Here is a 115,085-nt window from a genome sequence, read left to right on the forward strand (position 1 = left end):
TTGTATTATCTATTTCAGTGTAAAAGGGGGCAGGCTTCCAGCATTTACAATAATTGGTTGGAAAAAGGATTTTCAGTCCATATGAAAACTGGATACCAACCAATAGACATGTTAATATTTTAATAGTCATGTGCTTTTTTTTTTTTTAACATTGATACATGCCAGCTGTATTAAGACATATATCCTCTTGTGTCTGGTCATCCTACCTAAAAGACCATAAAGAAGAGGTTTTCAGTTACATTGACTGCCAGGAGGCACCATGTGACTGGTTTCATTCTCTTGGGATTCATCAGATGTAAGTAGCCAGATGTTATTCTACAGGGTTCAAACCGTCTTCTGGGAATTGAACTCATGGACCTTCATGCCTTAGATGACAATAGAATTGTGTATCTCTGTAGCATTAATATAGTACTGCAATCCTTGTTGTTACCTGGAAGGAAATCTCACTGAAGGCAGTAAGACTTAACAATAAAGCTTGACTAAATTAAATGTCTTCAGGATGTATCACACATAGTTCTTGTTATTTTTTATCATCTGGATCAGGGACATCAGATATGAGGAGGAACAGAAAAGCTTTCCATGTAGCCTCCTTGTTAATCAAAATCTTTCTCTCTGGAGACAGCTGAAGGAGTGTGTGCATGGGTGTGAGTGTGTTTTAACCTTCAGTTTGCAACAGTGAGGGTGGGTTCCTGTTCCACATGGTATGCATGTGGATTCAGGATGACTGAATCACATCCAGTAATTCTGACTGAGCCACCATGCACTTCCTCTACCAGAAATGGGGAAAACTATAGACACTCATCAATGTGTATTGAACTGCTCTTCCAGATTAGCCCTTATGCATAAGGTTACAAAATACCTTTATCAATATTGGAAAGAAGCCCCACTGAATTTGACTGACAGTGGTTGCTGTCCTTTAACAGAATCCTGAAATCTGTCATCCAAGGAAGTTGATTTACTCTGCTTCATGGCTGGACCAACAGGATTTGCTTCTTTTTTTATTTTTGCCATGTCCACATATCAAACAGTTTTTTGAACATGTATCTTTATAAATACTGTAATCTTCACTTCCAGGAGAATGTTGCTCTCAACTTTACTCAATGAGAGATTTCAGTTCAGCTGATGCAGATACTACTAAATTAGCTAATATATGCAAATAATATTCACACAAGCAATCTTTTTACTTGAATAGCATAATATAGAAATTAAGGAATTCTCCACAGTGGCCTTGGTTATTAGAAAATCTACAAAATTATTTTTTCTTTTTTCAAATTATAGAACCAGTTGCTGAAATCTTTAAAAAATTCCCTTGTCAAACACTGATCAATATATTGAAGTGGGGATAAATATGGGTGATGATATTTAAAATACAATATTTGTACTAATTTTCAGCTTGTAAACAGAGTTTTGTGTAAGCTACTTTAAAATGGGATTAAGAAACATTATAAATTCATAGCTTGTGATTTTATATAGCTAATATTGAAAATATGTTGTTTTGAAAGATATTTTAATACCATTAAAGAAATTCAAACTTGCCTTGCTATATTTACAAATCCCTTATAATGAACATTGAAAATATAATTATGTATTACAGATCATCAATTTTCACTAACCTAACCTTTAAGCAGACTTTTAAAAACTAAAAATACCTTACCATTTTTAAAAACTTACATGCTAAACTTTTAAACCTTTATATAAACATACAGTACAATTCTATGCATCTCTACTCAGGAGTAAACCCCATTTTTAGGTTAGTATGTATACTGTATTACAGCTTCAGGTTCTATTCCAAGCGTATGAGTATTTAAAAAATTCCTTTGAAATCAATTAAACAGTTTTTCCTCCCTCTACCCTTCTAGGATCTGCAAAAATGCAAAATAGTTATAATTAGTTAATGATCAGTTTTCCTGATTTTTATTTTATTATGTTTTGACTTGCATATTTTCAGTGATAACTTAAAATCTCAGTGTTAGATCTTAAATATTTATTAGCCATGCCATTTATTTAAGTTAACAATATTAGAAAAAGTGTGTCCCACATTGCCAAAATTCACAGTCCATGTTCATAACAAGTGGATTCTAAATTTACAGCCAGTATGGTCACTCAACTTTCTTCAACAATTACAATTAGTCCATAAGCAAAATCAAAAAGAGAGAGAGGGAGAGAGAACTTACCCCAGTGATCACTGCACATTTGTACAAGGTTAGTAAAAGAAAGAAGCATAAGATTTGCATAAATATTTTCATGGTGCTTGAGGGGGGAAAAAGCTTATTTTTCCTTCTTCTTACACCCTGTTACATGTCACAGCTTCTCTACAAGGTTGCAAGTTGTTCTCTTCCTTCCTGCCTCTGTGAGAACTGATCACATTCACGTCTCTTGGTTCTCTATTTAACATCTTCTCAGCCCCTTTCAATTTGTTTGCTGATGTGATAGTATGATGATCCAAGACCACAAAGATGAGATGTGAGCCTTTAACACTGTTATAACACTACAATCTTTTTCAGTCTTTCAAAGACTTAGATTTAGGCAGGCATAATGATTAGTGTTTTCATTTTTAATTTACAACTGGGAAACTTACAAATCATATCCGAGTTGGAGTCATACATTATTATCTTTTTAATTCAGAATTAACAATGTATAATTGGTACACTAAGTTTGGGAGGAGTTGGGGAATTTTTTTTTAAATATTTACTAAATATTCTAATTCCCTTCCAATCCTACAGTGATCACATTTCTGTTACAGATTGATAGTAGTTGAGTTAGCATAACCAGTGGGTTTCACTGTCATATTTAGAGGGGCAAACCATTTATCTGGCATTGACTGAGACATTTAGTTCTAACTCAGGCATTGTTATATTTCATTTTTATTTCTAGTGGTGGACAGTGCAGGATTGGGAAAAGCACATGCTGGGGTGATGGAATTACAGTCCAATGCACTTGGTGAGCATCAGGTTGGGCAAGATGAGGGTTTTTAGTTGGACAGATCTTACCTCTTCTGTAAGGATCAAAGAATGAAAAGCTGTTGGCAAAGGAAGAACTGAGCAGAGAAGGGCAACCACTTTACCCATTTAAAATAAAAGCTAAACCAGGTTTAATTGCCTTTGTATTCAAGATGCACTTAAAAAATGCAATAGTTGCTCCCTAGGGTAGGGGCTGATAATTAACAGGATTGCAGCTGTTGGGAAGGAATATTTTTTCCTTCCCTTGCTATGGCTTCAGGAACATCCCTCCTCTGATGCTGGTTTATACATTGGTACAATGTGATATTACCTCCTGTTGCATTATTGGCTTCTTTCTCCCTTTCAGAGGAGGAAAGTGTTAAAGAAGGCAATCTCTCCCTATCTGCTATCATCCCAGAAGTTAACCCTTCTCCCCACTCTCATTGAATGCCATTGGCATTTTTAACCATGCATTTTATCTTCAAAACTATTCAATTGCTCTAGACATGAGGGGCAATTAATATCTTTGGAGAGCATGAGATTATAAAGGGAGAACCTGGAAAAGTCTGAACTGCTGTGCTCATCACCTTGAGAGAGAGAGAGCGCCTTTTCTGGGTCTTGATCTTGTGAAGACTAATCAAGCATTGCTGGAAGCTCCCTACCATCTAACACTGTGGAGCCTTAAGCAGAAACTAAACTGTGCTTATAGCACCATGAACCTTCCCGATGTGCATTGATGGGTGGCATGCCAAAATGACACCTTCTTTTCATAGCGAACATGGGCCAAGAGCAGGTGTTCCTTCTATTATTATTCAACTGCCTGTCACAAGAGGCTCATCTCATGCAAGAAGCCTGCAATATTCTTCTGGGGTCAGATAGCATAATTATGCCATGCACAGTATGTGCAAGAGCATCCAAAATTCATTTATCTGTGCAAAGAAATGCTTTCCTTTCAGCAGTATAAATCATTTGCAAGTAACCACCTATTTGCTTTAGTCAGAATATACAATAAATAAATAATCAAGAATTACAACTTGACACTAGATCCACTCTATTTATCTTCTTAGCATTTGCCTTACCAGGGTGTTTATTCTTGATGGATGGCACAGTTGCTTTTTCCAAGCAGCAAAATCTTTAAGGCTGATCCTGGATTTATAGATATTGAAATAGCTGTTTGATTACTATCCTCCCCAGACCCACCTTGGCACCTTCATTGGACTGTAATCCTATTCCTTTAAATTACCCTTTCCCCCATGGCACTCTCCACACTGTCACGCTGCCTCAGGACTTTGGGAGTTGTAATTCCAGTAAACTTGGAGGACACCAGGTTAGGAAAGACTGTTTCAAGTTGATATTAAACAGAGGCTTCTCCAAGTTACAGCCTGTAACTTTCCAAATGTTATTTGATTATAGTTTTGTAATGGGCTGTGAGAATAAGCTTGAGAAAGAAGAGGAAGAGCAGCAGCCAAAGCGATGGTCAGATAAGAAAAATCCCAACCCTAAGCAAAAGTGTAATTTGAAGAAGCATCTCAGCCTGGACCCTCCCTCATTCTCTTTAGGATAAAGGGGGGGGGGAGGCACATTCAGAGTTGCAAGATTCTGTTACAGTAACCCTATAATAAAAGTACTTTTAGTATTCATGACTTTGGTGTTCAAGTCTGGTCTACCTCGTAGGTCTCACAAGTTTCTACCTCCTCTTTCCTTCTTAGCATTCTAATTTGCCATGTATGATGTTCAAGCAGTAGTACTTGTTCAGTGTAACTGGTCTGAAGTTTTATCTCTTAGCTATAATTAAGGAAATGAAAACTAATCTTGATTGTTTGAAAGAAGTAGGCTGAAGACACTGCCAGTGTACATGTTTTGTTCACAAAGAAATTATTCAGTTTTTTGCATTCTTCCAGAATGTGTGCCTTTCACATCTGAACAGTAATAAAGTCTATGATTTCCAAAATAAACATTTGAGCTTCTTCTCCAATTCTTGAGATTCATGATAATTGACAAAATCATTACTTCTATAATAACTGCTTCCATTTTTTGCATTAATATAGTGATTTTGCTCCCTGCCAAAAGCTCAATAACATTTGTGTTTAGTAAACACAACTGTACCCAGATGTTTGGGGAGCGGTATTGTTTTGGCACTGCATTGCTTGTTTTGAGTTTATTGAGTTTCTTTATTTTAATTTTTTCATCTACTCAATAGCCAGGGTATATTCAATCTGCCCAATGACTTTCTACAACAGAGTTGTAAGGGAAATTGTAGGATTTATGTCTGAGTTTCAACTGAATTCCATTTTTTAATTTTTTATTGTGTTGCTCTTAGCTGTCTTACTTGTCCTGCTTTGATGGAAAAGTGAAATTGAAAAAAAAGTTTGTTTCTCTTGTGACTGTTCTTCTGCAGCAGAAGAGCAGAATCAAGCTCTGAAATTCCAAGTACCTGCTTCGGCCCCAATAATATTGAACAACTGCAGCTCATACAGATAAACCAGCAACATTTGGGAAAAATCAGCCCCTATCCTGTTTAACTACTCTCATTCTACCATATTTTAACTTCTAGAAGAGATACGTTTTAATATTAATGAATTTTATTAAAGGGTTAAGAAAGCAAGCTGCAATTTTATTGCTGAAATCTGTGTGAGTCAGAATGGTTCTGTTTACTGGGTACTTCTTTACAAGCAAATATCCATGTAATTTTGTGTAGGATTGCAGCCAATTTTATGTAGAATTTGCAACCTTAACATGCAAACATGGAACATCAGGAACATGTTTGCATATTAATACTCACTAAGGGCTCATCCACATATACCCCTAATTGTAGAAAAAGCATGTCCCACCTAATAACCATTTTTACATGACCTAGTCTCATAATAGTACCTTGGTTTTATCCCCAGCAGCTTTAATGGAAGCAGTTTCAGCCATTCCAGTTTTAAAGTAGCATTTTCCATCTTCTCCTAGCACAATTTTTGCTGTTGGGTTTTTAGTGTTCACTGAGCTTGGTTGTTTTCCTGTAGACATTCCATTACCAGGCTAAGTAGGATCACCAGATCATGGGAGAGTGGAGTTTGCTGGTCGCTTATCCTGCCAGTCTTGGTTGGGGTGTGGATTTTTCCTTGATAGTTTCTTGGTTAGAGTGTTGTTCTTTTTTTTACTCTTCAAAACACATCCTTCCTAGCAGCCAGCAGCCAATAATCAGAGAACAGCAACAGATAAAAGTCAAGAAAGAAACAATACCCTAATCAAGGAAATGTCCATACCCCAACCAAGACAAGCAGGGCAAATAGCCAGCAAACTCCATTCTCCCATGCACTGATGATGTTACCTAGTCTGGTAATGAAATGTCTGCAAGAAAACAACTAAGCTCCGCAAACACCAAAAACCCAACAGTTTAACCCCAAGCTATATATATTCTCTACTATTACAATAATGTTTTGCTGTGGGCACAATCTAGAAGGCTTCTTTGATTATGTGATTGATGATGTGGTCAGGATCTGGGATCTACCCAGATCTAGGATTTTACTAGCCACTTCAGGTTGCTGTGGATAGGCCCACTGCCTTCTAGCCTAGCACTGCTTTCCATGGCCCTTTTGGCTGAGCTAAAGACAACACTGGACACCTGGTTTCCACAGATGCATCTGCATGTAATGCCTGACCAGTGCCTTCCAAAGTGCTTATGAGGTCTTACTCGGGCTCCTTGTAAACACAGGTTTAGGGCTTTTTTTGAAACAGCTCTTGAGAGAGTGCTAATCCTGTGCAACACAGTAAGTCAGTTTAATCCAGGACAGTATTGAAAATGGGACTTCAGTGGCCCTAACACTTCAGCAACACACAGCCTCACAGCCTACTGACCATATGGGTTATAGATTGAGATTTAAGGATTTTCTCTGCATTTCCTCTTTGTCTATGACTCTATCTGCTCTTCGTTGTGATATTGGTAATCTCAAGTCACTTCCTTCTGCCTTTGTTGCCAGACCCTTGCCCTCTGACTGTCTTCCTGGCATACTGTAGTTAGCTAGGTGATAGGCCTTACCTACCTTTATTATGTCTTTCCTTAAATAAATCTTCTTTCTATTGTAGTTATAAAACCTGCTTCACTAATCATTGTTCAGGCTACTCTTAGAAAGACTCATATGCATGCACAAATTATTTCCCTCCATCTGAAAGAGAGCTGGGTTCTGGCAGCTGTGAGTTACTGGTTCTGTCACCAATGAGTGCATTACATCATTTTCCCTGATTCTAATAACAAGGGGTTTCACATGCCCTATCATCCATCCATCCATCCATCCATGCACCTATCATACTTATATAACCACCTATCTCACTTATACTGATTCTGGGCGGCATACATAATAAAATACATAAAAAACAAAATACATAAAAAAACCCATAAGACACAACTTAAATTAAAATAATAAGCAAGATAAAAAGAAGGAAAAGATAAAAATGGTGGGACACATACAGGGACTGCATCAGTTAACCATCATACAACCAACTAACAAGTTCCACTCTATCGTGGGATCCCCAATTTGGAGGGCCTTCCGGAAGGCCAGCAGGTCGGGGCCAGCCTCACCTCAGGGGGGAATGATGTTCCACAGGGCAAGGGCTATGGCAGAACAGCCTTATCTCTTAGGTCCTGCCCAAAGAAACTCCCTAGCTGACAGGACCCATAGCGTGCCTCTCCTGCTGGACCTGATGGAATGAGTAGATGTCACAGGGAAGAGGCAGTCCCTCAAATAACCTGGTCCCATGCCATGTAGGGCTTTAAAGGTCATAAGCAGCACCTTCAATTGGACCCAGAAGCAAATTGCATGGTAACCAATGCAATTCATGAAGCAGAGGTGTAATGTGTGCAGTTCTTGGAGCACACAGAACTGCCTGCGCCACTGCATTTTGCTTCAGCTGAAGCTTTTGGATACTCTTCAAGGGCAGCCCCTCTTTATACTAGTTCTACTAGTATGTAGGGAGAGGAGTGCCATCTTGTTTACCCTGTGAACTTTTCCAGCTTTTTCCCAAGGCACCAGAGAAACTCCTTCCAAGTTCACCTTGTACCTCTCTTCCACCCCTTATCCTGTGAACTGAATTATTTTTGGACACAAGTTTAGTCCTCTTCTAAAAGACCACCATTCTTCTGTTCAGAAATAGCCCAACTCACAGTTCACAGGCAAGTTTCTCCACCCCTGTGACTGGTCACTCAGGCAACTTGAAAAGTGTCTAAGCCCTCCATCCCAGACACCCCCTAAAACTTGCCTAACCTCAGATCATCACACATTATGGAGAACAATTGGCGATTGTTTTTCCCACTGACAGGTGACAGTGGGAGGAGAAACAAAGCCAGGGAAATCTACCAATCACTTTCCTTAACTTGTCCCACATTAAAACTGTAAGGACACCACCACTCACCAATCTCATTACTGAGGCAGAATGAGGCTTAGCAGTCCAGGCAGTACAATTTGTGCCTGTTGAAGGACTGGTGAATAGCACACATACATGGACAGCTGGCTGTTCCCTAAGAAAATGTTAGTGGATGCAAGACTGCAGAAAACTTTATAAGACATATAGCAAGTTACTCAGTTTATGACTGATGACTTGTTACTTTCAAATAATTAGCAAAATCAAATAGATCAAAGAAATCCTGGTTGAATGCTGTCCCCAGAGCAGATATATAGCTTTACACCCAAGGAGTAGATGCTCTCTGATGGACTCAGCATAATTCTTTCAAGATAAGTCAGATGAAATGGATTTGTTGTAATGCTTATATGTAATGTTTATTGAATTTCTAAAACATATAAGCTCTAAGAAAATATATCTTGCTGAAACAGATTACAATCTAATATAGTAATAAAAAAAACAAAATTAAAAAGTATTCAGCTAGAGTTTTCATCATCTAGTAGCTTAACTGAGGAGGAGGGAAGAGACTCATGGTGCTCCTTTGATTAGTTTGTTCTATTTCTTAGCTAGTGTCTGTAAGGGGGCATGATCTACAATCCTTGATCTCAGTAATGAACTGATGGAAGCCATAGAGACAGTGCAACAGGAACTATGGTTTGGGGGTCAGGGTTTAAACAGAGGTGAGCAGATATTGGCAGGTGCTCCTTTCTGGCCAGGAGTCTGGAGAACAGCCACAGGTCTCCTGAAGCCCCAAGAAGAGATAAAGGCTGCCTTTCAGTCCCCATCACAGGACAACATGTATCAGGTTACAGGTTTAACAATACATCCCTTCTCAATCCTTACCTGGAGTGATTATCAGGGTTCCTTGTGGGTAAGTCTCACAGCAGACAAACGCTATGTATCAGAAGCTTAATAATGGGATCCAATGGACTTTGTTTCTACTTGCTTCAGTGTATGGAATAGTTAATTCCATACTTAGAAATAGTAATGAGACAAAGTTCATTTCAGGGCAGAAAAAATCCTATTTTTTTCTTTAGTGAAATCCTGACAATAAGGATCACAAGCACTCCAAGAAAGTAAAATAAATAATACATAGTATAGCAATGAGCAAACTTTGGTATCACATACCAATTTTAAGTTCTAAGCCTTACATTTCAATCTAATTGCACACCAACATATGCATAGGCTTACCCACTTCAGAGCACAACCGGGAAGAGAAGCTGAGGAAAAAATTACATTCTCTATATTGTGTTGTATGTACATGTGTGTGCATGTTCTATCTGTATTTTTCTGGGATTTGATTTCAGAAGTCCTTGTGAGGTCAGCGTAGACAGCAATGGAAAGCACCTACTTCAGAGGACTTTGCCCGAGAGGCTTCAGATGTATCAGTCCACAGAGCTTCTGGCTTGGGATGTTAACAGAAGGATTTCCTACGTAGCTATGTGTCTAATTAGGAATCTGCCTTTAGCTGTTTATTATCAGCAGTTCCACAAATGCTGCTAGCAATACACAAGTGAACCTTCTTCTCACGTTCATTATTCCTTCCAACCCATATGCTGGTAAAAGCAACTCACTTTCAGTCTCACTTTCTCCACCCCAACATAAACCACTTTCAGTCTCCATGCCACCTTGAGAAAAAAAAATCTGAAAAAGACAGGCTATAGCTTTTAATAGAATATGAAAATAAAAGCAAGATAAAGTAGCCAATAAACCAAACATACAGTCTCTGTGTGAGAAGAAGGGAAAACTGAAAATAAGTCCTTGCATCCAGCCTTTCCATATTTATTGCAAGGTAACAAGAAATAGCCCCTTCATGGATCACTGCCTTGTCATGGAGAAGGGGCTGGCATAACTCAGTGAAGCCATGAGCTATACCGTGCAGGGCCACCCAAGACGGACAGGTCATGACAGAGAGTTCTGACAAAATGTGGTCCACTGGAGAAGGAAATGGCAACCCACTCCAGTATCGTTGCCAAGAAAACCCCATGGACAATGTTAAAAGGCTAAAAGATATGACGCCGGAAGATGAGCCCCTCAGGTCGGAAGGTGTCCAATATGCTACTGGGGAAGAGCGGAGGGCAATTCCAAGTAGCTCCAGAAAGAGTGAAGCGGCTGGGCCAAAGCCGAAAGGACGTTCAGCTGTGGATGTATCTGGAAGCAAAAAGAAGGTCCGATGCTGTAAAGAACAATATTGTATAGGTACCTGGAATGTAAGATCTATGAACCAAGGCAAGCTGGATGTGGTCAAACATGAGATGACAAGATTGAACATCGACATCTTGGGAATCAGCGAACTGAAATGGACGGGAATGGGTGAATTTAATTCGGGTGACCATTATATCTACTACTGTGGCCAAGAAACCCTTAGAAGAAATGGAGTTGCACTCATAGTCAATAAGAGAGTGGGAAAGGCAGTAATGGGGTACAACCTCAAAAACGACAGAATGATCTCAGTGCGTATCCAAGGCAAACCATTCAATATCACAGTAATCCAAGTCTATGCCCCAACCACTGATGCCGAAGAAGCTGAAGTTGACCACTTCTATGAAGACCTACAACACCTTCTAGAACTAGCACCAAAAAAATATGTCCTTTTCATCATAGGGGATTGGAATGCTAAAGTAGGAAGTCAAGGAGTACTCGGAATAACAGGCAAGTTTGGCCTTGGAGTACAAAATGAAGCAGGGCAAAGGCTAATAGAGTTCTGTCAAGAGAACAAGCTAGTCATAGCAAACACTCTTTTCCAACAACACAAGAGACGACTCTACACATGGACATCACCAGATGGTCAATACCGAAACCAGATTGATTACATACTTTGCAGCCAAAGATGGAGAAGCTCTATACAGAAAGCAAAAACAAGACCAGGAGCTGACTGTGGCTCAGATCATGAGCTCCTTACTGCAAAATTTTAGCTTAAATTGAAGAACGTAGGGAAACCACTAGACCACTCAGGTATGACTTAGATCATATTCCTTGTGAGTACACAGTGAAGATGATGAATAGATTTAGAGGATTAGATTTGGTAGACAGAGTGCCTGAAGAACTATGGACGGAGGTCCGCAACATTGTACAGGAGGCAGCAACTAAAACCATCCCAAAGAAAAAGAAATGCAAGAAAGCAAAATGGCTGTCTGATGAGGCTTTACAAATAGCTGTGGAAAGAAGGAATGCAAAAAGCAAGGGTGAAAGGGAAAGATATAAGCAACTGAATGCAGATTTCCAGAGAACAGCAAGGAGAGATAAGAAGGCCTTCTTAAATGAACAATTCAAAGAAATTGAGGAAAACAATAGAATGGGGAAGACTAGAGATCTCTTCAAGAAAATTGGAGATATCAAAGGAACGTTTAGTGCAAAGATGGGCATGATAAAGGACAAAAAAGGTAGGGACAACAGAAGTAGAAGAGATTAAGAAGAGGTGGCAAGAATACACAGAAGAACTCTACAAGAAAGATCTTAATGTCCCTGATGCCCATGCTAGTGTGGTCACTGACCTTGAGCCAGACATCCTAGAAAGTGAAGTCAAGTGGGCCTTAGGAAGCATTACTAACAACAAAGCTAGCGGAGATGACAGTATTCCAGCTGAGTTATTTAAAATACTAAAAGATGATGCCGTTAAAGTGCTGCACTCAATATGCCAGCAAGTCTGGAAAACGCAACAGTGGCCACGGGATTGGAAAAGGTCAGTTTACGTCCCAATTCCAAAGAAGGGCAATGCCAAAGAATGCTCAAACTATTGCACAATTGCACTCATTTCACATGCTAGCAAGGTTATGCTCAAAATCCTACAAGCTAGGGTTCAGCAGTATGTGAACCGAGAACTACCAGATGCACAAGCTGGATTTCAGAGAGGCAGAGGAACTAGAGATCAAATTGCCAACATTCGCTGGATCATGGAGAAAGCACGAGAATTCCAGAAAAACATCTACTTCTGCTTCATTGACTATGCAAAAGCCTTTGACTGTGTGGATCACAACAAACTGTGGCAAATCCTTAAAGAGATGGGGGTACCAGACCATCTTACTTGTCTCCTGAGAAATCTGTATGCGGGCCAAGAAGGAACATGGAACAACCGATTGGTTCAAAATAGGGAAAGGAGTACGACAAGGCTGTATACTGTCACCCTGCTTATTTAACCTATATGCAGAGTACATCATGAGAAATGCCAGGCTGGAAGAATCACAAGCCGGAATTAAGATTGCAGGGAGAAACATCAACAACCTCAGATATGCAGATGATACCACCCTAATGGCAGAAAGTGAAGAAGAACTAAAGAGCCTCTTGATGAGGGTGAAAGAGGAGAGTGCAAAAGCTGGCTTGAAACTCAGCATTAAAAAAACTAAGATCATGGCATCTGGACACATCAATTCCTGGCAAATAGAAGGGGTAGAAATGGAATCAGTAACAAACTTTATTTATTTGGGCTCCAAGTTCACCACAGATGGAGACTGCAGCCATGAAATTAAAAGACGCTTGCTCCTTGGGAGGAAAGCTATGGCAAACCTAGATAGCATATTAAAAAGCAGAGACGTCACCTTGCCGACAAAGATCCGCATAGTCAAAGCTATGGTTTTTCCAGTAGTAATGTATGGCTGTGAGAGCTGGACCATAAAGAAGGCTGAACGCCGAAGAATTGATGCCTTTGAACTGTGGTGCTTTAAGTCAATCTTAAAGGAAATCAATCCTGATTGCTCATTGGAAGGATTGATAATGAAGCTCAAGCTCAGATACTTTGGTCACCTAATGCAAAGAGAGGACTCTTTGGAAAAGACCCTGATGCTGGGAAAGATTGAAGGCAAAAGGAGAAGGGGACAGCAGAGGATGAGATGGTTAGATAGCATCACTGAAGCAATGAGCATGAAACTGAGCAAACTCAGGGAGGCAGTGAAGTACAGGAAGGCCTGGCGCGATATGGTTCATGGGGTCACAAAGAGTCGGACATGACTTAACGACTGAACAACAACAACAAAAATCAAGAAATAGAAATAGACCCAATGATTCTTGTGCTAGATAGATGGATTGTACAGCTGAGAGCAGAATTCCTTTCCTTAGTTATATGCAATATGCCAATATTAAATTATTCAGTCCCCAAAAACAAAAAACAAAACAAAAAAACCCTACCCTCACCAGCAGTGTTCTCTGTTGAGAATTAGTAATTAATTAGAAAAATAGCTGTTTAGTGTTTCATCACAATCTTAGCAACCATTATTAGGAATTAATTACTACATTTGTGCGTGCATTGAAAATAATTCAATAGAAGTGCTTTGGACCTCATGTATATGCAGTGTTTCTCAAACTTGGCAATTTTAAGATATGTGGACTTCAACTCCCAGAATTCAGGGAGTCCACTCATCTTAAAGTTGCCAAGTTTGGGAAACATGAATATAGAGCATCTCTCTGCTGTTCCTTAAAGCAATCTTTGTTTAAGCTTCCTCACAAGAGTGGAAAAAAGATGCCACTGCTTTAAGGAAGCCACTAATTAGAGTTACCTCTTAAAGCAACAGCATCTTTTTGCAAAAGCTTGAAAAATGAAGGGCTGCTTCAAGGAAAAGCAGAGAGATGCTGCACTTGTTCAAGGTCTGAAACACTTCTTCAGAAACCTCGAATCAGCAAAAACCCCAGTATGTACAAACGTATTCCCACATGTCACTAGACAGCAGACATGACAGTAAAATCAATTTTTTTTTTGAGGCAGATCTGTTGCATATGTTTTTTTCTAGGACTAAGGGATTTTTCTCACTCCTCACCACTCTTCCTGTATTGAATTTCAGAAAAGTGAATGATTGGTAAAGACATGTAATCTCTTATTTTGATGCTATGTTCGCATCATTCACAAATGCTATAATCAGCTTAAACAATATTCACATACATACATATGTACATATGTACATACAACATTTCTGCAGTCCATCAGGGTAACGAAAACTATCTATAGTCTATAATTGAGGCCACATAACTGTTTCTACTGTTTACAGCTTGGCCACACAACTTCTTTGGAGCCAATAGCCATATGAGATTCTTGCAAAAATATATTGGGACTGTACGTGTGTAGACCAAGGGGGAAACTGGCTGTGATCAAAGCAGGAAATGGTCCTATACATAGTACAGACAATATTTTTCTTAAACCTCATACCCATTTATTTCAGAACTGTTTCTCCCTTCTCACTCACTCTTTTCCATCCTCTCCAGTCTTAAATTTAATTTAGTTTTAACTTAGAGTGCCGCCACGTGAAGGCTTTGCAGCTTTTCAGGAAATATACTGGACTTCTCCAGGTTCACAGTGTTTGGCTCTTTGTACAGATTATTTCTAGCTCTAGCTCTAGCTCTGGCCTCGTTTATCTTCCTCCACTACCACTTATGCTATTTTGCAAAGCTTGTAGGTAGGCCATGTTACTATTGGCATCAACCCTTACCTCAACCCTGCTCAATCAAATCAAATCAAAGCTTCAGAGTCCTGCTCTGGTGCTTGTCTGTAGACACTGTTTAACATGCATCCAAAAATGCAAGGGAATTCCTGGAAGCTTGGTATTCAGACAAGGCAGCCATCAACAGGCACATAGAGATAAACAGCATCTACACACTATTCAAAAGAGACAATAGAAAGGAAAACAAAAGACCAGAACATCTCCTCACCAGCAATCATCACCCAGATAAGCAGAGATTAACACCAAGATTACCACCAGACATACAAGCAGTAAACAATACCTTAATCAAGGAACTACCAGAGGGAAAAAAATAGAACAAAACCCCCACCCCCACCCCCACCAACACTGGCAGGGCATGCCACAATATATAAACAGAGAGCAAACCCCATTCCATTCTAGCACTGAAGATGTTACCTAGCCAGGTAATGAAATGTTTGCAAGAAAACAACCAAGCTCAGAGAACCCCAAGGACTCCACAGTTAAGGTTACAATTATTGGGAAAAATACACAGTTGTAAAAAAGCTGACATGCTATCATTTCATAATTATAAAGTGGTTTGCTTAAGACAATTCCTTTGGTATCCATGCTAATGGCAGTTGGGTGCCAAATAAGGACTATTATGTTCTATAATGCCTGGCTTCATGTAGGGATCTGAAGAGGGACAAACATATCTTGGACTGTTAATACCGTGAATACTCAACTTATATTTAGCCTGTATATCTGTTTCTATATACAAAATGTGTGTGTGTGTAAATAAAATGTGTATCACAAAAGCACCTCCAGAATTCTGAAGTTAACTGCCTCATCTCTAGAACTCATCATTGTATTGAATTTCTAGACAAGGTATATCAAAATGGTTGTAAAATAAAAGGGACTGTATAGAAGGGAATAAGGATTATAGGATTATATTTGATACAGCTAGTGCTTTCAGTTTGTTCTTTATCTACTCAAAAGGATCTGGTGGCATTCCTGGGTAGAATTTCGTATATCTGATTGCTAATTTGTTTTTAAAAATAAAGGTGGATGAAGAATCTTAGTTGTCAGTGTGGAAGGTCCTATTACTGAATTGAGCATTGTTTTTTATAACTGCAAGAGAGATTTGTATGTGTGTGTATTTTGTTATTAAGTTACATTTTCAATATGTTCAGAGTGGTGTGTCCTATTGTTGTATTGCATAACTGAATAAATAGCAATGACATTTGGCTGAGAAGTAAAGATTTGTTCGCCCAGGATGCCATCTACCACATCACATCAGCAATCATTCCCTGGCAAGTTCATCTATGGCAATGTTCCTCTCGTGGTGATTGGCACAACAGTGAAGAAAAGTCTTATTTTAGTGCAGCATCAACGTATTTGAAGTACTGGGCCTCAATTTAACACAGTGAATTACCGGAAATGATCTTACTCAGTCTGTCTCTAGCTACAGCTGTGAGTCTTCTGCACAGGGATAAGTCAATGAAGATGTATTTCCCATCACCAAGGGAAGACAGGATGAAAAGGCCAATTTGCACAAGTCATGCAAGCAAATGTGTTTTGTAAAATGGATGGATTCCATCTATTTAAATGCAGGCCTATCCTGATCATGTAGGTGCTACATTTTAAGAAAAGCTACAGGATCAATAAGAGTTGCTGAATCAAATCAACCAATTAGTGTTTAATTCCTCATTATCTTCTGACCCAACCTTCCCAACAATCCCAACATCATTATAAGATGTTGCCATGAAAGACTGTTTTGACCTAGAGCTGTGGTAGCCCCAAATAAAGGCATGTTTATTATTTTATTTTATTCATTTATTTATTTTGCAACAGGGTTATCTCTCTGACTGCAAAACAAAAGCTGCAATTATTCAGCTAATTTTATGATTTTGTGTGTGTGTGATTCTCATTCTTTCTGAGCAGGCATTGCTCATCTGCAATTAATTACAGTAATTTAAAAAGGCCAATATAAAACTAACCGTATCTCCAAAGATATTGAAACATTAATTCTTAAAATTCTTAAAATTGTTAAGTTTAAGTCCTTCATTGTCATTGAAGCACCAGGAACACAGTTACAAAATAATCCCACCAGGATTTAGATGCCTAGTTTCATGTTTAATCCCTCTAGGGAAATTAGGCCGTTGTTGCAACTATGTTCATAAAACAAGGATGGCCTACTTGGCACTTGTTATTCATCATACAAACCTATTATTTCTGTTTCTGTCATAGAACATAGGCTGTAAATTGCTACTCTTTTCTAGGAAGGAGTCATTAGAGAGATCTCCCACCTGACTGCTGTGATCAATTTGAACAGCACTTTGCCAACAAAATTCCTCAGATCTGCTGAAGTCTTGACTCGAAAGCAGAATCTTTAATAGCGAGTAGGGCATATTGTTGTCATATTGTCTGGAATTCCTTTTGGCTGGTGAACTCTGAGGAAGTTGATAGGATGCTGTGTAGTTTGTTCTCTGTCACAGGTAGTTTGGACCTCTGCCCATCATGGTGACTATGAGGAGTGTGGGGAGAAGTGACTACACCTGGATCTGTGAGACTTAATACCTCACTGCATCCCCTTCTGAAGAGGCCATCCTGGACTATTGGCCAGTCTCCAGCCTACCCTTTTTGGGGAAAGATGTTGAGACACTGGTGGCAGATCACTATGAAGCACCCTAGAAGAAATAGATTATCTAGAACTTTTTCCATCGGGATTCAAGCCCAGGTATGGGACTGAGTCAGCCTTGGTGTCTCTCCTGGATGACCTTTGTTGGGACTGGATGGTGGTAGTGCGCCTCTCCTGGTCCTTTTAAATCTCTCTGTAGCTTTCAATACCATCAGTCACAGTAAGTTGTCGGAGGCTGGGAATAGGAGGCACCGTGGTTCCAGTCCTTCTTCAGTAGATGGTTCCTGTCCAATACAGTATGATAGCAGATAAGAGGTTGGCAGGCATTAGTCCTCTCACCCTTGCTCTTTAACATTTATATTAACTCTTGGAGGGAGGTCATTCAAGAGCTTGGGTGCGTTATCATCAATATGCTGATGATTCACAATTCATACATCACCACTCCAGCAGTAGGGAAGATGCTGCCAATGTTCGATCATGGTGCCTGGAGATTGTAAGGGCCTGAAAGGGGGAGAACAGTTAACATTTAACCCAAGGAAGACTGATTTGCTATTTGTACATTGGGGCTCTCCTCTGACACCAATGTTATCTCTGGATATGCAAGCACTACCTGTGAAGGAACAGGTTTGCAATTTGGGGGTCCTTCTGGACTCATGATCCCTGCTTGAACAGTAGATGGTAGCTATGGCTTGAAGGACCTTTACCCAGCTTTAGCTGGTGCACAAACTGCAGCCTTACCTAAGGTAAGAGGACCTAGCTACACTAACTTGCACCCTCATTACTATCTGGATAGACTATGCTATAATGGGGCTGCCTTGAAAGACTACTCTCAAATTGCAACAACATACAGCTTGTGTGCTAACTGACACTTGCTACTGAGAGCATGTAGCTGTGATACTGTAGCCCCTGCACTGATTTCTGATTCACTTCTGGATACAATTTATAGTGCTGGTTTGAAGCTATAAATCCTTTGTGGCTTGGTGCCTGGATACCTGCAGGACCACCTTCTCTATCCTGCATTGGCCTGACCTATTAAAACATTGAGGGAGAAGCTCCTCATGGCCCCACACTTCTGGGAAAAGAAGGGAACTGAAGCTATGAAGTGCTATTTCTCAATGACAGCACTGGAGCTGTGGAATAGTCTCCCCATAAAGATCAGGGTAGCCCACTTCTTGATGGCTTTCATAAGGTTGTCAAAATTGACTTTTCTGGAGAACATTTCACTGATATTACCCACTGCACCATCTTTTTTTTCTTTCTATTTTTGTTTTTGTACTCCTATGTTTTATGTTAGTTGTCAGTTTTATGATCTAGTTTATTTTTTTATTTTATTTTAATCACACCATGGATATTTTTAATTTTTTGCATATATTGTAAACTTCTGACAGTCTAGCGATTGCAGTGGGTTATTAATTAATTAAGGATTTTGTAGCCAAAGTGCTGTCTGCAAGCTTCCTGATTAAATGTAAACACATTTTTAATCATTTCTTTCTTATAATGAAAAATTCTGATCACTCTGGCCACCTATATTTTAGTAGGGCAGTGAACTTTCCTGGGATCCTTCAAACAGGCAACTAAACTAATTCTATGAAGCCTATCCAAAACCTGCAATACTTCATCCTATTCAAGTAAAGATCATATGAAGGTCAAAACCAACTGAACATTTTATCTGTTTTTCTTCCTAACAATACAAATTAACTTTTGAAAAATGTAAAGCAGTGGTATACATAAGGGGGGAGGTGGGAAGGAGGGGAGAATGAAAAGAAAGTAATCTGTGAGTTCGAAAGTCCCATGAAATGTAAGATCTAAAGGAGATCTGTGCCACATCTATGAAAACCCTGGATGTATGTAAGATAAAAACAGAAGCACATAAGATAAGGTCTGCTTTTATTTTGTAAAGATTCAGGCTTTGCATAGAAATGTCATAGAATGACCATACTTTTAATATTTCATGGCCTTTGATTGCATTGCCTGCATGTTGGCCTCTGTACCTGTGATGGGTCTTAGCAGTAGGGTTGGCTAACCTTAGGGTGGTCCTCATAACCAGGCTGTTCCAGTGTGAGTATGGGCCACCATTTCTCAATGGCAGGAACATATGATGTCATCATCTAATATTAAAAGGAGACATTAAGCATTGCTGTCCAGCATGCCAGCTATGCTTCATTTCCATTCCAGTTGGCCAATTGGCCAAAGTGCAGGAAAGGCCCCTCCCCTGTGGTTCCTGGTCATGGATATTTTATCCTGAGCTGGACTGGTAAAGTGCTGGACCTCTTTTTTTTAAACAGGTTCACCACTGGAATGAGGAAAGACAAACTTTTTTTTCTTACAGGTTCACCTATGGAACAATGAAATGGTGGACATTTTTTTTAACCAGATGAAATTGACAAGAGTTCTGTCAGTTTCCCTTCTAGCCTAAGTGTGGCATAATGGTAAAACTGCAGGTTGTCTTTATTTCTTTTTACTGGTCCACCAACAGATACATCAGATGGGAAGGGGTCAAGTGTGAGGGGTAGTCAATGGAGGCTGTAGAGAGTCACAGAGATGACCATGGAGAAAGAATGTGGCAGTTAGCAAAAGATGAATTAAGCCCAGGAAAGGAAGGGAAATCACTGTCAGGCTTTAAGATTCTATACTATAATTCTGTTATTTAATCAAATAGAGTTAATAGCATAGAGTTCCAATATTTCTTGTGGAGTCCTGACCGGGCCTACCTCAAAGGGTTGACATCAATTTTGAAAGGCTGACAACATTTCCCTCCCTTCCTTTTATATCAAAAGAGTTAAGATGGAGTCAGTGTAAGTTTCTTTCTCATGTTCTCTCCCTTTCCTAGTTTTAATTCATGTTTTGCTAACTGCCTAACATTCCTTCTCCAAGGTCATCTCTGTGTTCTCTACAGAGACTCACACAGAAGGTTTTTCAATGGAAACCACATATCCTCAAAGACCACCCTCCCTGGAAAGGAAAGCAATTGGTACTTGCATTCCTGCCGTCAGTGGGATAAAGAAACAGAGGAATCTACCAATTAGAAGCCATCATATATGTGGTCCCAGCAGAACACCAGGCCATCAAAATGTGAACGGCTTTAAAATCCAGAAAAGGGTTTCTGAAGGCTTCCAGGGGTGGTTTGGTGAAGACAGTTCTGCGAAAGCAGAGCCGATGCCTATAGCAAAGGCCAAGGAACCAAGGAGTGGACTGGTTCCTTGGAATCTCTCTGTATGAGGAATGGACAGGAGATCACCCACATGTGCTCCAGATGGCTGCTTCTCACAAGGAGACTGCAGGACAGCAATTTTCTACAGGTTTGAATACCAGGAGCAAGATGGGATTGGCCATCTTTCTCACAACCATGGTGGAGTCTTTTAAAGGACGCTAAGTTCAACTTCACTTTCTAATCACTTTTGGAAATTGCCTATTAACTATCTAAAAGCTAGTAGAGACCTTCGGAATGACAGGTTTGAAAGTCTTCAATGGGTGAATTTATCTTCAACTCTGAACAAAAGAAAAAATTATTAGAAGCTTAAGAACTTAAAGAATTTGAAATAAGCAGCAAAAAGTTAAATACGATTTTGATCTAAGAAAGTTATAAGGCTCCAGATAAGATTTTAAGCATAAGAAAAAAATATATAAGCCTGATGTCAATTAATATTGCTACTTACAGAATGATGCAAAACATTATAACATTGGAAATATTAAAGGAGATCTTTGAAGAATGGAGCCAGAAGTTAGTAACTACAATATCAACACTGTCAATAGCAATGTCTACTTCTATGGATAGACTATGTCTAAAAGATGTTAATGAAGGAATGACAGATGTGGAACAAGATAGAGAAGTACAGCATGTGGAACTACAAATGACAGGCCAAGAGAATGATTTGGAAAAGGACGCTTTACTGGATATACAAAAGAAACTGGCTGAAGTTTTAAAAATTAAAAGGGAAATACAAATGATAAGCCAAGAAAATGACCTGGAAAATGCTTCTTATTGGATCTACAAAACAGGCTTGTTAAAGCCTTGAAGAAATGTGTGTGTGGGGATGAAGAAGAATTGAAATCAAATCCTATGACAATATTTGATTGAATTAAAGATTAAGACTGTTAGAAGTAAAAGGAAGGAATATAATGGACTTATGATAAGTCCATAAAGGGTTGTCAGAACATTGCAAAAAAAAAAAAAGTCTTATTTTAACCTTGATTAAATAAATCAACTTTAATCAAGGTTAAAATAAGACTTTTTTTTTTTTTTGCAATGTTCTGACAACCCTTTATGGACTTATCATAAGAAGTGAAGAGTTGTTGAATTTGTTTATATTTGTGATGAAGATTGGAAGTCACTTCTTTATATATTTCTTTTCTTTTTCTTTATTTTTTCTTTTTTCCTGCACTTTTTATTCTTTCTTTCCATTCTCTTCTCTTTCTTTAGTTTAGTTTGTATTAGTTTTTACTATTGTAATTACAATTCTTAATAAAAATATATTCTTTTAAAAAATCCAGAAAGGGATTTCTTAATCTGCCTTCATTTCCAGACATTTTATGCCTGGGAGTCAAGGAGTTTAAGGCTGTAGTGCAGAAATATCCCTTGTCTGAACTTCGAATTTAACCATGCCTCGTTAGTACTTGAGAGGCCACCAGGGAATACCACGGCTGTAGGGTAGAATGGACAATGAAATCAACATCCTGGAAGAAGGTAATGGCAAAATACCTTCAGATGTTGCCAAAAAATAGATAGATGTATCCATGAAGTCATCAGATGTTACCTGAAGAAGACTGATTTTACAATACCTGTTATGGAAGAACAATTGATTCAACTTTCTTTGTGATGTAGAACAGACCAACAACTGCCTACCGCCACTTTCTATACCATACCTCAACATGTGGTGATACATTGTAAAAGGGACAGATCTTACCTGCCACCTACTTTCTACTACCCAAGGTGCAGCTAAGCACATGTATGAAGCCCAGCGTGTGAAATACCAAAGTTAGTGACTATATTCACATGACTCATTTACCCATGGTTAACTAAGCCATGGTTCACATGAAAAATTCTGTCTTAAATGAACCAAAGGAGTTTACACAATAGATTAGGCTAAAATACATTGGCTAGTTCGTGGATGGGTGTGTTGTGTGAACACAGCTATTCACTCAGCTCCAGGTTTCCAAATTCCAGAAGTTGTTCAATTATCTTAAGAAGAGTGAATAGGATAACATAGAAGAAAATTAAGCAGATATTTTCTAGCTACACTTACAAGAATTCCTAAGTTAATTCTTTGCATTTTACATAAAATATACCATCTGGGGTACAGACAGATAAATGAGGCCCATTCAGAGATAGAAAATGAAGCTAAAAGATGTGCTAGGCAATGTCCTAGGCAAATTTAGGTTGTGTTCCAGAAGAAGCACTGAGTCAGGAGGAAGTGGGAAAGCATCTAGTCAAAATATATTAATATATTTGTGAGTTGTTTTATGTAGGCTGAGCACCTCAGGAGATGAATTAGGATTGCATAAGAAAGAGAGGAGCTGTGGAAAACTGTGAATCTAGGTGCAATTTCCTTCTGCTAAATGCTTCCTCACTATCATTCATTCATTCATTCATTCATTCATTCATTCTCCTTTCTCTCTCTCTCTCTCTCTCTCTCTCTCTCTCTCTCTCTCCCTCTTTCTCTCCCCACAGAAGTATGCACTATGATAAATCTGTTTTGTTTGCTGGTGAAGTCTCTGTGGTACTGTTGACTGTAGTAACTATTCCTGGACTGGAAATAGTGAGCTCACAAAAATATGAATTTATTATTTGGGAGGAAAGGCCAGGTAAGGCCAGGTGGAAATGCAGACGGAGTAGGAGTTCACGGAGTTGGCTTCCTTCCACATGACTAGGGATGCCATAGAGCCAAAGAGTGCTGGTAGGTCTATCTGATGTTGACACTAGATTGTTTGGAAATGTGATGTCTTGAAATATACAGAATTATTACTTTTATATCAATGCAGTAAAAGTTAGATAACACTATAAATCACTAGGAGGATGGGAATAATGTTCTAAGCAGACAATTCTAGGGAACCAGTATTAAGGATTTCTAAGAAAAAGAAAAGCTGAATAATGGTTGAGTTCTCTTCCCTTCTGTCCTACATGGATGTATTCACAAAAGTCATTAAAGCGCAGAAAGCCACCTCTTACTGAATCAAACCATTGACTCATTTAGCTCAGTGTTGCCCATGCTAAGTTTCTAGAAATTATGCCTTCCTCTTGACTTTCCCTGTTCTAACAGTAATCCTTTCATTACATCCACAATTGACTGGTTGAACTGCAGGCAAACAACAGGGACATAATGGAAAAGTTGCCACTGCAATGCAGAAGGGCTAGGAGGAGTCATGAGCCAGCATTTCTGAAGGCAGTGGCAGAAAAGAAAATGGGGGTAGAGTGAAAAGCTGAGCTGAGTGGCTAATGTATGGCCTCCTCAGCCCCCATTCTAACACTGACACTGCAGGGTAAAAGGCTGTCAAGAAGGCAAAGAAGAAAGGGGCCAAGGTGAGTTCTGCCAACAGGGCAGGAGAGTGAGTCAAAAGATGTAATGGTATGTGGGAATGACCTTGGGAGACAGGAGGAAGAGCTGCAGACTGGATAACTGGCCAAAAAAAGATTTCTCAGTCCACAGAGGGAGAGGAGGCATGGGAAGTGTTTCAGAAGGGACCCTCCCTAGCTTTCCAGAGAGTAAAAGGAATCAAGTATCCTACCTCCATAGAAGAGACTGGCACTCGCCATCCCAGCAGGGGAATCCACCACTCAAGACCTGCATCAACTGCTATCCAGACAAAACACCTGGCTGACATTATTGCCATAGCCAAGGAACAGATTGAAATCCAGACTGTGGCTGGCTTCATTTCCAGCTAGGTACAACACTGGCGACATAAGTGCAGAAGTGCTCTGAGAGTGTTCCTCTGAACTTCAGGGAGGGGTATTATAATCCTATCTGGAGATACTGAAGATTGAATCTGAGAAGATTGAATCTGAACTATGACCTTCCTTTTCATATCAATAATAAGAGAAATCCATCCCTAATCACTGAACCTTTGGGGTTCAGAGGCCCTTTTCCAAAAATATTAAGTGTGCCTCCAAAAATTAGAAAATGATAGCAAAAGCAACACAATGGCTTAATTTTCCCAGGATGTAGTTTCTCTGCTCATTTAAAGGCAGCCTAGCCAAAATCTGAAGCCCAAGGTTTTTCTTCTCCATCTTTTGTATTCTCCATTTTTCTTTTACAGCTCAGTTCTTTAAATATTTACCTGGAAGTAAATCCAACTAAGGTCACAGTAATTGATGTCAAGATTTGCAGCTGAAAAGCCCACTGACATTTTCACTGTCACAGTGATGGTGGTAAAGGAAGGATTAAAATAGCATTAAGGGAATAATGAATATTTCATGACTATGTAATTTGTTGATATCTTGGACAGGATCCAGATTCGCTGTTTGTCTGTAGAAACAAGCTTGTTTAGTTAACTGGAAATAAAAATAGTTTGTTTGCATATGCAAGTTTATATATATTAGAGCTCTATCACTTTTATCTTTGTTCCAGATTGAACATTGCCTGTTCTGAAAACTTAAATGCAAATGAACTGCACAGTGTCACTGCAGTTGCCAGGCAACTAGAATTGGCCTTTACAATGGAAGAGCCAACTATCAATAAATGTTGGCATAATGTTCCAGATGTAGTAATAAATTACATGATTTTTCACATAAAGGAAACATTATTCCTGTATTATTGCTTTGTCTTTGAACCTTTTCACGTATAATTTCATGAATGCATTGATATTTTTGAGCAAGAGAATGCTATCTTTATGAAGTTCTTCTGAGTTTTCCAGTGGCACCTAACTGGCTATTTTTGAAGTTTAAAATATAGCACTGGACTGAGTCTATTGAGTACAGAGTAAAAATGTTACATTTCGGTGATTCCAGCATAACTTAAAAAAATCTGTTAGGAATTTTTCCTTGTGAATTGATTCACTATTCTGAATTATTCCTAACTCTACCAACCGAAATTTAAAAAATATATTCCATCATTATTCTGCACACTGTGTAAAATAGCTATCATGCAAATGCTAAATATTGCAATTGTCCATAATGTAATTTGCAAATAACTGGAGATAATATTAAAATCCATTTTCAGATGCACTGAAGAGATACACATTCGGAATCACTTGTGAGTCATTTATGACAAAGAATTGTTCTTGGGACAATTTAATGTTGGCTCTATATATTTCATACTGAAGCACTTGTCATGCTGATATCAGGAATGAGAGTCCTCCATCCCTGACAAAAATGGATGCTTCTTCAGTGCTCAAAAAGGTGACATTTTTACTCTGTTATGCAGAAATATTTCCCTTCAAAAGAGAGTATCAGTGAAATTATTATGAGTGGAATGTGGTCTTTCTTTCTTTCTTTCTTTCTTTCTTTCTTTCTTTCTTTCTTTCTTTCTTTCTTTCTTTCTTTCTTTCTTTCTTTCACTTGCATGACAGCCAAAGGTTATGTGTGAATGTCCCATTATTCTGCAATTATCTTTCCAGTGCTCTGTCTTCCTCTGCTTTTAATTCCCAAGAAATACATCATTTAATCTCCTAGTGGACTTTTTCAGATGGATAAGTTTGGGCATTCAAAGGAAGCTTTAGAGTGATGGGACTATGGCACAAAGCATCTCCACCATTTTGAAAGAAATTCTAAAGCACTTTCTCATGTCCAGCAAAGAATAAGGTAAAAAATGGAAACTTCTTTTGCAGGGGAAGAAAATGTTTGAGAAATTCCAAAGTAAATTTCAGTCCAGCATTAGTTTTATCATCCCATGCCCTGGAATTCAAAGGAAAAATGTCCTGTCTACCAGAAAAACTGAACAATTCTGTTTTCCACATTACAGACCTTCAGATACTTGAAGATTGCTATCATACTAATAATATAATATATTTTAATTACACAATATGATAAATAAATAAATAAATAAATAAAATACTTCCATTTCTCTTCTCCAGGCTAAATATACACAATACCTCTAATGATCCTTCATTTTTTTTTTCCCCTCCCAGGCTCTTATCAAGTTGGCTGCTGTCTTCTGGACATGCTCCATTTTGTCTATGTTCTTCTTAAAATGTGGTGACAGAACTGGATGCAATATTCTAGGGTTGGTATGACCAACACAGAATAGAAAATAATTATTATTTCTCTTGATTTTGACATAGTGTGACACATGTGGGAACAGTTAAATAAAAGAGGCAGAGAAAATTCTGAGACAACTTAAAAAATGTTAAAAGAAGTTAAAAGAAGCAACAATGAACAAAACTGAGTTTTACGCCATGCATGAGATATACAGATCAGATTTTTGCTCTTTAGCAGCTTGCTGAGAAATATGTGAATGTAAGAAAGGAAGTTTAACAAGTGTTTGTTGATTTAGAGAAAGTATGATTTAGAGAAAGTAAAAGAAGACATCCAATGCTGGTGGAAAAGTTGTGGGATAGTATGTAGAATGTTGTGAGGAATGAATGTTTATCAAACCATAAGAACATAAGTAGTGGCTTGCTGGATTGGACCCCTGGCCCATCTAGTCCAGCAGTTTGTTCTCACAATAGCCAACCAACTGCACCCGGAAGCCCACTAGTCTCCCAGCAGATAGCCTTCAGAGTCAGTCACACTGCCATCGAGGCTAATAGCCATTGTTCTCCATAACTTCCATGAATTGGTCTAACTCTTCTGAAGAGAGCCAGGCTGGTAGCCAGCACCACATCTCATGGTAGCAAATTCCAAAGTTGATTTTTTGAAATTTTTAATCCTGCCTTTATTATTTTTATAAATAACTCAAGGTGGCGAACATACCTAATACTCCTTCCTCCTCCTATTTTCCCCACAACAACCACCCTGTGAGGTGAGTTGGGCTGAGAGAGAGTGACTGGCCCAAAGTCACCCAGCCGGCTTTCATGCTTAAGGCGGGACTAGAACTTAGAGTCTCCTGCTTTCTAGCCTGATGCCTTCATCACTAGACCAAACTGTAAAAAAAGTTTTTCTTTTGTCTCTCCTAATTCTTCCAGAATTCAATTTCATTGAGCGACCTCTGGTTCTAGTATTTTGGGCAGAGAAAAATAACTTTTCTTTCTCCACTTTATCCATACCATACATAATTTTGTACACCTCTCATTTGCCTCCCTTCTAGACTTAAAAGCCCCAAATGTCACAACCTTGCCTCATAGGGAAGCTGCTCCAGCCCCTGGATCATCTTAGTTGCCTTCCTCTGAACCTTCTCTAGCACAACTATATCCTTTTTGAGATGCAGTGACCATAAGTGCACACAATACTCCAGATGCAATGGTACCATTTATTTACATAAGGGCATTATGATATTAACATCTCTGTTTTCAATCCTGTTTCCTATTATCCCTAACATGTTGTTGGCTTTTTTTTCAGCAGATGCACACTGTGTCAACACCTTCAGTAATTAGCATTGCTCAAAGATCTCTCAGACACTGTTATCTCTAATTCCATTAGTTTGTATGAGTAGTTAGGATTTTTGGCAAGTGAAAATGGTTGTGTAATAAGTGTATAGTTCTGACTCTTCCATAATTTGGAAGTGAGAGTTGGATATATCACGAAAAATCTAAAAGTACATTGAATGCAAGGGGAATCGATTACTTAAGAAATCTGTGTGGTAAAACAAGAAAAGATAAGATCAAGAATGAATGGAAATTCAATGAATGTGGAATGAGCCCAAATGTGAATGACCAGTATGAAAGTACTTTGAAGTGGTTTGGTCATGTAGAGAAAAAGAATGAAGACTGAATTGCAAAATAAATATATGAAGAAAGTGTGAATGGATTAAGAGGAAGGAGAAGCCTGAGAAAAATCAGGTTGGATAGAGCTGAATTTAAAGAACAATAGGCAATGTATGAAGTGATGTGAGGACATGATAGAAGCAAGAATAGATTGCAAAGATACAAAGGAATGGAGGGGCATAGGAAATGATGTAAGTGTAAATTAGATTTAGTTATGTTTCTTGTCTTTTCTCTTATGCCTTTGATTTTGTTTACTCACTCTTTCTTCCTCCGTTTCTAAACTGTGCCCAAGACAGCTTAATGCTGAAGTGGTATAATGTGCTCAATATAATTTGGCAGGATAGTAGAAGCATGGATGTGTTCATTATTGCTTTGGTGCTATAAATTATATCTGTGTCCATATGTGCATCTATCATTAAGGGCTTTTTAACTCACTTCAAAAAACTTGGAGTTGTTTTGATGGAAGCAGGTAGTAAGTATCACTTGCTGTTTATGATATGCTACTATGATGTTACAGTGTGTACGTTGGAGCCAGTTTTTTGCACTTCTGAATTTTTATAGTAAAAAGTTTTAATCCGTGCCACACAGGATTATGTCTCTTACATGTAAAGGAAGAAATGCCTTTGCTCTGTTGGACAAAGATATCCATATCTATGAAGCACTAGTTAATATTAAATGCACATAGCAATGGTATATGGAGATTGGATGTAGAATAAATGGGTATATGAATCCATAAATCCTGCTCTGTTTTACATTCCTAATTCCTACCTGCCTAGAATGACCAAAATTTCTTTCCTGTTCATAATTCCATGTCCACAGAATGATAAACCTTTATTTTCCCCAGCCAACTCAGAGAGTGTCTTACTCAAGCTCTGTGTTGTTGTGACAGATGGGATGGCGCAGATCTCCCATTCCTGTTGGTGATTGGAAGTAGCAAAGGAAACATCGCTCTTTTTGCTTCTGACTACCTCATCAGGGAAAAGTGCTGATGCACTAGAATTAATGTGGCATTTGATTTAAGAAGCAACATTTCTAATCATTAAATATAGCTCTGGGAGTCAATCAGGTTGGACATTTAGAGGTAAACGTTTCAGCCTAATTTTTGTAAAAAATCTAAAATCAATTTCAATAGGAGGCATCTGTCTTTGCGTAGGAGATAAAGTAGATCTTAGCTTTCAAATACAAATACATGTTCAGTACAAAACAAAACAAAAAAAATGAACAAATTGGACAGACATGGTTTAAGATTTTTGTTATTTTTGATTTCCTAATAATAAATATTGACTAATGGAATACCAGAAATATATCTTATCACATTACATGCTGGCTGAATATGAAAGACTATATTTGGGTGATATAAAAATAACGATTTGGGCTACAAAACTTCCAGGGGAAGGCTCTTTATAATTTATTTAAATGTAAACTTGATACAGTTGATCAAATCCTGGATGTTGTATATGGCTAAACAGGTTATGAAGCTGTTCAAATCAGGGTTTTTAAAAACTCTCCTACAGGTTTTTCTTACTCTCCTACTTTTTACCTGAATATGCATCTCAGAACCGGTTTTAGCCTAATCCCTCTTCCTGCAGTACCTAGTATCGGTGAAAGAGATGCCTGATTGTTTTGCTTTTCTGATTACAGGACCGGCGCTCGGGAGCCCCACCATGCTCCCATGAGTGACTGCCACGTCCACCGGCCCCCTTTAAACAAGGGCGGTAGGAGTCATCGCGAAAGAAATCCCAGCTAGCTGGCAGCACCGAACTGATTCCGATTTAGACAGTTAAACGGGACCGCTCCTGATCTGTACTTGGATGAAGCATTAAGTGGGAAATTCAAAGCTGAAGGCTAGAGGGGGAAGGGGCAAAAAAATCAATCGACTCCGTTTCATACCGAAACACGGCCGGGTTACGTACGTGTAAGTTACCCGGAGCCAAGCTTAAGGCATACTTAAGAATTGACGCTATGATGTCCATGGCCGCTTGAATGAATGAAATTCGCAAACATAAATGCTGAACATCAGAATTATTTATGATTTTACTGCATGTATATCTTATTGAACTTATATAGCTGCCCATCTCACGCATGTGCCTCTGGGAGGCGTACACAATTAAAACACAAAGCTAAACAATCAATATAATCTATTTTATTTTATTTTTTAAAATTTATTTATTATTAAATTTGTATGCCGCCCATCTCCCCCCAACGGGTGACTCTGGGCGGCTCACAATTAAAATCAAAACCCCCATCAACAATTAAAAATACCCCATAAATAATAAAATTAATTAATCCATTAAAAATTAAGTATAAAAAAATTCAAACACAACCATTAAAAACCAGTTGAAACCAGTTAAAAACTAATTGGTGTGTATATTTCATTATACACACACACAATTATATTGTGATCCTAGACGTGTGCAAGCAGGCTCTGATTGCAAGCGGAGCTCGACCCAAGCAATTGTATTAATAAACAAAACCGCCTGCAATTTCTTCCCGCAGAAATCAGTATCAATCGTGTTTTCCGATCCGTGTATTTTTAACCGCGAAGAATTTCGGTCTCCGCGAGCCACCGTCTAAGCCTTGCTTGTCATGTGACCTAGATCAGCTGATAAATCTGGAGGCTGCTGAAGAGGACGCGGCCGTCGGCAAAATGGAAGGGGCGTTGGAGGGTCATTTGGAAGATACGTAAGTGACGAGGATGGCGGCGCTCCTTCCCGGGGTTCGTGGGCGACCGGCAGGTTCTCTCTTTTTTCGTAACGGCTTGCCGGAGCAGGCAGCTGGCGTGTGGTGGAGGAGATGGCTTCTTCTCTGGCCAGCTCAACGCTCACCTGTGCCGACTCCTCTTTCCTTAGAATGAAGAATCCCTCCATTGCGGGAGTCCTCTGCACCGATTCTCAAGGGCTAAATTTGGGCTGTAAGTAGCGCAGAAACTTTCCTGTAGCAGAGCCCTTCCTCTCACCCCGACAGAAGTGCTGCGCGTGTCGGAATCTGCTCGTCTTCTCCTTCCTTTGTTTTTAAACATTTAGTCCCGATCCCCATTTCCTTGGGGTTTCTCCGTCTCTCAAATACTGTACCTTCGTCCCTATGCTTCCCGTGTAGTAGTAGTTGTTGTTTTGAGTTTCTGAATCAAGCTTTATAAAGACAGCAATCGTTTTTTCCAGCGCAAACTATTCCTTTGGAAGCAACTCCGTGATATTTAAGACCTGCTAGAATTCTCTTTTTTTGGCTGGGCAGAAGTAAAGGTGAAATAGTTTTTGTTACTCAGTTTTCCCGTACTTACTCCCCTTCTCATTTAGCTGCTTCCCCCCCCCCCAACACCACCCAAGCAATTCTCCTGTTGTTGCATATCAGAGGACCAAAAGGGCCTAAAGTTCAGCAGAACCATGGCTCCTTCCAGTCTGTTGCTGGGCCTGCTCTTACCATACCTCCTTTGAGGCTCTTCCAGGGTCACCCTCCCAGGAGATTGGCAAGATGCTTGAGGAAGAGAGTCAAAATCCGCCAGACCCCTTAGAACAAGGTGGTTGAGTCCTCTCATTTTCACATGCATCCATGCTTTCTTTCTCATTTTGCTCAGAAATTCTAACAGACCATGTCTGCAAGCACTGTCTTATGTGTGCCTCTTGCCGTTGCCTTCTTTAAATCCTGCTCCTAATAAAATAGGAAGTGGTTTGTTTTTTAAATTTTGGAAACAATTATCCCTCTTGGCCTCTTATTATTCTCTGGCAGTGATGAAGAATCCAAGCTAGAAATTTGGCAGCTGGGAGGATAATTTATTAAGCTTGTATGCTGCCCAACTCTCAGCAACTCTGGGCAGCTCACAGCAATCAAATAAATTACAATAAAATCAGTTAAATCTGGGGGGGGGGGAGATAAGATGGCAACCACGATGAAGCGAGGGGTCTCACTCTCCCTCACTAAAGGCCTGGGTGAAGAGCCAGGTCTTCATGGCTCTTCTAAACAACAGCAGAGTGGGGGCCATTTAGATCTCGGGGGGAACCTCATTCCAGAGGGCAGGCACAACTATAGAGAAGGTGCACTTCCAGGGTCTTGGGAGATGACATTGTTTAATCAAATGAACCCAGAATGTGCCAACCCTGTAGGATCGAATCTGCTGGGCAGATATTATGGGAAACGGGTAGTCCCTCAAGTAACCAAGCCCTATGCCATGTAGGGCTTTATAGGTAACAACCAGCTGAATTGCACCTGGAAGCAAACCAACCAGGCAGCTCACAAAGCAGAGGTGTTACATGGGCATACCAAGGCATGCCCATTGTTACTCTCAGTGCTGCATTCTGGACCAGAATCAAGTTAATAAGAGTGAGGCTGCAGCAGCAGCAGCAAATAAGTGACATAATAAAAGCCTTGCTGGGTCATACCCAAAAATCCAAATATTCCAGGATTTTATTGCCAAAAAGTCAACTAGTTCTTTGAAAATGTTATGTAGCTGTATCAGTCCTTCACTGCACTTTGCCTTTGCATCTAGAAACTGGATGTCAATTACCTGTGAGCTTGAGACCCCTGCTTAGCTGTAAGGGTCCATAGCCTCTTTGACAATTTTATCTTCCTGTGAACTTTTAAAATTAAACAAATTTATCTAAGCTTGTGACTCTAATAATTATGTTTTGTGTTAATAGGATTTATTTTCTGGAAAGTCTCATGTGGGAGAGTCTTTTAGCCTAACTTACTCCATTTAACCTGGGATAGAAACTGGAGAAGAGATGCTTGGGTTATTGAACTCTTTTCCTTGTTTATAAAAAGGAAACAAGATAATAGACACCTTTAGCAGTGAAGCCAAAAAACATACAGATGTTTCTGTTCTGTATTAAAGACCAATGAATTGCATTTCTCTTATTCCTGTGTATGTCTAGAATTTGTAGTCCTGTTGAGTCAAGGTACTAGTTTCATTCTCTTCTCATGCCCCTCCATGTGTTGAGGCTGAATGTTTGCAGTGGAGGCTCTCTGTTTATGGAGGTTCTTCACTGGTTGAGGATCCTCTTTTTTGCTGAGGCTTCATGGATAGAAGAGTGAGTATAATCACCTTCTATAGATGAAGGGTGACTAGAGAGCTAGCATGATATTGACAGCTTCTCCCCTTTCCCTGTTTTTGTCACTTGCATTCATTATTTGCTCCTTTCACCCATTTGATGGCTTTCAGTAGGACCTTCCTGTTAACATATTGTCAGAAATCTAGACAATTCCTGCAATTTGTAGTTAATTATTTGGGGAGAAATTTTCTTCTTTCTTACAGGTAAATACAGTACATTTTTCTTTTAAATGATGCACAGTTGTCTTCTAGGTCGTGGCACCCTCTCAGATGAGCATGCAGGTGTAATCTCTGTTCTGGCCCAGCAGGCAGCAAAATTAACTTCTGATCCAACAGATATTCCTGTTGTATGTCTTGAATCAGACACTGGGTAAGCATCAACAATAGTTTTAAAGACCAACCAATTTATGATTCCATAGATGTTGGTGGATCCCAGTCTGTTATATGTATGCAGTGTAATTCCAAAAAAGAACACAGGTAAGTATGTTCATTTGGTTCCATGGTTTTCCTTTGATGTATGAAATGACTTAACAGGCCTTACTGCATCGTTGCCTTTTGGAATAAGGATGTCAAAAAGCTGAGACTAGAATTATTTTTTTTTCCTCTTGGTTCTGGGAATTTTGAATGCAAGTTGCATATGTAACACCCCTATACACATGCATTTTCCTCTTTAGGGAAAGCCTATTAACTGTTTCTATCTCCAAGCTCTTAGAATGGCAGAATTTTTTTTTTAATTAGTGGGGATTATTTCTTTTCTCCTTTCTTTCCTAATTATAGCAAGACATAATCGTTTCTCCATTTATAGCAAGACACATTTTAGAACAAGCTAGACAGCCCATCGGTCAGCTGTGGCCCTCCATGACTCTAAGATAACACTGCTGAAATTTTGATCCAGTGAATTGTGGTGGTCTGATTTTTCACAGCTTTTACAAAACTAAGGAGGAGGAATGGGAGGCCTCTGGAAGGCAAACATTCCCATGATGAAAACCTTCCCATCCCACCCTTGAAATCAGATTAAAAAATAGCTTATCCAAGACAATTTTGTGTGGTTACCCTGGAAAACCTCCTGCAACTATTTCAATCATTATGTAATCCTAAAAGCGTAAAAAATGTGGGCCGAAAGACATTGGCCTGACCCCTTCCAATGATTATTCCCAATAAAGGACATGCAGGTAGTCCTGGGGTTACAACCATTCATTCAGCAACCATTCAAAGTTACAGTGGCGCTAAATAAATAAACTTATGACCAGTCCTCAGAGTTGTGACCATTGCAGCACCTCTGCGGTCAAGTGATCATGATTTCTGATGTTCCCTGCTGGCTTCCCACAAAGTCAATGGGGAAGCCAGTCAGAAGTCATGGTCATGTGAGGTCCTCTCTTAACAACCTCTGTGGTCCTCGTTTAACAATGACAACCAGGACTGCCGGGATTGCCGTTGCTAAGCAATATGGTCACATGACATTGTGCTGTATGACCACGTTGCTTAGCAACGACAATTCCAGTTCCAGTTGCTGTCGAAGGCTGAGGACTATCTGTAAAATGCTCCCCAAGAGGTTAAATTTTATTTTTGTAAATGCTCATCTGCTCTGCCACACTTTATTCTGCTATCTAGTAGCAGGAAAAATAGGGCTGTCTGTTACAAATGTTGGGATTAGGGAATTATCACTTGATGCATGAGGCTTAACTGGCATTGCAGTTCTATAGAACTAATTTTAAATGTTCAAAATATAGATTACATTTTAAAATGGTTTTGCGTTTTATATAATAATTTATTGTATGTTTATATAATAATTTATTGTATGAGATTCCAATGACTCTCCTCAAATTGAGTTAATAATCCAGGCCAAATAATGTAATTGCCAATACTTCTCAATTATAAAGATTATGCTGAAACAAACTGAAATCTTAGGCATCTAGAGGCTTGAAACCTTAAAAATCAAGGATTACTGTAGGTGAATTAATTACTTTATACAAAGAAGGAACTCTGTTATAATATGAAATTGAAGATTTATTTTGATATAGGCTGTTGTGTGTGTACATGCCTTCAAGTAAGTGTTGACTCCTGGTGATTGCCTGGACTGGTCCCTGCAGTTTTTTTTTTTTTTTTTTTTTCCCTTTCCAGAAGTTGTTTGCCATTGCCTGCTTCCTTGGGCTAAGAAAGAGTGACTGGCCCAAGGTCACCTAGCTGGCTTCACACCTAAGGCAGGACTAGAACTCATGATCTCCTGGTTTCTAGCCTGATACCTTAACCACTGTACCAAGGGTCTCTTTTAGCCTTGGATTTAAAGCCTTAATTCATTTTTATTATCCCATGACCTATCTGTTGGTTTTGCCATTGGGCCTGGGGATCCCATGGAAACGTAGAGCCCATTAAATAGCTGGTATAAGTTTGACTGCATTCTTCCCTGTCTTTTTGTTATGATAGTTTTTTAATTGTTTTTAACTGTTTTAATGGGTAAGTTATATTGATTGTGTAATTTTTGTTTTAATTGTATACACCACCCAGAGTCACATGCAAGCATGTTACTATAGGAATTATAAAATCAACAGCACCAATCTGCACTATTTTCATTAATATTTGAGGTTTGTTTACAATATTAAACTAATGTCTATAAAATATTTATTTATTGTTTGGTGTGGTTTTTCTTTTCCTAGCAATATCATGATCCAGAAGCATGATGGCATCATAGTGGCAGTACACAAAATGGCATCTTAATCTTGCACGTTCACAGCATTTCCTGCTCTTCAATATATCACCTTTGTGGAACAGTCTTCTGCCAGTTAATACAAATGGGATATCCAAGCTCATGAAGCCAGAACCTAGTTGAATCTGACTGTAAACATTCTCTCTTGCCTAAGTTGGTACAGAATCTATCTACAGAACTTCCATCGTTTTACGTTATGAGAAATGGAATGCTTTTCTATTGCTAGAGAGACAGCAACTTAACAGGTGGTCCCAATGTTAGAAGAACTCAAAGAATTGCAGAGGACAAGTAATTCTATTTTGACTAAATGTTTAATGTTGTGTATCTGCTTTGATGTAGCAGAGGAATCTGTAAGGAAAATCTTGTCCTCTTTCTTGGCACGTTGAAACTAAAAGCCTACTTCAAGTCAAGCTTGACTCTTGGTGACTTACATGGCCATATATATGTAGCTTAGCTGCCAACAAATGCAAGAGGTTAACCATTGCCTTCTTCTAGGATACTTTTCAAATTTTCACCCTAGTCTATAGCCCTGGACTTCCTGTATCAATGCAAATAAAAATCAGGACCAATTCAACATAACGTTCTAGATCAGTCAGGGTTGGCTAAGTACTGCCAACTTGCATAAAAAAGCTGTCAGATATTTAAAGGCATTTGATAACAGCTATGTGGTTTTTGTACTGCTATTTTCTGAAGAGTAACCTAGAAAATAAATATGAACAACTTCCTCTCAAACCAGTTACTAACTAATATCAGGATCTTATTGTGTTGATGAGGCTATCACATTAGTTTATGTTATGTGCTGGCTAATAAAGACATACCAGTAGGGTTAGTACTCATTGTGGCTGTTTCTTGTCCTAAATTTTAAGATGTCTGTCAGTTTGCATCCTTATACTTAGAGGAAAGTTCATCAGTGTTAAACCTAGGGTCATAATTCAATCAACAAGCTTTGGGGCTGGTTCTGGTTGTTAGAACAAAAGCAAATTACCAAGAAAATAGAGCAAGGATACTGTATGGTATATGGTTTTTTGTTTTTTTTTAAAGGATTACTTTTTACCTAAGTGAAAGCTACATAAATGTTTTCAGCTACTCTCTCAAAATTCTGATGCTTCAAAATAAAATACTTAACTGTGGGAGGTTGAAACAAATGTGGCTGGTACCCTTAGTTTCCTTCCTCCACAAAATATTTATTTGGCATTGTGAGAATCTTTACTTGACTATTTACTTGTACTATTTAAAAAAAAAAAAAGGAAATGGAGATAGAATCTGGTGGCAAAGGATTATTAGAGCTGGAAACAGTAAAAACCATGTTTTCACAATAGAAAAAGATTATTAGAGCCAGAAACATGAAATACCATGTCTTCACAATAAGCTACTTAGGGTACTGAACTATGATTTACTGAAATCGACTTCACTGGCTAGATTAGAAGTTGAGCCACAAATTAGCCACATTTTAATACGTTCCACAAATTCAGCTACTTGGTAAATGCACATTACTAGGATGGGTATGATGTGCACAGGAGAAAGGCTGGAAGGCTTAACAAATTTACTGTATAAGCTGCAGAACAGGTTTTGCTATCATAATCCTGGGTTAGTAGTTTCCTAAGGAAAGAAGTAAGCTTTTTGGTTAGCCCTTCACTGTTCAATGTTAAGAGTATAGTAAAGTGGCTCCTTGAAAAGTCCAAATAATAAAGGAATACGAAAGAGAAAAATTGTAAAACTAAACATTTCATTTCACTGGGTTGCTTCCCTGTGTGGTTTGGGGAAATAAGCTCCTTACGTGGATGACCTTCAGCTGCATGTAGGGTAAATGTGACCCTACTGGTCCTGCTGCTAAGTCTTCCATCAGACCCAAAAATGGTAAAGGAAGCTCTAGTTAATGCAGTCCTTATTCAGGTGTGTGAAAATGTAAGGGCTGAAATTGAGGATGAGATACACACACACTGGCTCTGTCCCTTGCTCAATTCAACTTCCTCATATTCAGCTGGGAGATGTTCAGAAGAGTTGTACTTGCATATGGGCAGAGCTCTCTGCTGAATCCAAGATAAACTATGTCCCTTCAGACTCCCCCCCCCCCAATATAAATTTGGAGGTGGAGACAATTTCTCTTCAGACCTTCTCCTCCCCCCCATCAATATAGGAAAGCCTTAAAGGGGCTTTGAATGGGATACTGAAATATGCCCTTGCTCCCTTGCCTTTTAACCTTTAAATCATAATTGTAAATAATAGTAAAACCATCCAAGATTGTGGGCAAAACAGGTAAGACCGTTTTTTGGACTGTGAGACTGACAGTTCAAATGTTGACGCAGCTGGCAACACGTGGATGACTACAAATTTCTTCAGCTCTGTTTCAAATGCCAGCCAGGGATATGATTGCCTGAGCTGGGGGATTAGACATTCTTCCATAGACAAAGAAAACCTGGTTTGTGCTTTGGTAACTTCTGGATGAGGACTCTGTGCTTTGGACATTTAGATGAAGCTGCCTAAAGTGTTAAGAGTTACTTGCTGCAGTACACGCATTGGCGCTGTGGTTAAGGGGCTTCATCAGAAGGGTTAAAGGGCTTCTGCAGAAAGGAGAAAATAATTCAAAGCGATTAACACAATTACTAACTACAGCACCAAAACACTGTTTACAGTGTAGCATTACTATTGTCTTGATTTGTGCATTTACACCAAAAATAAAATATCATCCAACCAATCCTTGGCTCTGGTGCAGTATGATATCTGCACTCCAAGAGAATATCCTAAATCCAAATCACTGAAGTTTCTTTTGAAACGGCATCAAATATTCTTGAAAATGGGAACAATTTACTGGGCCGCTTGAAAACAGGTTGTTATTCTTGCTAATGTATTAAATGAAGGAAAGTTAAACTACCTTCTTTACAAGTCTGTACTAGGGGTTTTGTGTTGCCATTTCCAAAACTTTTTATATACACTTATCAGCAAGAAAAGGTAAAGAGTGAAAACTTCCTTAGACAGAAAGATTAGCTTCTAATCTAATCCCCACCCATGCTGGCTGAGGAATTCTGGGAGTTGAAGTCCACACATCTTAAAGTTGCCAAGTTTGAAAAACACTGGGTTAGTCTAATTAGTTTTAGAGCAATGTAATTTAAAGGGCTGCAGCTGATAAAAATAGCCAACTATCAGGACACTAATGGCTTTTGATTATCCAAATGTAAATCTGCAGAGTATTATTTTAAAAGTATATTGAGACCACTGAAATAAAAGAAAGTGCAATATCATGGTCTTGGATGGTCATTTTGTTTTCACCATTTTCTCAAAAACAAGTGATTTGTCACTCCAAAGAACTGGTATTCAGCCTGAAACACACTTCTCTCTTTGAAGCTGAATTAAAAGGGCAGGGCATAATTGACAGCAGGAAACTGGTTTAAACTGCTGGAGTTATCTACAGAATAGTTTACTGACTACACTTCGGTGGGGTAGATTTGTAAGTTTAACCGAAAAATGAATATAAATAAAATGCGTAGCCTTCACTGAAGCCTTTTGATGGGGCAGGCTTCTAACAAAGAGGACTACTAGGAAGTCCTGTTACACATTTTGTAACAGATGTAAGCTCATCCATTAGTAGCAGTTTTGCATATTTGATTGCATGTCAAGGTTAACTTTTAAAGTAGTTCCCTTTAATTTTTTTTTTTTTAATGAAAAAAATGTCCTTAAAAATTACAAGCTGGAAAGTTAAACATCCCATCGTTGCTGGTTGGAAAAATAGATCAAAGTAGGTTTTGTTTTTTTGGGTTTTTTTATATAAACCTTCACTTTAATTTCGTTGTTGCTGGGGGAAGATTACACTGGGGGAAGATGAAGAAGAGAAAGAGGAGACTGTGGCCAGGCTCCTCCCTCTGTCCCTCGCTGACCAAAACTGCTTCCAGAGAGCTGGCAAACTAAGCTGAACTGAATGGCATGGCTGAGAAGGGAGCAAAGGGAGCAAACAGAGAGGAAGCAGCAACAGGTTTTGCAAATACCAACACACCACAAGAAACAGCTTTGGGCAGTTTCCATCAGACTCTGGTCTGCTTGTCAGGACCCTTATTTTAAAAATCCAGGGGCTACAGAATAACTTATTTTTAATTATTAGCAAGCCTACTTCAGAGGCCTATCGTTTTTACCTTTTACTCAAAAGCATTGGCGAGGGGACCATCAAGCTACAGTAGAGCCAGTATTTGCTAGTACAAAAATCATTCTGTCTCAGCAGACGGGGTGAGGGGGAGAAACCTAAAAGGATAGCAATTAAAGTTCCATCTTGGTCATATGTTTCATCCTTTAAAAACATTTGGTTAATGGTTAAATTGAAAGCCTGCAGCACATATTAAAGCAATCGTGTTGACACATTCTGAGAGGCAGCCTGGCCTGGTTATTACTTTACATTTCTGATAATGTCAACGGCAGTGACTGCCTGGAGTTCAAAAAAGGATGGAGAATCTGCTGAAAGTGATAAAAACAGCGAAGGTCCCCATAGCACAGCAGTTCCTGACGGAGGATGGGGCTGGCTGATCGTCCTCAACTTTTTTCTGGTAAGTGAGAAGTGGATACTCTACAGGGCATGGTTTGGTGTTGCTTGAAACTCATGACAATTACAAAGGGCACTTGATTTTATCCTGCCTGTAGAAATGTAAAATACTGAGGAAGAATGGAGAGTTTTTCTCTGTTTAGATGGCCTGTAACATGCTCTCTGGCCATCTAAATCTACATAAGAACTTCAGGAATGGTAAGAATTGTTAGCTCTGCTTTGGTAAGAACTTATCAAAAGTTTGCAGATTTTTTAACAGAATGGAAAGCATCAGAGAATAAAAATTGTGGCACAACAGCCATATGCTAGCATCTTTCAAGGGCTGGTTTCTTTTGAGTTATTACTACAAACTTAATTACTGAACTATTGGCTGGAATTGTATGTTGCGCTTAGCTATAATGTGATTTGATTTTAGCATTTAGTCAGCCATTTTGGCTTATTTAACACACTATGGTTGAGTAAATCATGGCATAGCATGATGTGTGAATCCATAACATTATATTAGAGTTCCTGCTGCCTGTAGTAATAAGTAGTCTATGTTACTCTGCAGGACATGCTAAACATGGACTGTGTAGAAGTTACATCTAACTTTTGGTGGTGAATGTGGGTTTCTCACAATCAGGTACACCTCTCCAGATCATGCTGAAAGTAACATCAGGAAGACTAGAGGCTCTCTATTCCTACTGTAAGGAAAAGTAACATCTGGCTAATTCTGACATTCTTTATATGCTTTTGGTTGTGTGCTACAGTTCCCTAGAGTAAGGGAAATAGTTATCACAAACTGCTCTTACATTTTCCTCTTTGTTATGCAGCTGTATTTTAAGATTATGCCTAAAATGTAGAATGATACAACAATTCATATTTGCAAGTACCTATTATAGAGATATTCTTGTCAAGAAACTGTGTAGTTTCTTGAAATAGTATTTTGTAGTTGAAGATATACAGAACAGTAGCAAAAACATAGGAAGAACTCACAGAGGAAAATTTTATCGAGCAAATTACATGAATGCCAAACAGTCTATTTCTAATTACTTTTTCATGTAATTATCAAACTCTAGAAAAGGTGGCTAGATTTACCCTCCCTAGAATCACACAGTTGGAAGGCTAATGAAAAATGATTGCTGATGCAGAAGAAAGCCACATTCGTTGCTTCCTAGCATTTATATGGCTGCCCAAACTAATTTGACTCTGGGCAATGTACAAAAATTCAACTATAAATACCCCCACCCCACAAGGCAACACATTAAAATGGGGACCTGACTAAAATGTACTGCAATTCAACACTTGGGACTCTACTCATCACCATTCAATTATTTCTTCATCAAAATAGAACATAATCTATCCTCCTAGCATTTCATCTTTGAATCCCACTATATCATTGTTGCCCTTCTGTAATATTTATTTATATACCACCTCAGTCCAATCCGACTATAAGCAGTTTACAACATATATAATCAAGATGATATTTAATAAAAGAACTAAAACTTATATTGGAGGCTCCAGAATCAATCTCAAAAGGCCTTTAAAGTTAAGTCTTTAAAGCTTTCTGGAAGGCCATAAGAATGAGGACCCTCCTTACCCCAGAAAGTTAATTGTTCCAAAGCCTAAAGAGGATGCCTACCTTTAGGCTCCCCATCATATCTCCTGGTAGTGGGGACTGTTCTCTGGCAGTCTGGGTCAAGTAGGCAGATTTGATTGGAGAAAAGCAGTCTCTTTAGATATTCAGCCTTCAACCCATTCAGGGCTTTAAAGGTAGTGACCAACACCTTGAATTGGACACATACTGACAGCTAATACAACTTTTGCAGCAACCGTGTAATATGGCAGTATCAAGACTGACTAGTAAGTATGTGGGCCACTGCATTTTAGATCAACTAACATTTCTGGATGCTCTTCAAGGACAGTCACATATAGCATTTATAATAATGTAGAGATGACAAGGGGATGAGTGACTGTCCTTAGTGCATCCTTGCAGGTAGAGCCACAACTAGCAGTCCAGCCAGAGCGGAGCAAAGCCTCTCCAAGCCATGGCTGCCATCTACTCTTTTATCAGGAGCTCTAAATCAGGAGAACCCTGATATTGTGAGCCTGTTTTCTGAGGGAGCACAACTTCATCAAGAGTCAAAGATGGTAGAATCCTGGCATCAGTAGGCTTCTGAGTGAACACCTTGCTTGAATATAACCGTTTGACTGCCTCCAAGCACTGGATCAGGACAGCTACTGCATCTCCTATTTGGCCCAAGGTGGAGATATACAATTAGGTATCATCAACATTCCTCATACCTCACTTTGAACTAAGAGATGACCTTCCCCAGAGGCTTGATGTAGATGTTTAATAGGACAGGGGAGAGGATACCCTGTGGTATATCAGTTGTGTCTGTGATCTGTACCAGGTTAAGAAAAACCCTAATATGAAGCATCCACTCCCCCATTGTCACCACCAACCAGACTCATCCACCCTAGAAGAGTGCCAATTCCAAGCTTTCACAGGTGATTCAAAAGGATACTGTGATCAACAGCATTGAGGGGTGCTGGTAGGCTTCATCAAAAAGCCCAAATCCCTTGTGAGATATATTAGAGAAATGGGAGAAAAGCAGAAAGCTGTGTAAGAGTGAAAGAGAAAAGTGCGGGGAAGGGCAGAGAAAAGTATGCAGCATACTTAAAATTCAGTGTAAAGGGAGAAGTGCATTATAGCATTTCCCCCACAAACCCAATGGCAATTTTGATAGAAATGGCATTGGTTAGCGAGCTAATCCCAAATGTCAAAACTGAATAGTTCCATTTAATTCTGAATAGTTTTTAAAAGAATAGAAATGATCATTGCACAGTCTGCACTCTGTGTCACTATAATGTGGTTTTTTTGTAGCAAGGGAAATGTTGCTCTTCAGAATTTTACTAGAAACAGAGAGCTGCTAGACAATGCCAGGAAAAGGCTAGGCTGTATAGGTTTGGTGAGTTATTGAGTTGGAGGTTGATTTAACTGTAAAACGGAAGCCAAAAATCACAGTCCTCTTTTCTTCTGTCATGATCTTGTTTCTTAGGATATTTTTTAATGGCCAACCTTATCCTATGGTGACAATAGCATGGCTAGGCCCAGCCCTCCCAATGTCACCCCCAGTGCATAGGCCATGTGCCTTCCTCCTATTAGGAGTGAAACTGAAAATGTGCTGCCCTGCTATTGTGGGCCCTCCACCAGTGACACTGCCCACAACTGGGTCAATTCCAGAGCAAGCTAAATGATCTACTCAGCCCATCTCATTTGCTGTCTGCCATGCCTGGAGAGGGAGAGAAAGGCAGAGTAGGCATTATTTGAGAGTGTGAATAGGATGTAGACAGAGGTGATCCAGTTGACACTGGATATTTGGACTTTCAAACAGCTTCTGAAAAAAAACCCTCACCAAAGAATCTGAAGTAAGCTTGGTTCTTATAAGTTAAGACGACAGGTATTCAAGGATATTAACTGACTAAAAGATATTAACTGGCTAAACAGAAGGTGGTAATGTATGATGCAAAGATACTACTTTTAGAAATAAGAGGGCCCTCCTGGTAATGGATTTTGCTGTCATTTTGTGTGTGTGTGTAGTTGAAATGGAGCCAATGTCTACAACAGTTGTACAGAAGCATAAAGGACAGAAAGCAAGAAAAAGCATTTCAGAAATGAAAATGTTTTCTTTCTGTAGAGTTTAAAACAAAACTACAGGAAGTTCCTGGCTTACACAACCTTATTTGGGCAATTCCAGCATTCTGTAAGGCAGACCAAAATTATGACTACCATTTTCATACAGGTGTGCAACATATGATTTCATGTGTGCAAAAATTGCTTTACACAAGGGTTCCTCCAATAGAGCCCTGGCATAAAGCAGGAATTGCCCATGCAGGTAGTCCTCATTTAGCAACCACAATAGGTGCTGGCAATTTGGTCGTTAAGTGAAGTGGTCTCTAAGTGAAACCGCGACTGTGCTTATATTACTTCAGCTTTTTGCTTTACAGACCTGTGAAGGTCATAAATGCAAGGATTCATCACAAAGGTTTTTTTTCATCACCATAACTGCAAATGGTCGCTAAACAAGGCAGTCGCTAAATGAGGACTAGTTATAGTTAATGTTTATAATGTGTATCCAATACTTCTTCCAGATACATATTTACTTTTTAGCTCAGGTTCTGAAGGCATTCCATTTTTGAATACATAGCTTTGCACTATCATTGTGTCTGAATTCATCTCCCAGTGATCTTGGCCAAACCTGGACTGCTCAGCCTAATCTTTATCACAGTCTTGTATGACAACTTTGCGCTATTTCCTTCCATCCTCTGTTCAACATCACAAAATTCTGTGAGGTCTGAGAGGTCATAGGTCAACCAAGGTAATCCAATAAATTTCAATTTATGTTTTGAAAATACTCCATATCACCATTATTTTAGCCACTCAAACACAATAGGTTTCAAAATATTCATGACAAAAATACAAGCTTTCAGCAAAGGTCACTCCTTCCTCTTTCCTCAAGCCACTCTTTTGTTCTTAGATGAAATACTAGCTAGACTTTTGGGCTCTGCTGATATGCCAGTGTGATGCCTACTTTCATCCTGTGATCATTTAAAGATAACACTGCAGCGTTCTGCAATGAAGCAGCAGTTAATACTCCATTTTACATTTCAATTAATATGATACTGATAACTTTTGTAGGTCAATGTATTTGTGCTGGGAACAGTGAAAAACTTTGCCATTTTATTTGTGGCTTTTCAAGAAGATATCGGTGGCTCTTCTGAACATGTCAGCTGGATTGGCTCCATTATGTCCTCACTTCGATTCCTAGCAGGTTAGTATAATCTATGGGTTTAAATGCATGCTTAAAGGAGTTTGGTTCAACTGGGCTGAGATTATATCAAATGGTATTGAATATACTGATCTTAAGACCTTCTAGGGAATTTATAGATGAATTATCTCCATGCAGCTATCCTAAACACATCTGCAAGTTTGTGGGTAAATAAAGTAGATGAAGCAAACAGTGCAGAAATCAGTATTTAACATACAAACTTCAGTATTTCTTGCCTCTACGCTGCAGGATGTTCTTGATATTTTTTTCCTTCAAAGCCAGTGTGATGGGGGTACTACTGTTGGAATTGAATTAGGATCACCTGAATGAAAATCTCGTGGCCACCAAAGGGCTACCTTGAGCCAGTTGCTATCTGCTGCATGGAACTGTTGTAGGGATGGGGGGGTGGATGGCCAGCAAGTATCCCTGGCGCTCTGCTCAGCTGGTGGTACCAACAGCTAAAAGGAGACATTGATCCTGGAAACACTCAAGTCAGCACAAAGCTGCTGTTTTGGCGGAGGCTCAATAAGGCAAGTGCAAGAGGCTTTGCTGACAACTCCAGCCTGTTAGCGGACTTACTAAATAGCTCCATGAATTGTTGGATAAAGATACTTTTCTGCAGGAATAGGCAGCAAAAGTAGCCTTGTGCACTACAAAGCCTGTTGTTCTGCTGCCCCAGGAGATAAGGAGCTTCAGCAGGCCCTGGCTTTAGCCAGTGCAGCCAGATGGTCAGTTGCTCTCTAAAGCACTAGAACACATTGATTCTCATCTTCAATGGGACCCGACTATCTCTGTGCTCTCCTTTAGTGTCCACCAGCCCACCCTTTACTTTCCCAATGGTATTTCGCTTTCAGATGAAATTAAAATGATGGAGAGGATAGTAAATTCAATTTATTTTAAAAGGGGGGAAGTATAAGGCCAGTTCATGATTGGTATCCAATTTGTGAACAGTCTTGCCCCCAAAGCACTTAATCAGAACGCCAAATATGCTTGCAAAGACACCCACCTAGCCCAAACCACCTACCTGTACCTGTGAGTTAAAACTATTTTCCAATGTGCTTTTAGTCATTTGCCAATTTTGTTTACTGACCATAACTCACTCTTTACAGGTCTCATCTGTAGCTTCCATAAATTAAGCTCTTTATGAAAACAAGAAAGTTTGAGTTTTATTGTACACGTCAACAGTGCAAGTTTAATAAATAAAAATATGAAGCTTGGTAATTCCCTAAAGCTCAAATATTTTCCCCTCAGTGTTTTCCCTTCCCAGAAATGGTATCATCTATTTCTCAAGCTAGTATAATGCCAATTTCCATCTGCTCTGTTTCAGCCCCTCTGGTAACTATGGTGTGTGGAGTGCTAGGGGAACGGAAATCGGCATTGTTAGGGGCTCTCCTGGTTGGTGCTGGCTGTCTTATTAGCACACTGGCCACAAGCATCCCCTTCCTTTGGGTCTCTCTGGGACTCCTAACCGGTAAGTGTACCCTGTCGGTATATTTAATAAGAAGTCTGCCGCAGAAACTTTCTAGCAATTGTAATTACATAGGAAGATAATTTGTGTCACCTGCTCCTTGTCCAATGCTGGATTTTCTGGGCAGTTTCATAAAGCTGTTCCCTACCGAAGAGAATTATCATCTCTTTGGACTGGCAGTGCTGCAAAACAGAAACGGAAAGAAGCTCAATGCAATACAGAAAAGGAAAGCCTTGATTTAATGGACTGTTAGGAGGGAAGGGGTATCTGTTAAATGGTGAAAGAGATTTTTCGAGCCCAACAACACGCTTGGCTTTGTGCCTCCTGCAGGCCATCAAGGAGAGGCAGAAAGAGAAAGGGGGCAATACCAAATTCCCATCTTCCCTGACATGTTTCTGCCTGAAATTTGGCCAATACCTGGATCCAAAAGATTTTCCAAGCTGCTTAATTGATATTGTTAAATGGAGTGTTTACTGCAGTTAACTTTTTAAGTCAATATTCTGTCCTTAAGCAATTAAGGATACTTAAGGCAGTGGTGTCCAATTCCTTCCTTCTTGCATTATCTTTCCGGGGAGTGGGGATGGATAATTGCTTACCTGAAGCAAGGCAAGAGAGTGCTCTAGGGCAGGGTTCCTCAACCTTGGCAACTTTAAGACGGGTGGACTTCAACTCCCAGAATTCCCCGGGTTGAAGTCCACCCGTCTTAAAGTTGCCAAGGTTGAGGAACCCTGCTCTAAGGTACTTCTTCATTGTTCTTAAAACTTTTAAGAGTTCTTGATTAAATTAAATGCTTGTATTGGAGACAGATACAAAGATAAAATACCATAAAAGCTTTTCTTATATTGCCATTTTTAGAAATATATTCCTACCTTTACTTCACTTCATATTTAGGAAGCTGGTCAGACTATTTATCCACATTGTGATATTATATAAGATGGTATGAGGCTGACTCTGCTAAGGCAATGGTTAGCCAGGCTTTCAAGGTTTCCATTTCTGCTATATGTCCCTTATTCTAGAGAACCTTAAGTCCTTGACATACTAACATATTCTATCACTGAATCATGGTCCCTATATATTACTTCAACAACTGAGTTGCTCCTTTGCTATGTGACAAAATCATTTGAAATTAAAGATTACTGTATTCAAAATAAGTTTACCAAACCTCAAGCTAGAGATCTGTCTGTGGCTATTAGTAAGGAATTCTGGAATGCAACACTACCAATCAACAATCCAATTTTTTTTTTTTTTTTGCTTCCAACAGTATCATTTGAAGTAATTATTTATTTTGTTATGGGCCAAAAAAAAAAAAAAAGGCAAAGGCCAAAATACAATTGCTTTTGAATGGCAAAGCTAAGAACTGTCCATCTGGAAGCACTGTGTATTTGTGCTATTCACTACTTGAAATCACGAACGGCTCTGCTTTAATTAAATGAAATAAAAAGAACACATTTCTACACAAGATTCTGCTCCTGCTCACTATGTGTTTTCTTTCTTTAGGGCTGGGTTTTTCTCTCTTATATCAGATAGGTGCTGTCATGATTGTTAAGTACTTCAGGAGATACCTGGCTCTAGCCAATGCAATTGGCCGCTCAGGGATGGGGCTGAGTGTTGTGCTAACACCATTTGTTCAACTCCTGATAGAAACGTACGGTTGGCGAGGTTGGTAGTTGTCACTTTCTACACTTCATTTTAACTTAGCTTGTGATGTATTTTTCTATTTGTTCAAAACACTAAACGTCAATTATTACAAGTTGTTTCTTCAAACTGTTAATCAATACGTGAAAGTAAGTTGATGTTAAACCTAACAACGTAGTCAAATAATAACTGAATTCTCATTCTCTTTCAGTCATTCAATTTCCCCTCAGTGATATAAATGAAATGAGAAATCTGCTTTAAAATATCTTGATTTTGATAGAAAAGGCAGGATACATAGTGCTTTAGATTTTCTATTTTAATTACTCTGATTTTCATAAAGGACAATTTTAGGAAGAGTTACAGGAACTTAATTATTTTCTTCATGTGTCACATCAGAGGGCATCATGGGAAATAAATACTACCAAAGTAGCATTTTAGAGAGAAAAACAGAGGTTCGTTTTAAACAGCTAGAAAATGTTTTTCTTTTCTTTTAAATTTCACTTAGTATAAACATAAAATTACTACTGGCCCAGAGTGTTCATCAGTGTTATAGGGAGGGACATCCCTGAAAGATGGACAATCTCTGAGGACTGTCAGAATGCATCATCATCATCATCATCATCATCATCACCATCTTCCCTCAGTGAGGCATTACCTTGACATGGTTGTGGGGCTTATGTGCTCCAAGGAGGATGAGAGCTATGCCAGAGGTGGTGGTGATGGTTATTATTATTATTATGTTGAAGGGACATTTACCATTATTCACTACTAATGGTATTCCTTTTTGTCTTTTTCTTTTAACAAGAACAACAGTTTTGACATTATTTCAAGCAATGCTGGAACTACATTCCATGCAGCATGGGGAATAAGAAGATTGTTGGATACTGCTTGAAAATTACCAAAATAAGTAGCCCTGCTAAGTGGAGGGAAGAAATATTTATCCATGTGCTAATTAGTTCTGTGACCCTTACAATGTGATTTTAAAAACATTAATCTTTTCCCATTCATTTAGGTTTCCTACTGATATATGGCGGCATAATGTTGAACCTTGTACCTTCTAGCCTGCTACTACGGCCAATTCGTAAGAAGAAAACTAGAGACGTAGGTCCTAGAAGTGAAGGCCACCAAATAGCTGCACTAAATATGTTTCCAGAGACTTTCAAAGGTAGCCTAGATAAAATCTACACCAGAGAATTGAACATACTGGATCCTCACAGTCAAGAATGTGCTAAATTAGACAACCTACAACAGACTGATAACGTACACTTAGCTCCAATTAACTACAAGTTTTCTGAAATGCCACAGAATAGTTGTGTGGATACCTACAAGAACGATGATCAAACTGGTGATGAAAGCTGCATCCCATTAAATGAGGAAGGAAAATCCAGGGTGCAGCCTTTTATCCAGAAGCAATGCCATCTTGTTGTTTCTCACCTGAAAAATCCCTTCTTCTTTATTTTCACATGGTCTTTTCTCTTCAGTCAGCTTGCCTATTTTATCCCAACTTTCCATCTTGCAGCCAGAGCCAAAACATTGGGTATTGACCCAATGGATACTGCTTACATCATATTAGTAGCTGGTAAGAAAAATCTCAAACTTTTAAAATGTTTCTTGTAAGTTGCCAGCATTAGCAATCAATACAAATCACTGAGATTAAAAACTAGTTACATAAGGTGCATTACGAGATTCATAATTGTTTATAGCTTAAAAGTCAACTCAAAAGAAATCAAGGCTTGTATTGATTAACAGTTCAACATCAAACCTTTAACTGCATTATCTCAGAGGAATTCTGCAATGAGTAAGAAACTGCAAGCTAACATTGGAAAAAAATCTTATAGAAATGTGGTTGTGCTGTAACTATTAAGACCTTTTCTTTGTTTCAAAGGAATACTTCTATAATTATGTATAGTTTTGGAAATCCATCTTAACAACAACAAAAGATGTTCTTAAATTTTTATTAGCATTAAAAAAATTGGCTCAGTACAATCTGCTTCCATCTTTATTACATATTTTTCTTGAGAAATAAGAAATAAACTTCATTAGTTAAAATGATTTTATTAAAATTATTCATTTTCAATTTAAATCAACTCTTTAAATTTTGACTGGAAAACATTGATGCAGAATAGGGATTAAGAAACTGAGGTGTCAGGGCCAAATCCAGAACCATCCAACAAGGAATATTTCCCCTTACTTACACCTGCTAATGGATATTCTTAAGGCAAAAGGGAGCAGGGGAAATTACTAATAGGCAATTTGGGGGACAGGGAAAGTAAGAGTTATAATCTTGATCCTAAACTCCAATTTCATTTAACAAAGCATCTTGCCATAAAATTACTGACCAAAGATAATGAATAAGGGTATAATTTAAACATAAAATAGAATGTCCAGAATTCTCAGATATGTATATATCAGATAGAACAAAACTTCAGCTGCATGTACCTACAAAAACAAAAATGTAGTATTCAACATTCATATCATTAAATGTACTGGGCTTCAGCCAACCTAGAGTTGAAGAAAAGAAAAGGAAAAAAAAAACAGACTTCTAATAGTCAGTGAAAAGTCTTTCAATATAGCACCCAGGAGTTTTCCATACAATATACTGGACAATTTTTGAGACATGTGGGGGAGTGAGGGTCACCAGAATTTGGGAACTGGACTTTAATAATGATGGAATTGAAAGCACGAATGGATAGAAGACTTACCACTCAGACAGGCAATCTGACAAATGAGACCAAAGCAAAGCAGTGTGGGCCTCTAACAGCAATTCTAAAACCAGTATGAAAAAGAATATGCTAAATTGCCAGAGCAATTATTTTTATCTTTCAAATTTTGCAGGTTATTTTTTGCTTCACATGAATTAGAACAATCTAGTTATCCTCAGTCTTGGGGTTACAATTAAAATAATTCCTTTATAAATATTTAGCATATGGTTCCTTGCGGTGTTTTGCAGTCTGATTTTTTTCTGTTTATTAATGTTTTAATTAAAATAATACAAAATAAATTTCAAAATAATACAAAAGTCTGACACTGGGACATAGATATTATTGCTAGGTATATTTGTGTCCACAGGTGCTACATTGCTGTCTTAGGCTTTCGAAATTTACAAAGTATCAGTTCCTTCCTTTTGACCCTTATACAGCATCTAAAGAGGTTTTGTTTCAGAATTCACTTTTTTTTTCCTGCTTTCTTTTAGGGATAGTAGAGACAGTCAGCCTACTGCTCTCTGGCTGGATTGCTCATCAAAACTGGACCAAGACGTATAATTACCATAAAACATACCTCATTCTTTGCGGGTTCACTAACCTGCTGTGTCCTCTGGCTACAACCTTCCCATTACTTATGAGTTATTCTGTCACCTTTGCCATTTTCAGTGGTGGATATCTTGCACTGCTGTTTCCTGTGCTGGTAAGTGGAAAAAAGTAATTGAATAATCAAAAGATTAGAACAGTAGCACTTTACACTTCCAACTGATGATTCCCTAGAAGAAATAGAATCTGTAGGGCCATCTTTTAAAAAGCACAGCAGAGCCAGAATTTTCATTTGCTTCAATTCAGAGAATGTTAGAGAACTGGAGAATTACATGTTTCAGGTCCAGTTAGACACATGAAATTAAGAGACAGAGAAAGAACTACACAGATACACTGAAAATGTATTTTACTGATCCTAATCTATTCTAAGTTAATGACTCTTCTGTAGAAGCACTGATCTGTACTATCTCAGGGCCAATATTTATATTACATTATTGTTACTTTGAGAGCCAGTTTGGTGGAGTGGTTAAGGTTAGAAACTGGGAAACTCTGAGTTCCAATCTTGCCTTGGCTACAAGCCAGCTTGTATTCAGGCAGTCGCCGGGAGTCAACATTGACTCGAAGGCATAAAAAAAAAGAAGCTATTTTTAAAATATTTAACTTAGCCACTAGGTTTTAAAAGAAAAAGCAGCTCCAGACTGAAGACCTGCTATTGCTATTTCTTCAAACTATTTACTCATTTACCATATTTGCATCCCCATAACCTGATTGTAATCCTCTCCACCCCACTCACAATATCTCACATCAGTGTACAGAAAGCAAAACCTGTATGGCATCTGCGTATTAGTGATGAAGCTAAAGATGCAGTTTTTGTCTGCAGCGTTACAGAAGTGAATGGTCACTGCTACCTTTCAGGATTTTTTTTTTTTTTTTAACTTCTCAGCCTAACCAAAAAGTCCTGGTATTCCCAAGTGGTCATCCTTACAAATACTAACTAGGCTATCTGCTTAGCTTCTGTGATCAGCCAAGATTGGTTAGGTCCTGCAACTTGCTAAGGTATATCTGTGATACCTCAGTCCAAATCTGTTGCTCACTTTTCTGTTTTTAAAATGTGTACAATACCATGTGTATAAAACATGACACACAGAGAGCAATTCTGAAGCTGTTTTCTTCCATATGCACATTTCTGCATTTATATTTCCATTCACCTGTAACTTTTTTAAGGACTTTGCTTTTTGCAGGCTTAAGCTTGCTAGCAAAGAGTTTTAAGAAATCACACATAAAATAGGTGGATTAAATTCTTAATTGCAAATAGTGTGCATAAAGGCAAACAGTTGCAGACCGTAATAAATCATCAAGAAGGTCTGGGAGTTATTGCAGCAGTATGGACTAGAATCTACCTGCAAAGAAGATTTTAGGGGGTGTGAATGGAGATTTTGGGATAGACTGAATATATCACGCTCATCATCCTCCCATCTCAAAACCTGCAGACAAGCAGTACACCATAACTTATATGGTAAGATTAACTTTTTTGACACAAGAAGTACCAACACTTTGGTACACTTATTTTACTTTTACACAAGCAGACAAACCAGTGCAAACACTGTTATGAATTAATTGTGATAGGTTATATGTACATTAACCAGTCTCAAGATATTAAAGACATGGGGGCACTTATCACTGAATATAAATTATTTTTAATATGCCGATATTACTATGCTTGACAATTATGTAATGTCATTATCAAAGCTTGCTGAAGTTATATAGCAATATGGTTTATATTCTGGTCATGCTATTAACTAGAACAAGTCTAATTTGTTGCCTTTGGAATCAACTATAACTACACATTATTGGAGATTAGGATGAACACAGATTCTATAAAATACCCGGGTTTACATATTGCTTAAGTTAATTACAGTATGTTGAATTAAATATGTCTAAGTGTATAGATGTAATTTCAGTGGGTATATCTAGAGGTAAAAACTCTCATTTAGTCTTTTGGGTAAAATTATTAAAATGAATACTGCATCAAGATTAATGTATATTCTAATACATTAATCCAATGCTAATTTCCATTAGGTGCTTCATAGAGGTAGATTAATGAGAAATATTTTTGTTGTTGTTCAGTCATTAAATCATGTCTGACTCTTCGTGACTCCATGAACCATATCACGCCAGGCCTTCCTGTCCTTCACTGCCTCCCGGAGTGAGCTCAATTTCATGTTCATTGCTTCGGTGATGCTATCTAACCATCTCATCCTCTGCCGTCCCCTTTTCTTTTTGCCTTCAATCTTTCCCAGCATCAGGGTCTTTTCCAAAGAGTCCTCTCTTCGCATTAGGTGGCCAAAGTATCTGAGCCTGAGCTTCAGTATCAATCATTCCAATGAGCAGTCAGGGTTGATTTCCTTTAGGATTGACTAGTTTGACCTTCTAGCAGTCCAAGGGACTCCTAAGTCTTCTCCAGCACCACAATTCAAAAGCATCAGTTCTTCGGCGCTCAGCCTTCCTTATGGTCCAGCTCTCACAGCCATACATTGCTATTGGAGAGAAATATTTATGGAAGGCTAAAATATATTTGCCCAAATTGTGGTTAATTTATCAGAATAGTGGCTTTAATCTACCTGATTTTCAACACCGCTCAGTCACACACGAAATGGGCAACTATATAGGTTTGATAAATAAATTAAAAAAAAAAAAAACCTATATCACTGGCCTTTTATCTTAATATCTACAGTATACTTTTGTGGAATGAGACTTACTATTACTTTCTTCTAGAAAGCAAAGATATAACACCTTTGAAATTCAGGCAGGTGTTAGTATACAAAGTCAGGGGCTTCATTTCCTGCTTTGAAAGCTGCTAGGCATACAGTATTTGGCTATTAATAGATAAGCAGCTACAGCATGATCGCAAATTGCATGTCAGGTTGACATTGTTGTATAGCTCAAATCTGAAAATAGCAGAGAGGAAGTTGTTTTGGAATGCTTGGGCTAACAAGGGATGAATACTTTAAATCAGTTGATTTTTCGTGGCTATTTTAAAGCTTTTGAGAGATTGTCTTTTGAGTTCAATTTGCATTCAATATATACTTGGTAGTATATACAACTGAAATGTGTATTAATTAACAGTATCACCTGGATGCTTTAGCAGCCTGCAAGGCAACTGAAGTTTTAGCTTCTTTAAGAGATGTTGCTCTTGAACTGAAATCAACAATTCACTTTTATAAGGTATTAAAATATATTTGATCTGTGGCAAAAAGAAATGGTATATCCAATTTCAGAAAATCAATGGGTCTAGATATTAAAAATGTGAAACATACTTATGATTTAAAAATGAAACTAATTCCTCAGAAAATATTATTTTGAGTCTATTGGATTCCTCAAAGAATGTTTAAAAAGGGAGAGACATTAGACTTTTAATGTTGGCAATGTAAGAAATTTGAAGGTTCTTTAACTCGTATAATTTGGTTTTGCTCTGTTACCGTTTTGTTATTATTTTATTAAAATTAATATCTATATTAATACAAGAGCTTGGCTTTATCAAGCTTCGGATACAACAAAAATGATAATCTTATATAATTGGAAAGGCACTCTCCTGATTTTAAGGTATGGATCCAAGATAGGAGTTTAGTATCTATTTTTTGGAAAAATTTTGTGCTCTAAAAATGAGATGATGACATGGTCCAGAGTTAATGTTAAGTTTAATGATTGAATTACTTTCATATACTTATATACTATTACTATAATACTTATAGTGATTTCATATACTTATATACCTATTATATGGATTTTGGGGGGCTTTTTTCTTTTTACATTTAGTTCATTTAATCATAATAATATATTTAGTTATTTTTCTTCAATGTATTATCATTATTCAGTGTAGATGTTTCTTTGTATTTTACAATTTTAACAATCAATTAAAAATCAGTGAAAAATTCACTGAAATATAGTACATTTTGTATTTCCTTCCCTGTTTATGAATTAAACAGTGACTTAGAAATATGCAGTAGGTGACTATTTTTGCGAGTTAAACCACTGATCCTCCTGCCTCCGCAACTGTCTAAATTGGCGGCTTTATAAGGTTTCAGAAAGGAATCTTTTCCAGTCCTGTCTGAAGATGTTGGAAAACCAGTGTAAGGCCTTTTGCATACAAAGCGTCGGTGCCGTTACTAATAAATGGCCCCCAATTTTGCATTTATCACCCTACTATAAATGATACTGATAAAAAGAAAGCTTCTTTCCCCTAAATTAAAAAGCAAGACAAAAAAGGGTCTATTATTTCTTCAAAGCAGAAGCCATTGTTTAAAAGGCAGTCTACGGTAGAGATATTTTTTAAAGACAATCTTAATTTGGCAAGCTTAACTCAAACTTAATACAAATACAGCTAAACATACAAAAATACCATCAAATGCAAGATGTATATATTTGCAGTACAACGTGCTTCAACTTGGTTTTGCCTCTAGTACTGACCTGGGGAAAATGCAATATTGGAAGCGTAGGAAACAGTGTAAGAGTGGATTTTTGCCCTGGCCAGGGCTCACTAACTCCTATCCAGTTATATCAAAAGCCTGCCCCACCAATTATGGCACAAATTTGTCACTAACAGGTTAGCTATTACAGATAAAAATGGGTAACAATATTTGATCAATGTGTTTGCCATTATCACTGTAACATAAGAAGAAATAATAAATACTGGTTCCTTTAACAGGTAAATCTTGTAGGTGCAGACAGATTTCACAGTGCCTTGGGTCTTGCTTCATTCATTGCTGGGCTTGGAGTCATTGTTGGACCTCCTATAGCAGGTAACACAATTATCATTTTCTTTCCTTGAAAGAATAATTCCTCTCTGTCAAAAACAAACCTGAGAGAAAAACTAAGAGGCACCGTACACTTCACCGTATTTTTCTTTCAAAATACAAACTATAATTTGACATATATCCATTTACATTTAGGAAAAAGGAATTATTTCTTCAACCCTGCCAAAAGTGTAAACAAAGAGAAAACAAAACAACCTATTACCCATGTCACAATTTTGCAGTTAGTATTGCATTTCATATTTAAATATTCTTCTATTCTTTCCCTCATTTCATCTCCCTTAAATCTGCTTCTTGGTAAAAAGCAGAGATTTCTTTCTCTGTTTATAAAATGCCACGTATGCTGACAGTGCTATGTAAAGAACAATTGCAAAATGTTCACAACTACTACAGACAAGAAATCATTACCTACCTTATTTCTTCACTGCTCAATCCCCTCTTGTACTAAAATTATCTTTTCTTACATTATGATTTCCTTTTAAATTTTTGGGTAACAGAAATCAGAGCATTATTCCTTTCTAGTGCTACAAGACTACCTCCTTGTAGGTCCAGATGAGTGGCTTAGTTCTCAAAAGACACCCGTGGTTTATAGCCTACACAACAGCAAAAATGTATCATAAATATCTATCAGCCAAACAGATGCATCACTGAAATTATGAAAAAGAAGTTGAAAATCCAAGAAAACTAGGCAAGACAATTTTAGCTTCTATTTTTGTAGGTTAAAGATAAGACTTCTCAGTGTTCTATAACATTCAAGCCATAAAGATTGACTGTAAAAGGCTGTGAAACTCTGTGACTGTTACAACAAATAAGGCTGCGCAAAGCCTCTGAAGGAGGTTCTGCAGCTGCTTTACAATTGGCAGAGAGGTGCTTCCACACACACCTTTCAAACCCTCTGCATAGCCCTAGCAGATAATAATTTGAATATAAAATATCTTGTCATTTCTTAATTATAAAGAAACCAGTCATGTGGTGCTACAGGCAATGCCTTTTTTTTATAAAGGCAGCAATGGAGGTAGCTATTGTTCACCTCAGATATCCTCTAGGAAAGCTGTTGACAAGTGGAATATGAATAAATAGTAAAAATAAAGATGCTACAGTGCCACATATTAACTAAGTATAAGCTATATGCTGTATCAGCAAGGCCAAGTTGTTTACTCTTATTCGGTGGGGGGGTATATGAAGTGTGTGTAAAGTACTTTTGTATGAATACAAAACAGATCCCATTTACTAAGCTAATGTTTTCTTCCCTGCAATGCCACACTGGCAGTTTCACTGCCTACTAACTAAAGATTTTCATCCTAGCCCAGTTTAAGTTTAGTTACATTTATCTAGTTTAGACAGAATATAGGATTGAAATACAATCCTTCTTCATATTCCTGCAACTGAATTAGGAACTCACATTTCATTTGAGATGACATGATCTATATGTTAAGGGAATTAATTAAAATAATTATTTAGAACTATTGTAATAGAAGCTCATAACTAATGGTGCAGATTAACATGATGGACATGTTCATAGCCCATTCTAACCAACCATGTAAAGAAAGCAACAATAGTAAAATTTACTTTAGCCCCAGTAAGGAAAATAAGGAAAGGATGCAAGCTTTGATAAAGCCAATGTCAGCTGATAAGGAAAAGGGGAGATAACATTTATTGAAATAGATCAGGAATAGAAAATTAACCAGAGAAACCTAGTACCTTTGGGATAGAAGTGCAGAAAGAGGACAGGGAAATTGCACAGGTTCTACCTGGAATCTTTGCATCAGTCTTCATTGTGAAAGAAGTTAATGAGGAACCCACACCTGAAGTATATTTTAGGGAATAGGGCAGGAAGTGCATCTGAAGAGCTGTGTCAAATAGAGAAAATGTAAGAGGTTTTAAAGCTAGCTAACAAATTAACAACAAACACAATGACATACTTAGAGTTCCTGAAGAACTTCTAGTAAATTTTCATCCGTTTTAACATTTATATCTAGCTGTTTATTAGCACTTCCTTAGCAGCTAGCAACAAAAATGGTAAACCCACAGCACTGATCTTTTCTTGGGTATGGTAAAGCTGTCAAAGTGGACACTCAGAAGTGCTAGTGAGACAGGCTTCAGTTCCAGAAGACATTCATTGTAAAGCTTCTATGTGATTTATAATTCAAATTGTATTCATGCACCTATCTGCATAACTGGGATTAATATTATATTGGATGTGGATGACATCAAATGATTCAAGTTGGTGAAACCCAAAGCAGAACTGCAAAAAATGAATGAACAACGAAGTACATGGTTATATATTTTGAGCCAACAAAACCTAAATTCCTGGAGTAGTAGAGGCTTAATTTTCAGAAAACTAGAAAAAAAGATTTTCACTTGAGATAAACATTTCATTACAGTATGCAGTAGAAGTAAAACATGAACATAGCACTGGGTTTATTAGGAAAAGAACTGAAAACAAAATGGCAAGTACTGTTTTTAAATAATTCTGTATGTAACATCATTTGGTAAATTTGGGCACATTTCAGAAGGTATTTCATAGCCCTGAAATGTACAGAAAAGAGTCGATGAAATAATCAGAAATGTGATCACTTCCATATAAACCATGTTAAGGCATTCGATACTTAAAAAAAAAAGAATAGGATCAGAATTTCATATGTACATTTGGTAAGTGTGCACCTTTTTTCTAACATTTGGGCTCACTCAGTGCAACTTATCTGCTGTAGATTTAAATGAGAAAAAAAAGAAGCATAGTTTAAAGCACAAAATAGCCAAATTAACAAGCAGAGGGTTACATTTATAGCCAAATTCAGTTTTGAATCTGCCTTTTTATCAAAAGCAGGTAGGCATTAAGCCTTGAGGGATAAAAGGAATTTGTTCAGACATTTCTGGGGATTATGGGGGAGGACTGTTTCCCGAATGTAGGAAGCATGTACATGGCTATTATTTTAATCAAGAGCCCTAGTCTGACAAGAATCTTGTGTTCCCCTAGTAATCCAGTTCATGCATGCAACACATAGAAGTACCACATCAGTGTGAATCCGTAGGAGCGGATTTTTAGGCAGGACCCTATTCCAGCGTGCCTGAAATTTGAGCCATAGTATTTCAACGTGGGAAGAAGCCCCCTGGTGGTAAATTTTAATAGTTTGCCAGAGCAAGCAAATCCTATCCACAGCATAATTGCTACGGGATCATGGAGATTTATTCCCAAGTAACTGTGTGTACACCAATGGGCTCTCACACAATAAGAGATCACTGTTCTATAAATGTTAGGGGTGGGGTAATAATGCATTACTTCTATGAATTTATGCAATTTTTCAAAAGAAACGAAGTCATTTTTTGCCCATTTCCAAAACTGTTAATATTTAAAGTCTGTGAAGCATCATATTAAAGAATATAACCAGCATTCATTCTATGTAGGTCTTTAGAGCAATATGCAGTGATGTCAGATTGCAAATATATTACATAAAAACCACCAAAGTTAAAATGTCCTTATGTGTATATATAAGAGCATTTGGCCTGAATACAAGACTGTATGTATTGTCGAAGGCTTTCACGGCCGGCATACGATGGCTGGTGTGGGTCTTCCGGGCTGTGTGGCCGTGTTCTGGAAGTTTTGTTTCCTAACTTTTCGCCAGCACCTGTTAGGAAACAAAACTTCCAGAACACAGCCACACAGCCTGGAAGACCCACACTAGCCCACAAGACTGTATCTTTGGCATCAGGCAGACATACTTAAGGAAAGTCTTCCATAGCTCAGCACCACTGCAAAAAAACCCCTTGTTTGCTGTTGAACAGTGTATCTCTTATAAAGAATATACTCGAAGGTGGGCTTCAGTAGCAGACCCTAAAATACAGACAGATTGAGCAAGCAGAAAAATTAACAAACTAGTGAAAGAAAAACCAAAACAATTATTATTTAATAAACATGGCATGAAGAAACATTAAAAGAATAAAACATATTTACCTTGGAAGAAGGTATGAGCCCCTGCAATTTAAACCAATTAAGGTGGCCAAATACATGAAGCATAATCTTTCCTTATTGCCAGTTAGGCTAGATGATGCAAACACTGTATTGTCAAGGTACCTACATTGTTTGTAAAAGTGTTGCATTAGTAGTGATAGGAAATGACAATTAGACCAAATGAGTGAGAATGATGTAATAACCAAATCCTGCTATTCTTACTTACAGGTTGGCTGTATGATTACACACAGACATATTCATGTTCCTTCATTTTGGCTGGTATATGTTTCCTTGTTTCATCCATTTCATTATTCCTGGAGCCTTTAGCCCAAAAATGGAGACAAAAAAGTTGAACCCACTATTTAAGCAGACAAGATTGTGCAACTTTCCAAAGCCTGATCTTGTAGAAGTTATAAATTTTCTACAATAAACAAATTACAGGACAGTCATCCAAGGTATTTTTTGAAAGTATTGAATATTAATATTCTGTGTGCCTGTAAACTATGCTGTGATTATATATTTCTGTTTCACTGGATATGGTCAAGTAGAAGCTGGTCAGCCATTTGTTATGGATGCTTTAATTTGATTCCTGCAAAGACCAAGGAGTCTGAATGCTATGGTCAAAATGGCCTCTTTGAATTGTTCTTTTCATTTAGCAAAGTAAGTATTTTTGAGATTTTAAGTTAGTCTGAAAATTATTGGAGTTATCATCCAAAACAAATGGGAAGGCTTACTTAGACATTTCTTCTCAGATCTTGATGGCTCCTTGATCAATATCCCAAAATAGAGGAAGGGAGATGCAGGTTTAAGTATAACATCAACTATAGAAACTCACATGGTGTCACTCTTTCTCAGTCTAACCTACCTCTCAGGAATGTTGTGGGGATAAAATGAAGAGCTATCTTCATGTAAGTTGCCTGAAGCTCCTGGAGAAATAGCAGGATAAAATTCTAACTATCAGTAATATGAACAGTTTATTTATATTAGCAGATCATAACTTTTCATTTAAAAATAAGCAAAAGAAAAAAGAAAATACCATCCCTTGGTAGCCAAATATAACTATATTCTGAGAATTTGGACAAGATAACATCTTTGCTGTTTTTCTTCATACCACCTCCTAGAAAGCTCCCTCCCCATAATGTCAGACCAAATAAGGCAGCAAGTTTCGTAATTCATCAGTTATCAGATTTAATACACTGAGGTTTCTATTGCACATAAGAGAAAGGTTTGAGAACAGAAGTCATTTTCACTCCTTTCATATCTTACACCAGTCTTTTCCAAACTGATGCCTTCTGGAAATGTCAGATTATGAATTCCTTATTTCCAACTAACATAGGTAGGAATTACAATCCAACATCCACAAGGCACCATGTTGGGAGGCCTATGGGAGCTGTAATCCAATACATCTGGAAAGTGTGAAACTGGAGAAAGCTAGGAATATCAATATCTACCAGAGCTAGAAAAATCAATTGGCATATGACTTTATGTCCAGCAGGGAATATTCACCCAAAAGTCCAAAGAAAACCTTAGAATTATCTCGTGAATGTGATTAGCTTACATTTTTACAAAGTTTATACAATAGCTCTGCACTGCTTCAGGTCTGAAAATCATAGTGGTTTGCTACATGTATATGTGTGTATCTTCTCCAATTTCCTAATGTATGTGACGTAAGATACTTATATGTTTGTTTGGGTGGAATGGACTAAGGCTCAGTTACGGAGATATGTACTTTACATCTGCCAGCTTCAGATATAAAAAGAATCAGATCATAGATGATAGGAAATACCTGCGCCTTATGCAACTTGGATTACCATTACCAATTGTAGCTAACCAGTATTTGACAACCTGGTGTTCTCAAATGTATTGGTCTGGAATTCCCAGGCTAGCACAGCCACTGGCTATATAGTTGGAAGTTCAACAAAGGTCCAGGGCTAGAAAAACAGAATAGTCTGATCTAAGATGAACCAGTTCTATCCACTATTATTGTTATTCAAAGACAATTGCCTAAACTAGGCAGAACATTATAGACTACATAAATGCATGCTTCTAAATAAGAAGTATGGAGCATGTGAAATAGGCTTCTACTTAGTGAACAGAGCTTTTTCATACTGAACCAGCATTTAGTTAATTCTTGCATAACAGATTTTTAATTAAATCCTGTGTAATGTTATGCCCTTTTCATACTTACTCTTGCTGTGAAAATTCTAGAAAGAAGTGCCAAGTTGATGACACCTAGATTTTCTATTTGTGTACTTAATGCTTCCCATTGAAATGTGATGCACAGTTGTTTTCTTATATCATTTGTGCTTTGTTTGCTTGGTTGGTTGGTTGCAATTACCAACTTCCTAGCATTGAGAATGAACTCATTGACCAATACAAAAAGATACTTACACTCTAGCAGGTAGCAATCTCGTTGCTGCAACTGCAAGTGAGAACAGTAGAATATATCATTTTTATGTGACTGTAGGCAATATCAGTTAAAAGAATGCAGGCCTTCAGTCATGTATGGTGGCTTCTCATACACTCAACAGCTTCTTTTCAGTTTCAGGCTTAGTGCATCATCTTACATGGCTCTTGGACACTATTCAGCTTGGTGAATCTCCCAATGTGCAGCCCTTTAATGACTGATAGCATTGGTTAGAGTGCCTACCAGTTTCATTTCCCTAAGACTGAATTATATGATGCAGAATATTTGCTTACATCATTCCATTCCTCATTCCAGACTTGTCATTTGTTAGGCTTAAAAGTTGTGCGTTTTTGCTGGTAGGGGCCCACTTTGAATTAGAAGCTTCTCTCAAGTGATATAGCGCTGAAGACAAAGTACTGAAATAGATCCCAATATTGGCAAAATAAATTGTCTAGACCTGCCCAGAAAAGAATAATTCCTGATCCATCACCCTCTAAATAGGTTGTTTCACAAAGATAGCAAGAAATGCGGTTGGTTCCTCAGCTTCTCCAGTTTAAGCTTGTTCCTTGTTAACAAGAGAAGCAAGGGAAATAATCTTGATTCCAAATATGGCAATATGAAGAGGGATCATCAAGGTCAAGAAATTTATTTCAGCTGAAATACTGCTCTAATAAATAGTCTAGTTGATAACTTAGTTATAACAAGGCTGTTTTATGTGACATTTGTGCTTATTTATGAATATTGCCATTTTACCAGGTAGATACTGCAAAAAGCAGTATTTGCTTCAACTTCTCAGACTGTCTCTATATGATTCATGGTATTTTCAGGGTTGTATATAATATTTGGGATCACCAGTTGCCAATTTTCATCAGAATGGGAACAAAAATACAGATCACCTGTTTTTCCTTATATTTACTATTACTAATTACCTAAAGTGTAATTCACAAATAAGGCAATTTTGGACACATCTTATTTTCTGTAATGTTTTAGCTCTAGAAAGTTTCTTTAAATCAAATGAGCGAAATACAACATGCACTGAAGTGAGATCTTTTTCCTGGCTATTTCATACTTTTCAAATCTGTCTTCCTCTGCACTATCACATTCACTGGAGAGATCATGTTAACATATTTTATCAACAGACATTTTCACCACTGTCCTACCATAGTTTTCATTTGTCATCACTGCTTTCTACAAAATTGTAATGCATATGATTATGCGGGATCATTCTCAGATTGTCAGCCAATTGTGAGGCCTGTTTCTAAATAGAATAGCTTGATGTAAATATATTGCTTAAGTAATGAAAAAATAGGACAGGGATTTATAATGTAAAATAAAATCAGTAAATATAAGTATATCCTGACCAGCGTTGTCATTCCCTGTCTGATTCCATTTGCTAGATTGACTGTGTTCAAAGATATCACTTGTTGGTTAGATTCAAACTCATTCTAATATAAAAGAATTAAGGCTAGAATCATTAACATAAAGAAGAAAAATGTTGTGAAAGAATAAGCATGGCTGGGAAATAGTTATATCCAGGATAGTGATTACAATTCTGTGCAATATCTCATAGCAATAAACTATCAATGAATAGAATGATGTCCATATACAACTGCTTTACCATAGTTAAGATCAAAGGTTCTCAGAATGGAAGCACCATTCTTTAAGGTGCCCACAACTTTGTTTTGTCAATGCTAATTAGATAATTTTATAAACTATCCCACTCCTTCTCCTCATGATGTAATATTTTGATAATGCTCAGAATCAGGTACATGAACTCTTCACTGAAGCTGTATAATGCTCTGGATTTGATTTCAAAAAACATTTGAAAGCATGCAAGGTCACAAATGCAGCAGCAGTCTGAAGTTTTTTAAAATAACCACTTTTTCCCTGATCATACAATCCTGTGAAAAGGCATGGCTGCTTTTCATCCTCATATGCTCCAAGCCATCTTTCTCAAACTGAATCCAAAGAGCTACACAATCCTACTTTCCTTACTGTTGAGGGAAAAACATCAACAGGAAAGGACTCTTAATGTATGAAGCCCAAGAAGAGATGATGCCATCTGTTATTCTCCTACAAGATTTAGAGCATTTTAAAAATAAGGTACACCTCTAATAGTGATTTGTTTAAGTTTCCCTTTCCTTTTCTTCTCTGCATATAAGAAGCTACATGACTGCATATTTGGTTGGTACTAATAAAGGTAATTCTTAACTAAAAGTTTGAATATAGGCCATCACCATTTATATGTGATCACAGAACTCTGTGTCACAACATGAAATGAGATACACTTAGAAAGATGATTGAGAATAAAATGCCAAGTTTCATAAAAGACATATGATCTAATTTGGAATACTATGTACAGTTTTCAGAAACATATACTATATAAGAAGGGTATTTAATCTAGAAAAGGCAGAAAGACAGACTACCAAAGGGATAAATACCTTGCTTAGAATAAACCATTTCTCATTCACATCCCCAAGAAGTATGAGCAGGATTGCTGGGAGAAAACAAGGCTTTCTCCATCCCCTCCATCTCCATCTCCACTGCAGATTCTGGTTTTCTGTTACTATTAACAGTAAGCTAGCAAACTGCTCCCCACCAATCAATCATGCTGATCAACTGGCCAGTGGGAAAACAGAACAACCAAAGGTTCCTTGTGGTCATAAGCTGTGGGCTGCTCATCCTTGGGATGAAATATTTATCTATAGGCCAAACATTTGTCAGTTTTACAGATTATAGGAAAAAGCCTAAAGGAATGATGGAGCACTTGATATTTTTCCCTCTCATATACTTGGAAACACTTCCTGAAATTGATCAGAAGATTTAGGATTACACACAAGAATATTTAACATAAGGACATTTCTATAACATGATGGCAAAGGATTGATTCAGATCCTTTTTGAGAGTAGATTAACAGAACTAAACATAATATTCTACATATATCACCATTATAGATTTACATAATAGCATTTAATATCTACTTTAATTTTGCTGATGAATTATTAAGTTAGTGTGTTAAAGATAAATTATCTGATTTTTTTTAAAAATGGAAGATTCTATAATCTGTTCTGTATATAGTCACATGCAGAGGAATCTAAACTCATGGTAAATTGAATCAATATACATATTCTCTATTCTTATATACAAAAAAATTACTGTATGGTTCATTGCACCATACAGAATACATCTCATTAACACAGTCACATCAATTCAAGCTCATGGTCTAACCCAGATAACCATCTGAGGACATCCATATTTATTTTGATTCTGTGCTATTAATTTCTCAACTACTCCTTCCTAGTTGGGGCTAATAACAACACTGAACTATCTGGATAATACAAAAAAAAGAGCTTGGCTGTTTGGTAGATATCATCAAACACCATCTTTGCAATAATATACTGAAAGAAATAATAGTAGAATACAAATGTGAAAGTTGGTACTTAGGCTAAACTCCTCCAACTTGGTGCATTCCAGATGTATATGTCTGGCCTAGAAAGATAATGATCACATAACTACTGATACCCATGGCTAGAACTCAGTATATCAAAAAGCTCAACTTTTCACTGACATTTGTCAACCAGGGCAGGCATGAATCCAACTATCAAGATGCTTCCCAATTATCCTCAATAAAACACATCAGAACCATCACTATTGTAAGCGCCTATTTCATATTTATAATTCTCAAGCCAAACTGAAATATTTTCCCTTTTTCTGAATAATATAAGACAGTGTACAGAATGGTTGTTCCTGTCTATTCAGCTAATTAGAACTTTCTTCCAATAAATAGTTTACATATAGCAACACAGGTTTGTTATTTTAAATGAAGCAGCAGCTTAGCCTTAACCCAGTACTGAACTCTAGACAATCATCCAGTTCTTCTGTAAAGAAAATACATAACCAAAGGATGCCATAACAAGCCTTGCTGAAGTCTTAGATTCAATATTTTATCTTATGTAATAGATTAATAGGAATGTTCCTCTAATGTTCTGTAATCTTACTAACATTTAAGATTTTTTCAAAATAATTTGCCTTTAAAACTTGTACGTAAAACTACTCAATTCCATGCCAGCAAAAAATAGTTCCTACTGTTTGGCATACAGTAGGCAAAGCTGCAAGAAAAAATATCCAACTTAACCTAGGAATTAAAGGATCTCATAGCATACTCATCTTGGCTTACTGCAGTTATCTAGAACAATGTTTGAAAAACTTTCCAAAATATTTGAGAAAATTTTGGTGGGTGGCAGTATAACATATTAATGGAATTCCTAATACTTTGGGATCTTTCCCCTTATAAACAAACAACTCATATCAGAAACTTTTGAAACACTGATGCCTTTATGACCAGGGCATATCATGTTTCAATCCTGCTGCTGCTCTACCACCCCCAGTCTTGTCTGTCACTAGAGCAGTGTTTCTCAACCTTGGCAACTTTAAGATGCGTGGACTTCTACTCCCAGAATTCCCCAGCTACCAGATCAAGCCAGCATGCTGGCTGGGGAATTCTGGAAGTTGAAGTCCACGCATCTTAAAGTTGCCAAGGTTGAGAAACACTGCGCTAGAGAGTCCTGCCTGGTATCATAGCGTAGACACAATATCTGGTCTGCAATAACCCAAATAACCACTAGATAGCAGCAAAGAGATCAAGAAAAATATTAACTCTTTGATGACAACTATTGCTTGTTCAGATTTTTGCGGCCCAGATACCTAAGTTCACTCTTTAAATAATTTTGTAATAACATTTTAAGATTATGTTTGGCATTTTGTTCATTACTTGTCCTGATAGGCACAAAAGAAAAAGATAATATCACTATCCACTGTAACAATTAAGCACTGAGAATAGATTGAAAAAGGAACCAAAGAGGTATACCCTGAAAATGCATTTCTGTGCTCTCTGCTGTGTCTTCCACTTCCAATAGCTAACTCAATTGGCTGTTAATACTGCCTTCTCCACCCAAAAAAGACATTTATCCTCTAAGATAAGAAACTCTCATAAACTCAGCAAGTCTAGAATGTAGTTGGCTAAAATGAAGATGTCAAGACATGATACCTAGAGAATTAGGGTATGCTGCATCCTCATATACTAGGCTGATCACAGAAGATGCTCTCATTTTTTTTACTATTTAATCTGGAAAGCTGAATGCTCTGAACCCTGTATTCAGTTTGTATTCACTCTGTATTCACTTTCCCTATTCAGGAACGGTGTTCAATTTGTGGGTCTCCTGGACTCCCAGCTCCTGCTGAATGAGCAGGTGGCAGCTGTGGCCAGGAAGGCCTTTGCACAGCTTCATCTGGCACAGCAGTGTACCCTTTCCTAGATTGGGAGGCCCTTCAGATAGCCATTCATGCACTAGTCACCTTACAGTTTGATTACTGCAATATGCCGTACATAGGGCTGCCACTAAAGAACCCACTGGAAGCTTCAAATGATCCAGAATCCAGTGCTGCAGGCAGTGATGGGCATGCCTTGGTATCCCCCCCCCCTTGCATGCTGAACTGATTTCCAGTCTGCTGCTGAGTGCAATTCAAGATGCTTGGTTATGGTCTATAAACTTCTACACAGTATAGGGCTGTGTTACTTGAGGAACCACCTACCTCCTGTGGTATCAGCATTTCAACCTGACAGGATTGGGGTGCTCCAGGTCCCTTTGATTAAGTAGTGCCATTCATCAGGCAGTGCTTTTATTAAGCAATGCCATCTATCCTGGAAGCACACCTTCTCTGTTGCAGCACCTGCCCACTAGAATGAGGTTTCCTCTGAGATCCAGGTGGTTCCCACCTTGATGCTGTTCTGGAGGACCTTAAAAACCTGGCTCTTCTCCCAGGTTCTGGGCTAGAGTGGTTGGAGCCCTTTGCTGGGTATATGTTTGCTATTGCTGACTAGATTCACCATCTTGTTTACTGTTTATTTTGTTTTTACATTGGGGGCCAGCACGTAAGTCTAAATAAATAAACATTGTACTCCATTCCAAAAACTGTGAGGTGGCCCATAAAATGAACAATAAAGGTGGTAATAGAATATACACAGAGCCAGTTTGACCTCGTGGTTAAGCTGCTGGACTAGGAGCAGAGAAACCTGAATTCTACTCCTGTCCAGCCTCAGGCACAGAAGGCAACTGGGTAACTTTGGGCCAGTCACTTTCTCTCAGCCCTAGGAAGAAAGAAAGGGCAAACCATTCCTGAAAATGTTGCCTAGAAATCTGTAAGGACATATCTATGTGGTGACACGAAGCAAAGCTGACCCAAAGGTAAAAAAAATGAATATATACAATATATTGCAGACTCTGATATATTTTCCTAAATACTCCAGATTCATTCAGAAACTAATATACCTTTATGACTAAAATTTATCTCAAGAACATAAAACATGATGGAAAGTAGAAATGAATACACACAGTACACCGTGCAAGGCTTCTTGATAAGTACCACTGAGTGCTTCTTTACACCCAAAAAGTGACTGCCATGATGTCTTCTGTACTCTGGCCTGTATATCCTATTACCCTTTGAGTCCCATCATTACTGTCCTTAATAATCAAAGTCTATCATCACCAGAGGGAGACGCAGTGGCGCAGCGGCTTAATGATGCTGAAAGTTGCCGGCCAGAAATGGTCGACACTTCAGCGGTTCGAGCCCAGCCTTCGCGCAGCAGAGTGAGCTCCTGCTTCCTCCCCCAATTCCTGTCAACCCAACAGTTCGAAAACTTATGTGAGTAGATAAATGGGGACTCTCACTCCGGTGGGAGGAAAAATGCTGGCGGCGCCTTGCAAAAGGAGCCGGGAGCAGTTGCCGGTAAGCGCAAAAAAACCGTGCGCACCCAAAAAGGGCGCAAAGCAACGGGAACCCCGCCTCCTGCGCTCGCCAGCTGGGCTCTGCTCTAGGAAGGAGGCACTGGCAAACCACTTCCGAAACACCTTGCCTTGAAAACTGCAAGGACTCGTCCAAAGCAGTCACTGCAGAGTTGGTAACGACTGAGTGCAGATTAAAAAAAAAAAAAAAATCATCACCAGAACCTAGCAGCAGCAGGCATTTCCACCTGACTTATTTGAAGACTTAACACCGAGATTATCGTTCAGGCTCCTGGGAACAGCAACTTAGTAAATAATGTGCTTGAAAACATCAGGGATTTGCCTGAAATGTTCAACCTGTTCAAGAAGCACACAAACTTAATTTAGGAATATAAACAAGGAATGTTCTTTTCATATTTTTAATTTGATTCCAACCTCATCTGCCATGCTAAATAGTGACTGGTTTTAAATGAAGAACTCTTATATATTCTGTGCTAAAATCAAATTTAGCTGTGTAAATTTACACACTTTTGCACAATTCATTCCATTTCAATTATTCATGTGGCATAAGAAGCTACCTGAAATACAAAAATCCAACTGTACAACCACTGGAAGTTGTATTTATGTATCCTTCTCTTGAAATTATTCATATACATTTTCACTGCCATAATGGCTAGGCTTTTTTTTTTTTTTTATGAAAGCAGAAATCTTCAGAATCTTGCTTTCTCTTATACCTTTCAAAAATTCTACCTATAGGTTGGATTACAACATTCTCACTGTGATGAATACTTTCTTGTCACATATCAAACCCTATATGGATACTGTCATTATGTGTAACAAAATTTGACACATAATGCAACTTTAAATTGGAGACAATTCTGACAAGAGTTAGATCCAAATTTAAGTCGTTTGACCAGACTAAGTGAAATCAATATGATTCAAATTAATCATGAATAAAAACACACTGATTTCAGAGGATTTTATTTAAATGTGCTTAAGTCTGGAACTAAAGTATTTGTTTTAAAGATGTAAAAAATGCACAGACATCCTTGACTCCCAGTAACTGCATAATTTCTAGCAACCATACAGATATCATTGCTTTCTTCTGGGATGCATTTTGAATTCCCAGCTTAGCCTGAAGCCCTATTTCCCTGGTGATCTCCTGTTTAATTTCTGCCAATTAGCAGCCATAATTCCTGATCAATTAATTTTTATATATTACATTCAGGAAGGATATTTTACTTCCTCATCTAAATGTACCTGGGACAAAGTCATACAGGAAAAACTTAGGTCCACTGTTAAACTAGTTTAGAATTTAAAAAAGACCATGGCACAAAGTCACCCAATGCATGACATACATGAACCACAGTATGCCCGCTCCCTTTCTTTTGTTCAGTCACAAGAATGACTGCAGAAATGTTTTAGTTTAGCTAGCCATAGCTTCTTATTTCATATGAACTAGAGATTCTGGCTTAATATAAATTATAATTATTTGCAAAACAAGCCATTTCAAACCACAGGTTAAGACGCTGGCTAATTTATTATAATTAATGTAAACAGAGCATTCAGTGGCTAACTACAATCAAACTAAAAGCCATACAAACCTATTCTCCTGAGGAAAAGAAATGTAAATAAGCCCAAGGCTTCATAAAGTCACGCACATTACAATAAAACTTAGTTTATCGTGACATTAAGTGTAATCAGAGTAGCTACCTTTGTAGTTCATTATGTTGAAATATGAATTCTACAAGGATTTAATGCAAAGGTATTTTCCAAAATCTTCTTTAAGCTTCTATACCCATTATGGCATGCAAGTCAGAAGAACAAAGAGTTAGGTGTTATATTCAGCTAGTAAAATGGAGGAATGTGAGGACTGTGTACTATTGTAGCGTACAGGTAGTCCTCGGCTTACGACCACAATTGCTACCGGAATTTCTGTCACTAAGCAATGCAGTCATTAAGTGAGTTGCACCCAATTTTAAAACCTTTTTGCCATGGTCATTAAGCAAATCACACGGTCGTTAAGTGACTCTGGCTTCTCTCGTTGACTTTGCTTGTTGGAAGCCCCCTGGGAAGGTTGCAAATGGCAATCACATCCCCGGGACATTGCAACCATCGTAAATACATGCTGGTTGCCAAACACCTGAATTTTGATCACATGGTCACGTCGTAAGTGTGAGGACCGGTCATAAGTCACTTTTTTCAGCACCATTGTAACTTCAAACGGTCATTAAATGAATAGTCGTAAGTCAAGGACTAACTGTATGCCTTGTTGAAGGGTAATATTTTATTTGGGTTATTTACCTTTTTTATGAAATACTCACTGACTGAAGCCTTAAAATTGTATAGCCCTAATATTTGGATTGACTAAAAGCTGCCTTTAGCTTTACAAGTTATGTATAAGCCAAAGTTAATCATTTTTCAATTTCACTTATTTCAGTGGGATAGAGATAACTTTCTTCTCTGTTGAAATAAATGAGATTTATTTCCTAAAATATATTAAATGCCAATCAAACTGCACTATTCAACCTTGATTTTAAAAATATTCTTCTAAGACATAGCTCTAAAAAAATACAATTTCATAATTTTCTTGAGTCTGCTTTGAATGCTTATACAGCTAAATCCATTTTTTATATATTCTGATGTCATAGTCAAAGCCAACTTAAGCAGCGCATCATTATTATGAAAAAAGTACAGTTACCTTTCAGATAAAGATGTCCCTCTAATCAATCCAGAGGGGCTGACCAATCCTGTGAAGAAATAACTCACTATTATGGAACAGCCATTAAAGTATTTCCCAGCACCAAATGCACTGCAGTTAAAAGATACCGGGTTAAACAATAAAAGGGAAAATACATCAAATATTTTGATTTCATTTAATTGATCTGAAGAATCTTTTCTGTTTGCTAAGTCAACTGTATCATTCCCTCATTAGAAACTTTTTAAAGCTGCAATTCTATGGAGAAATATGTAGCAGTAAATTCCATTTTATATGAGTTACTTCTGAGTAGGCAGGAACAAAGTTGTTCTGTTAGAAATACAAATTTTTTAGACTGCAATCACAGAGGATACTTAATCACACCTCTTCATTCATCCATTTAATAAAATTAGCTGTTTTCTTCCAATACAAGGTAACTCTTTAGGGAACTTGTTACTTGCCAATCTAGAAAATTCTAAAGTTATAACTATAGCTATTTCTACCAAGTAACTTTTCTACTTATATCCTCCAGCATTCTATAAGCAGATTGACTGTATCTCTAAACAGATCTCAATCAACTAAATATATATTTAAAAAATCTGAATTCATTTATTATCTAAAAACTAACAATCTCTTCACATACAATTGTCTTTCATTGTCTACAGGAAAAGGACCAATCACATCATAAATATATCTAAGTCTATTTTGCTATGTATGTACCCAGAAATACACATGCACCTTTTTCACATTATTTTTCCTGTAGAGAAAAGAGACCCTGGACCATGTTAGAGATTACTGTATGTGATACAACCCGCTTAGCTAGTTCTGTAATTTACTGAAAGAAATGTCACCATAAATGTTCAGCCCTCACAACTACTTACATCTTTAAAAAAAAAAGCCAGGAACCAATATGAAAGTAACATTAAATGATGTTCAAATTAGTACTAAACCTCATTGCACTGGGGGAGGGGTATTGTAAAAGTTAGTAAGAACCAATAATCTAAGAACTTGGAAGCCTACAATGAGAAAAGCCTAAAAGCAGTCAACCCAACTCCTTATAATTACAATTCAGTTTGACCTCTTAAAACCCCCTTACCTGTTTAAGAGTTTTATACAGCAGTTTGCCATGGGAACACATAATTTGCAGAACACAATCGTTGCATCCTTGGTTGATAAGCACCTGCTGCCTAGCAATCATCCTGCATGGATACAGGACAGCGCTAGTGTTCTTTATCCACAATAGGTTAAGCATTTCAAGGCAACCAGAGCAAGCTTGCATTTCAAGGTGTCTTCCATCTGCATGTCAAATGGCAACTAGTTAATTCTAAGAGACTTGGGAAACAAATGCAGTTTCTGCAGCCACGATGCAGGTGCAGCACTGTTCGCTTCCTCTTGATCTCTGGTGATGTGTAGTCAACTGTGCCCCGAAGTCTCCTGCAGCAAACAGTTGTACTCCTGCACAGTGGGAACAGCTTTCCAAAGCTCAAGATCCCCAAATGCAGGAAATATAGCACATTTTTTCAAAGTTTCACCACTTTTTTTCCTCCTGATATCATCTGTACTACAAACTAAAAGTTTGCAGTGGTACCTACGAAACGATCAAGGTTGCATGCACATCCAAGGTGTGTAGACCATTTGCTTCAGAATTGGTCAAGTAAGAGCACCAATACCAATGGTACAGGTTTTAAATGACAGCACTCTAGCTCTCAGGAACTCTTCTTCCATTCAGAACTACACCCAGGACTGCATAACTCTGAAGAAAAGCCCCTGGAGGTGGAGGAGCTCTTCAACTGTGTCTGGAAACGCGCTATCATTTAATTTTTTTATGAGTTACTTTTTCTTTTTTTTTTCAATTTGGTGAAAAGGTTATGAGCAAGATGCAAAGCAATTTCAAACTTTCTTCAAATTAAAATCAGAACTAAGGCCAAACAAGTTAGGTGAACAAAACAAATCAAGAACTTAAAATTCAGGAACTCCAGCTCTTCAAAATCAACAAAGTCCCAGATTTGTACACTGTTCTGAGACTAAAGATGCTTCCCCTGCTTCTTGCATGCCAGCAACAGCACCATTTCCTCGTAAAGATGAGGAGATAGCAGCCATTGATCCCCATTCACCGTACACAAGGGGACACAGCAACACAACAGACTAGATTTCTTCAGATCTGATACAACAGGATGGTCAATATCAAAGCGTAGGTTTCCCTCTTTCTTGTCTGAGACCCACAACTATCAGATCGAGGAGCAGCAGCAGCAGGAGCAGTAGTAAAGTACCCCCACAGCTGCAAACAAAGGGGTCAAAGGTTTGTCGTCAATTCATTTCCAGGCAGAAAAACCACTTTCCTCAAAAGAAACAATTTATTTAGAATGAAACAAAATCAGCTCGACTGTGAGCGCATGTTTTGAGTGACAGCTATTTTAAGCTGTGTGAGCCATAAAAAGGTTTTTTTTCCTTTACTTTTGCAGAAATCTTGTGTACATAGCACAAAGCAAAGAGGTCAATTTTCCACTTAAAAACATGGGCATTGGCATCACAAATAGCAGATACACAACTTTTTAAGCTGCCATTTTAGTAAAATGCACAAATACTAAACAGATAAGCTTTCTTCCATGAGGCCCATGTAAATTCCACATAAGCCAATGCTTTTCTTCGCAAAGGTCCATTAGAGTTTGGAATCCCTTGTTGTCTTCAGCACTTCACTAGCCTTGCTTTCAGGAGGAAAGAAGAGGTTATTCAGTACAAATGTTTACAACAGATCTGTCTTCTCCCTACATTTACAGATAACTGTTAGAACTACAAGGCTATTACTCAATGTTCTAGGTAATGTCTGAAAGCACCAAATCACCCTTCACTGGCACAAAGCTTTTGAAATGAATTAACATCTGTATATAAATGCACAAACAGTAGTTCAGGGGGTTAAAATATAGGGTACAGATTGAAAAAATTCAGCTGTACTGGTTAAAAAAACATACAGGAGAAAAATCAACTGAATTTTCACAATTCACACAATTTCTCTCACTTTCAAAAGTCAACCCAAACAAGAACATGAAATTTAGCGTTCTGTTTGTAAGTATATTTTTCTCACATTGCTATGTTATCTCCAGCTGCAGACTCATTAATTACTGGAGAAAACTAGCTAAAAATATGCATCAGATTCTCTCCATCCCACATCTGTGTACATTTTCCTAGTTTTTCCAAAATACTTTAGTTTGGATAATATAATGGGAAATATTTATCTTCAGTGACACATCTGGAGAAGCTAATATTGTTTACTCTATGGGGAAAAAATGGAAGGCAAGGAAATTAACATACATCAAATTATTTTACAATGATTTCTTCATTTTCCAAGCCATTCAATCAGGTACCCTACATGAATTATTCTTTTGTATGCTTAAGTGGCTACCATTAATTTTTCCATTTTTCATCCAATGACTGGTCTTTCAGATGTATTCCTACATTCGTTTACTCTTAAAACATAGTCAAACTCCTACTACTTGTTTAAATTACCTAAGGAAGATTTCTTCCTTTCCCCCTTATATATTTTGGGAAGAAAAGACCCACACTAAATATATTAGCTTTAAAAATGCTAATCTTGCTTCCCAGTGTTCTAATTTTGACAATCCAAAATGGGAAGCAACTGTATAAAACACAAAAGTGGATCCCAGTAAATGAGGTAGCCTTAAATTCATGCTTCACTGCCAGCCAACCTTGTATGATGAAATGTCAAGATGCATAGCCCCTAGCTAACAGTAAGGAAAAAAAACCCCAACCTCTTAAATTTCCAATTACAGAATTCAAATCCTAATGACAACATGCCAGTTAAGATTTTCCTATCCAGCCCCCCAAAAAGTGGCATTAAGTGATTCTCAGGAAAAGACACATTCTCCATTCTAATGTTATAACTCTGGAAACAAATGTCTGAACATGTGCAGCGTTCAGATATGCATTGCTCTCACTAAAGTTTCATAATGCCATATACAGACTACAATCCTCTCTCTTTTCTATACAGATGTGTCACAAAACGTAACTTTTGCTATGCTCTTGGCAGGTTGGCTCAAATGAATAATTGCACTGCTATTATCCTAACACAAATACAAACAAACAAAATGCCTATAATTAGATGCTATAGCAGTTGTAACTAAGTGCTGTGCCATCCAATGTTGGTTATCATTTTAGTCTAAATTGGATTCCTAAAATTCTTTTTCTTTCTATAGCTACCAATGGACTATCTTCTTTTTCAATAAAAGTAAAAACTCTTAAATAAAGGTTTGGAAAAACTGAATTGCCCATTTCATATAACCTTTAACCAGTTCAAATCATGACAAGCAGCAATGACCATAATTTTCATTTAAAATAGAAAAAGAAATCCATGGTGTAGGTTTTTCCAACACCAGTTCTCAAAAGTTGCCTAAAACGCCAGTATGTTCAAACAGTTTACCTCAAATTCAAGTTCTGTAGGATTTTTTTCAACAGAGAGTACTACATATCAGTATGCATACTGTTGCTGACAAGTGTGACTTTTGAACCTGACCTTAAAGATTTTCAACATAGAGCAAATTCCCTCTCCAAATAAATACACTAAGTGAACTCATTATGTATGCCACCAGCATTTGACAAATGCAATAATATGGATAACCCAGCAATATTCATGTTATGCAGTATAGGCAACATACATCTGTCTTAGTGACTTTGCCTATAATAGTGGCTAGATTTCATTGAGTTCACAGTTCCAAGTTTCTTTTATTACAGAACAATTTATATTTTCAATTTGTATGATTTCAGAATTGTGGGATTTAAGTTACTACACCCACATTCTTAAAAAGTGAAAGGGCGAAGTAGTTTCAGAAGTGAGGCTCCATTTGAAAAAAATGACTTTAAGAACAGCACGTTTCTCAATATTATTTCACTGAGCAGTGTTTCACTAAGTCACTTTTCAACTAACTGTACTTCTTTATACTTGAGCAGAATTGGTTTACACCATATGAGAAACAATATTCTTTGTTACTGTACAGTGGCTTTGCAAACTAACAGAAATATTGGACCAGAGAAGAGATCAAACAAATAAAGCCACACATTTAAACTGTTGTTTTTTCCCTCCTAAGCCTTATCACACATTTTTTTAAAAAATAAGAACTGCTTTTAAAGGCTTGCTTTCAAACAAATTATGTTCTTTTAGTAAACTGAATTGCTTCCCCAACATTTAGAAATACAAGGTGAATGCAAAAGTGTCAAGATTAAAACAGTGCAAACCAGACTATAAAACCTTGCATAATGCCTATTATATTTTACCTGAAAAATATTGAGCAGGTAATATTCCTTTCTATTTCCACAGGGATAAAATGATAATTGAAATGGTTATGTGGCAGAACTTTTCAGAAAAGTTAAGTGCCATCTTTGAAAGTTGCATTTCCAAGTTATACTTTGGAATTCATTGTGCCTATTACAATTAGCAATCGGCAATAAGAACAATGATACAAGTAACCACCTGCTGCTTGAATACAGAAGTTAAAGATGTTCAAGGGTTATAGTAAAGCTCTCAGCTTTTGTCATGTATTACCACTACAACCCTTAAATGCATACATGTTTAAAAAATCAACAAAGCAAAATACCAGTTAGGAGCACTCTTTGAGGGTATGCATTTCTCTGAATTTGGTTAAAAAAAAAAAACCTGAAAACCCAAGTGAAAGAAAACTACAGTGCACTATGAAAGCTTAATATCAGCTGCCTCAGGGGACCCAACCATGACTGAATTCAACTCAGTTTTACATTTTTTAAGCTAGGAATTACTCTGAATTCAAGACTATAGTTTTTATGGAAGCTGCAGGGCTCAGAGTGGGCACTTCTCTTTTTTTAGGCATGTGGCTTTATATGAACCATGAATGTTTTAAGTATGACAATTTAGAATGTAAGTGTAGGAAAAAGATTTTATACCTACTTTAAAGTTGTGAAATGAACAAGGACTAGTTAAAAGCTAAAAAAAAAAAGAGGGAGGCAAGCTTGTTCAATGTTTCATATTTTAGTGAAAGCAGACCATCCCTTCTTGCTATTCTGTCACTAGTAAGACTGCTCAGGGTAGCCTAATGAACAGTTAATATATTTGCTCTCTAGAGTTTATAGAAAATAAAGGGAAAATAACAATAACTACAGATCTAAAATTATACTTAGGGAGCTGGCTAAGGCTTAGCACCTGGCAGACACTGGAGGAGGGGGAGTTGTATGAAGCAGCAGGATAGAGCACAGAAAGCATTAGGGCTTTAAGATGCACCACGAACAATGATCATGACCAAATAGTCATCCTCTGATTTAGCCAGGGCCTTGGCTGTAGAATCCAGGAACTGCTGAGAAAAATCACAGGGGGGGAAAGCATGCAAGACCCCACTGTTTTCTTTGTCTTTGTTGCCTCCTACTGGGAGGCTTATCACTCCAGCTGCCTGTTTTTGTTTAAGATAGGACACCAGGTTTCTTAATGGCCGCTGGGTAGAGGTGGTATTAGCTTCACCAGCCCCAGATGAGGCACGGTTGTCTGTGGTACCAGGCACAGCAAGAAGAATAGCATATCCATTGGGTCCTGCCACTTTGATACGGCGAGTAACTTCATCCAACTTGGGCTGGTCCAAACGAAGACGCTGTGTGATCTTTAGTTGGGCCACCTTGCCACCAGTTGTTCCTTCCACCAGGAGATTGCTAGCTACACTGAGGTCACCTTGAAGTAGGTGCATGTTTGATGGAAAGTTGCTGTTCTTCAATAGAAGCATTCCTTGCCAGGCTAGGCAGAGTTTGGTAGATGACCCCGACTTTGAGGTTCCATCCTGCTGTTGCTGCTTTTGGGGTGGTTTCAGCCGAGATCCACTGCTACTACTCCCTTCAGAAGTATGCTCATCCTTTTTAGCTGGACTCTTGCACTCTTGGGTAGCAGCTGATGCAAGTGTACGATGTTTTCTTTCTCTTTCTACTGAACTTTTATGCTCCCGCTTCTCACTCTGGCCTCTCTCCAAACTGCCCTTACGTGGCTCTCTGACTGGTGAAGGACGATCCAACAAGAGTAAGCGAGAAGAGGGCCGATCTGTATCAGTACTATAGCGATCTCTGATTAAACCTGTTTCAGGGCTACGATCTTGAGGAGATACTGCAGCAGGGCAGTGACGCTTGCGAGATGAAGATGACCGTTCGCTATCTGGTGATCGGTCCAAATGTCGACCTCCATCCTCCACTAGCCTTCGCTTCCTAGGTGGGTCTCTACTACTGCTACCCAGCTCCCTTTCCCCACGAGTTCTTTCTAGAGACCAACCATCTCGACGTCGTTCCAGACTTTCAAGTGCATCATAGACAGTTGCTCGGTTGCCTCGGTCCCGAACTGGAGGTGGAGGAGGCACCCATTCTGTCTCAGCATACAAGTCTCTGTCACGATCTCCGTAGAGCAGTGGTGGAGTTCTATCCCGAGCACCTCGAAGTGGATCTGGCGGGGCTCCACGATGTGCTCCAAAAGCCGATGTCTCTGCTACCAACTCGTAGTGAGCAGGGGGTGGAAGTGGCAATGGCTGCAAATAGGGCTGCTGATACCGATGCTCAGTGTCAGCAAAGTCCACACGCAGGCGACGGTCTGGCCCACCCAAAGGAAAGCCACGCATGTGGGTACAAGCAGCTTGCGCAGCATCCAAACTCTCATACTGGATATAGGCCCATGAGTCACCTTTACGATAATCAATGGTACGAATAGTACCAAAGCGGTCAAACTCCCTGGCAAGAGCAGCCAATGGTACCCATGGTCCCAGACCACCCACCCAGAGTCGTGTGGTGGGGGTTGCTTTACCATAGCCAATTTTGATGGGATTACGCAATAGCACTTTACCAGACATGGCAAGCTTAGCCCGGTGGGCCATATCCAAGTTCTCAAACTTAAGAAAACCATATGTGCTAGTTTGACCTCGGGTTGGCCTCTTAATATCCACTTCAGTGATAACCCCAAAGCGATCAAAAGCCCTGCGAAGGTCTGACTCTGTAACTGATATATCCAAATTACCCAGAAATAGGGTGCGATTAGCTCTCTGGTCATCTTCAGGACTGATCTCTTCTTCAGTGGCTGTTCCTGTACTACCAACCCCACGAAATGCAGCAGCTGCCACTCCTGCAACTCGATCCAGACTATATGCAGGCCTTACACGGTCGTAGAAACCACTATAGTCTCTTTCTCTTTCCAGCTCCCGAGGCAGAGGTGGCGGGGGCAGTCGACCAAGGGCAAGCTGTTGCAATCTGAAGTCTCTGTACCCCAAGCCTGCTCCTCCCCCAGCAGGAGAGAGGGCCCTCTGAGTCGCCCCAGTAGCAGGGTGCCTGATAGTTGTGGGTGCTGCCCCTGCCACACCCACTGCTGTGGTCCCATAGGGAGACTCCTTGTCCAAAAGTGCGGGGGAACGACTGCTGCGTCGCCGGCTGCTTCCCCCTCCGCTGCTGCCCCCTACATAAACGGCCTCGATCTTCAGCGGCCGATGGTAGAGAACCAAGCGGCCGCGAGCGTGCTTAGCAGCCCGGGCATCCTCAGGGCGGCGGAAATTGACAAAGGCCACCCGCTCGTCGCCAGCTCCAGTACCCGGGGGGAGGCGGCTGATCTTGACACTGACGTCTCCGAAGCGCTTGAACTCGTGGAAGAGCCCGTCTTCGATCGCCTCGTCGCTCAGCGCCGAGCCCAGCTCGCTGATCTTCAGCGTCTTGTACTCACTGCTGCTACCGGAGTCGGAGGGGGGCGCGCGGGAATCTCCGCCACCGCCGCGGCTGCTGCTGCCACGCGAGGACGAGGAGGACTCCGCATTTTTGCTACTGCTGTTGCTCCCGCTGTAGCCGTGGCGGCTGCTGCCGCTTCCAGAGCCGCCCACCGCGGCCGATTCATACTCGCGGCTGCTGGCCCGGCTCGCCTTTTCCAGATGAAGGCTCCGCCGACTACTGCCGCCGCCGCCGCCCTCACCCGAGCCGCCGCCCGCAGACTTCCCACCGCCGTTGCTGGGCTTCTTACTGCTCCGCTCGCTCCGCACCGAAGAATCCTCGCCACCGCGGGACCGTTTGGCCTTGGCAGGCGAGCGCTCCTTGCCCTTCATGGCGGCGAGCGCCAGCAAGAGGGAATCGCGCGCGGAGTATCGCGCCTCACGCACTCTCCGCCATCTTGGAACCTCCGGCAGCCTGGAACTCCGCCCACTCGGCAGGCATTGGACAGTTTAATCGGAGCACAACGCGTTCATTGCACAAGGGACCTGTCGGTGAAGAAAAGCGTAGAATCTTAAGCGCTCAAAGCTCCGGAAACGGAAATCCCGCCTTCCTACGCTGCTTTCACTAGGCGGTTGGATAATTGGGCAATCACTCATCGATTTCTTGAGCAGTAATGGCCTGGACTAATAGAACCTCCATCCCATTGGCTGAAACAGAAATCCCAGCTCTTTGTTCCCCCCTCCAAGCGCTCATTGACGGTTTTCGTTGAACGCCCCGCTCTCTCCCTGCCGGTTTCCGCCCTCGCAAAAGCGCTCAAACCACGTGGAACCCTTTCGGTTTGACAGACGAGCGAGACGGCCGGGCGGTAGTCGCCTCAGTTGGTCGTTTGTTTGGGTTTTGCAGCGGGCGCGGCTTCGGCTTCCTTAGCTGAGGCGGGAAAGGACCTGTCGGATGGATGTCGTGACTGTTTTCGGCTCTCTCTTTGCCGGCTAGCGCGGGCGGCTGTTCGCCGAGGGCGGTGTTTCTCAGCCTCAGCAACTTCAAGCGGTGCGGACTTCAACTCCCAGAATTCCTCCGCCAGCCATGCCGTTCTTCCCCCAGTGCTGAGGCTGAGGAACAGTGGCTTAAGAGGCCTCGCGAAGAAGGAACGGGGAACGAGTCCGCCTTGCTCTCACCCCGGGGCCCCGTCCACACAGCAAAGCGCTTCTACCCGGAGCCCTTTCAAATTAGTTTTCTAAGTCCGCCTACTCGCCCAGCGAATCAGGGCGGTTTACAAAGGGTTAAAAACATCAAAATGTAAAAGTAATCCACAAGGAAAACAAAGCACCGCGCCGGGGACAAAGCGAAAATGGTGCTGAAAGAACTGGGAGGACTCGCCCTTGTAGTTTCCAGGAGTCCAGACTGACTCAAACGCGCACACGAAAATGGAAGTGATGCGCCTTCTGTTCTGCTTTTATGTCATTCATACTCATTTTAATGAGATTACTGGAGCGATTTTTTTGGCAGATTTGTATTCTTGATCTTCACAAATTAGTTGATTGTGACTGGGATAACCACTAGCTAGAATATCTTTCTTAAGGTAAAGTTTGTAGTGCAGATCATGACCAGCCAGCCACTTCTGCTTGTTTACTTGCCCTCAGAGAAACCACCTCCTCTTACTCAGGTAATGTAATGGGGGGGGGGGGGTAATTGGGCTCAAGTAGCCAAATTTTCCACACTATGCAATGATTCTAAGTGAGCAGGGTTGATGGCTACTTCTCCAAGAAACCTTTTCCTTTTTTGTTCTTTCTCACTCTATCTCCTCTGCCAGTGAAGGAAGGTGAGCAGTTGAACAACCATCTCTCTTGACTTTCCCTCCAAATGGTCCTGCTGTGCCCAAGATTCATGTTGTGTTGGCCAAGGGGAGAAGAGTCATGGCAGGTGGACTACCAGAGATGATAACCTATGGGTACAGAAACAACCACCAATCTTCAAGGGGTATTGGGAAACAAATTACTCCTCTTACGTGTTGCTAAGTGAAGAAGCAATCTTCAGCACTATCATTGGGGAGATGGCTTCCTTCCCACCTCCTAGTTATGTGTTCTGAGTTGAAGGTGGGTTATTGCTCTCCTTCCATCAGTCCTATACAATATCATTGGTTCCCAATCAAATGCACTTATATAGCTGAAAATTTTACTCACCCATAAAAAATGGTGCTGGCTATTTTTAAAAGCACTAGTTATTGATAAAAGCACAGTCGGAGTAACAGAATTAGCAGAGATGGCATGATTGACTTGTCTGATTAGGGAAAGGACAATAACCTCATTTATTAGTGACTGGAAACCCCTTATGGACTTTTTGCTGAAGAAGGAAAAAAATGAACTTGTGATTTATGGGTTTGACAATAAAAGGTAGACTATGGAAAGAAGGAAATTATGATGTAATCTTAAGAGAGAGAGTAAAATATAAATGCATTTATAACCACTGTTAAGATCAGAAGCCACTTCTTTATAGCCTTTTCTTTCTCTTTTGTTTCTCTTTCTTATTTTCTTATGTATTCACTATTTTTCTTTATTTATCTCTTCTTAAAATTTCTTTAACAAAAATTATTAAAAAAATAAAAGCACAATCCAAGATGGGAGACAGTTGTTCCAATTCATGATTTAAGGCTTGTGAAGTGTCACTGTGATAAATTCTCCTATTTCGTTTCAGTAAGATTGCTGTGAGATTTGTACTATTGGTAACTAATACTCTGATGAGTCTGAACAGGTGACAGCTCCTGGCTGACCTTGTCTGGGCTCAGAAGCTAAGCATTGTTAGTGCTTAGTTAGTACTTACTTAGTACTTGGATAGGAGACTACTAGTGAACATCAGGGCTGACAGACTGAGTTGTCGAAAAATAAATCACTTCCATAATGTTGTGAAGAAAACTGCAGGCACTTGTTTATGAGGTCACCCATACTCAAGTTTAACTCAAAAGATATTAGCTTTTTAATATGCAGCTGACACACAACTTTGATTTTTCTTTCATTATGTGATCCTAAAGGTGGCAGGAGCAGTGATTAAGTAGTATGTAGTGTTAAGAAATGAAGGAGAAGAATCAGGAATTCTAATAACCTGGGCAAAGGATATTCCTTTCTTGAATGGGATTGCATTTCCCTTGAAGAAACAGATATAAAATGGCATACTCCTGCACTTCATACTTTTTCTATATGATCAAGCAGAGTCTAGAGTTGATTCACTGGCATTGCTTATTCTTTCTTTAATTGCTTTAAAGCTAGAATATGAAATGAGCTACATGTGGAGCTCCCTTTAAAAACCAGTTATTTCAGTTTTATTAACAGTTTTCATTGTTCCTGATGCATTAGCTAGGCTTTTGTCTCTCTTCAGAAGAGTAAAGAGTATGTTACTCTGATCTTTCTCCAGTTTTATAGATTATATGTTTATTTTCAGACTCAGGCTAAAGTACACATCCTGAAGTTTCAAATCCTAGGTGGAATTCAGTACTGTGCAAGTGAAAATTGCTTTCGTTATGGGAATTTTTGTTTGTTTTGTCTGATCTCCTTCCCCAGTTCCCTCAAAATATGCTCTGGGGAGTTCTCAAAGTACATGTAAGAAAATACAAGGAAATATTTAACTCCTTGGAAAAATTCTACTTAGAAAATTGGTGGCAAAACATTCTGTTGGAAAGTTTGGGCAGAAGCCAGGATCATGAATTTAAACCAATTGTTAGGTAATTACTGTTTTAAGGATTTTTCCCAACTTCAAATTGAATTTGGTCTTCCCAGTTCTCAACAGTGGTGGTATCTTCAACTTAAGCACGTTCTAATGGATCAACATGGGCCAGATGCTTTGGCTGCCTCAAAGGTAGCTGAGGTGCTTTCTTACTTCATAGAATTCATGACAGAATTAAAACTTATATCTCTATCAAAAGCTCAAGAATATTTTTAAAGTGAACATCTCTGAGATATTTCAAACATGGACTAAAGAACTGGAATTTCCAATAATGCCCCATCAATGGATTCATACATATGTTCAAATGGCATCAACAGATCTGAGATTAAAGTTGATTCATCAAAACAAAATGTATTTAGGGTGTACTGGATTCCCTGACAAATGTATTTGAAAGGATGGACATCAGATTTTCTATGTTGGAAGTATAAAAAAATTGAAGGTTCATTGACCCATATGATATCATCATGTGATCATTTGATATCTTTTTAGAATAGTGTATTAATGTATATAAGTTTTATGGGAATACATTTAACTGCTAACGATGTTAATGTGATGTTGAACTATATGCCAGAGCTTTGGAATCTGACTATTTATCAAGAATTATGGTTGTATTGAGCATGGAGAGTGGCTAAAAGAATCATACTGAGAAATTGGAAAAGAGATTTTTCTAAATGTTAAGTAACGTTTTCTACTAATCAAAGGATGCAGCAATGTGACAGAGATGTTGTGTCATTTTACAATAATATTTTTTACTGATTATGTTATACTAGTGTATTTATTAGTAAACCAATGACCATTGCTAAGTATAAAATATAACATTCATTTTTCCTGCTTTTTCTTTTCTTTCTTAGTTTGTATTTTTATTTTGTTTGGAGTTGTTGCTTTTCTAAAAATTTTTCTTTTGATTTCTATCACTTTTTTTCTTTAAATGTAAAGATTGTTTTGTTAATTGTGTACATTCAAGTTGTTAAAATTAATATTAATTCAAAAAAAATAAAAGGAGAGGGGGAATTGCCCCCACACACATACACACACACATACAGTTCAGTTAACAGAAGGTAGTCCATTGCATATTCAACTCAAAGATTGTCCATTTTTGTATCAATCTGCCCATGGTTTAAAATCAGTTTTTGGAGACTCTCTTACATTATATTACCTTTAGAGAGTTTAAAAGAACACGACTAAACTTCTTAGTAAACTAAGAGAAGAAGTAAATTTTCCTAGTAGTTGTACCAAGGCTTTGTCATATTCTCATTGTAGAAATTTACTTAATTTCTTCTGTATTGTCTTTTATATACAGAAATAAAATAGTTTTACTCAAATAGGCCTTTCCTAAAAAAGCCTTCTAGTCTGTATTTTAGGGCTTTGTTTTTTGTTCTTTGGTGCTTTGGGGTCAGTTTTTGACCCCTGGTGACTGCCTGGACTAGTCCCTACAGTTTTCTTGGCAAGATTTTTTAGAAGTGGCCTTTGTCTCCTTCCTAGGGCTGAGAGACAAGAACGCCCAAGCTTGTCTCTAGATGGGACTAGAACTCACAGTCTCCCAATTTCTAGCTTGATGCCTTAACCACTACACTAAACTGGCTCTCTTAGTTTTAATAGTGTTTATTGTTTTTATTAATTAATTAGTAATTACTATTTAATTCTTATAATTTAATACTGTTTTAATGCTGGATTTGATTTGTAAACCACCCAGAAAATGCATATTATACAATAATTGTAGGAAGCAAATAAATTATTATTTTAAGCTATGTTTTTAAATACTCTAGGTTATCCAATGCATTATTTATATTTCTTGAGCAATTCCTTGAAAAGAATAGAATATAAAACATCTGTATTCAAATATTGCTTCAATTTTTTTAGGTCCATTTCATACATAACCAAAGTGACACTCATCTATATACGTGTGTGTTTAAAAAAAAACAGCATTCAGCATAAACTTAAAAAAAAAACCACCAAGGGAAAGTACTTAAACATCTGAATGAGAACTGAGTGTTTTGAGACGTATTTTATTTATTTATGTATTTATTTATCAGATTTATATGGCTGCCCATCTCACAAGAAGTGACTCTGGGCAGTGTATATTGCTGAGAGGCAAAAAGAAAAAGAAGCTATGGAATAAGTAGCTGGGGGGAAAGGGTGGTGGAAGAAGACACATAAAGATCAAAAGTGTTGGGAGGAGGGAATTTCCTGTTTTATATCGATAACACCTTAAGCTACCTGATTTACAATGGGTTACCCCATATCAAAGCCCAGGACTGTAGTTCCAGTGAAACTGAAACCTTGTCATGTTAGATGCAGCCAAGAGGGAGTTTTAATTACTTGCTTTGTGTCTTCCATAAGCACAAGGATACTGTGCCAGCTGTGGATCTCTTGTTTCAGTGATGTCAACAGCGTTAGGTAAGAAGATTTATTTCTAGTGCAGCTGCGGCATAGTTGATATGGCTGCCAAGCTAGGGTTTTTTGTTTTGTTTTGTTTTTATGAGATATCATGGCTCTGTTTCTCTTTTGGATAAAGTTTTTGCCTCATCTCGCCACTCAGCTGAGTTACAGATCTTCTAAGTGAAATGCTAGTTGGCAGCTTTGCAACTTCTCGTTAGTAGTACAATCAAATGAGAAAAGTTTAAATTGGTAAGTATTTTATCCATTCCACCTTTTAGGCCTGGAACGGTGCATGCAATATGTCAAGTTAGTGGGTTTTCTCCCTTTTTATATTTTATATACCCTTTTATATGGAATTTGAGGGGGGGAGTTTTGTTACTGAAACAACTCAGGTAAGGACAGTCATTTTTGCTTTTTGTTTTCAGCATTTCAAATCTGCAGAAGTGAAGACAATCACAGATTTTCTTCATATGCTTCTGGAAGTTTGGGGAGTGAAAATAGTGGTGGTATGGAAATGTGATCAGACTAGCAATGCTACATATCATCACTGGATTAGATTATGACTTCTATATTGGAATCATTTGTTGATTTAATCTGAGATGTATTAGATCAGTGCCAGATAATTCCACATTTGGAACCAGTGCCAGGTTAGAAATCAGTGCCAGATAATTCCACATTTCAATATAACTTGCCTTCATGCAAATAAAATACTAAGAGGCTGTGTGGGAGTCAGGCAGAAGAACATACTCAGACTGGGTGTCATAGAAACGAATTAATGGTTAGCATGAATCTATTTTCAAATCACATTGACAGAACCTCCATTAATTTCTATTTTGAGCTGCTTTATTGGGTTTGGAGAAGGATGACATAGCAGAAGAGCATTCCCAGCTTACTTTGATCTTAATGGAACTGAGACTGTATTGCATACTGTAAATTCTGAATTTACAGCTCTTTTGAATGATATATAGTATTCTTACTGAATACTATATGGTTCAATTGCTTCTTTCCTCCTCCCCCTGCCCCCTCCCCATGGTTAAGAAATTTAATACAGTGGATGGAAGATATTTTCTGCCAAAACTACAATACAAGCTTACATTTCTGTCCAATAAGACAGAAATATTGGACTTCTAATATACAAGAAGCCAGGCCTAGGATAGCTATCCCATCAGGGGAGAGAAATAGTCAGGATATTAACACAGACTAAGATAAAATAAATGAATATGGTTTATTTTAGAGAATTACAGAGAAGGCCCAACTACTTTAACCAAATAAATTCTGTGCTTATACGAGGGCTGGAAATATGTATTCGGAATAGCTGTCATATCCAGGGGGTGCTCAGCTCAGGCAAGGAGGAGGTGTTCTGGAAATAACAACCAGAAGTTTTAAAAATAGTCTGAAGGAGAGATGCATTCAGCCTCAATACAGAAGAGCCCCACACAAGGATTGTCCTAGCAACAGTGGTTACAGATTGCAAATCAGGCAAAGAACTCACAATGACATCGACATATCCTGTCATGAGCTCTGAAGATGAGATACTCCAGGATCCATCACCCCAAAGCAGGTCATCTCCCTTGCTTCTTCATACATGTAAACATACAAAGTAACATAAAAGCTTCTCTAAACTATTAGCTAGAGTGGAACATCCAGCAGGGAAACTACTGCTATTAATTCCCAGAAATCCTGCAGATGCCCTTCAACTCCCCTGTATAACCTATATAATATGAATCTGTCTGGAAGGACTCTTAGTGCTCAAGCTGATGTCCTCCTCACTGTGGCAGCACAAACATGTCCCATATTTTTTATGCCGTGTCTTCATGATGTTGTCTTTGTCTCCTTCAACCCACCACTGAGGTAAAGTAGGAGGGTAAAGTAATCTTCCAGTTTTCTCCAACACATTATTTTTGCTAACAGTATGATCTAGCATGCTTCACTGACAGTGTGATTGATGATGCAAGTATGTCCCCTTCCCTGCAGTCACTGGGCACTGACCTCCATGGACATTTTGGCTTGGGATGTAAGAGAGACTGGACACCTGGCTTCTGCAAAGAACCTGATCTAGTACCTGCTGCATACAGGTGCTCCTTAGAAATACAGGCTTAGCACTTTTTTCAAAATTCGTTTGACCTCTTCTTTAAAGACAGATTTAGCTATCTTTTGAGAGCACTAGTCCTGTGCTGCACAAAATATCATTTTGAACTGGGAAAGAGAGACATGTTCTATCAGTAGTATGTTGTTAGTTCTGTCACCATTAGCTTTGTTACAAGCTTTCTGCTGACAAGAGGTTTTGCATAGCCATATTTCTCTGCTGTTTACACCAGTTTTATTATTTCTGAACACTCACATGCAGGTGTAACTGCTACCCTAACCATTCAATGCATCCAGGATCAGTACCATATAACTACAGTCTTCATGGTGTTTGCAGTTACTTATGTCACCCTTGTTGGGGTGGGGTGGGGGGACAATTTTGCATACTTTGTTCTAGTTTTGGTGACACTAAGTGCCTTGGTGAGGACTGTGGGGAAATCACATTTGCATGATTTGGGAACTCTAGCATGCATGTTCTCCGTTGTGGTCCACAGCTACTTCTGGGAACAGCCAGGCATAAGGACAGAATTAGACACCTTGGTCACTTGCTAAACTGCTGTTCAAAGTTAGTCTGGTTAACTGTCACTAGCAGGTGAAGATGGAGTTGCATGGTACAGGGAGCATTAGGAGAGATCCCTCCCGATTCATCTTGCAGCCTTCATCCATACCTATGTTCTGTCAGATAGAGTACCTTTGAAAATGGGTTTAGTGCTCTTTCAGAAAAATGCTGGACCCATGTTCAGAAATAGCCTGACTGAAACTCACATGTCTGAAGCACCTCCTCACCTGTTAGTCTGGGAACTTGATGGATAGCCAAACCTGTTGTTTTAAGCATGGGAAGAACAAAATCAAGGGTATACACCAATCACTTTCCTTAACTTGTCTCACCTTAATGCTGTCTTCCTTTTTATGGCAGAATCAGAATCGGCAATGAGAGCATTGTAATTCATGTTGACATACTTTTCCAGAGTTCAGCACTTTAACCTCCTCTTCAGGATTGGAGATTAGCACTTTAACATAGCCATTTGCCTTTGCTCTTAATATTCATATTATCAAAATTGTTGATTCTTGTGTAACTAGGACTGATGGATTAGAAAGTTATGGCATCATTTTGCATGTTGCGATTTAACCCCAACAACGTGGAAAGTTATTCTTGTTATAAGTTTATTTGAATTCCTCTGTGTTTCGGCAGCATGTGGAAACGGTCACCAGCAGAGTCCCCGATTCTTGAACTTTTGCAATTTTTCCACAAACATTGCAGAGGTATCTTTTTCATCATTTTCTGAATATCTGTGTTAGGGTGTTATACTAACCAGAATGAGTTAGTATAAACTGCCATTCCATTGTCATGGTGGCAACATATTTTCCCCTGTTCCCATCAGGGTATAGAATTACTTCATGAAATGAGATGAAAACAGACACTTGTTTTATTTACTACTGATCAGCAGAGGGCAGAAACTGTATAGGAATTTTCCTAATGCTTCCCTGATTGTACTGTTCTATCATCTGTCACTTATCTTAGACGCTGATAATGATAGCATCCAGAGTCTGAATTGTAAAATCTGCTGTAATGTTTCATCTCACTAGAATAATTCATTCCCTGCTACGTTTTTCAGTCAAATGGCTGGTGGCAATGCTAAGTTTTAATAAATAATGAGAGACCTTTAAGACCCATTAATGCAATCATTGATCTCTTTCTCCTAAAATTCTGAGAATGATCAGGTGCTTTCAGTTGGGGGTTCCTGGCACTATCAATCATTGCTCTTCCACAGTTAGCTGAAAGCAGAATTGCAATTGACTGTCCATATATCAGAGGTCCTGTGCTTCTTTTGAACTGCGCATCTTGTTCTGTTCTATACATAAAGTGGGAATAGCATTGCCAAGCAGGCAAGCTTTCAGCCCTGGCTATCACACAAAGTTCTCCTGAGATCTTTAATGTTAGTAATTTCTTAACATCATTTTAATACTGCCCTTTCTACTTTTTTTGAGGCATAGGTGGTGGGGGAGAAGGACCTCAAGACAGCTGGAGGCTAGAGCTTCACTTTTCAGCTTGCTCACCTGATGAAGCTTTAAATTGCATGAGTGATATTTGGGTAGACCAAGGAAAGCAACGGAGAATGCTATGATAGTTCTGCATTTGGGACCACAGTGGAAGAGGCTTTCATTTTATTACTTTGAATGCTTTATTTCTAAAACTTTGCATTTAAGACCAGCCATTCTGCAGAACCTGAAGATGTTTCAGCAATTCCTAGGAGCTGAATTTCTACTGATATGAGAGTGGATAAGGCAAGGGATCTGCCCAATGCATCCATGAAAATGTAGTGATTTTCTTGATGTGTTGCTTTTCTACACCAGATAGACAATGTGTGGTACATTTCACAAAAACTAACTGATTCTCTCAGTCTTTTGTTACCAAGGCAGTTTTCAACATGGGATGGATTTGAATAGAAATTGGGGGAAGGGGATATTTCTTTGTGCTACAGTGAGGTGGCATGGAGCAAGTGGCCAACAGATTTCATACATAAGTGCTGCCACATTATTTTCTGTTCTTGTTTTCCTGCACTATCAATCTTCATGCTACATCCTAGAAGCCTCAGTCACAGGCTCGTGCTACAACGTTCACTAAGCTTGTGTATGTTGCCAGGAAACCACAGTGTAAATTCACAAATAGTTTTGAGGTTATCCCACCATTGTTGTTGAGAAGGTGCCGTAATTTCAAACATGCTTCCAATCATCTTAATGGAAGAAAGAGTTGGGAACCTGAGCAAGCCTAGCAGGAGATACACATAATTTTCTCATCCTAATTATTTTGTGTCCTCTTTTATTTTCTTATAACTTCTGATTCTCCCTGGTTCCTTGCCAACCTTACTCAAATACTATTGTTGCTTGAGATAACCTGCCCATTTCAGTTCTTGTCATCAGCTGACAACTTATCAAAGACAAGAACATGATTGGTTGTGTACTGCTACTCAAAAACCAAGTTTTTCCAAGTTTGAAAGTATTAGATAGTTTATATATAATTTCAAAACTGGCTACAACAGGTTTGTTGTTCAACAAGTGAGCGTATGTCACATCACTTGCGAACCAAAAGACTTCAAAGAAATGTTAGATTTACCTGTTGATGAGCAAGATAAATGGAACATTGCTATGGACACAGCATTTAATTCATTGGTAAAACAAAATGTTTTTGAAATTGTTGATTTACTTGTATCAGAAAAAGCCATAGGTTCCAGATGGGTATTTAGAAAGAAGCTTTTACCTGATGATACTGTGCAGTATAAAGCTAGGTTGGTGGCACAAGGTTATTCACAAGAGCAGTTTGTGAATTACAACCTGACATATGCACCCACAGTTAGGCCTGAATCATTGCGTGTAATGTTGGCCTTAGCTGCACAGAGAAACATGGTTGTTCATCATTTTGATATGGATACAGCTTATTTAAATGCTGATCTTCCTGAAGTTGTTTACATGAAACAAGCGCCAGGATACTCATGTGGAGATTCCCAGAAAGTTTACAGGTTGCGTAAAGCACTGTATGGATTGAAACAAGCTGGGAGATGTTGGCATCAATGTTTAGATAAAGCTTTGTTAGAAATTGGTTTCAAGAAATCATTAGCTGATTCATGTGTGTACACCAGAGGAACTGGAGAAAATTATACAGTCCTTATCACTTATGTTGATGATTTTTGTCTTGTCACTGGTTCTTTAAACTTGGTGAAAGAATTTGCAAAGCAAATGGAGAAATATTTTAAAATGAAGGATCTGGGTATGTTAAGATACTACCTTGGTATTGAAGTGCATAGAACTGAAAATGGAGAAATCTATCTGAGTCAGAAGAAAAAGATAGAACAGTTGTTAGCACAGATGGGGATGTCAGATGCAAAACCTGTAAAGACCCCAATGACATGTGATTTTTTAAAAAATGAGACATGTGAAAAGTTGTGTGAAAAACCTGAAGTGTACCATTCTGTGATAGGTTCAATCCTTCACCTAGCCCAATGGACACGTCCTGATTTATCCTATGCTGTTGGAGTTTTGAGCCGTAAAGTAGCTAAACCAACTGAACATGATTGGCAAGGATTAAAAAGGGTAATGAGATATTTAAAAGGTACAGTAGATTTTTGTCTCAAAATGTCAACCAAAGGGCCTGAAAAGCCTGTAATTTTTGTTGATAGTTCATTTGCAGAAGAAGGCGACAGAAAGTCAATAACTGGGTTTGTTTGTAAATTTGGTGAATCCACAATTGCGTGGAAAGCAAAGAAACAAACATCAATTGCCTTATCTACTGCAGAAGCAGAATTCGCAGCTTTGTCAGAAACAATTTGTGAATTAAGATGGTTTCATCAATTATTCACTGATTTAGGCATCAAAGTGTCATTGCCTTATACAGTGCATGAAGATTCCCAGGTCTATATAGGGTTAGCTAAAACAGAAAACTTAAAAGCTCGTACTAAGTATGTGGATGTAAAGTACAAAAATGTAAGACAAGCTATGTTAGAAAATTTCATTGATCTTGTGTATTGTGTATCTGAAGCAAATCTTGCAGATGTATTTACCAAATCATTGCCTATTGTACAACATGAAACAATGTTAACCAGACTTGGGTTTGGACAAATGTAATTGATTCTATATTGTTGTAATCAATTGTCTGTATTATTTTTGTAACGTGTACCTGTTGTGTCGAAAACGGGCTGAGAGGGGTGTCAGGATTTTCTTTCTCATGGGAAAGGATTCATCCCGTTATCTTTACAACAATAACAAATAATATTTTGACTACAGAGATCATGTGAAAAACACCTGTTATTGTGTGTTGTGTATTGTGCTATTTACTGCCACCTATTGGCGTGTGTATGCTAGTTACCCAGTGGGGGTGGCATAGAGCTATAATACAAGGAGAGGAAAATGTTCAGTCTCTCTGAGTAGTTGTTAGTTGTTTTAGTGTTAGCCACTATGTAGGTTTTATGGGCTACATAGTTGTAACAATGTACCAAGTAGCGTACCTCTTCTCTAAGAGTTTGTAGCTAGAGATTTTGTTAAGCTTGTGTTGCTAATAAGTCTTGGATGCTACATTAAATGAGAAGATGTGTTTTTCTTTATATTTTGTATGATATTTGCATTTTATGGAATTTTGCATTTTTATCAATAAACACCAGTTAGTATATATTTTCTGACTGGATTTCTTTGGGAAACAAGAAATGGGCATTGCATTGTGTTTGCTGTCATGGCTAATATTTTCCTGGAGTTTTTGCTGCGCTCTGCACAAACAGGAGTGTTTGTGATTATCACTCTGCCTGACATGTTCCACACTTTTTTCCCAAAGAGGAATGGTGGATAAGCCATTATCTCTTACCTTTTACAAATGGCAGTTTGAATGGTGCCATCATGGAGTAGCTGGAATCCTGTGAGCAGTGGCCAGCCTCGTGATACCTGACAATAATTTTCTATCACTGTTGCTGCCTAGAAGGGATGATGGACTATGGAGAGGCCAGTGGAAGAATGGTAAGTTTCCTTTTTTGCATTAAAAGTTTACAACCAATCTTCCTTACATATATAGGCTTGACTCACATTGTATACTAAACCAAAACCAAACAAATCACATGATCATTTAGCATGATGTGAGAAGGCAGGCTTAACTTTTATAGTTCTTCATAATATAGTTAATTCTTGTTGGCTGTAAGAATTTGCTTTAAGTCAACCAGATATCTTTCAAAATGTCACAGGAGGTTTTGTGTTCTCATTGTTATGATTTAACATGAGTCTTTTTTGAAATGTATTTGTTGTATGCATACATCTCCTCCTTCAGAAGAGAAATATCATCATCTTTGATATTTCAGCCTTTGCCAAGAAAATTCAGCCAAGATCTTTTTAGTATGTACTTTAAAAACTTATGGAACTGAAGAATCATGACAATCCCTAGTTTCAGATGGCAAATGTAATGAAGGAAATAGCAAGTATCCAGTGTCTCATGAAGTGTTAAGTTGACAGAGGTAGGAACACAACTGAACCTTCAACGACCTAATAAGGAAAGGCCAGATCGCAAAGGAAGAACAGTGGCAGATGAAAAGCAGTGGATCCATCCTCCCATACTTCTATGAACGACCAAAAATACACAAACTTGACATACCGCTCCGACCAATTGTATCTTTACCAGAGACCCCAACATACAACATAGCGAAAGAACTGACAAAAAAGCTTGGACATCTCACAGAGAACAGTGAATATTCTATCAACTCCTCACTACAATGCCTCCAGAAAATCAAAGACGTACACATAGATGAAGATGAAATTATGGTCTCATTTGATGTCACAGCACTCTTTACGTCCATAAACCCAGAAGTAGTGGAAGAATCCATATCAGCAGTACTACACAACACGCCCGACTTAACCAAATACACCCAGATCGAAATACCCAGAATCATGGACTTCGTCAACCTCTGCCTCACCACCTATTTTCAGTTTGATGGACAAATATACCAACAAATCAGAGGCACACCCATGGGATCACCACTGTCAGGATTTATAGCAGAGACTGTAATGCAACGCCTAGAAGTTATAGCACTTCCCCACATACAACCTAAAGTATGGATCCGGTATGTAGATGACACATTTGTCATAATAAAAAGGAACAACTAGAGAAGATACATGAAACCACCAACAACATCTTCAAAAGAATAAAATTCACCAGAGAGGAAGAAAGCAACAACACGCTACCCTTCCTAGATATCCTCATTAGCAGAGGAAACAACAGTAAATTAGAAACCCAAGTTTATTGGAAGACAACCCACACCAATCAAGTACTCCATTACCAAAATAACAACCCAACCTCTCACAAGAGAAGCTGTGTAAGAACATTATTCAAGTGAGCACAAACGCATTGCAGCAACCCAGAACAGCAGAAAAAGGAAAAAGGCCACCTATACAACATCTTCCAACAAAATGGATATCCACGCAACTTTATCAAAAAGTGCCTGACTGCTCAACCTACTACAACACAACCAACACAAGCTATGAAAAGGATCACACTGCCATACATCAGAAACGTCTCAGAAACCACCAACAGACTGTTACAACCACATGGCATCTCTGTAGCACACAAACCAACAAAATCACTCCAAAATATCGTAAGTAAACCAAAAGACCCAGTAGCACAAGAAGAAAAAACAGGAGTCATCTACAACATACAGTGTAAGGACTGTAACAACCACTATGTAGGACAGACAGGCAGAAGACTAGCAGAGCGCATCCATGAGCACCAACTAGCAGTCAGAAGACATGATGAAAACTTGTTAATCTCAACACATGGACAGACTTAACCACAGTTTTAACTGGGAAACTGTCAGCATTTTAGACCAAGCTAAATCCAAAACTGCAAGAGAATTCTTGGAAGCCTGGTATTCAGACAAGGCAGCAATTAACAGACACATAGAGATAAACAGCATCTACATAATGTTCAAAAGAGACAAAAGACCAGAAGATCACCTCACCAGCAATCAACCACCAGCAATCATCACCAGCAATCCTCACCCAGATAAGCGAAGGTTACCACCAGGCACACCATCAAGCAGTAAACATATGCTAATCAAGGAACTACCAGAGGAGCAAAACAAAAACCCCACCCCCACCAGCACTGGCAAGGCAGGCCACAGTATACAAATAGAAAGCAAACCCCATCCCATTTTAGCACTGAAGATGTTATCTAGCCGGGTAATGAAATGTTTGCAAGAAAAGAACCAAGCTCAGAGAACCCCAAGGACTCCACAGATCACCCTTTATAGGGTGGCCCTTGAAGACAATCAAGAAATACCAGATGGATCAGAAAGAAGAAATAGTGAGTAGGGTCTTTTTCAGTATGCTCATCACCTTTGTGTTGAAACAGAGTCACTGGTTACTAGTTTCACTTCAAGCACCATTTAAAGTATTCACAATTTTGTATGTACTGCAGCTTTGTATGGCTTAGGACTAAGCTATTTTCAATGCCATATATTATCATACAAACTACCTTATATATTTGTTTAAAACAATTTATATGGCCCCCTATCTCACAGCAATGACTCTGGGCAGCATACAGAGTTAAAACCAACAATTAGAACAATCCTAATAATAAATGCCTGAAGTGTACAAACAACAAATTCCAAACTTACAATAAAAACATCAGTCAGCAAAGCTTGAATTAACTTCCAGGCCTTATACCAGGTAGGGCATGATAGGTGATAACAAGCACCTTGAATCACACCTAGAAGCTCACTGGGAACCAGTGCAGCTCACAGAGCAGTGGTGTTACACAAATGTAACAAGGAACACCAAAAACTGCCTATGTTGCTTCATTCTGGACCAGCGGCAGCTTTTGAATACTCTTCAGGGGCAGGCCCATGTAGAGCACATTATCATAATCCAAACTGTAAGGAGGTGACTAAGGCATGAGTCACTGTGAGTACATCTTCCAGTCCAGAAACGGTGCAGTTGGTACCCAAGTTGAACTTGTGCAAAGGGAATCAACTTTTTATAAGCCCCACCCTGCATAAACTTGACATAAACAACCAATTTGGCATTTTTATTGTTGAATGGCCCCCATTATAGAATAATATGCCATTGGAATTAACATAATCATCCCCTTAGTACACTTAATACCAGGACTTAAATGTATATTTTCCTAGCCTTTTAATGGCTTCATTTTACATTTTGTATTTTCAATCAGTTGTTTTTAGAGATACTTTTACTGATCCTGGTAAGTGCCCTCACCTTTCAACATTAACAGAGTGGACAGCATATAATTGTTCTAAGCAAATAAATGTGTATTTCCCAACTGCTGTATTTATTCTTCAGTTTAAAAACCTATAGAAAATCCTCAAGCCTCATGTGACAACTTGAGCATAATGTTTTCTCCAATTGTTGATAGATTAAGCTGGGTATCCTTGTCCTGCTACTCTTCCTATTACCAATTACACAGGACTTCACCTACCTAGGAAATCCGCCATTATCTCTTAATTACTAGATCCAAATTCCTTAACAGGTATACAGAGCTTTGCTCTCCCCTCCCTCCAACCTGGGCCATGTGTCATAGGAATAATTGGCTTGGTTTGGCTTGTTCCAAAATTTTCAGTAGCCTCAATGCTGCTAGGCTTGCAGGATCTTCAGATAAACCATTTCAGTGTGGGGTCACTGATAAAGAATCTTTTGAATTTTACAACTCAGTAAAAAAATTCACCCCATTCAATAGGAATGATTCCTGTATTTTGTGAAGCTCATGAATGGCATGGAAGGCCAGCTCCAGCCCCATTCTTTTAACATGCTGTTCTAAGGAAAGGAACCGGCAGCCTCTCTCTTGGCATGGTCTTTAAGGCAAAGAAATAAAGTGGAGCAACAATCCTGCAGACAGTCTAACTGCTCTTTTTACTAAGTTACTTGAGAATATAAGGAATGCTAATACCCAGGTGCATATACACAGAATGATGGTGACCAGATGCCAGATAAAAGTGTCATGGCCATATACTAGAGGGTGAAGACAACGAAATAGAAAATAATCATAACTGGGCATTCTTGTGTTATGCAACCTTTGCAGATATCCCCTGCCATCATCCTTTTAATATCAGCCTGATATGTGCCAGTTGTGGTGGGTACTCTGTTTGGAAAAGAATGGGAGCTATTGCTTTCAGAAATAGCACTAAGATCTTATTTGTTTTAATCACATTTTGTTGAATAAGTGACAGTGGCTCATTCTAAGCCAACCAAATTGTCATGGCCATCACAGAAAATATCCTCAGAAGATGATCCTGGGGAGAGCTTGGAAATGGATGGGGCCATCAACCAGGGCCCAGCAGACAAGTGGGGGATGTGCCTGCAGGAGTACCAGCAGTCCCAAGTCCCAGTTAGGACTCCCAGAGCACCTCCAAGCCTTTGAGAGTGACAGTGACAAGTGCAGAGCCAAAAGTTACAGTAGTGCCAGATCACAGGAGAAGGCTACTTTGGAATAATGGCCTACCTAGGAGTTATTGCTTCTAAGCAGACAGAAGTCTGAAAGGGGATAAATATTTCATCAGTTGGAGATTGATTCAGTACTAGAATAAACAGCTGTGTGTTGCTGTCACCAGCTGTCAGACCCTTCCTTTGTTCCCTAGACCTGAGCCCAAGATGCCATAGCACCTCAGCGTATTATCATTTGCCTGTTTCAATGAGCAGCGGAGTGGCTATGCAGCCCCAGTCACAATGGATGGTAATTTTATTTTCACCCATCACAAAAACCTCATAATTCAAGGTGAGGATGACAGTACGTGTGTTAGGGGCTTTCTGGCCATCAATTTTATCTCTCCCTATTGGGCAACTGGAGGGCGTAAGGATAGGCTTGAGAATTCTTTCTGCTGCCCCATAACCTGGATTATTAACATACGCTATATAATACAAAACTGTGGATAATTTCTCTAAGGGCATTTAACATATTTATATAATTATATACTGCCACGAAACTTTCATTTAATAACCAGTTGAGGGGAAAGATTGAATTGCAAATTACCTAATTTATGTCAATAATGTAATTACACAAATGATGCAGATCACCATGAAGGACATATAATTAACATAAATTTAACTGCCTCATCCAGACAACGTCAGATGCAGGGAAGCTGTTCATTATTCCAGGGTATGTCCAGACACAGATTTAAACGTTTACATTTGAGGCCTGCTAAACTGGAGTCCATTACACTGTGGTTTCACTCTGTTAATACAGGCTAGGTCAGTACATGATGATCGTGTGTTACCTCAAAGGCACTTTACTTCTCAGAGGTAACACGATTCATCTTACTTAAGATGCAGTAACGACATTCTTTCTTTGAGGCCTCTGGCATATCCAGGAGCCTGAAGGCTTTTGTGTACCTTTTGTGAAACAGCTTTGATGGTATCAGTGTGTGCAGCAAACTGAACCAACGTGAAAATGACGATACTGTAAGAGTGTAGCAAGGAGACAAATGCCACCTCGAGGGACAAGGTCCCGACATCTGATGCAAGTTGTAGGCTTATCTTGTGACGTCCATTTCCTCACTCCCCCCAGCTCTCCTGCAGACCCCCATTTGAAGGCCTGCTTCAACTGCTTCATCACCTCAATTGTTTCATCATTTTCAAAGTTCTGCACAGCTCAGATATAAAACCACTTTTGGCAGGAAATGTTCCTTGTGTGTGAGTACTCCAAAGCACTTTCAACTGATTACTTTTTAAAAAAATGTATAGTTACATTGAACTCTTTTTAACTGTATTTATTATCATTACTGATATCTTGCCTTTCATGATAAAAGCCACGCCAAACAATTTGCAAGCAATATAAACAGGTGGAAATAAAAATACAGTATGGTAGTATTTAAAGACCAACATCCAGAATCCTTCCCACAGGGCAATTGTTAGTACAGCTGTATCAGGGTTGCAGAGGGAAGAAAGAGTCAAGCCAGTGCCAGCTTCGGTGCTGCTTTTCACCTGCCTTCCTTTCTCTCCCTCGATGATTCCACAAGAAACTTTGTGGTCTTGCTCCCGAGAGGGACTGAAGGAGCGGTCCAGCTGAACAGGCCTCTGGGATAGCTGTCATCAGATTCCCCTTTTTTCTGTCTCCACTCCAAATTATTGGATTCTATGTTTTTCAACCTCTTAGCTTTAGGGTCACTACTACATCTTAGAAATGAATAAAATAATTGATGACAATTAAATGTCTCGTGCCATAGTATCACACCTTCCACAAAAAAAAACCCAATATGTTTATTTCAGTGAAAGCAGCCTCTGAATAATAAGCACAAAATTATATAGAGCTCCTCATATGCACAAATACCTATATAAAGTTTCAGTAAAGAATGACCATATTTCACAATAATACTCCATATATGACACTATATACAGTAGGTCTTGTAATTTATTCATAAATTACAAATATCTGGTTTACCAACTACTCCATGGTTGAAGACCTGATGAAAACAACCTCTTAAAGAATTGTTTAATTTGGGGGGGGTCCCTTGTTTTTCTTTTCATTCATAAAGACATCCTAAAACATTGTTTGTCATTGTATTCCTCCCCTTTAGAAGCAAGGGCAGAACTGTGTAATTGCCAGCTATAATTTGTATCTCTATGGAAGAATTTTTCCCCTTGGATTTTTTTTTAATACGTGTGTTTTTGTGTTATTTGTTTGTTTCTTGCAGCGGGATGATGCAAACTGTTTCAAAGTTCTTTTGTTACTGAAACATTTTTAACAATGCACATCTTGTCACTCATGCTTAGATGGGAAGATGTGTATCTAAGGTGAATGCACCCCGTTCTTTCAAAGTAAAAGAGCTAAATTTAGTACACAGCAGAGATAGCACAATGTAGGAAATGGAGCAGAGCAAGTATAAAGGAGTATAAAGCTTAACTCTAAATCCTCACATCTAAAGCGGATTTATTTATTTATTCATTTCCATATAAGAAGCACTACTGAAAGATCTCTGAAATATTTCTTAACTCTAGTCTTCTGCCTCTACTTTGGCCAATTATGGAACAGACTTGCTCCAATCTTGATGCTCTCCAGATGTATTAGACTACAGGTCCTAGCATATCTAACCAACATGCCCAGTAACTCTGGGTTTGAATCCAACAAACATCCTGTTGCAGAGGGGAAAATTATGAAAGGCAGAGAAACAGTACATAGAAGCAACTGCAGAATATGATTTTGAGCGAGTTGTAAATATTAGGTATTCTCTTATTCATGAAAAAAATCCTCAGGAAATCTTGAACTGATCAGAAAGTTTTCAAATGAAGTTGTTAGGAACACAAAACAAATTCAGAGAAACGTAGGGAAGGCGAACAAAGAATTGGGCAACCCAACATTTGTGAAAGAAAATCCCAAACTAAGTAACATTCCTGTCAATAATGGACAGGGGGGAAATGCAGTTACTGATAACAAATTAGGAAAAAGAACATCACATTTGCAGAGATTGAAAGCACAACTCAGTCAAAAACCTGAAAGAGTTTGACTGCCTCAAGGATGTACAGGTGGTTATTCTGAGAATTCATTAAAAAAGAAAACATACTAATGAAGTTAATGAAATGAAATGCTGATTTGTACTTCATGCATATAGAGGTAGTCTGTCATTACTAATAGCAAAAAATAGATTTGCTTATACTCTGAAGTGTTATTTTTTTCAGGTTGCACTGAAAAGTGTGAACTTTCCACCAGCCTGGAGAATCTGGTCAATTTGGAAAACAGTCTTGATGTTTAGAAAAACAGGCTGAAATCATTAAAATGAAATGCAATCTGTGTGTGTGCACATGTGTGTGCATGTATGTAATGGGGGATAAGTGATGATTTCACAATATTGTAAGAACTAATGTACTATTTCAGTGCAACAGGAGTAATATGGGATGAATGGCAAGAACATTTGATAAGGAGAACTTCCAGGTCATATCCTGGGATTAGAAAGGGAAGAGGCTTTTATGGTGGTTTTGATATTGTATATTTAGCCTCAGGTCAGAAGACTAGATTGAATATCTGATAACCTAGTAATCCTTTATACATTTCTGCCATTCTATTACTAAAATTCTTCTTATCTTCAAGTAGAGCTACCTATATCTGTTATGTTATCTTTCTACTAAAAATGTACTTGATTTCTTTTAAGTACGGTTGGGGTTTTTTGCTTTGCATTTTTTGGGGGAGGGGAGCCCTTTGGAACTAAAAAGAAGAGCACTACTCTCATTTTAAAAAAGCAGGAAAAAAAAGAAGGTTTCAGGGATATACAGTATATACCATTTTGGTTATGCTTTTTACCACCCATGCTTCCCATGGGGATCATCAGACCAAGTATCCTAAATTTAATTTAACTTGTATCTCCCAGATAGAGTCTATGAAAGAGATTGGCTTTGTTAAGATGACCCACATGACATTATTTCAGATGCTTATGTTTCTACAGGGCCATCTTTCTACCTGTGCAGCCACTTTCTGACACAAAGTTCTGTTGCCCTGGAGCTGGGTCTCCATGGTTACATTTGCTTTTCAGACACTCAATGGAAATGCCGGTATGGAGAGACTCATGCTGAAATACTGATTCCATCTAAGTGTCTGTAACACAGAGTGAATTTTAATGCTACTTAACTTGCCTGTTGGCTAAAAATATACATCAGTTCTCTTACTAAACTTTAATAAGCATTTTAAAATAATTCCTCTTGTCTTACATTTTCACTGAAGCTCCACATTTCTATGAATTGGCTACAATTAAGCCCAACTGAGTATTTTAAGAAATATCTAAGTAAAATAATCATTCATCTGACTAATAACTTGCAATGATTCCTCAAAAAATGAAATAACCAGAAACGGGAAGTACTTTGTAGTAATTTTGTTCAGAAAGAGAGAGAGAGAATTAATGAGTCACAGCCCAATAGTACTGCAGTGCATAGAAGAGAAACAACTGGGACCCACAAACAAATGATTACCACAAGATATGGTTCTGACTGCCAGCTTGGCTGGCTTCAGAAAAAGCCAGCCAAGCTGGCAGTTCATGGAAGCCATGGGGGTCAGTGGCTCTTAGCCTTGATGACAGTGTGATTGCCTCTGAAGGCCATCTGCTGGGAGACTAGTGGGAACAGACTGCGGGACTAGATGGGCACTGGCCACTGTGGGAACAGACTGCGGGACTAGATGGGCCAGGGGTCCAATCCAGTAAGGTACTACTTATGTTCTTTTGTTCATAATGAATCACAGAATGTTTTTACTCACAGCATATTCTGCTCCAGCATAATCTGTCCCCCATCGACACATTTTTCATTCCCACCCACCATCCCATTACAGGATACTGTGGCCACTCAGCATTTCCACTCTTCATTGGCTACTGGGGAAGGGGGAGGGGGAGGTAAAAAACAAGTTTTGTACTTCTTTCCAGTCTGAGGTTCCCTCAAGTATGCTGATGCCTCTCACCTGCAAAGATAGTGTTATTTTAGTTGCATAAGTGTCAGCACACATACTCAAACATTGGAAATAGAAGGAATTAACGAAAGAGAGAGAGAGAGTTGGGGAGGAATGAAAGTTGGGAAATTTTTCCAAACATTTCGGTAGGTGCCCTGTTTTCTTTCCCCCCCAAGCCTGTTGGTTTTCTTATCTTGCAGGATACAGGCATTCATGGTTTAACTGGCAACTGAACAAAACAGGTTCATATGCTGGTTACCTCATTTTATTTCTAGGACTTTCGTTGTCACAACGGATTCTATTGGAAGCAATGCGGCTTATGCCCAGCCAAACGTAACTGGAGGGCAGCCAATCATCATCTCCACCAATCTCACATAGCTGTGAGTGGTAATCATTTCAATAATTAGCCTTGTTTCTGGTTTCCATCTTCATGTGTCCCGGAGCACACAAAAGATGTGCAAAATGCACATATATGGGTATCTGAAAGGAGGGTGAGCCAGTGACTGTTGGAGAGGCAGGGCTGTTAAACCTGATGACTTGCAGAAATTTCTCTGATTTTACACTCAGAAGATTACGTTCAAAGTCTTTCTATTGAATGGGTACACATTCAAACGTTCCTCATGACTTCCTCAAGGATTTTTATTAGAATTTTCATAGACTGGAAACTTGTTTACAAAAAAAAAAAAAAAAGCTTTTAATCTGATCTAGGAAATAAGGCAACTAGCTGGGCAACTTGCTGATTTGGAACAAATTCATTTAGAACTATAACTTTGCTAAATTGTTAGGGAGAAGGGATACAAAGTTGCTGTAAAAGATTATTAGTAAGCAGGTCTCTCTGTTTTTTCCTATATTTATGGTGACAGTTTATCTCCATTTGTGGCTCATATAGATTCCCTTCTGAGTTCAGCTTATACCTACCATTTGCTTTCTTTTACTGTATTGCTGAAATTGTGGATTTTGACATTTGCAGTCTCTCAGAAGCAGCATCAGGCTGTCCATGTCAGAACATTTTTTCATAGTTCTCCTAGGTCATTGTACTATGTGTATTTATTTGTTTCTTTATATCCCACCTTTCCACCCAAACAGGGCAATCAAGATTGGATGATACAGTAATACAAAGAACAAAATCATAGCAACACAGTCAAGCCATAATTAAAATACACACATAAACACTGAGATGTCCTTAAAACCATTCAAAGGGCCTGGCTGAAGATGTTCTGTATACATGTTCTGGAGCAATTTGGCCATGAGAAACTTTGGGCCTCAAACCTTCAGCTTTTATCCCTTTTGCTTGTAGGGATAGAAATCAAACTTCACTGCATAAACTCTGCATGAACTTACTCCCTGGTAAGACAGAGCGGCTGTGGGTTAATGACTCCTCTGTATCTGGGACTTTGTCATCCTTGGGGCTGGATGGGGTAGCACTGCCCCAGACAGACACAGTGCATAATCTGGGGGTCCTCCTAGACTCACAGCTCCTGCTCGAAGAGCAGGTGGCAGCCGTGGCCAGGAGGGCCTTTGTATCAGTTACACCCTTTCCTGGATCGGGATGCCCTTCAAATAGTCACTCATGCCCTTGTTATCTCCCATACAGACTACTGCAATGCGCTCTGCATGGGGCTACCCTTGAAGAATATCCGGAAGCTACAGTTGGACCAGAATGCAGCTGCGCAGGCTATTTTGGGAGCCCCAAGAAGGGCCCATGTAACACCGTTCCTCCGCGAGCTGCATTGGGTACCAGTTTGCTTCCGGGTCCAATTCAAGGTGTTGGTTATCACCTTTAAGGCCCTACATGGCATGGGACCGGCTTACCTAATGGACTGCCTCTTCCCCATGACTTCAACCCGTCCCACCTGTTCACACAGGGAGGGCATGCTTCAGACCCCCTTGGTAAAAGAACTCCCATTAGCAGGGTCCAGAAGGCAGGCCTTCTCTGCTGTAGCCCCTGCTCTTTGGAATATTCTGCCCCTGGAGGTGCAATTGGCCTCCTCACTCCTGGCCTTCCGGAGGGCTTTGAAGACTTGGTTCTGCCACGTGGCCTGGGGTGGGGAGGGAATATATCAACTGTGGGGATGGCTAGCCCCATAGAGCCCTGCTGTCTTCAGCCCCAGATCCATCATCTTCTTGGACTTTCTCCTTTTTTGGTAATGTTTTGTATAATTTTTTAATGTTTTATGTATTTATATATATTTATTGTTTTAATGCTTTGTGTGAGCCACCCAGAGTCCCCCATTGGGGGGAGATGGGTGGAGAGAAATTTAATAAATAAATAAATGGATAAACTCTTCTTAGAAAAAGTCCTTCACTTGCCAGATGCCATATTTTACTTTTGCACTTATAATGCACTTAAAGAGTAAAGTTCTTAGTCAGGTTTCTGTCCAGATGCACAAGGAAGGAAGCCTTGCTGGAAGAAGCACAATCCTTTTCTTTCCAGAGGCCTTGTGCCTTAACAGCTGCTCGGCATATAAATATTCAACAAATATGTTTTTCTCATCCCTCATCTCCATGCCAGGGAAAGCTGTGCTGAGATTCTGTCAGGGAAAAGTTGGCTGTACATAATGGTTGGCATTTTTATTTCAGTTCCTCATTACCAATTTGTTTCCACTCAGTTGTGCTCTTGTGTATTCACTGTTCTGTTTTGGAAGTACATCCTTGAACAACTGGGAATGTGTGTTGGGACTGCACAGTCTCTCCCCTTTCATTCTTCAGTCTTCAACAAATTAATCCTATTAACTATAGTTCCTCTTTGCATTCAGAACTACAAAACTAAGGTGCAATGATGATTATAACTAGGATTTTAAATCACTAACCATAGAAGCCTGATGGCATAGTTATGGAGCTATATTAAACCCAATGATCTGGTGATGTGGCTGCCACAAATTTATTTTACCAATTGGGCTCTTGTAGCAGCAGGGGCAGGCTGAGCCCATAGATCTCTCTGAGTCTGCATACCCTAGCTCTGCCTCCTGCCTCCATGTAGTGACTTGGAAGTCCTCATTGCCACCACCTCACCTGGCATCCTCCTCCAGCCCTGGCATGTAAGAGAGAGAAGACTCCCAGAGCCTATGGACTTCAGTGGCAAGTAGAAGAAAAAAAAATGATTAAATGTCTGAGATGAATGAATGCTGATTGAAACTCAGATGCATCTGGCTTTCACTGGATGGGGGAGGAATGTGCGGGGGTGGGAGGATGGGCAAGTAGCTTGCTTGCTCATTCATTGCAGCTCTCTTTCAAAGTTCTGGGTGGTTTAAGGAACTGTGAACTAGGAATCATTTTTAGTATCATACCTTATATTTATAATTTAGGGCTACCAGTTCTGGGCTGCAAAACCCAGATGACTTTGTGTCACTGAGTGGTTATCCAGGTATTTGCAGGCCAGATCTTGTAGTCTTCCATAATCAAATTAGATGTTCCCAATTTAATGCCTTTCAGTGTGTTAGGTTCATGATAAATACTAGCTAGCATGGCACTAGCCTAAAAATCAAGGAGTTGCAATCCAACATATTTGTTGGACTGCAGCCAAGTTTGGGGAAGACTTCTATATAAGATGAGTTCATACAACATACTAAGCAATATTATTATTTGATGGGGTTGTTCAACAAACTATAATGAAAGAAGTGATGACTTGCCATAATGAATGGACTTGGCCATTGTTAATCTTTATATAAAGTTAAAATCCAAGAATAGGGATGTGAGAGAGTTGTCACACAGTTGGTGAGAAACTAATCATTGCAAAAATGAAGAAAAGATTAAAAACAGGCCAGCCTGAGGGGGGCAAGGATTATGTCATGTTAGAAATGCAAGAGAGATTGAACATTCTCTATCTATATAGGTCTTGTTCATGAATCACAGTAGTTGCTAAAATTCTTTTGGTTGCGACTTGTTAACTTTAAACATTACTTGTCATAAGTTCTTGGATTTCTACTGAGCATTCCTAAGTGGCTTCAGACTTGTCTGTTGGGTGAAGTCTGACAAGAGTCAAGCAAGAGTCCAAAAACTACTGAATATAAGAGGACAGAACAAGCAACACCAAATGTGCCCTAGGAAGAACAAATCTAAGGGACCAAAGCTGTTGGGAAAATATCCCAAGTGAAACAACCAAGAAGCTGGAGAGAATCAACAAAGGCATCTTCATTCCATTAAAAAAAAAAAAAAGTGATCATCAGGCACTTCTCCCGAAAGGAAAAAGGGCACATTCATTTAATAAAATTAGTTAAATGAATGTACATATATACTGGAAACAAGAACAGAATATATGTTTCCAGTATATACATTCATTTAACTAATTTTCATGTAATTAACAAAGAATAGCCAAGCAAGGTAACCTCATAAATGTGCATACATTTCTTCAAGGAGATTCCTTACACTTGCACGTTGTATAGACGGATGAGGACCAGTTCTGAGTAGTTAGAACCTAGGTGATCATGCCAACCCATCAGGTCAATTAGAGTTTACTTCAGGGTATTTCTTCAAGCCTATCTTGCTATTGTCTACATAATCTACTTGCTTCATAGTTTTCCCTTTAATAATCAAAATATTTCCACAAGGTTCAGGCATCAAGAAATCCAAACAAAAAAGCTAGCAAACAGGGAGCTACAGGAAAGTAGAGTTTGGTTGTTATCAAATATTGTTCCCACAGTTCTACTCACGGCTGAAAGGTTTTATGCCTTTATATTTCCAATATGCTAGCTGTCGTTCACCAGGCCGGGGGATTACATTGGAATACAGACTTACTCCTGAATAGATCTATTAATCCCAAAGAATAATCAAACACTCCAGAGTCTCTCATCTTCAGCCTCCCTCATTGTGCAATCTTGAGCTCTTGACCAGGCTTGGGAGCAGCAACCCCTCCTGCTGACAAGGGTAGCACCACTTTCCCTGAAGATGCCAGGTTAGTAGGTCAGTTCCTAAGGATTCTTCCTCCGAGGAGAAATTGTCCAGTGGGCTCCTCGTGCCATGGGTGAGGCTGAGTTTAACTACAAAAGTCAGATCATTCAAAGCAATGCCACCTCTACCCAGCTGCTGCTATGCCAATGGAATAAAAAATACACTGAACCTGACCTGTGTATGTTCTGTACCTGTCATTTTAAATAGTGGAGCTGTATTACATTATGCTCTAGTTACTCTTGGTTGATATGCATTTAAATTGCAACTGTAATTTTAAAAAGCCTTATTCAGCCAGAGCCTAATAACAAGTGCAGAGTGAATTAAATCTAAGAAAAATAAGTGTGTGTGTGTTAAGGAAAGTTCATTTATCAAGAAGGGAGGAAGATCTTGGTAAAAGAAGTCATAATAGCAGGGCTTAGTTCTCCATGCTCTTTATATTAAGTGAGCTGAACCAGTTAAAACAATCTCTTACAGATCTAGATAAGCACCAACAAAAATCTCATCTGATGCCGGTGATGAAGGTTTCTTAGGCTGCATCCAGACCTGCCAGTTATGCATTACCTGCTACAAAATATTCCCTTTCTTTGAGTCAACAATTGTAAGTCTCCTAATAATTTTTGGTGTGAAATAAATGCAGTCAGATGAAGGTATATAGGCTTTCTCGTTCTGGAGTAGAGATTTTTTTTTCAATTTCCATTCTGGGGAGATGAACCTTGCAGAGCGGTCTGCCACTGCCAGAATTAAAACCAAAGTAGGCAGGGTCTATGCTGGCAGTAGGGAGGGCCACACCTCTTTTTCTCACTTACAAACACATATATTTACATATACATAGGCTACTCCTCTTCCTTGCAGTCTTCGTCTCTGCTCCTCAGATTGGAAAATAGCTGAGCAGCCGGAAAGAGCTACAAAAGAGACCACCCTGACCTGTTACATAAATTAAGGAGCATAAGATACTGATGCTATTGAACTTTGCAACAACTTTCCTTTAAGGGCACTTGCCCAGAATCATTGTGCTAGTTCTGAATCAGTCCCAAACCCCAGCATTCCTCTAACATCATAGGTCTTTGAGAACTGAGTCACTTTCTCCCCTTGGTTTCATGCTGGTTTATCTGAAACTGGAGTGGTGGTGTTGTCATTGCCATTAAGGCTTGTGTGGGCATTTTCCTATTGATGGAAACACTTGCTCCACCCTGTTTCCTGGTTCTTAGGCTCATTGTCCCATCCCTGGTGCCTATCAGTAGGCATTGCTCAGAATGTACTCCTTCCTTCTTTCTCTCCCTCCCTACTCAGGCATGTAGCCTTGGTGCCAACATCCTGTCCTTTCACTTCATACCATGCAAGAGAATTTTAAACCAGGAGGAAAGGCAGCTTTGCAGCTGAAAAGGTTTTCCTCTGAGAGCAGCCACTCCGATATTTTTGACAAATGATCTGATAAATGCACAGAATGTGAGCTAGAAACCTGGAAGGGAGGCTCTAGCAATTTTTTCCCCTTTTGTCTGAAATGTGGATGAGGCAATGTTTCTTATTCTAGAACAGTGTTGTCCAAACTTGGCCACTTTAAGATGAGTGGACTTCAACTCCCAGAATTCCCCAGCCAGCATGGCTTAAAGTGGCCAAGTTTGGACAACACTGTTCTAGAACCTGTAGTGGCTGAGGGGTGAAGCCCTGACTGAAAGAAACTTTTTGCATTCTCCTATTGGCCTGCAGGAATGAGCACTGATTGGTTCCTGGTGTTCTCTGAGCATTCTTGGTGTTTTGAAGTTAACAGGAGAGGGATGCAGCTTGGTTTCCACTTGCTCTGTGAGGGATTGGAGAGCAGAAATAAAGTGGTGCAGAAGTACCCTGTGACAATGGAAATCATTCTACAGTACATGAAACATTTTCCCAAACGTAAATGAACTGGATATGTTTCCAAAGCTGCTCCTGTTCATTCTGTGGAATAAGTTGAGCAATATCTCTCTCCCATTTTTCCCTAATGTGGTAATTTAGGTTAGGTAATTTTATCAAATGTATTCTATTTATTTATATTTCTCAAAGCTTCTACTTCATTGACTGAAGGCAATTTCAGTACACTAAAGGTAGGCAACTTGTGGCTAATTAGGACCTAACTGGATGGGTGGAGAAGCTTCATAGATTGGAGTTAGCCTGTTGCTCCAAGCTGACTGGTCACATTACTAGTTCAACCCCCTGCGCATTGCAGGGGATCTGGTAATCGTTCTTTCCAAAAAGTCCTTTCAAGTTCCTGAAGAAGGAAGGAATCTCCCATTCCTCCAGGTATTTGGTTCCAGTGATGAAATGTGTTTGTCATCAAGAAGTTTCTTTTAATATTCAACAAAATTCTACCCATATGTAAACTATGTCCATTATATGGCCTGCCTTCTGGGGACAACAGAGGACAATTCTTTAAAGGCTTTCATATATTGGAAGAGTTTTATCAGATCTCCCCTCCATCTTTTCTAGACCAGACAACACTGAAACTAAAACTACATATGAAGTTTCAATTACAAAATGCTGATGTGACATTAGAAACAATCTCAGTAGGATCAAGTTTCAATTTATCTTAGTTTATTTGCCATATTTCTTACTTTTTGATCAACGCATGTACTATGTTATCACACAAAGCTATTTCAGTACATCATGCTCTACATGGGGCTGCCTTTGAAAATTTCTTGAAGCTACAGTTGATACAGAATGCGACAGCCAGAATGCTAGCAGGTAAGAGCCGCTATGCAATCTTAATATTTGTTCTGCAGTTGCTGTGTTGGCTTCCAATTGATTTCAGGGTCCAATTCAAAGTGCTGGTTTTGATTAATAAAAGTCTCTATGACTTGGCTCCAAGCTTTCTTAGGCTGGACTCTGTCGGGCCTGTGCATTCTTGTAGGGAGGGTATGCTGAGGATCGCATCCCTATGAGAAAGGATGGGCACATGGGCTGAAGGCAGTCCTTTCTCTTGTGGTTCCCATGCTTTGGAACACTAGTCTTTTCTGTAGCCTTCCACAAGACAATCAAGGCAGCGATGTTTGATTTGGCGACCATCTATCTTCCTAACATTCTGTTTTTTTCATTGATAGAGTTTTTGTATTTATTGTAAACTGCCTGGAGTCCTCTTTAGCTGGGCAGTATAAAAGTACTTGCAAATAAAGTCAGATTCCATGCCAAAATTGGAACAGGAGTCTTTCAGGGAGCTGAGGTTCTCACCTGACCTTTCTGTGGCATGCTGGGGCTGCATTCCAGAAATAGTTGGGTGGCCAAAATGAAACTTAACTTAATTTTAATACCATTGGCAATGTATCTATAGATAACATTACTGCTATGTATTTGCTTTCTATTTCTTTTATAATAATTTTAAAAAATAGTTCAATATTAATTATTTGAGAAGCTATAAGGATTACATTTATAGCTTTTGAGGTTATGTGTGGACTTGGCACCTCAAATCTAGGTCAAGCATACAGAACACGCGTTCTTAGAAACAAGGAATAAGAGTTCCTCTGGAATCTTTGTCTCTGCCCAATCATCATAAATAGTCATTATCACAGTTCATTTCATATACACATAGTACATATGCATGCACAAATTCCTTTACTTAAATACACATGTGCATTCCAATCTCCCCATCCCATCTTTATTAATCTAAGTATCACAGTTTTAACAGTTATGGCAACTAGATTTTTGGTAACATTATACTTTGCTAGTAGCACGTTCAGCTTCAGCTGTGCAAGGAAGAAATGAATGCAAATCATTTAAACTCCAGCCAGCACAAGATTTCATAGTATTTGACTGGCATTGTTATGTGCTGGTCGAAGCACTAGACTGAAATGCATAAAGGAAGTAAGAAGAATTTCCTGAGACTGCCAGTCATATCTGGCAGGAAATGAAGACACAGGGAAGATAGTAATGACAGCTCACAGAGAGCATATATGGAAATGTCTTTACTGCATGGGTGATCTTGCTGGCTTATGTGATAATACTAGGGGCAACTGAGTGTGTTTCCCTGATAGCTTACTCTTTTATATTATGGAAATACATTTCTATTGCAAAGCTGTCATATAGCTTAGTTGTAAAGAGGGAGGTAAATGGTTGATCAATCAAATTAGCTTAAGTCCCAGTTGAGATCTAAATACTTAAACTCTCACAAATTACGGGAACCTCTAGTCCAGAGGTGTACAACCTGGGGCCCCAGGGCTACATGGGCTCCCCAAAATCTTGATTGAGATTCTCAGAGACCTCCAAAAGTTACTAGATTTATTTTTGAATGTGACAGAAAAGAAAGAAGGTGCCAGATACCCCAGTCTAGTTTTTGTATACATAACAACCAATTTCCAAACTAAAGTCATTTTGGATAGGAAAAGGATAGAGAAGAAATCACATGATGGGGTTGGCTGGCAGAGAAAGATATCGGTAAGTAGAAAAGTATAGGAAATAGTCAGGTATGGAGTAGCCTTGAGTTTTATTACAGAAACTCTATTTTGATCAAAGATGATAATACATATAAATTCAATTTTCAAACCACATTCCTACTCCATGATGAAATAATCTGTCCTCTATGTGGCACCTATGTTGTTCGTTAGAATTATTTATAAATACCATGCACATAGAAGCATCCATACCTGTTCTCTTTTAGCTACTGCTCTATGGGTAGTAGTTCAATCATCTGGCATCTTAATGTCCCTTTTCTTTCACTGGTATCATACCTGATGTGTTTTAAAAGTTGGAGTTGGCTGTAGGAACCCAGGTCTCTTACATGCATGTGTCGGCTGGGGAGGGGGAGGAGCACTAACTGTGCCTCGGATTAAGCTCATTGGCTACAATACTGCCACTATGCAAAACAAAATGCTCATGGGAGCATCTAGGGACAGAGGCATTCTGGGAAATCAAGATGTGAAACATAAGTATAATTTCTTTCTAAATCATGCATGCAAGGAAGAGGGAGAAAAGGGAAGAAGGGAGGAGAAAGTGAGGAGGGCAAATATGAGCACTAGTGGGAACTGGAAGGGGTATGTGAAAACAACAGTACAGTGTCTTCCAGGCAGCAGGACCCTGGGACTCCATTTGGTAGCCCAGCTGTAGTAGAACTCCTGTGCAGCTGCATTCAGTGCTGAAGAGCTATTTAGACCCACCTGCAATTATATCTTTGTCTCGGCCTTCAAGGAATCTGGTCCCACATGCAGAATGATTCCAATCTCTTCAAAAATACAGACAGTTTGAGCTGTTCATATTGATCAGTAGCAAACTTGGAAACAGGCCCCGTGGTATAATACGATTAGCACCCAAGCAATGCAGTCAAAGCCATTACGGACTCAGCAGTGACACCGTTTTCAGGTCATCCTGACTTACAATTGGCTGTTCCCCATCTCAGTGGAACTAGATAGTTTCTTTTTGTGCTTCCCAGAGAAGTTCTATCTGTAATTGATTCTTGGCCAGCTTCCACAGTACCTAAATTGTTTAGGATTTGATGCTGTTTTCTTTCCGGATGGAGGACTGTGGTTTCAGATGAGTGGGCTTGGTGCCAGCAGCCAAACTTGGCACCTTTCCAAAGTGTTGGGGTTTTAGGGCAGTGGGATACAGAAATAATTGATCTCAGCCTACTTGCTGCTGCTAAAATATGAATCTTAAATCAAAGCTGAGAGACAAGTCAGTTCTGCCCCTCTTACCTTTTCCACTGAGAGCACAGGATGGGAAGAATGCCACAGCAGGAAAACTGGAGTGGAAGTTTAGTTTGCTCTCTTAGTCAAGAATTGGTGTTCTAGGTGGGACACAGCATCTCACATCGGATCTTTGTGGAGCTAACACTTCTCCTGTATCTCACCTGTAGCTCTATTGTCCTCCTCCTGACCTTTTCCATAGGGTTCTCTTCAACCAGGCTACCAAATACAACTGAAGCAGACAGAGAAGCAGCAGCGCCACTCAAAACATTTTCAACACAGACAGAAGGAGGCTGTAGGAAGAAAAACAATGCCTGCCATGGAATATACATCTCTCAAGTCATAATACAAAAAGCAGTTGAGGAGTGGGGAGTTGAAAAGGCAATGCTCCCTAGCGGGTCAGTCCCATTTGCTTGGATGACTCTGCATTTAACATACACGCAAACAAGCAATCATCTTACTTAGCAACTTGGATTCATGTTATTATGTAAAAGGACCTCCTGCTTGGCACAGTCTGACATAGTAGCATTGGAAGGTATATAAACTGCTCTAATAATACACCGATGCTGAAAC

General features: G+C 38.8%; 4 protein-coding genes across 9 annotated transcripts in view; 2 read left to right on the forward strand and 2 right to left on the reverse strand.

The window, feature by feature from the left end:
* PROK1 (prokineticin 1) overlaps window positions 1–2,246 on the reverse strand; it is an 11,129-nt gene extending 8,883 nt beyond the window's left edge. The window contains exon 1 of the mRNA XM_007431063.2: window positions 2,175–2,246. Coding sequence (XP_007431125.2) covers window positions 2,175–2,246 — 72 coding nt within the window. The remainder of the gene's footprint in view (window positions 1–2,174) is intronic.
* A 28,474-nt stretch (window positions 2,247–30,720) lies between these two features.
* On the forward strand, window positions 30,721–36,718 carry LAMTOR5 (late endosomal/lysosomal adaptor, MAPK and MTOR activator 5). The gene is made up of 4 exons (XM_007431061.3): window positions 30,721–30,818; window positions 30,986–31,047; window positions 33,430–33,547; window positions 35,832–36,718. The coding sequence occupies exons 1-4, from the start codon at window positions 30,784–30,786 to the stop codon at window positions 35,890–35,892; spliced, it is 276 nt and encodes a 91-aa protein (XP_007431123.1). The 5' UTR covers window positions 30,721–30,783; the 3' UTR covers window positions 35,893–36,718.
* A 145-nt stretch (window positions 36,719–36,863) lies between these two features.
* Window positions 36,864–60,693, forward strand: SLC16A4 (solute carrier family 16 member 4). The gene is made up of 8 exons (XM_007431064.4): window positions 36,864–40,410; window positions 45,088–45,220; window positions 46,545–46,688; window positions 48,183–48,344; window positions 49,333–49,899; window positions 51,514–51,725; window positions 56,274–56,367; window positions 60,557–60,693. Exons 1-8 carry the CDS (start codon window positions 40,273–40,275, stop codon window positions 60,679–60,681), a joined length of 1,575 nt encoding a protein of 524 aa, XP_007431126.1. The 5' UTR covers window positions 36,864–40,272; the 3' UTR covers window positions 60,682–60,693.
* On the reverse strand, window positions 50,360–81,442 carry RBM15 (RNA binding motif protein 15). Of its 6 annotated transcripts, XM_088154152.1 has the most exons (6): window positions 73,312–81,442; window positions 72,219–72,267; window positions 62,720–62,750; window positions 61,194–61,254; window positions 60,555–60,649; window positions 50,360–58,229 (listed from the first exon to the last, which is right to left on the reverse strand). In XM_088154152.1, exon 1 carries the CDS (start codon window positions 81,296–81,298, stop codon window positions 78,467–78,469), a length of 2,832 nt encoding a protein of 943 aa, XP_088010278.1. In that variant the 5' UTR covers window positions 81,299–81,442; the 3' UTR covers window positions 50,360–58,229; window positions 60,555–60,649; window positions 61,194–61,254; window positions 62,720–62,750; window positions 72,219–72,267; window positions 73,312–78,466. The 6 variants fall into 6 exon arrangements, with proteins under 6 accessions (XP_088010278.1, XP_088010277.1, XP_088010276.1 ...); XM_088154151.1 differs by having other exon boundaries at window positions 50,360–60,649; XM_088154150.1 differs by having other exon boundaries at window positions 50,360–61,254.
* Between the last annotated feature and the right edge of the window lie 33,643 nt (window positions 81,443–115,085).

This window comes from Python bivittatus, unplaced genomic scaffold (genome assembly GCF_059951505.1).
Source record: "Python bivittatus isolate LINGU-HERP-01145 unplaced genomic scaffold, Pbiv_v1 ctg000700_np1212, whole genome shotgun sequence".
In the NCBI taxonomy this organism is placed as follows: domain Eukaryota; kingdom Metazoa; phylum Chordata; class Lepidosauria; order Squamata; family Pythonidae; genus Python; species Python bivittatus.

Excerpts from the sequence above, each read along its gene's own strand:
- LAMTOR5 (XM_007431061.3), top strand. The coding sequence starts at position 30,784 with ATGGAAGGGGCGTTGGAGGGTCATTTGGAAGATAC. Across the intron at positions 30,819-30,985 it reads GAGGGTCATTTGGAAGATAC|AATGAAGAATCCCTCCATTG; the intron begins GTAAGTGACGAG and ends CTCTTTCCTTAG. Across the intron at positions 33,548-35,831 it reads TGTCTTGAATCAGACACTGG|CAATATCATGATCCAGAAGC; the intron begins GTAAGCATCAAC and ends TTCTTTTCCTAG.
- SLC16A4 (XM_007431064.4), top strand. The coding sequence starts at position 40,273 with ATGTCAACGGCAGTGACTGCCTGGAGTTCAAAAAAGGATGGAGAATCT. Across the intron at positions 46,689-48,182 it reads CTCTCTGGGACTCCTAACCG|GGCTGGGTTTTTCTCTCTTA; the intron begins GTAAGTGTACCC and ends TTCTTTCTTTAG. Across the intron at positions 56,368-60,556 it reads TGTTGGACCTCCTATAGCAG|GTTGGCTGTATGATTACACA; the intron begins GTAACACAATTA and ends TCTTACTTACAG.
- RBM15 (XM_088154154.1), bottom strand. The coding sequence starts at position 81,298 with ATGAAGGGCAAGGAGCGCTCGCCTGCCAAGGCCAAACGGTCCCGCGGT.